A 103,161-nucleotide genomic window follows, 5' to 3' on the forward strand; every position below is an offset into this window, starting at 1 on the left:
TCTGATCAGAAACCAAAAGTTGTTTTATCTGATCAGAACCAAAAGTTGTTTTATCTGATCAGAACCAAAATAGAGGAAAAAAGATGCTAAACTCAAAGTGATTACAATAGCTCAGCTGGCATGAAAAAAAGAGGAAATCAAACAAAGGATGGTTCACAAAAATCTCAAAGTTGGACAACATAAACCCCACTTAAAATAGGGGGATGGGGCTGTTAAGTGATTTGAAGGAATAAGGAGATAAATAGGAGTAAAACAGGTTATTACTACATGTATTTAAAAAAGAAAGAAAAAACAACTGTTACAGAAAATGTCAATTAATTTATTGAAAATTCCCATCACATCAATCAATGAGAAAATGTCAGATTTCAAATTCATCCAAAAATAAATATCTACACACTTTAACTAGCACATAGGCCATAGTAAAGTCAAGAGATTTCAAACAGAAAACTATACAAATGAAAATGATTATGATAATTTTCTAAACATCATGATTCAGCTCACAAAATCTACTATCAATCACCAGTACATTTCTGTAGCAAGTACAAAAAAACCCACTTTAGTTTAAGAGATTAAGTTATTTTAAAATATCTAAATCTTCAAACTTAAATAAAATTCTGTGAAAAAGATTTTTTGCTAACAACCTTACAGGACCAAGTAATCACATTACTTGAATTAAAAGTTATGTGTTGATAAAATATGACTGATTAAACTTTAGTTAATGAAACGACATAAATTTCCAAGGAAAAACTCTGCATATTCACATCTTTTTTTTTTATTCAACCACAACCGCCAAACAACCGAAGAATATTGTTAATTTTTCAATCCAATCATCTCCAAGTTTTCATTTATCACAACATTTTTTGAATAGAGTCAATTTCAATCTCTTCTTTGCTGAAATCACCCAGAAAGCAACATTTGTTTATGAATATATGTGGCTAGAATGAGTTACGATGGTACACAAGACTTCTTTGTGCTTTTTCTGATGATGAAAAGAAATCATTTTGCCAAGAAGTTTTGATCTCCGGTAGATTTATAATAAAAAATGGAAATGTAATAATACTGCTTTGTCAACAATTCATTCATATATACATTGCAAAACAGATTCCATATGCACCTTTTCTTAAAAAAAATCCATTTACTATTACTGATATTTCAATCACAGAATGTTAATAAAAAATGTGTAAAAAAAAAATTTTGTATAAACAAATTCTTCCAGAGTTCATATATAAATTATCCAGTAAGTAAAACCTGATAAAATTAACAATATATTATCAATTTAGAAATATACCTTAAAATTCAATGACCATAGTAATTAATATCAATATTCCAAAATAACTCATATTTGATGTTTTTAGAAATTTCAAAGCAAAAAAGTTGTCTCGATAAAATAAGTGTACTAATTTAAAATTCAAAAGATAGTTATGAATCAAATTACAGTGAAACCAAACCATAACTTAACAAGACACAATAAAAGCGTGTTTATCATTTAAATCTTTTCAATTAAACTGATCTATGAACCCTATTTTCTTCTTTCATATCTCTGCACCATGTCATCTCCCCACAGTTGAACCTAATTTTTCCAACTGATTTCAATGTAATAATTTCTACACTGAAGCACATAGGTCTAGCATAAGAACAGAGAAACGAAGAAATAAAATTGATAAAGCATAGCCACAACAGGTAAAACATTTGTTTTTGGCATGAATAAATAATCAACTACTAGATAATTAACGATCTTATTGCTAAAGTTCTACCTCCATACTACTTAGTCAATAAATTAAGATGGAATAATAAAGCGGTAAAATGTAATACTTTGAACCCCTGAGATTTCTTATTAATCTTCAATATCTAATGACAAAAAAATCTGACAATGAAGACCACAAATTCACAGTAAAACCTGCCTCTCGAGATATTTTTTTTCAAAATTCCTTGCAAATGTCAAAATTAGATATCTTGAGGTACCCAAATGAAAATCTAAGATATCTTGTGTTACCCAAATGAAAAATATATTTTTTTTTTATTAAAATTTTATAATACGTCAGTTCATATTAAAACAGAAATTATATATATGAGATTTTTGTTGCAGTGGAGAAAATCTGCAATGTTATTTTTAATTTCTAAAAGACAGCTATATATAACCAGAAATACCAGCAATAAGGTGCGTGGTTTTCAATACAAGACCAAAAACAATTATTAGATCTATACCAGGCAACAAGAAACAACTTTAAGCTGTATTTTTCCAATCAAATCATGAAATCATAAATTTGAATCAGTTCCTTAACAGCAGATTCTTGTTAGGATTTCCATCACCTACAAACTGGTAAAGTCTGGCTATATGTATTAAATGCAAGTGCTAATTTAATCAGGAGAAAAATTTGGCTGTGAAAATGTGATGATGTATCTGATAGAATACTTCCTTATACAAAACAATACATAATTAAAAGGTACTTTCTATACTAAAACCAACCCAACCATTTCTGATAAAACTAACAAGTGCACAAAAACATATAAGCAGACAAACTTCCCCCCAAATTTCAAATTCTACTTTAGCTTCATTCTTTTTGAAATATTGATGGCAGTAATTATATGCATTTTTATCAGCCATTCTTTTTTCTTAAAAAAAGAAGCATCTACATGAGCACCTTTGTACTATTTTGCATAAGGTAATTTCTATCAAATGATGAATATGATGAGTATGATGATTATAGGAAACACATTACAATTAGTTTTTGACTGTTTCAAATTGGAATACACAAACAAACAGAAAAAAATTCAGGAATAAGTTATTTTTTTTAACAATAACATGTAAATGTTGTTCAATTGTTGTCAAATTCTATACATCATTATTACAAAAATGTACAAATGTGTAACATCACGCTCCTCAGACCCTTTCTGTCCATTAAATAAACAACAACAAATAAATTATGTACATAAAAATTACCTGAAAAAATGTCCGGCAGGTTTAGTCGAAGTCATATTAATATAAATCACAATTATTCCAAAAATGTTTTTTAAGTACCTTACATACAATAAATAAGATTGTACAAGCTTCAAAACAAGTCATACATCAACAATGTTCAATAAATTATATACAAACAAGATATGGTGGTGGTCAGAATGGGGGAATGACTTCATGGACAAACTGGCCAGTGGTACATTATATAGCAAGTCAACATTTTTCTTCCTCGTCTTTGCTAATATCATCACATTTTGTGTCTGACCCTATACTAAGATCAACAGATCCATCTTCATCCACAGACTTTCTATCTTGGCTTCCTAATTCCTTATCTTCAACCAATTTATTCAAAATACTGTCTAATTTTGATTTTCTATCTTTCCGGGATCTGTCCTCCATTTTGTTAACCTTGTCTTTTAATGTGTCCACAATCTTACTTAATTTAAAAGAACTTTGAATTTTTGGTTTTGATTTGGCAGAATCTGGCGTACTTGGCTTGCTTTTCATTGACAAGTCTGTGGGCTCATCTTGCTGTAAACTAGCACTATATTGTTTGGAGGCACTCAACAATTTGTCATGATCCGAGGAATGTGATGAATGTTTTTTCTCACGACGATGTTTTGCACCGTCATGCTGATGCTTAGCTTTAACACTGAGATCTTGAGGAGCATCCTGTAGTCCACTGCTGCTTCCTCTGCGTTCCTTTTGACTAAAACGTTTTATTTCACCTTCTTCTAAATCAGAATCGGCAGTCGATCCATTCATCAACCCAGAGTGGGCTAAAGCTCCAAATGAAGTCGGTAGACTAGTTGGCAGTGAAAATCCAAGACTTTGTGCTTGCGCAGCAAACAATGGGTTAAGCAGCATTGGATTATACATGAATGGGAATGAAGGATGAGGTATGCTAGGTGATTTTGATTCTGATTTACTTGATTCTTTACATTTAGGTGATTTTCTGTCTTTTGATGATGATTCAGTGTCTTTTGAATGAGAAGCTGTCAAGCCAGGTAAGTAGCCTGCCATTCCAAGAAGTGGGTTCCCAAGTCCAAAATTTGGCAGGGCACCAAATGGCATTCCTAGAGGTAGTTTTGGTAATCCAGACATAGACATTAGACTAGGATTATGAAATCCTGATAGCCCAGCTAACGATGCAGCACTAAATGGAATGTCGGAACCCATCAAAGACGATGATAAACTGTCCTTTGGTTTCCTGCCTCTGGTGGGTGTCACAACACGACTTTGTAATGACTTAGGTAAATTAACCTATAAGAACAAAACAAATAATAATGTAGAAACATCTTGCAGAGACAAGTCAATTTCATCATGTGGTTATCTGAACTTTTACTTCTATAAATGATACAAAAGTGATGGATCTTTCCACAACCCAAGGTGTCACACAATTAATTAACAAGTGTACACACGCTAAAATGTCTCACCTGCTTTACTGACCATTGATTTTATGTTGATAATCCTAAATATAAATTTTACTACAAGTATCATATAAACTTAACATGATCCAATAAAATGAGGTCAAGGTCAGATAAACCAAACCAGAAATACATGTACACCTTACAGGTTGCACTTTGTAAATACAACTGTTTCACAAGCCACACCTCTTTTGGGGAGATATATAATATTCATAGATATGTTAACTTACTGGTTCCCAGATATGATCTCTGTGTTTCATCTCATAGAGACATAACTTGAGAATGTTACCAGTATAAAAAAAAATGGTAGCGCCTAAAATTTAATTCTTAGGAGGTGAAAAAGTGGAGGTAGTATAGAATTTTAGTATAAGTTTAAACTCTTAGAAGTTCAGGGCATATAAATGTTGAAAATATGCCGCACAGCCCTATATTTTGACCTTTGAATAAAATAGTAGTGCATATCAACTTTCCGTTCTGGGATATAATTTTTTACAAAACTTCCTAGTAAAAGTGGCACAGTTTAAGCCGCAAAGGGAGTTCCTATGGGAAATTGCATTGTCTATATTAACAGAATTGCAACCTACAATCATTCCATACACCAGATATAGTTGACATATTGCATATAGTTTCTAAAAAACTAACTAAACTATGAAAACTTAACATTGACCACTGAACCATGAAAATGGGGTCAAGGTCAGATGAACCCTGCCAGACAGACATGTACACCTTACATCTTTCCATGCATCAAATACAGTTAACCTATTGCTTATAGTATCCAAGAAACAAACTTAACCAGGAAAACTTAACATTGACCAATGAACCATGAAAATAAGATCAAGGTCAGATGAAACCTGCCAGACAGACATATACACCTTCCAATCATTCCATACACCAAATATAGTTGACCTATCGCATATAGTATAAGGAAAACAGACCAAAACACAAAACCATAACTTTAACCACTGAACCATGAAAATGAGGTCAAGGTCAGATGACACCTGCCAGTTGGACATGTACACCTTGCAATCATTCCATACACCAAATATAGAAGACCTATTGCTTATAGTATCTGATATATGGACTTGACCATGAAAACTTAACCTTGTTCACTGATCAATGAAATGAGGTCGGGGTCAGATGAAAACTGTCTGACAGGCATGAGGACCTTGCAAGGTACGCACATACTAAATATAGTTGTTTTACTCATAATATGAGAGAAATTAACATTACAAAATCATTAACTTTTTTTTCAAGTTGTCACTGAACCATGAAGATGAGGTCAAGGACAATGGACATATGACAGACTAAAACTTCATAACATAAGGCATCTATATACAAATTATGAAGCATTCAGGTCTTCTACCTTCTGAAATATTAAGCTTTAGTAGTTAGTAAATGCCGCCGTCTCTGCCAGATACTATCTCTATGTCTCGCTTTCTGCAACAGAAGTCCCAGGCTCGACAAAAAAATACCAATACCAAGAAATAGTCAAATTCAGTATTTGATACAATTTTAAAACATTTAAATCTCTTGGGACTAAGTGAAACTTCTTGAAATATAAGAAAAGGGATCATTGCAGTTCTGTTAGAATCGGTCCTCTGGGTACTCTTCTATGCATGTTTAAGAAAATTCTATAATTAATATGAAAAATACACACCTTGCTACGAACAATATCAGACCATTTGGAATCTACATCATAAAGAGGATTTTGTTCTAACCATTCTGTTAAATACTTCAATGGTGGGGCTTTGGCACCAGTAATCTGAAACAAATTCCCATGATTAAAACAACCTTCAATGGCATAATTTTTTAATCAAAATACTGTATCATATATTTTTATATTGTCTAAACTATTTACTATAGCTACACTGTGAGTGGCTTTGTGTTGGCATTTAACATGACACTTACAGAGATAATAGCCAAATATGAGCTAACTATTTTTGTAAAAATAACCAAGAATAGGTGTCTTCCAATATAATCTTTGTAAGCAAGTAGATTCACAAAACATGCTTCCTCTGTGAATATCTTTTTTTTTGGCATTGGTTTTGCTGTATGTTATTTTCAACATTTGTTTCATCATCAAACTGTCAATATAATATGTAATTTGCCCATTGCACTGTATCTTTTGTCATTTCATAATGTGTTACATAGTGCAAGACAATCTTTTCAGTGGAAATAAGCTGGTCTTTATACTGAAGTACATAAATATATTTTATTTAGTTCAGACATTTTTAATTATACTTCATTAAACGGCCAGTTTGACCCCCAAATTGTACATTACCTTCTCTTTTACAAGATTTTTGAAGTAAAATTAAGGAAATTTAATAAATAAACAAATTACCTTCTTGCCAGTTATTCTATTTACAACGGAGACATTTTCTTCACCTGTCATCATCATAGGATCAATCATAGATGGATCTAGACGAGACTTTCTTCCACGTCTTGGTATATCCTATTATTAAAGAATTATTACATTATAAATAATTAAATGTTAGTTTCTAATAACTGAAAATAAATATAGAATTGTTTTCCCAAATTCAAATACTTTGAGTAAAAATATAAGACACCACAGATATAATGTGTACCTTTGGCACTAGGCACTTTTTATTTTTTTAATGTTTCAGTATTTTGTTCTCTGTAGAGTTACATTAGCACTGAATGTAACACATATTTCTCATTACTCCTCTCTTTAATCTTTCATTTATTAATTTTCTTACTTTTCACTTTTTTTTATTTCCACAAAAGGTAAAAAATAAAATGCTTCGCTGGGGCGCAGCTTGATACGACCGCAGAGGTCGAACCCTGAACAGTTGGGGCAAGTATGGACACAACATTCAAGCTTGATACAGCTTTGGATTTGGATTGTGATTAAATATTTGACACAGCATAGGTTTCTAACACAGATTGAATGTGGTCTAAGAACTTAAAAATTTTAAATTGGACATTCACCTATTATGGTCCAATATCCAAAATCTAAATACATGGTTAGATTCAGCATATCAAAGAACCCCAAGAATTCAATTTTTGATGAAATCAAACAAAGTTTAATTTTGGACCCTTTTGACCTCAATGTGGACAAAGTTGATAACGGGGCCCAAAAATCAAAAATCTAAATACATGGTTAGATTCAGCATATCAAAGAACCCCATATATTCAATTTTTGTTGAAATCAAACAAAGTTTAATTTTGGACCCCGATTTGGACCAACTTGAAAACTGGGCCCATAATCAAAAATCTAAATACATGTTTAGATTCAGCATATCAAAGAACCCTAAGAATTCAATTTTTGTTAAAATCAAACTAAGTTTAATTTTGGACCCTTTGGACCTTAATGTAGACCAATTTGAAAACGGAACCAAAAATTAAGAATCTAAATACACGGTTAGATTCGGCATATCAAAGAACCCCAATAATTCAATTTTTGATGAAATCAAACAAAGTTTAATTTTGGACCCTTTTGACCTCAATGTGGACAAAGTTGATAACGGGGCCCAAAAATCAAAAATCTAAATACATGGTTAGATTCAGCATATCAAAGAACCCCATATATTCAATTTTTGTTGAAATCAAACAAAGTTTAATTTTGGACCCTGATTTGGACCAACTTGAAAACTGGGCCCATAATCAAAAATCTAAATACATGTTTAGATTCAGCATATCAAAGAACCCTAAGAATTCAATTTTTGTTAAAATCAAACTAAGTTTAATTTTGGACCCTTTGGACCTTAATGTAGACCAATTTGAAAACGGAACCAAAATTTAAGAATCTAAATACACAGTTAGATTTGGCATATCAAAGAATCCCAATAATTCAATTTTTGATGAAATCAAACAAAGTTTAATTTTGGACCCTTTGGACCTCAATGTGGACCAATTTAAAAACGGGGCCCAAAATCCAAAAACTAAATACACGGTTAGATTCAGCATATTAAAGAACCCCATGAAATCAAGAATAAAACCCCATTGAAATTGGTCAAGAAATAAGCAATTTATAGGAAGTATCTTCTTTTGCACAATCCTGTGCTATTAAATATTTCTTGCTATTGCGCAATACTGTACAATTGACAATTTCTTGCTATTGCGCAATATTGTGCTATTGGATATTTCTTGCTATTGCGCAATACTGTGCAATTGAAGATTTCTTGCTATTGCGCAATACTGTGCAATTGAAGATTTCTTGCTATTGTGCAATACTGTTCAATTGAAAATTTCTTGCTATTGCACAATACTTATTATATAATAATTTACACATCCTGTTTGGTGTGTATCTCCTACCATATCATTTTTATTTGATTTTAAATATAAATCAGAAATAACCAACTTAAAATGGAAAATTTTAAAAGAAACAAAAAAGGAAAAAAAGAAAAAAAAGGAAAAAAAAATAAATCCCCCCCCAAAATTTTTTGAACCCCCATTATGATTCATCACCCCCAAACTCAATCCCAGCCTTCCCTTTGTGGTATGGTACCTTGCAGTACAATTTCAGAGAGATCCATACACTTGAACACAAGTTATTGTCTGGAAACTAGAAAAAAATGTGTTTTTTGGCCCCTTTTTGGCCCCAAATTCCTAAACGTTTAGGGCAATTACCCCCAAACTCAAACCCAGCTTTCCCTTTGTGATATGGAACCTTGTAGTACAATTTCAGAAACATCCATACACTTACACACAAGTTATTGTCATGAAACTAGAAAAATGCTAGTTTTTTGCCCCTTTTTTGGCCCCTAATTCCTAAAATTTGGAGGTAATTACCCCCAAAATCAATCCCAGCATTCCTTTAGTGATATGGAACCTTGTGGTACAATGTCAGAGAGATCCATACACTAACACACAAGTTATGTCTGGAAGTTACAAAAATGCTTATTTTTGGCCCCTTTTTGGCCCCTAATTCCTTTACTGTTATTACCATAACCCCCAAAATCAATCCCAACCTTCCTTTTGTGGTATTGAACCTTGTGGTAAAATTTCATAAAGATCCATTCACTTAAACTAAAGTTAGAGTGCGAAAACCAATGTGTCTTCGGACGACGCCGGACGACGACGACGACGACGCCGGACGACGACGACGCCAACGTCATACCAATATACGACCACAAAAATTTTTTTGCGGTCGTATAAGAAATATATCAGAGAATAAAATGCTTCGCTGAGCACAGCCTGATACGACTGCAGAGGTCGAACCCTGAACAGTTGGGGCAAATTTGGACACAATATTCAAGCTTGATACTGTCTGAATTGTGATCAAATTTTTGACATAAGATAGGTTTCTGACACAAAATAAATGTGGTCAAAGATCTTGCAAATCCATTGCGCAATACAGTGCAATTGAAGATTTCTTCTTGAAACTTTTTCAAAAATTTGAAATTTTAAAAATTTTGAAAAAAAAATATGAATCCCTTAAAAAAATTGGGACCCCCCCCCCCCCCCCCCCCCCCCCCAACTTTTTGAAACCCCCCTTGGAGCAATAACCCCAAAACTCAATCCCAGCCTTTCCTTTGTAGTATGGAACCTTGAAGTACAATTTCAGAGAGATCCATACACTTACACACAAGTTATTGTCTGGAATCTAGAAAAATGCTTCTTTTTGGCCCTTTATTCCTAAACTGTTGGCCCCCATAACCCGTACAATGAATCCCAACCTTCTACTTGTAGTATTAAACATTGTGGTACAATTTCAGAGAAATCGAAATACTTATACACAAGTTATTATCCTGAAACTAGAAAAATGCTTGTTTTGGGTCCCTTTTTGGGCCCCTAATTCCTAAATGGTTAGGACCATCATCCCCAAAATCAATCCCAACCTTCCTTTTGTGGTATTGAACCTTCTTAAAAAATTTCATAGAGATCCATTCACTTAAACTAAAGTTATTGTCCGGAAACCAATGTGTCTTCGGACGCAGACTACGACATCATACCATTATACGATCCCCAAAAATTAAATGTAAGGGATCAAATAAAAAATTTAATTTTTTAAAAAATAATTGAAATAAACTTGCATCATAAAAATCCTCTTCACAATCAGCGATCATGTAGCCAGGATGTTCATCCAACCACTTCTCTAAATCTTTCTTTTGTGGAGCTTCATCGCCTGACAATCTGCTGCCATCCTCTAGATTTATCACAGGAACTCTTGATTCTTGAAAACAAAATTCAGATCAATTTAGCAAATCTTTCCTGTAGAATTTTGAAAATAAATCATTTAATTAAATTAATGTTAACAACAATAATACTCCCCAACCCCCCCTTTCCAAAAAGTGTCTGCAGGTTTGCCTATAATACCTATATGTGTCAAAGAAAAATGGAAAAACAGCCATACCAAATAATCATCATTCTAATATGACGTGCTGCTTTTGCTTTGTAGACAACAGCGTGACAAAATTCTCGATATATCTATACTTAGACATTTAGGTCACTGTTCTCTATTCTTTGCCCATTATCCTCCATTCTTTATATTTTAACACCTCATTATTCTCTATTCTTTATTTTTTGGCCCCATTTTCCTGTAGTATTCTGCCCATTATTCTCTATTCTGTAAACCCCATCCAGACCCTCATTGAGGCTCTTTGATTGATTGATTGGTGTTTAACCCCAATTTCAACATTATTGGGCTATTTCGTGGCTGTCAGTTTTTATTGGTGGAGGAAGCCGGAGTGCCTGGAGAGAACCACCAACCTTTGGTAGGAAAACTGACAATCCTAGTCAATTAAGATTTGAGTCAAGCGCACCTTTCACATGCTGCATTTAAACTCACAACCTCAGTTTTACCGCAGTGTTGACAGGCTAGTGATACAGTACTTCAACTACTTAGACCACTCTGCCACGGAGGCCCCATTTGAGGCTCTTAGAACATGAATATTAGGAAAGAAGCAATTCATTACAGTTCACAGTTAATGCGAATGTTACAGGAATACACAAGGAAGTAAAAAGTAGCCTTTTCTGCCCTTTATCATGCAAACCAAAAAATCTTTTAAGTTCAAACGTCAAATGATGGCTAATTAATGTCCTGCTGCAAACATTACATGACTATTATTTGAGAAGGATAATATATTCATGTATTAGAAATATACCCTCCTTTATACTGAACCACCACACTAGGTCTGATTGTTAATGTGCTAGCTAACAAGGAAACAGTCTACAAGAAGACATGTCACCCAACCTGAACACATTATTCTGACTGTGCTCCACCCAGTCTATGCTCTTATTCCAAATGGCTGCAGGCTTGGTAGAAAAGCAGCAAATACAAATTTTAAAGTCTTTGGTTTGACACAAATGGAGTTTGGTTTGTGAACTCCTGACTTAGAACAAGTACTAATACCTTATAAATAGTTCTTACACTTAAGTCAAATGTCTATACCAGATAATACCAAATTTCCCTATAAACCAACAATGCATTGTCATAAACTGTTAACACAGACACATGTCTGGCCTGTGTGACCTAATCACAAACTTCAACAACTGTTGATGATGCAGATGCCAGAATTAGCATGCCTAAGTAAGTATCACTTTCGTGACTTTCGTCGCAGACAAAACAAAAACTAACCAGGGTCATATCCTCCAACATTCTTTGAATGTTCCCTTCTTGCAAGAGCCTCCTGCATAGCAAGTTCAGCCATCTTCTCAGCTTTCCTTTTTCGTCCCCTTCGTTGTCTGCCTGGGAACATCAAAGCATGTTCCATCTGCAAAGACATCTACAGAAAATCAGAAAAACAAAGTCACCTGCAAATCAAGTTCATTTTTCCTTGATCCCATTTTATTTCATTTTATGAAATAAAATTAAACACCACAAGTAAAAAAAAGGAAGGCCTGACTAAGCCTTAGAAAAACAATCACTTTAATGCTATTACAGGTGATTCTTTTCTTCATTATTTTTATCGGAAAATCTTTGTATTCCATTTTTTCACAACCAAATTAATTTCTTTAAAATGATAAAATTTATACGAAGTTGAACACAATATCATGCAAAGTAAATCTTACAGGTATACAATGAGGAAAAATTCCATGTTCAATGGGTATAGTTAAAACTCAAAGCATCATCATCAAACAGGAAGTGACTGCCTGGCAGACATGATTTAGCTTACATTGTTTAACTCAAAATTTAAAAGTTCCCAACCAAATACCAAACAGAAGTTGAGTAATATGTACACAAGTTATGGATGGACCAAATGATTGCAGTATATCACCAACTCGTAAGCTGGTTGCAGTTTTTTTTATGAAACCTCCCATCTTTTCCCAACTTCTACTAAAACAAGTTAAAACCAAAATTAGTGTAATAATAACTTTTTAGTATGATCCTCTATTCTTTATATAGAATTGATTAAAAAGTAAACATAGTGTATGTTGATAAAAGCTGGTCAGGTAAAACATATTTAGGAAACTTGGAAGATGCATGTGTAATTTCAAATAAATGGAGAATGTGTCCATGGGACACAGATGATGCCTCTGCATGCATATTACATTATAAAGGGACATAACTCAAGAACGGTAAAAGTGATGCCCCTCAAATTCGAACTTGATCCGAGTTTTGTGGTAATAAGCATAGTGTATAAGTTTCATAACATTTTGTTGAGGCAAACTTAAGTTAGAGAAGGGAAACGAAAAATTTGGCAATTTTCCATCCATTTGTAAAGACGCATAACTCTAGAACGGTAAAAGTGACGCCACCCAAATTCAAACATGATCTGCGTTTTGTGGTAATAAGCAATGTGCATAAGTTTCATAAGATTTGGTTGAGGCAAACTAAAGTTAAAGAATGGAAACCAATTTCAAGAGTACCGGCGTACGGACGGACAAGGGTATTACTTAATGCCCCCTCTGCTGCGGCGGGGGCATAAAAAATAAATTCACACAAATTTAAATTTGTATAATTTTGAACTTGTAAGATGTATTTTCAGAACCGAAGCCCAATATAACTGTAACCACAAAAATTTAACTCATCTGCTTAGCGGAAAAATAATAAAAGAAATACAACGATATTAGTTTAAGCATTTTCCCAAGGTGTCACATTTTAAAAATGGACAGACTTATTAACTATTTCAACAACCTTGAAATGAGAATAAAAAGTTGTAGACAAATCCATTATGATATAAGTATTAAAGGAGAACATAAAATAAATATTAATGTGTTATATATGTATTAAAGGAGAACTATTTACTAGTGAAAGGTTATATAAAACAGCAGAGTAAACTTACCATACTCCTTTGAAGGAGAACAGGATCAAATTCAGGACCTGATCCATTGGAAAGTAAATCGGCAGGAGTCTGTTAGAAAAACAAAAAGTGCCCAGTGCCCATTAGTTAAAACAACAGGTATTAGTAAAAGTGAGATTAAAATCAACAATAGGCAACTCAAACTTAGAATTCAAAATTTACATCACTTTTAATTCCAAAATGTTCTATAGTAACTGTATTTTATAAAAGTAAATAGCTTGTTAACAATGGTCTGATAAAATGATCCTGATGTGATTTAAAATAACTTGATTTTTAAACAAATTCCAATTGATTTTACACAACAATTTTACATATTTTTATCAATTTTCCATGGAGTGCAAATGTCTCTTATTGTCCGTTGTGTACTGTGTCAAATTTATAACATGGAATGACATGCATGTATTCACAATGATGAAATGCAACCAACATCTTAGAAAAACAAAGTATCATGTGATTTTTTATGCTTTAAAATTAACCGTGAATATACATTTGCATTAAAACCCTTTTCAACAATGAATAAACAAATTTTAAGAAGTTAAGGAACAACACTGCAAACAAAATCAAGCACTGCATTACAATAATTCCAAAACAAAATCAAAATGTAATAAATGAAGGCTTGTGTGAATAGGTGGGATAGAAAACATCTTATTGCTTCAATGTTTTAAAAATATTCAACTTTCAATCATTTTAATAAATGGAAAAAAAAAATAGATGATAAAACTTTTTTTTTTATGACAGAGTATGTCAAAAGATTTCTTTTAAAACTACACAATGAAGCAATAAGTTGGATGATATGAATAATGGGAAAACTAAAGCTACACACACATCACTAAATAAATATCTTGTTTAAATTGAAAGAAAAGAAACAAAATCATGCATATGCGAAAAAGTAAAAAGGTATAGAGAATAGAAAAAGAAAAGCAGATATAATTTTAAGCGTAACAGATCACACCGGGTATCCCGATCCAAAAATGAGGAGGAATCCAAATCCGGAGAAGCATTAATAAACAATGTGTAACTGAGGGTAAGTAAAATGCTTCCGATTCCCATGGCTCCACGGGATTCCGATCCTGCTGCGAATTTCAGATTGGGATACCTTGTGTTCAGATGTTCATGCAAAAATTTGATTCAATGAACCTCTTTTTCTTTGTCTTATCTTAAAACAGGCTATATGAAGAGGATGCATAATACATATAGAAAAAATCTTTTGGTTTCATTTAATGTGTGTAGCAATAATTGAACGAACCTGTGAGAAGAAATAATGATGAGGTGAGTGTCGTGGGGAATGTCCAGCTACCTGAGATCGTGGGGTCAGAGACTCCGACTGACTGTCGTTATCACTAGAGGCTGCAGACTGATTCAATAGATGGGCCATCCTCCCTGAAATCACAAAATAAAATTATTTTTTTAAGCATTTCAATACTTTTTTATTCCAATTGATCATCAAAGTATATCATGTGCAACACAGTGTTCTTATACAAGCCTGACAATCAAGAGCTTACAAAAGGTAGCCCTTGTAAATGCCCTATATTTTTTGCATGTGTCCTATCATACACAAGCATCAATGTTATTTGGTGGGGAAAAAAATAACTTATTTACAAAAGAGATTATAAAAGGTAGCCCATGTTCAATATATATTTTTTTACTTGTGCTTATTCATACAAGCCCAAATGTTGTTTGTGAATACAATAAAATGTTGTTTTCCATTTTATCAAGGGGAGTAACCACAAAGTTGAACCATACACATTCAAACTGGATCTGTGTGGTCCCAGCAAAATTTCAAAATGATTTGAAAGAGGCTTTCTCAATTTAACAGCATGAAATGCCATACAATTTGAAACAACCAAAAAGTGCTTTAAAGAACATCAGATAGAGAAGTCATCATTGACTGTAAGTGTTGGATCTCTTGTTCATCATATGTTTTCAAGTTAAGTATCAGGTTAATCTTTTCTTATGTTATAAAAGACTTCAGGTTACCAAGTAAACTTTGTCAAATATAAAATGCTGTGTAAATAGTGATTGCAAGACACATCAAGTATTTTTTCTTATCAATTCTATATCAACAATTTGAAGTCACAGACCACAGTCAGGTTACATTTTTCCATTAATAATATTGTATGTTAGAGAACTATGTATCATTTTATTAGTTAAACTTGTCAACTACAAAGATTTCTCACATGGTATAGGTACTTAGTGAGCTGTGAAAAGTTGCTGTAGATAAAACAGTTTTGATTTACACCATCAATTCATGATACTTGTTTACTTTGAGTTTGTATAGATAGGTGATTACACAAGAAGATACTAGTATTAAGGAGATATGACATTGATTGGTGTTTAACTTCGTGCTGGTCTTTTTTTTTTATTGCTGGAAGAAGCTGGATTGCCTAGAGAAAACAACAGACCATCGCAAGGAAAACTTACAATCATAGTCAATTAAGATTGAAGTCAAGTGCACCTGCCACGTGCAGGATTCGAACTCACAACCTTAGTGTTGACAGGCTAGAGATACAGTAGTTGGACTACTTAGGCTACTCGGCCTCAGAGGCCCCTCAATATGACTGTATACTGGAAACTAATATCCATGTAACAGAAACATCAGATAGAGAAGTCATCATTGACTTAAGTGTTGGATCTCTTGTTCATCATATGTTCAAGTTAAGTTTCAGAATAATCTCTTATTTGTTAAAAAACAAAATTATCAATGCCATGTAAATAAAGGGATGAAAGGATAGAGAGATATTCTTCACTTTTGGTTTGAATAAGGGAGGTGATAATAGGGGGCAGTAACTCATATTAATGTGATTTAGCTGATTATATGAAAGTCATATCCATGTTACTGAAACATCAGATAGAGAAGTCATCATTGACTGTAAGTGTTGGATCTCTTGTTCATCATATGTTCTCAAGTTATACATTGAATAATCTTTTCTTATGCTATCAATAGTTATAAAGGAATTCAGTTACCAAGTTCAATTTTCAGATATAATCTTGTGCATGAATAGTTATTTAAGTATTAAATAAACAGCTGCGCCATGAGCGCATGATACGCCCGTCGTCTTGTGTGTGAATTTTTATGCAATAAGCATAAATAGTTTCTGACATATGGCGTGACATGCGAAAACCCCCTTTTTTTTTTACAAAAAACCCAATATCTCTAAAATAAAATTTTGAATCAAAACCAAAAAGTATACAGATCTTTAGATTAATATAACTAAGAAGTGTGTAAAATTTTAAGCAATAATCATAAATCGTTTTTGAGATACAGCGCGACATGTGAAAACACCCCTTTTAAAAAAAAAAACTCAATATCTCAAAAAAAATTTTTTGAATCAAAACCAAAAAGTATACAGATCTTTAGATTAATATAACTAAGAAGTGTGTAAAATTTTAAGCAATAATCATAAATCATTTTTGAGATATGGCACGACATGTGAAAAACCCCTCCCCCTTTTTTTACAAAATACTCAATAACTCAAAAATAAAATTTTGAATCATCACCAAAAAGTATACAGATCTTAAGGTTAATATAACTAAGAAGTGTGTAAAGTTTTAAGCAATAATCATAAACTGTTTTTGAGATACGGCGCGACATGTGAAAAACCCCTCCCCCTTTTTTAACAAAATACTCAATAACTCAAAAATAAAATTTTGAATCATCACCAAAAAGTATAAAGATCTTAAGATTAATATAACTAAGAAGTGTGTAAAGTTTTAAGCAATAATCATAAATTGTTTTTGAGATACGGCGCGACATGTGAAAAAAAACACACACCTGTTTTAGTTACTAAGTCCCGTAACTCAAAAAGTTTTAATCTTATTTTCACCAAAAAGTATACAGATTGTTTGACCATCATAAGAAACAACTATGTTAAGTTTCATGAAATTTGGATAAGTCATTCTCAAGTTACGGTGCGACAGTTTACGCCGGACAGACAGTCGGACAGGCGGACGGACACCGGACATTTGTATAACATAATACGTCCCGTCAAAAATTTGACGGGCGTATAAAAACACATCAAATTTGTATTTATATCAATCCTATATCAACAGTCATCACAGACCTATTCAGGTTAGATTTTCCTCTTTGATAATAATTTATGTTAGAGAATAAGTAGAGATTTCAAATTGACAATGTAGATCTTTTTTAATTTTAACTAATTTTCTACAAAGATGTCATTGTATATGTACTTCTTGGGCTGTGAAAAGTTGCTGTAGATAAAAAGTTTTGATTTACACTATCAATTCAGGATACCTATTTACTTCTTGGGCTGTGAAAAGTTGCTGTAGATAAAAAGTTTTGATTTACACTATCAATTCAGGATACCTATTTACTTTTGGTTTGAGTAGTGAAGAGGTGAATACAGGGGAATAGTCTCATATTAAGGTGATTTGGCTCAATAGATGAATTTCAAGTTCTTTTTTATGAAAGAGTCACCCAGCTAACCCTATGTAAATCGGCAAAAATGAGATTGAACAATCAACTCTTATTGTGACGTACAATTTAATTATATAAAGCTTTGTGACATTGCATTTGTACAGAAAAACTGCATGAATGTGAAAGTTGTATCCATGTTACTGAAACATCAGATAGAGAAGTCATCATTGACTTAAGTGTTGGATCTCTTGTTCATCATATGTTCACAGTTATGTATCAGGTTAATCTTTTCCTTTATATTCAGAAACTAAGTCTACCAAATAAAAAGTTGTCAGATATATATTATGTAAAAGTGAAAAAGGGGTTGTAAGATATGTCAAGTCTGTGTTCACATCAACAAAGGATTTAGTCACAGACCTCACTAAGGTGAGACATTTTAAATCTAATAATAATGAATGTCATAGAATAAATAGAGAGGAAATGTCAAATTTTATTTAATGTTGAACTTGTCAAAAAGAAAAGTTGTCATTAAAAATATATATGTATTTCTGAGTCCATAAAAGTTGATGCTGGTATAATTGATTATTTGGTGTTTTAAAGCCACTTTCAGCACTATTAGCCATCTTGCGGCAGCCAGTTTTATTGGTGTAGGAAGAGCCTTGGTGCCCTGAGAGAACCAGACCTTCAATTAGGAAAACTGGCAATCCTAGTCAATTAAGATTGGAGTAAATGCACCTGCCACTTGTGAGCTTCAAATTCACAACCTCAGTGTTGACAGGCTAGCGATACAGTAGATGAACTACTTAGACCACTTGGAAAATGAGGCCCCTTGATGTACCGTATAAACTTGTCTAATAGTCGATCCTACTATAAGTTGGGGGCCCTTTTCAGCTCCAAATTCTAAGGATTTAGTCTTGACCCTCGTATAAGTCGGACAAAATTTGGGCATTTTTTTTTTCAGCTGACAGTAACTGAACGCCGGTAGAACCAATGCAAATCCAGGAATAATATTCATTTCTGCATTAATGTTTGGTTTGAATTTAGTTGATGCTCATCATGATAATTTATATTGCTGTTAATAATAAAGATGTATTCATTTCTCTTGTTTTGTTCACTGTTCAAATGTTAGATTAGCCATGTGTTGTTTACGTAATGCATCAATGATTTTGTAGGGTATGACTAACAACCTATTGTTTGAGAAAAGCAAATATAAACCAATATGAACCTGAAAAATTTAAAGTCAATCAACACTTGATGAAAATATTTTTCACAGCATACATAACTCGGTGTTAAATGAGCATGTACACTTCATAATTCTTATTATATTGTGATGATTAAAGGATTAAAATAAAATGCTCCGCTGGGGCGCAGCTTGATACGACCGCAGAGGTCGAACCCTGAACAGTTGGGGCAAGTATGGACACAACATTCAAGCTTGATACAGCACTGAATTTTGATTGTAATTAAATATTTGACACAGCATAGGTTTCTGACACAGAATGAATGTGGTCTAAGAACTTAAAAAAATTTAATTTATCTATTCAAACCATATCATTATTATTTGCTTTTATATATAAATCAGAAATAACCAATTTAAAATGGAAAATTTTAAAGAAAAAAAGGGAAAAAAATCCCCCCCCCCCCAAATTTTTTGAACCCCCTTATGATTCATCACCCCCAAACTCAATCCCAGCCTTCCCTTTGTGGTATGGTACCTTGCAGTACACATACATGTGATGGACTGTGAAACTAAGATCAGGAGTTTTGGAGATTAGGACTGAGATCAGGATGTTTTTAATCGACATAAATTCTGTCGTAAATGTAACCGTGTGCTGTAGAAATTGTCTGTTAAAGTGTGTTTTCTTCAACTTTCCATCCGAATGTATTATGTTTATAGTACCTTTGTACTTATAAATTTTCTCTATCTTTTTAAACTTTCAACTTGTTCAATCTAACATTCTTCTTTTTCAGTATGTTCTTTAAATTTTTTAGGTCATATCTTTTTTACCATTATTCATTGCAATCAGATCATTTGCTTATCTATCTGCAAGTAGATCTTTTATATTTATCTTCATGCAAGTAGATTTATAATGCATGATAAGTAACACATTCAAACAAACATGGGTCATAGTTATTATATAAATTTCAATTTAAGCCTTGAAAGGAAGTATAGAACCCTCAAATAATTTTCAAATTATTATTTTTTTATTTGTCCTAAAACATTTAAAATCATTTAATTACCATCCTTTTATGATTATTTGTTCATTTTATATTTTATTTATATTCTTTTAAAAATTTACATTATTTAAAGGTAAGTAACTTAAAAACAGGATAAATCAAGGGAAGTAACCCAACATTCATTTTAAATAAACAAAGTTTTATTACACAACGGCAGTTAGCCTGAGGTAAAAATCGTTGATTACCAGTATGTTTGACACCCAAGGTGACAAATGAGGCCATATAATTATGCATGTTAATTGATATACAGGTAAAATATAACTTCAGTAATGTCAGTTACACCAGATATGTTGGGCTGAAATTTTTCATTCATGAAATATTTCATACACAGGATTTTTTTGTCTTCAACGGGAGGTCGGGAGGAGACCCCTGAAAACGGGATTATTGTACTCCCGTCGGGAGGTTCACATGTATGAACTGTACAATTTCAGAGAGATCCATACACTTGAACACAAGTTATTGTCTGGAAACAAGAAAAATGCTTGTTTTTTGGCCCCAAATTCCTAAACATTTAGGGCAATTACCCCCAAACTCAAACCCAGCTTTCCCTTTGTGATATGGAACCTTGCAGTACAATTTCATAAAGATACATACAACTACACACAAGTTATTGTCCTGAAACTAGAAAAATGCTTGTTTTTTTGCCCCTTTATGGCCCCTAATTCCTCAAGTTTCTAGGGAATTACCCCCAAAATCAATCCCAGCCTTCCCTTTGTGGTTTGGTACCTTGCAGTACAATTTCAGAGAGATCCATACACTTGAACACAAGTTATTGTCTGGAAACTAGAAAAATGCTTATTTTTGGCCCCTTATTCCTAAACGTTGTGGGCAATTACCCCCAAAATCAATTCCAGCTTTCCCTTTGTGATATGGAACCTTGTAGTACAATTTCATAAAGATCCATACACTTACACACAAGTTATTGTCATGAAACTAGAAAAATGCTTGTTTTTCGCCCCTTTTTGGCCCCTAATTCCTAAACTTTTAGGGCAATTACCCCCAAACTCAAACCCAGCTTTCCCTTTGTGATATGGAACCTTGTAGTACAATTTCAGAAAGATCCAAACACTTACACACAAGTTATTGTCATGAAACTAGAAAAATGCTTGTTTTTTTCCCCTTTTTGGCCCCTAATTCCTAAAATTTGGAGGCAATTACCCCCAAAAATCAATCAAGCATTCCCTTTGTGATATGGAACCTTGTGGTACAATGTCAGAGAGATCCATACACTAACACACAAGTTATGTCTGGAAGTTACAAAAATGCTTATTTTTGGCCCCTAATTCCTTAACTGTTGGTACCATAACCCCCAAAATCAATCCCCACCTTCCTTTTGTGGTATTGAACCTTATGGTAAAAATTCATAGAGATCCATTCACTTAAACTAAAGTTAGAGTGCGAAAACCAATGTGTATTCGGACGACGACGCCGACGACGACGCCAACGTCATACCAATATACGACCACAAAATTTTTTTGCGGTCGTATAAAAATTAAGTGAAGCTTATCAATATATTAAAATAACTAACTCCAACTCATTAGTGTCATCTGTTTACCTATCACTGATAGTTTTCACACCTTTAGTAAATACAACTCTTTGTCTCTTAATTGGGGTTATCAATGGATTATATTGGCTTGTCAATCAATTTTGTAATTTTTGTTTACCTGAGACACTTTAATGAATAATATTTTGATTTTGGGAATGAATCTTAAAATTATTTTTTGATTATTATATGATTTATAAGCATTGAATTGATATCATGATATCACAATAATGACACAATAACACCGCTGAAAACATCCTTTCACATATTTGGTACATTGTTATCTCCTTTTCATTTTTGGTTCTTGGCTCTTCTTTTGGGTTTATAGGAAAACCATATGACCATGAAAATCAATACACAAACTGGAAACAGTAGAATTTCAACACGAATTTGCAGAAAGTGTTTACCAAAGAACAAATAAAACACAAAGACAGTATTGTAGTCATTTATTTTCAACAAAAACTTTTTATTTATTGATTTATGTAGGTTTGGCAATCAAAAACGTAGTTTTGACCAGGAAATTCACTCCTGACCACTTTTCTCAAGCTTGGATTTTTCCTCTGGTCGCTAGATCTCGTCTATTAGTCGGTCCCCCTCTCTGGATTATGAATTTTACTCCCAATTTTCCGACTAATAAGCGAGTAGGTACGGTAGATACAACTTAAGAACAGTTTTGATTTACACAATCAAGGAGGTAATTACAGGGGCTAGGACTTACATTAAGGTGATTTAGCTGAATATTGGAAACTCATATACAAGTTACTGAAACATCAGATAGAGAAGTCATCATTGATTATAAGTGTTGGATCTCTTGTTCATCATATGTTCAAGTTAAGTATCAAACTATCTTTCCCTTTGTCTAAAGGAATTAATTCCACCAAGTAAAAGTTGTCAGATATAATATGAAATGATATATTGCTAAAAACTGAGGGTGCACTTGCCGTTGTCAATGTAAACATCAACAACATCATAGGCAAAATAGCAATAAACAGATTAACAATGGCTTTCAAACTTGAGGATGTTTCTCTGACAAATCCCATCTCAAGGCTGTCGCCCTTCGATGAGATTGTAGCTGGGAAACACCCTCTCGTTTGAAAAACCATCAATTATCTATCATTACATAAATAGTGATAAAAGGATTGCAAGATAATCGTGTATCTTTTCATATTATTTCAATTTATATCAATAAACTGAAGTCACAGAAAACCCTCAGGTTAGATTTTCTCCTTTAATAATGTTGTAGGTTAGAGAAGTCAAAAGAGAAAAAAAATGCAGAATTTTATTTAAGGATAAACTAATCAAGTACAAAAATGTAACAGTATAGGTACTTGTTTAGCTGTAAAAAGTTGTGTTAGTAAAGAACAGTTTTGATAAACACCATCAATTTAGGATACTTTGTTTGAGTAGAGAGGAGGTGAATACAGGTCAGTTTATCATATTTAGGCTATTTTGCCGAGTATGGCAGACTCATATACAAGTTACTGAAACATCAGATAGAGAAGTCATCATTGATTATAAGTGTTGGATCTCTTGTTCATCATATGTTCCCAAGTCAAATGATACTGTAGTACTTCACACTTACCATCAAATTTTTGTTCTTTAGCATTGCGTTTGTGGAATGTCATTTTTAATCCATCACCCTGGAAATAGAAGGAAAAGAAATTACAAAAATGTGAAACAGTCTTCATATATTAAAATAATTACTATTCCTAAATAATATGTTAATTCGGTATATGCATTTACAAATATCATCAACAAAATTTTTATTTAAAGTTAACAAGGTCATTATTTTTATTTTAACGACATTTCATTCATATCTAAATGTAAAACAAATGAATTGCTATGAAATCAAATGTATGCATAAAATCTAAATAAAATTTATTAGGACTTTTCATTACTTTTAAGTTCATACATTTGTTAAAATACTTGATTAAAACCTATACAGAACACATTATCTAGGATTTTAATAATCATATTTACATTTATTTTTACTGCACTTTCAAAATGTGGTATGAAAAATTAAGAAACATCAAAAGAGATATGATAACACAAATCAAGATGAAATAATAGTGAAGATGATATGATTTTAGTTCTGAGTTAAAATTATATTAGCATTGTTAAAATTTATAAATGAATTAAAATGATTTTATCTCTTTTTTTTCAATACTTTTTTCTACAGACCTAACAAAGGCTTATTATACCCTGCATACAAATGGTCAACTCATAGAACATTAGTAACAGACTGGTAAGAGCCAAACATATATATAATATGTTACTGTTTTCTGAATTTGACTCCCTACGTTTATAGATAGTGATTAATGGCATCACTCTTGTATCTCCAGTAAGCCCTGCATTTTCTTCACATCCCATTAAGCAGATGTACTTAAGGAGAACATTTAACAGCATTGCTACAGCTGAATGGAGTTGCACGATAAAGATAAGAAGTATAATTTATAACCCAGTTCTTATCTGTATACAGGGTGCATGTGATTATATTTTAGTATTACTTGAATAGAAATATCATTATTGATTACTGTAAATTCAGAAATTATTGTGAGCATTCATTCTTGCGAAACACTGATTACTGCCAAAAATGCAACATCTAATTAATGCGACTGCAAGAATTTTTGAAGGAAAATCAATACTGAAATTAAGTTTTTAATAATTGTGAACCTGATACTGTTGCATTTTTCACATTAATAAAAACAAGGCAATATTTTCTGAATTTATAGAATATTTTTTTCCTAAATATTTTCCTTGAAACAGGTTTCAAACAAATGCCTTTGCTGTGTAAATAAACATAAATGGAAGCTTCCTCATCCGTGGGATTCCACTGAATTAAAGTGACAAAGAAACACCACATCACCCTGCAGAGAGAATAGAAAAGCTGCTGTGCTCATACACCCAACCACAATTTACTCTACCTCGGTAAATTGAACTTCAAAATCCTTATCAATATCATTTATCCCTTTGTTCACCTTGATCCCATCATAAACAGAATCTCCAGCGTCTGACTGGCTCAGATCTTGGTCATCTCTGGGTGTCGATGATCCGAGGGGTGTGGCACTTCTGGAGTCATAGTTCATAGGAATGTTAGACATCCTCTTTGGGAATGGCCATTCTCCAGTCTCAACACAGTAACATATATGTTCTAGACGATGGAAGATTACCCTGTCCTAAAAAAGGAAAACACATTCATTATTATACAGTCGACGACAATTCTGAGTCTTTGAGTCGTTATAAGCTTTTGTTCCAGTGCTCATTTCTATGATTACATTGGTTCTGAATATTCAAACTTTGATACAATCAAGCTAACTAACTCTTACAAACATTCAAATGTTATCAATAAAATCAATTTGTATTATAAATTTAAAAAACCTCTTGGAATAAATCTTTTTTTAGATGAACTACAGAATTATCACTGAATCTCAAATTCTTTTAAATTTCTCAAAATGACATGTTCCATCCTAGTATCCATTCCTGAAGAGTATATTTTTACTCAATAGTGTAAATTATTATTGAAACGAGATTTCTAAGCAAATTTTGTGCTTGTCCATTAATGATTTTTTTTTGCATTTAGAGACTCTTCTCACTGTAATGAAGCACTATCACACTGTTTTCAACAAAGCTCAGTTTTACAATAAATTTATCAAATTGATAACTAAAATAATTGATTTAATCAGAATTGATTCTGATAACTAAAAAAAATTTGGTCTATTTAAAAATTAACTTTTGAAAACAAATGGCTTGAAAATCATGCCAAAACTTTGTTCTTGAATTTTCAGATTACTTTAAATTTCATATAAATATCTTCTCTTACCTTTGGCCATTGTAGAAAATCTGCTGGAATGGCTGACGATCTGGAATCTAAATTATCCTCTTCATTTATAAGCTTCTGTAACTCCTGAAAATGTTGGTTATATGTATTACATATGTTGATTATTTTGGTTTGCAGTATGCAAAATGCTTTGGATCAATTGCTCTAGACTTTAAAAGTAATCAATATCTATTTATAAATCAAATACACATCAATTTTTGTTATTGCTTAGAGCTATTTCCCTAATGCTTGTAGTTTAAAGGTCTAGTTGGCTTGCTTGCTTTGTTTGAATAAATGTTTGTTCAAGCTTTGTAATTAAGATTGACATCTGCAATCAATAGATAGGCAGAGCTTCAGCTTGTATACATTATACTTTGCATTATATTATTGTCAAATCCATGTACCCTTTAGTCTTTCAAATCATGAAATATGAAGAGGTGTGACAACTTCAAATGGTCTTCCAAACAATTAGTTTTGAAACAGTAACAGAATTAAGATTCACTGAGTATCAGTGTATTCAATTAAATTCAGGCGGTGCTTACCTTTTGAATTGACAAAAGTATGCTATTTTTGGACACTACTTATCACATATATATACATTTTATGATTTCTTTATAACTATGGTTTGATTCTACCCAGAAAATCAAAAGCATATGCCTTTTATTTATGCACATAGATAAATTACTCATCATCAATTTCAATAGTTTGACAGTTTAAAACATACCACATCTTCTTTGGTGAACTTCTCGCCATCTTCTACCTTTACTTTTTCCTTTTCTTTTGTCACTTCAGTTGATTCATCGTTCACATCCTTTTCCTCATCCTCTGTTTTAATTTCTCCAGGAGACTTAACTTTTTCTGGAGACTTTTCTGATTTTACTTTCCCTTGAGATTTCTCACTTTCATTTTGATTTTCAGATTTCACTTCATTCTCATTAGCAGTTTCATTGTCAGAAACATCATGTTCGATATCAGTGGCTTCGTCATCTTCATTATCTACAGCAGATTTCTTAGCTACAGATAAATCACAACTCTCTTCCTGAAAATCATGTTCTGAATGGGCTTCCTCTTTTACGTCACTTTCACTTTCATTTTCTTCTTTCACTTCAGTTTTGATATCCTTCTGCAGTTCTTTTTTACTATCAGGACTACCAGTTCTATTTTCTTCCTCTGCATCATGTTCAATGTCATTCATTTTTTTATCAGGAGAAATCACTTCCTTTTTCACATCCTTGCCAAAGTCTTGTTCAAGGTCTTCAGACTTTTTATCAGGAGATACTGGTTCCTTTTTCACATCTTGAGGATCAATTTCTGATTTATCTTTATTAGACTCCCTTTTGATTTTCTCTATCATTGCTTTTATTTCCAATTCAGTTTCTTCTTCCTTATCTATAAGAATATTTGATAAACATCTTTATGTTCAAAGTGCCCATTTAGTTTTCAGAAACTTAAAATGTTTCCTCTTAAACATAATATAAACTATCAACATGTACACATGAAACACAGGTCATAAATTTCAAACTTTTTCTTCTTGAAATATTTATCAGTATGCCAACTATGTGCTTCTAAAATTACATTATTTTCAAATAAATTTGTATACAAGTGAGGAAGTTTTATACAGATATTAAGTTTCATATTTTTTATGAAGCTTATAAGTTAAGTCTTTGTCTTTTAAATCTTTCTTTTTGGCTTAATAGTTATGCTATCATGTTATCCTGTTGATGTCTTTTTTTTGTGTATTTTAGTTGCTGTATCATTAATGTATTACCCCTACCCCCATCATCTCCTTTTCTATAAAACTTTAAATGTATGGTATGTCTCAATAACTTACTTTTAACTTTAACTGGTGTCTGACTGGCACCAGGTGACTGCATAAAATGAGGGGAATTTACATATGGACGTTTATTTCTGAACACATCTTTGAAAGACAATGCTGGGTCATTAAGTATAAATTCATCAGTGCGCACAACACCATGCCTGAAATTGAAAATATGTAATTATCAAATTAATAGTGTAAAATTTAAACATTAACAATTTAATCTACATAATACAGAGACTAAAGAGTCATATTTTAGTCTAGTTATAAACATCTAAGCACTAATAGTCATATGTTATTGAATTTATCTATGACCTTGCAGGATAATTTTTGAACTTCCATGTATCTACCCACTGTAAATGGACAAACCATAAATTAATAAAATGCTTCGCTGGGCGCAGCTTGATACGACCGCAGAGGTCGAACCCTGAACAGTTGGGGCAAGTATGGACACAACATTCAAGCTTGATACAGCTCTGAATTTGGATTGTGATAAAAAATTTGACACAGCATAGGTTTCTGACACAGAAAGAATGTGGTCTAAGAACTTCAATTTTTTTAATTTACCTATTATGGTCCAATGTCCAAAATCAAAATACATGGTTAGATTCAGCATATCAAAGAACCCCATATATTCAATTTTTGTTGAAATCAAACAAAGTTTAATTTTGGACCCCAACTTGGACAAACTTGAAAACTGGTCCCATAATCAAATATCTAAACACATGTTTAGATTCAGCATATCAAAGTACCCGAAGAATTCAATTTTTGTTAAAATCAAACTAAGTTTAATTTTGGACCCTTTGGACCTTAATGTAGACAAATTTAAAAAACGGGACCCAAAATAAAAAATCTAAAAACACGGTTAGATTTGGCATATCAAAGAACCCCAATAATTAAATTTTTGATGAAATCAAACAAAGTTTAATTTTGGACCCTTTTGACCTCAATATGAACCAATTTGATAGCGGGCCCACAAATAAAAAATCTAAATACATGGTAAGATTCAGCATATCAAAGAACCCCATATATTCAATTTTTGTTGAAATCAAACAAAGTTTAATTTTGGACCCCAATTTGGACCAACTTGAAAACTGGGCCAAAAATCTAAAATCTGAATACATGTTTAGATTCAGCAGATCAAAGAACCCCATATATTCAATTTTTGTTGAAATCAAACAAAGTTTAATTTTGGACCCCAACTTGGACAAACTTGAAAACTGGTCCCATAATCAAAAATCTAAACACATGTTTAGATTCAGCATATCAAAGAACCCCAAAAATTCAATTTTTGTTAAAATCAAACTAAGTCTAATTTTGGACCCTTTGGACCTTAATTTAGACCAATTTAAAAAACAGGACCCAAAATTAAAAATCTAAACACACGGTTAGATTTGGCATATCAAAGAACCCCAATAATTCAATTTTTGATGAAATCAAACAAAGTTTAATTTTGGACCCTTTTGACCTCAATATGAACCAATTTGATAGCGGGCCCACAAATAAAAAATCTAAATACATGGTAAGATTCAGCATATCAAAGAACCCCATATATTCAATTTTTGTTGAAATCAAACAAAGTTTAATTTTGGACCCCAATTTGGACCAACTTGAAAACTGGGCCAAAAATCTAAAATCTAAATACATGTTTAGATTCAGCATATCAAAGAACCCCATATATTCAATTTTTGTTGAAATCAAACAAAGTTTAATTTTGGACCCAACTTGGACCAACTTGAAAACTGGACCCATAATCAAAAATCTAAACACATGTTTAGATTCAGCATATCAAAGAACCCCAAGAATTCAATTTTTGTTAAAATCAAACTAAGTTTAATTTTGGACCCTTTGGACCTTAATGTCGACCAATTTAAAAAACGGGACCCAAAATTAAAAATCTAAATACACGGTTAGATTCGGCATATCAAAGAACCCCAATAATTCAATTTTTGATGAAATCAAACAAAGTTTAATTTTGGACCCTTTGGACCTCAATGTGGACCAATTTAAAAACGGGGCCCAAAATCCAAAAACTTAATACACGGTTAGATTCAGCATATTAAAGAACCCCAAGAATTCAAGAATAAAACCCCATTGAAATTGATCAAGAAATAAGCAATTTATACGAAGTATCTTCTTTTGCACAATACTGTGCAATTGAATATTTCTTGCTATTGCGCAATACTGTACAATTGACAATTTCTTGCTATTGCGCAATATTGTGCTTTTGGATATTTCTTGCTATTGCGCAATACTGTGCAATTGAAGATTTCTTGCTATTGCGCAATACTGTGCAATTGAAGATTTCTTGCTATTGTGCAATTGAAAATTTCTTGCTATTGCACAATACTTATTATATAATAATTTACATATCCTGTTTGGTGTGTATCTCCTACCATATCATTATTATTTGCTTTTAAATATAAATCAGAAATAACCAACTTAAAATGGAAAATTTTAAAAGAAAAAAAAAAAGAAAAAAAGAAAAAAAAAAAAAAAAAAATCCCCCCCCCCCCCCCAAATTTTTTGAACCCCCTTATGATTCATCACCCCCAAACTCAATCCCAGCCTTCCCTTTGTGGTATGGTACCTTGCAGTACAATTTCAGAGAGATCCATACACTTGAACACAAGTTATTGTCTGGAAACTAGAAAAATGCTTATTTTTGGCCCCTTTTTGGCCCCCAATTCCTAAACGTTTCGGGCAATTACCCCCAAACTCAATTCCAGCTTTCCCTTTGTGATATGGAACCTTGTAGTACAATTTCAGAAATATCCAAACACTTACACACAAGTTATTGTCATGAAACTAGAAAAATGCTTGTTTTTTGCCCCTTTTTTGGCCCCTAATTCCTAAAATTTTGAGGCAATTACCCCCAAAATCAATTACAGCCTTCCCTTTGTGATATGGAACCTTGTGGTACAATGTCAGAGAGATCCATACACTTACACACAAGTTATTGTCTGAAAGTTACAAAAATGCTTATTTTTGGCCCCTTTTTGGCCCCTAATTCCTTAACTGTTGGTACCATAACCCCCAAAATCAATCCCAACCTTCCTTTTGTGGTATTGAACCTTATGGTGAAATTTCATGGAGATCCATTCACTTAAACTAAAGTTAGAGTGCGAAAACCAATGTGTCTTCGGACGACGCCGGACGACGACGACGACGACGACGACGACAACGACGACGACGACGACGCCAACGTCATACCAATATACGACCAAAAAATTTTTAATTTTTGCGGTCGTATAAAAATAACCAAAGATTTCAATATCTATGCTCTTAAAGTGTTAAAACGTTTAAACCTGCTGCGTTTTTATGCACCTGTCCTAAGTCAGGAGCCTGTTGTTCAGTGGTTGTCATTTGTTGGTGTGGTTAATAAGTGTTTGTCGTTTCTCTTTTTTTATATAGATTAGACCGTTGGTTTTCCTGATTGAATGGTTTTACACTAGTCTTTTTAGGGCCCTTTATAGCTTGCTGTTTGATGTGAGCCAAGGCTCCATGTTGAAGGCCAGACTTAGACCTATAATTGTTTACTTTTTATACATTGTGACTTGGATGGATAGTTGTCTCATTGGCACTCATACCACATCTTCTTATTTATATATCTTAGCTTTAACTTGAGTATCTGTATCATGTTGTTTCACATATATATATTTATTTTAAATGATGATTAAACAATTTTTAGTCCTCTAATATATATTTAGTTTTATTCATTCTGACCATTTTAATTTCAGCCTATAAAGTCTTACCTAGCAGCTCCTCTGAGTAGATCTTTGTCATGTTTGCCACAAATCCACCATGATGGCAGATCATAAGACGTTTGACACAACTTGACACGCTCATCAAATTTGGGATGTGCCAATGTTTCAGTTCGTATTTTATTGAGAAGATCAATTCGGGCAAGACTGCGACTAGCTCTCTCTTCAGATATTGGTTCCACATAAATATTGTTCGGAGGCAGTGCTAAAAAAATAAAAAGGACATGATATTAAAGATCACTTTATTTCTGAATTGTGCACTATTCTTGGCCCATCTGGGAATTGCATAACAGAATTGAAATTTGAATCAACCTTTTTCATTTTACAAATGGTAATAATATCATATTATAAATTATTTCACTGATTTTGAATTTTGATGACTTTAAAATTTCAAGCAACATCTATAATGGAATAATTTAAACCAAAATTTCATGAAAAAAAACAGACGAACAAGATGAACATATGCTACTTTCTACAAATGAGAGTAACACAAACAATTATTGCTTTTCTGTATACCTTAAAATTATTTCAAAAGGGTGTAAAATGTGCAAGAAAATTACCATCATCATCATTTTTAAATTTCTTGCAGACTCGCATGCACATGTGGTAAAATGCCTGGAAATACTCTGTTAATGTGTCATCATGTTTCTTCTCCAACCTAGCTAAAGTTCTGAATCTATCCCACTTATATCGTCCTGTAAACAAGTCAAATTCCACTCCAAATGTAGATATAATACGATAGAAATCAGACTCCTCTCTCCGCGTCCAGTGACTGCAAAAATGTAAACAGTAGTTTTCAATTTTTTACATGTTTTCTCTGTCTCTCTATTCATTTATTTATTTAATAATTATAACACACATCATAAAAAAGTATTACCAGATTTCAATAAGGCAATAGAAAAATAATACAATAGGTTTAACAATCTTGCATACATGCCTCACAGTTTAAACAAAAAATACACTTATTTCTTGTGTTAATGTCAATTATACTTGATGGTCCATGAATTCAGGTTTTAAATAGACAAAAGAGGGCCTGGGAAGCAACATTGATTATTCATTTTCCCAACAAGTTTCAGTTTCTACTAGTTCTCGAGGTATCAAAATCAAAGAAGGTAAACAATATTGAAATGATTTGTGTTTTAAAATTTTGGAGTTTGAGAATTTACATAACTGGTATTAGAAAAATTCTGTGCATGCAATATTTTACAAAAATTAAGTTATGGATACAAATGTTACCAGATCATTTCATGCAATTTATTTGCCCAAAATCAAAATAAGCTTTTATATATATACATACATCCATGCGTTTACAAAATAAACATAAAACAATGAAGAAAACAGCAAAATAAAATTTAATGTGTTCTATCAGAAAATGTGCAGAATCTGAACGCATAAAACCTAATGACCAGCACATCTGGTAAATATTAGGTTTTCAGTATTAGCATGGCAAATCATCATGAACACAAAATTTTTCAAATATTAAAAGTAATAAGTCAACATCTCATAGGCCAAAAAAACAGAATAATTAATTGCTTCTACTATTTTCAAGCGTATCCATTAGCCTACCTTCAAATTTTGAGATTCTGGTTTTTAAGTGAATTCAGAACAAGAATGCATGTGCTGTTGTGGTAAACATACACTCACTCGTAATTCAAAATATCGGAAACAAAATAATGATGTCCGACAGATCCGAAAATTGTAATATCTTTCAACTCATCAATAAAAAGCTGCTGACCAAATACGAAGTCATTCTGTTCGGTATTAACAGAGAAATGTGTGACAAATTTTTTTTAAGTTCATATAAAATATTGAAAAATTCAAAGTATTGGTAAACCGGAAGTAGATATGACAGATCTTAAAAGAAATTACAAGTTACAACTCATCACTGTCAAGTCCCTGACCAAATATGAAGTAGTTCTGTTCAGTAGTACACGAGAAAAGTGTGATGGAAATATTTGTTGGATGAACAAAGGAAAGACATGGTGACTGCAATATAACCCACACTCCTACAATGAGGATTATTTTCATTTCTTTTTTTAATTTATTCATCATTTCCAATCTGTTTCAATGTCATTTCATTTTATTCCACAAAACAACCAGTCAAAGGTTACATATAAAGGGTAATGGATAGATTATAAATGCCACATACTCTAAACTAAATGAAAATAAAACATTTTACACATGTAGATCATGCAATGTCAAATTTCCTACCTTTCCCAACATCCAAAAAAACTGTCAAAGATAAATATTTACTTGTCAGCATTTCATCTTTTTAAAATAAATGGGAAAATAACTGACAAATGTGTTGAAATAACTTCAGATAACAATCCTTTCAGAAACTTAACAGTGGATTCATAATTATTTGTTGCAAACTAATTTTTAATGATTTTCATAGGTAAAGTTGAACAATGAAATTCAAGAGTTTTTCAAAATACACAATCTCTTTTAGTCTTTTATGGAGAATTTTACAAAACCACAATATCATGTATCCAAGAAAATATAATTTTTCCTCAATTAACAAAAAATTTTCCCCACAGAAATAAATGAATCCACGACATTTAAGGCATCTGTACAATATTGAGATTTGTTTTTTTATCAAAAATATCTGGTAGATAAAATTAATTTATAAAAATTCAGATTCATATATTGACATTTGGCATAGTCAACTGACCCCTTTAAGAAAATATTGCCCTTGAAAGATGATTTTTGAATTACTTGCAGAAACTATTATCATATTAACCCAAAGCTGACCGAGAAAAGCTAAAGTTGAACCAATTTGTCTTAAAGATTTTGTACTTCATACCAATCCACAACATGGTAAAGACTCCTTAAGCACTTAATTCAATAAAATTACTTAGCTCAAAATAATATGTATTGAAGAAACAAACCTTTGTTGGTACTGAATTTTCTCTTCATCCTTGTATCTGCTTACTATGTCATATCTCTCTCTTCTTTCCATCCTCTGAGATAATAAAAACATGGTGTGATTTTCACAATAATTTTAAGTAGTTTTGTAATAAGTCACCCAATCATAAAGTATGCTGGCATAACATAACTGATGAATCAAATTTTATGACAGGAACATGTATGTCTTGTAGCAATAATTCAAATGAATGATTTGTAGTCTTCAATGTCCAGCTGAAAATATTTCATGCATATTCAGATCAAGAACAATGTAAGATATGAAAATGCATTAAATATTTGCAAATGGACATTGAACTACTAAACATTATTCATCAGATATATCTTACAAGTAATAGTCATCCTTCTGTAATTCTTAATATCGTTCTTCTTTCTTGAAAGTCAATGAGACCTCAGCAAGTCAAACATTAAAATGAAAAAAGAATTTATTCATTATTAGAAATTTTTCAACCAAATTAACATATACGAGAAAAGTCTGTTGGTCTTTAAATAATAAAATTATTGAAAGGTCCTTTCAAAACGTTAATATGCATCAGAAAATCTACAAATTTGTGAATTAAAAAGAAATTCAATGAATTAAAAAAAAAAACAAAAAAACTGAAGAATACAGAAACTACATATTAACTGTAAGCACATTTTTAAATTTACCTTTGCTCTCTGTGCATCCTTTAACATTTGTCGTTTATGACTACGCTGGAAGCTGGTGATAATTCTCCTGAGCCTTGTGTTTAGATCAGACATGGTAGGCCATGGTAACTTCTCCCCCTCATCATCTCCTCCTTCAGGTGTAATAGTAGTCTCCTTAGCCATGTTACTGTCCTGATTAGAGATCACTGAGGTACATGTGTCTTCATCCTCATCCTTCAATGTACTCATATTACCCTTAGTATCATCCATGTCGTCACTATAATACAATTATTATCTTCTATATACTGTGGGTTAATTATTAATGATGGGATACCAAATTTCATGGATTTGCGTGGGTATATGTGAACCACATTTTAAATAATTCAAAAAAGTATTATCTTTTATAGGTTTGTGTGCACTTTGACATAACCACATAAAATAATCATACAAAAACAAATGGGGAATGTGTCCATGGGACATAGGTAATGCCCCACTTGCATATTAAGTTATAAAGGGACATAACTCAAGAACAGTAAAAGTGATGCTACCCAAATTCGTACTTGATCAGAGTTTTGTGGTAATAAGCATTGTGTATAAGTTTCATGACATTTGGTTGAGGTAAACTAGTTAGAGAATTGAAACCAATTTCAAGACGTACGGATGGACATACATTTGTGTACAGACGGACAAGGGTAAAACTTAACGCCCACTCCGCTACGGCGGGCATAAAAAAAACACACTTTTCTTGAATTCACAAAAAATTGGTACCTACGATAATAAATGAATCCACAGTACTAGTAATGCTTTTTACACTGAACTGATACTGTGGCTGACATTGGTTTCCTGTGCAATTTCAATGGGTGGGTAATATGCTAAATCCATATCAGCCCTCTTCTGGTTCAGATAGTAAATTTGCAGGACTTGCTTTGTCTGGAATTAACCCTGCTGTTTATAAAACTGGATAACCACTGCATTGTTACTTTCTTAATATTTTTAAAATAATGTCAAATATTGCTAGAAATAATGTTTTTGTTGGACGTGGGAAAAGACCAGATATGGTTAAGAGAATCATTTGAACGTTAAACCTGGTCACTTTTTAATTTCCCTGCTGATGATGAGTTAAAATAAACCTATGATATATGTGAAATAATACTACTTGTACAAGTACATACTTTACTAATGTGAAACTATCCATTTCTCATCAACATTTCATTGACTGAAAATAAATTAACCTAGTCTGTTGGGAGTGTCCCCATCCAAATTAGTATCAACAATAGACATATGTCTATCCCTCTACCAAATTAGTATCAACAATAGACACATGTCTGTCCCCTACAAATGATAGCCCACTACTTACTCATCATCATCATTTTGTTCTGCAGCAAGGGCAGCCCCTGCTGGTGGTCCACAACGTGACAGGAAACACAACAAAGGATCATTCCTCATTCGGTTGTATTTCTCATAACCTGAAATTCAAAAGAATGATTATAAGTAATGTACACTGGCCTTTACTTCCATTTCATACATATTCAATTTACAATGTCATATGATTTTTATGTTCTGATATTTATTTTATAGTTTCAATTTGATTTTTTTTAAATTTGTTAAAATATCATATATAAAGAACTTTTACAGATAATATGTTAAATAAACTGTTGACACAGAGATATGTCTCGCCTATTTGTAATTTTGATAAATGCAAATGTTGAAATTAAAATAGCAATACTTTAACATGTAAGTTATGCAAATATTCAAAGTCAATGAATCATGACTGAAGGCACATGGCTAAACAATCTGCATGGAAATGAGATGTGTCAATGCTAATACAAATGCATACCAAATACCATTGACCTACCACTAGTAGTTCCCCATAAACTGACCTAATCACAAACTAATACATGTAAACTAAGCAAAGTTTCAAAGTCAACAGACCTTGACTGAAGGGGCGGGGCCAAATAATCTCCATGATAATGAGATGTGCCAATGCTAATACAACTGCATACCAAATATCATTGACCTACCAGTAGTGGTTCACCACAAACTAGACCTAATCACAAACTAATACTGTCGCCGGAAACAGCATACCTATGTCTCGCTTTTTGACTCCGTCTATGCCAAAAAACTGTTTTAGATTGCAGTTCACTGGACAGACTTTTCTGGTGAACAGCTTTCTACTTGAAGCAGGTTCTTCATTTATCATCTGGAAACCAAAAACTATTGAATTTATCCAACAATCCAGTACCATAACTTTGGAATGGTAAAAGTGAAAACGATGAAAATCCAACTTTCCCTTAAAATTTCAATTAATCTCAAAAAGCAGTTCTCTATTCATCATCTGCAAACCAAAAGTGGGACAGACAGACAAATGGACAGTCATAAGGATTCCTATATACTCCAATCTGTTGAGCAGAAAATATATATATATAAAATAACATACTGCTAAGCTGACAATAGAATTTTTTTTATAGATGTTATTAATATTCTTACCATGTTTAAATACACCAATCAACAAAGACCTGTCTGATAATTCATCCCACCATAAAGTTGGTGGATCACCTTCTACATTTGCTCTTGGTATTTCTATTTCACTGTAAAGACAAAACATACATAAATGACATTAGAAAATTTCAAAAACATCTGCCCAACAATAATGTCTGCTTTAATTATAGACTAAAGCTATTTGATACAAAAACAATTATAAATTTTGTAAAGAGTTGGCTTGAAACTAATATTTTTCAAAACCCAAGTCTTTTCGCTGAAACAGCCCTAATAGATACTTTACTAATAATTGACTGCAAAAATACAGTGCATGAACAAAGCTAACACATCCCCCTCCCATGCATGTTGTTTATTGCTGTGATATGGATATTCATTTAACATTTAAAGTGAAACATCAGACTAAATTGATCTTCATTAAATATTATCAGATCGGATTGGTGTTATGTTCATCATCTGTTTCACTCTCAAAACTTTTAAATTAAATGCAGCACAATAATCTGACAGTATTTAGTACTTTAAACTGTGGATTTATTTATTTTAGTGAATACCAATTTTCATAGATTGAGGAAAACTTGTATTTTGATGGATATTTGATTTCATGGATTTGCCATAAAAGCCTTTAGAAAATCAGCACTTTGTTGAACATTTAAAATCGTGGTTAACTTATATCCACAAAATCAACGAATAATAATGAATCCATAGTAAGTTATAAAATAAATACTCGACTGATTAAATTATTTCAAATAAATTGTTTACCTGACATCAAGTCCTTTATTAATTTTGTCTGCAGCATGACCAATGATTTCTTCTCGAAGGTAATACAGTAGTCTAACTCGCAGTAAAACCCTGTAAATAAAATATGTTACCATTAATATCCAAATATCAAGTAGGTTTATAGAAGTTTAAAACAGAAATGAACTGTATACAGCAGAAGTCTGGTCCTTCTTTAGCATACAATTAATACTAACAGGTCACATCTAAAAAAAAGTTTTTTCTTTTGTTCATCTTTAAATCTATAGTTTCTTGTGCATGAAAAAAATATACTACTCTGTTTTGTCAATTCAACTTTTTTCAAAAAGAAATCTACAATTTATAGAAAGTAGAACAGAATTTAGTTCAATATCAATGTGCTATATTGTCATAAGTATACATGTAAAATTTGTCACTTGCACTGACTTACTTGTTGGCATGGCGATGAAGATGTCTTTTGTAACCAGTGTCTTTCAGAACAGACTCAGGATCAATGTGATATTTAGCCATTTCTATTTCATGTTCTGACTCTTTCTCTTTTTTTGTTGGTTTATTTTTACCTTTTCTCCCTCTAGGAACTGGTGCAGATAAACCTTAAAAATAAGGTTGAAACAAATAACTACTTAAATTTATAATATTTTATTTCAAAGCATTTATTATATAAAAAGAAAAGAATGTGATTTGGAAAAGGTTTTCGATTCTTGATTCCAGAAGTTAAAAAAATAACCCATTTAATTCAATATCATCATGCAAATTTGTGGTGGAGGCTATCTTGTATTTTTTATTCACAGCACTGAAGCAGTTTTTTGGCTTATTCATTTTTTTACATGTCCCAAAAACAAATGGTTAAATAGTAATGTCACAAATCTGGTCTACCTCAGCAAGTAACTCAACTTATAAAACATTCTACTATATTAACTGACACATTAGAGAATACAAGTACCTGAATGATTTTTCAAGGAACCATCATTTGCAGGAGATATCAAATCCCATATAAATTCTTTTATCTTCTCATCTCCTTTGTAAACTTTCAATGAATACATAAGCTGAAAAAAATCTCACATTTTAATATTGCATTGTACATTATATACTATTACCTGATTCCAAATAATTATTGTTTAAATTAGTATCATTTATTAAGATACATATAGGCTATTTCTGCAGGTCATTTTTGTTTTTAAGAAGATAATATGTTACAACATGGTTTCCAAAACTGTCATATTTTCTGGACATACCTGTTTAATTCCATATTTTTCCTGATAGAAGATCATTGGACCTGACCTGCAGATTATTTCATATGAATACATTATACAGAAAATAAAATGCTTCGCTGGGCGCAGCTTGATACGACCGCAGAGGTCGAACCCTGAACAGTTGGGGCAAGTATGGACACAACATTCAAGCTTGATACAGCTCTGAATTTGGATTGTGATTAAATATTTGACACAGCATAGGTTTCTGACACAGAAAGAATGTGGTCTAAGAACTTCATTTTTTTTAATTTACCTATTATGGTCCAATGTCCAAAATCAAAATACATGGTTAGATTCAGCATATCAAAGAACCCCATATATTCAATTTTTGTTGAAATCAAACAAAGTTTAATTTTGGACCCCAAGTTGGACAAACTTGAAAACTGGTCCCATAATCAAAAATCTAAACACATGTTTAGATTCAGCATATCAAAGTACCCCAAGAATTCAATTTTTGTTAAAATCAAACTAAGTTTAATTTTGGACCCTTTGGACCTTAATGTAGACCAATTTAAAAAACGGGACCCAAAATTAAAAATCTAAAAACACGGTTACATTTGGCATATCAAAGAACCCCAATAATTCAATTTTTGATGAAATCAAACAAAGTTTAATTTTGGACCATTTTGACCACAATATGAACCAATTTGATAGCGGGCCTACAAAATAAAAAATCTAAATAAATGGTAAGATTCAGCATATCAAAGAACCCCATATTTTCAATTTTTGTTGAAATCAAATAAAGTTTAATTTTGGACCCCAATTTGGACCAACTTGAAAACTGGGCCAAAAATCTAAAATCTAAATACATGTTTAGAGTCAGCATATCAAAGAACCCCATATATTCAATTTTTGTTGAAATCAAACAAAGTTTAATTTTGAACCCTAACTTGGACCAACTTGAAAACTGGTCCCATAATCAAAAATCTAAACACATGTTTAGATTCAGCATATCAAAGAACCCCAAAAATTCAATTTTTGTTAAAATCAAACTAAGTTTAATTTTGGACCCTTTGGACCTTAATGTAGACCAATTTAAAAAACGGGACCCAAAATTAAAAATCTAAATACACGGTTAGATTTGGCATATCAAAGAACCCCAATAATTCAATTTTTGATGAAATCAAACATAGTTTAATTTTGGACCCTTTTGACCTCAATATGAACCAATTTGATAGCGGGTCCACAAATAAAAAATCTAAATACATGGTTAGATTCAGCATATCAAAGAACCCCAAGAATTCAATTTTTGATGAAATCAAACAAAGTTTAATTTTGGACCCTTTGGACCTTAATGTAGACCAATTTAAAAAACGGGACCCAAAATTAAAAATCTAAAAACACGGTTACATTTGGCATATCAAAGAACCCCAATAATTCAATTTTTGATGAAATCAAACAAAGTTTAATTTTGGACCCTTTTGACCACAATATGAACCAATTTGATAGCGGGCCTACAAAATAAAAAATCTAAATAAATGGTAAGATTCAGCATATCAAAGAACCCCATATATTCAATTTTTGTTGAAATCAAACAAAGTTTAATTTTGGACCCCAATTTGGACCAACTTGAAAACTGGGCCAAAAATCTAAAATCTAAATACATGTTTAGAGTCAGCATATCAAAGAACCCCATATATTCAATTTTTGTTGAAATCAAACAAAGTTTAATTTTGGACCCCAACTTGGACCAACTTGAAAACTGGTCCCATAATCAAAAATCTAAACACATGTTTAGATTCAGCATATCAAAGAACCCCAAAAATTCAATTTTTGTTAAAATCAAACTAAGTTTAATTTTGGACCCTTTGGACCTTAATGTAGACCAATTTAAAAAACGGGACCCAAAATTAAAAATCTAAATACACGGTTAGATTTGGCATATCAAAGAACCCCAATAATTAAATTTTTGATGAAATCAAACAAAGTTTAATTTTGGACCCTTTTAACCTCAATATGAACCAATTTGATAGCGGGCCCACAAATAAAAAATCTAAATACATGGTAAGATTCAGCATATCAAAGAACCCCATATATTCAATTTTTGTTGAAATCAAACAAAGTTTAATTTTGGACCCCAATTTGGACCAACTTGAAAACTGGGCCAAAAATCTAAAATCTAAATACATGTTTAGATTCAGCATATCAATGAACCCCATATATTCAATTTTTGTTGAAATCAAACAAAGTTTAATTTTGGACCCCAACTTGGACCAACTTGAAAACTGGGCCCATAATCAAAATTCTAAACACATGTTTAGATTCAGCATATCAAAGAACCCCAAGAATTCAATTTTTGTTAAAATCAAACTAAGTTTAATTTTGGACCCTTTGGACCTTAATGTAGACCAATTTAAAAACGGGACCCAAAATTAAAAATCTAAATACACGGTTAGATTTGGCATATCAAAGAACCCCAATAATTCAATTTTTGATGAAATCAAACAAAGTTTAATTTTGGACCCTTTTGACCTCAATATGAACCAATTTGATAGCGGGTCCACAAATAAAAAATCTAAATACATGGTTAGATTCAGCATATCAAAGAACCCCAAGAATTCAATTTTTGATGAAATCAAACAAAGTTTAATTTTGGACCCTTTTGACCTCAATGTGGACAAAGTTGATAACGGGGCCCAAAAATCAAAAATCTAAATACATGGTTAGATTCAGCATATCAAAGAACCCCATATATTCAATTTTTGTTGAAATCAAACAAAGTTTAATTTTGGACCCTGATTTGGACCAACTTGAAAACTGGGCCCATAATCAAAAATCTAAATACATGTTTAGATTCAGCATATCAAAGAACCCTAAAAATTCAATTTTTGTTAAAATCAAACTAAGTTTAATTTCGGACCCTTTTGACCTTAATGTAGACCAATTTGAAAACGGAACCAAAAATTAAGAATCTAAATACACGGTTAGATTCGGCATATCAAAGAACCCCAATAATTCAATTTTTGATGAAATCAAACAAAGTTAAATTTTGGACCCTTTGGACCTCAATGTGGACCAATTTAAAAACGGGGCCCAAAATCCAAAAACTTAATACACGGTTAGATTCAGCATATTAAAGAACCCCAAGAATTCAAGAATAAAACCCCATTGAAATTGATCAAGAAATAAGCAATTTATATGAAGTATCTTCTTTTGCACAATACTGTGCAATTGAATATTTCTTGCTATTGTGCAATACTGTACAATTGACAATTTCTTGCTATTGCGCAATATTGTGCTATTGGATATTTCTTGCTATTGCGCAATACTGTGCAATTGAAGATTTCTTGCTATTGCGCAATACTGTGCAATTGAAGATTTCTTGCAATTGTGCAATACTGTGCAATTGAAAATTTCTTGCTATTGCACAATACTTATTATATAATAATTTACACATCCTGTTTGGTGTGTATCTCCTACCATATCATTATTATTTGCTTTTAAATATTAATCAGAAATAACCAACTTAAAATGGAAAATTTTAAAAGAAAAAAAAAAGGAAAAAAAGAAAAAAAAAAGAAACCCCCACACCCCCCCAAATTTTTTGAACCCCCTTATGATTCATCACCCCCAAACTCAATCCCAGCCTTCCCTTTGTGGTATGGTACCTTGCAGTACAATTTCAGAGAGATCCATACACTTGAACACAAGTTATTGTCTGGAAACTAGAAAAATGCTTATTTTTGGCCCCTTTTTGGCCCCCAATTCCTAAACGTTTCAGGCAATTACCCCCAAACTCAATTCCAGCTTTCCCTTTGTGATATGGAACCTTGTAGTACAATTTCAGAAATATCCAAACACTTACACACAAGTTATTGTCATGAAACTAGAAAAATGCTTGTTTTTTGCCCCTTTTTTGGCCCCTAATTCCTAAAATTTTGAGGCAATTACCCCCAAAATCAATTACAGCCTTCCCTTTGTGATATGGAACCTTGTGGTACAATGTCAGAGAGATCCATACACTTACACACAAGTTATTGTCTGGAAGTTACAAAAATGCTTATTTTTGGCCCCTTATTCCTTAACTGTTGGTACCATAACCCCCAAAATCAATCCCAACCTTCCTTTCGTGGTATTGAACCTTATGGTAAAATTTCATGGAGATCCATTCACTTAAACTAAAGTTAGAGTGCGAAAACCAATGTGTCTTCGGACGACGCCGGACGACGCCAGACGACGACGACGACGCCAACGTCATACCAATATACGACCAAAAAATTTTCAATTTTTGCGGTCGTATAAAAATAAATGGGGAATGTGTCCATGGGACACAGATGAGATGATGCCCCCGCTTGCATATAATGTTATAAAGGGACATAACTCAAGAACTGTAAAAGTAACAATACCCAAACTTGTACTTGATCTGAGTTTTGTGGTAATAAGCATTGTTTATAAGTTTCATAACATTTAGTTGAGGCAAACTAAAATAAGAACGGAAACGAAAAATTCAGCAATTTTTCCATTTGTAAAGGGGCATAACTCTAGAACAGTTTAAGTGATGCTACCAAAATTCAAACTTGATCTGTGTTTTGTGGTAGTAAGCTTTTGTACAAGTTTGATAACATTTGGTTGAGGCAAACTAAAATAAGAACGGAAACGAAAAATTCAGGAATTATTCCATTTGTATAGGGGCATAACTCTAGAACGGTAAAAGTGACACCACCAAACTGTGTTTTGTAGTAATAAGCATTGTATATAAGTTTCATAACATTTGATTGAGGCAAACCTAAGTTAGAGAACGGAAAACAATTTTGGTACATACGTGCAGACGGACAAGGGTAAAACTTAATGCCCCCTCCGCTACGGCGGGGCATATAAATCAGGTTTATATCTTTGGGCTGGACAATTTTCCCTAAAAGTCACATGAAAAGTAATCACTGTAAAACTAGATCTAATAAACATCAGTCACTAGTAAATGCTTTTTTCATAGCAGACAGCTGCGATTTACCTGTTCACATGACAGTACAAGTTATTATTCCTATCCTTTGAACAAAAAGTCTGCAGAGCCAAGTGTTTACATAGTTACAAAGGTGTGAAACATACAAAGGCTTTCAAAATAAATAGATCAGTTCTATTCTCTAGGGTTATTTTCATAAAATGTTTTCTTTTGTGCATCTTAGTTTAATTCTTACCAAAGCTCTTGCAATTGTTTCAACATCCTTAGCTGCTAGTGTTCTCTTGAATCTGCCATGACTAACAATATCTGTCCATCTTCCCCAACTGCAAAATAAAACTCAATGAAACTATATAGACTAATCAGGCATTTGCTGTTATATATTAAAATCCATACATCCATCTTATGTAAAATGTTGCGCTGACAAGAGCTTATCTTTCTCTTAAGAGTATTTAAAAGGCTCTTTACCTCATCTCAGAAAAGTACTATAGTTATTTTGAACAATAGGTGCACCATAAATACAATGGTACATTCAAAGCAAAATTACATTGTCTCCTTTAATCAATTAAAAATAAATTGCAGTATCCTTTAATAACAGATTTCTTTACAATTAAATACTAATATGCAACACAATTGTTCAAGCTTAGAAATAAGTTTATACATACCCATAAACTAAGAGATTCTTCTCCACTTTGAAACAATCTGATCTTGAATACATCTCTCCTACAGCACCACGAGCATCAAAATCATCATCAGAATCTCTGCCCCTACCCCTTCTACCTTTCTTGCCCTTCTTTCCTCTGCCACGCCCTCTTCCTTCACCGTCTTCATCATCTCCTCCCTCTTCCTCATCTGAAGAGGATTCTAATTCAGACATTTCCATGGCTGCCTCATCATTTCCATAACGCGCCGTTTGCTTCCTCATTCTAGGCACCTCAACTATCAGCTCATTCTGAAGTAAAAAGTATCTTATAGAAAATGCAAGATTTTTTTTTAATAATATATCTATGTATTGTAATTAAAAAGTATAGCATTGAACTGATAGTTGTTATAGATAGAATGTCTGAAACTAATATTTACAAGTTTAAAAAAAAAAATGCAAGCTCATGTCGTTTTTGTAAATTCTCAAAAGTCTGGCATATCAATTTTTTAAATTTCACAAACACAGGAATTCCTTACTGTATAATAGTTAATACAATACCTTGTCCTCATCTGCATTCACATCTGCCTTCTTTGCCCATTTCTGCCAGAAGTTTGGATCGTTAATGTCAATGTCATCCCTGTTCTCACTCATGGTAAAACTTGCCTATTGAAACACATATAGTAGTTTATTTTTAAATGTAAAAACCCACAATTCAACTCTCTTCAATAATATGAGATAAGTTTGCACATAAATAATTATCTGAGGGCTATTCCAGAACTAACTGTATGGGGGTTGGAAGACACGAAATATTAATATAAAATAAAGTAATGTGGTTCAAAACATTTTTCCACATAATAATCAATTAAAATTCTTCATAAAACTGCCATCCAACCACCTAATACATTTAGTTTTGGAATACCCTTAATAGCAAAATCCTATCACATGGTATACATATTAATTGCGGGTATTTCTACAATAGCATGTTTATCAAAAGGATGGATAATATGCTTGCTATGTGTGTCAGGAAGTTTGTTCTGACACACATCGAAATAAAATTGACACATCTGTATTATCTAACCAATTAAACTTCAATATTTATCACAACCAGACTGAAAATCTGCCTATCTCATTGGTTGCAAGTGTCAATTTTAAATTTCAGTATTTTCTAAAACCAGATTGAAACTCATAGAATGCATGATTCCATTTTAAGGACAATGCTGAGCAAATGTTATAACAAACATGGCAAGTGCATGCAACAAAATAGTTTTTAACATAACTTTGCAGAACAGCCTTAAGATATTACAAACCTCAGACCATTTGTAATATTTAAAATCTTATCTATTCTAATGATGATATCCTTGGAAACTATACTACAATCGCCACTGTGTAAGCACATCATGTTCTTACCTTGGAAAACGTGGACCCTTTGCCTTCGGATTCTATCTGTATAACCTGTGTTCTCCTTTGTAGAATCTGGTCAATATCTTCCTCACAGAAATCATCTCCAGCTTTGTCGTCATCCATTAATGCACCATAGGCTCCCTTTCTCAATAGTTCCTCTATTTCTTTTTTTGTTAACTGTTCCCTCTAAAAACAAAAGAAAGGATCAGTATGAAAATAATTTTAATTTTCTGTCATCTAGCATATCAAAAATCCTCAGACCTGATAGCAATTATTCCTTTCAAGACGAACTATTTACAGGTGAAATTTTGTGCAGTTAGAATACCAGAAGTTATCAACACTATGGCTGATAAAATAATTTACTACCTATGATTTTTTTTTATATTTACAATGTCATAAGAGGCAGAAGTTGAATGGTCTTTAGCAAACATATTTTTCCATTTGAAAATTTGACAGTACAAACTTACGGGATTGGCAGCCTTATCTCCTCCCATAGATTGCAATACAGCCTTGTCTAAACCCAACTTCAGGGAAGCTCTGTCAAACATTTCTCTCTCATAGGAATTTCTGGTGATTAATCTGTACACCTTCACTGCTTTGCTCTGCCCTATTCTGTGACATCTAGCTTGGGCCTATAACAACAGGATCAATAATACAATAAGAACTATAACAGACCTAACTTTAAAACAATGACTTGAACCTCCCTGTCTCTTTACCTGGGCAATTACTGTATAAAATAATTAACTTAGTATGTCATATTATTCTTACTTGAAATTTATTCTAAATTATTCTACATCCAATCATTCCTAACAACCTCATACAGTCATTTCAAGAACAGTTCCACTTTTGGTTAAAATAAAAACCAGATATAGAAGTTTGGTTCCCTGTTCAATAATATACCTGCAAGTCATTCTGTGGGTTCCAGTCAGAGTCATAGATAATAACAGTATCAGCTGCAGTCAGATTAATACCTAAACCACCAGCTCTTGTACACAGTAAGAATACAAATCTATCTGAATCAGGCTTAGAGAATCTGTCAATGGCTTCTTGTCTCATAATTCCTGTTATTCTACCATCTAATCTTTCATATAAATACCTAAACAAAGAATACGATCATTATTGTCAGCAAATATTTTCTATTTCATTTCATTTTCTGACTTCAACTGATTTTTTTATTCCCTATTCCATTATTAGTCTACAATTTATTGAAAACTAACACAAACAGCTTGTGAGCAATGAAGGGTAAAGATTGCTTTTATTTAGCAATGACACACATTAATTTTAGCAACCTATATATTTAAAATTTGAGTTATCTTCCTTTGTACATAATTGTACAATTGTAGTTGAACCTATTTTATAACATATATATTCATATGCCATGCACAACTTATGTAAACCAAATCAAATATATTTTTACAAGTATGGTTATTCAAATACACATTATCTTTTGAGCATAACATATTATTAACAGGCATTCTGAGGGTATTGCATGGCAATACATAGTCCAATACCGGGTAAAAATTCATTTTTACTGGAACAAAATGCTAACTTGTTCTATAACTTGTCATGGTGTAAACAAAAAGTAAATATCATGTCAATATCTTCAAGCATGACTAAAAACAGTGTGGAAAACTGATTATATGAGTGAAAAAAACATTAGATATGTTTAATAGTTCTCTAAAATTAGATATGATGTAATATAGTGTATATCTATTTTCAAATTATAATCAAATATAATTAATAGTTCCAAATATTTTTTCTTTCATTTGTCACAAACTAATATAGATTTGTAACTTATCTATAAAATGTCAACAACATTTATCTACACAATATCATGAATATAATGTATTGAAATATATACATTAATAAAAATAGATTATTATCTAATTAAAGGATTTCTCTTCATAATTTCTTTATATATATATAGCATTCAGAAAATTAGTTTATACTAAATAACAAACAAACCTGCTAAAAAATTCTTCAAATAATTTAACAATGAATGTCTTCTAAAAAATGAGTTATCCCCCTTTGTACAGAAATATGGTTTATCATAGTACCCTAACATTAGATATGGTCCCGAGTTATGATCCATAACTCGGGACTAAATCATCAGACCGGAACAAAATTTGAACTTGATCTATAACTTGTCATGATAAAACTATATACCAAATATCAAATCAATATCTTCAAGAACGAAGAAAAAAAGTGTGGAAAGCTGATTTGCTGGACTGACGGATGGACAGACGGACAGAGTGCAAACCTAAAGTCCCCTTCAACTTCGTCGGTTGGGGACTAATAAGATGCATGACATTGGCTAGATCGGATCTAAAGAATGTTCACCTCACAGCATTATGTTGTTTTAACATAGGTGTCAAGTCAGTAGTATTAGGGTTTTGATTGCATGAAACCTTGAATTAAAAATCAACAATCAAGGAAGATGTAAACATTGTAAGATGTCCAATCCCATAACACAATTTTTTTTTCTTCATTTTTTTATTGCTAGCATTCCTCTGCAAACTTCTAATCCTACCATCATTTTTAATTAGAATTGGGGCACATATTTACCTTCTTTGAATCAAATAGTCCTCTAAAATATCTAGCACTTTTATCATTTGAGAGAATATCAGCACTTTATGTCCACCTTGTTTAAGCTTTGGTAAAAGTTTGTCCATTAGTACAAGTTTTCCAGAAGATTGCACCATTAATCTATGTATATCAAACATATCCAATTCTGGTTTCTTTTCCTTTTCCTTAGTTTCCCTTATGATCATGTCTTCAGCACCTGTAATAAACAAAATTTAATTATTAACAACCGCTAAAATTTTGACCCAAGAAATCATAAGTTTCTTTCAAGATATTCACAAGTCCAGTGTATAGAGCATATTAAAGTAATATTTTGAAATTTCTATAATATTTGTGGACTAAAACATGATGGCTAGCTGAAAACTTCTGAACTCCTCTCTGAACAATAATGTTACTGAGCTGCCTTCCAAACTTTCAACATGTTTAGTATAAGTATACATCTATTACAAAATAAATGGAGAATGTGTCAATGCGATTAAGATGATACCCCTGTTTGCATATATATAAAGGGGCATAACTTGAGAACGGTAAAAGTGATGACATCCAAATTCAAAATAGATCTGTGTTTTGTGGTATTAAGCATGGTGTATAAGTTTCATAACATTTGGTTGAGGCAAACTTAAGAGAATGGACACAAAAAATTCAGCAATTTCTCCATTACTAAAGGGGCATAACTCATGAACGGTAAAAGTGACTCCAAAAAAATTCGAACTTGATCTATGTTGTCATAACTTTTATTTGAGGCAAACTAAAGTTAGAGAACATAAACTAATTTTGGGACGTATGTATGGACGGACATACAAGGGCAACACTTAATGCTCCCTCTGCCATGGTCGTATACGTTATAAACAAGCATCTTGGAATCAACATTTTCTCATATTTCAATCTTGGAATACTGTAAAATAACCACTCCTGCGGATTATACACAATTTACAATTTCCTATGGTTCCCCAAAATCATTTTTGTTTTGTCTAGAGATTTGTAATTGCAATTCAGTGAAACCTGTCTAAACCTTACCTCTTTATCACTTAAGATTTTGTTCATATAAGGTTTTTCAATTTATACAGGTTAAATAACTGAAAATATTCACTGAAAGTCCTGACACAACAGTTCAGTTTACACAGAATTCTTTTTGGCTAATGCAGGGTTTGGTTTGAACTGGTTTTGGATGCAATATACAAAATACTGTTGCTTTTTTTATTTTCAAATTTGCATCTTAAGCTTTGAGTACATATAGACAATATTCATTTCGTCTGTTTGGATTTTCAAACATGATGCAGCTATTGTAATATTTTATGTGGTTTGTTTGCTAGATCTAGCATGAAATTATACAAACCTTTGACTAGATAGGGATGATTACAACACTTTCTCAACTCCATCATTGTGTTTAGAAGATTTGGTACATTAGCAGAGGTAGTCGAACCTTTAGACAAGAATGTAAAATTCCTTTCAAGAATAGCACGATAATATTTCTTTTGTATGTTAGTCAATTCCACTTCAATGATTGTTTCTTCCTTTGCTGCTAGAGAGGTTTCTACATCTTCTTTTAATCGCCTAAGCATCATAGGTTTCAGAAGTGCTTTTAACTTGTCGACCTGATCATCAGTTCTTAAATTGCCAAACTCTGCTAAGAAAGTTTGTGAAGAATTAAACTGTTCAGGTTCTAAGAAGTTGAGTAAACTGAATAATTCCTCAACATTGTTTTGTAGGGGAGTTCCTGTAAGTAACACACGATGTTCCTGTAAAATAAAAAAGAATACATTATTCATCACCTTGTAAATATTAATTGAAAAAATAAAGTTTGATTGATTTTCTCCATTTCTAGATCCTGATCATCATTTGTACATTCTGAATTTCTAGATCCTGATCATCATTTGTACATTCTGAATGAAATATAGATTCTGTGTTTACATTTAGCTTACAAGGATCTGATAACACAATATTCAAAAAATATCTTACGCCATAAATTACAGAAAAGAAGGAAAATGTAGATCAAAAACTGAATTCATAATAAAATCTGTTCTATTTAAGTGTTCCTGTGATGGAGAAAGCAAACTCTTTATTATTATGAGAGGGCTTCTGTCTTCTTAATTATATATCATATATAAAAAGAATGTTTTCAACAAAGAATATTTACTGGTTAATACTTACACAATCCACATATCTTAATCCTTCCATTAATTTACATTTTTTATTTTTCAGCCTGTGTGCTTCGTCAATAATTAAACATCTCCAGTCTATAGAACTTAATAATTCACAGTCAGATATTATAATCTCAAATGTTGTCACTAACACAGTGAATTTACACAGATCTGGTATCCTTTGTCTTTCTTCATCTTTGTAAAACATTTCATATTCTTGTAACATGAACTTACTGGTATTACTAAAAATGGAATTATAATGTTAATTAAATCTATCTCACACATTTCAACTATTTCAATGTTTTACCAGGAATATTTGAATAATGAAGACCAAAAGATAAACCTGATTTAGGATTAGTTGATGTTTGCAAATATAATTTCATAAATGGGATAAAGTAAAACAAAAATATTCTCTATATGACACAATTAGTAATAGAAATTTTCAGTGTCTTCAGGAATGTTCTAGAAGTACTTTTTCTTGGTTTACAATTACTGTCCTCCTCATTATGCTGACCTTTTCATTTTTTGTAATGTCATTTACATATTATCCTCATATTCATGCATATGTCCAATGACGAGCCTTTTGGCAAACTTGTACATGATGTTTGCATGTATTAGGACATTCAGCACTTTCTCCATGTCTACTTCTCAGAACAAGATATTAACATAAGGGTCACAAAATAATCACATTTAAAATCTAATCCATCTAACTCTAGTGGTTTTCTTTGTCACATATTTGCAATGTTAATTTTTGTCAAGTACAGTGTTTGCAATGATGTTAAAATTATCTCTTCTAAATAATATATTGAAATAATGCTGTCACTATTTTCCTGAGATAATCTCTATAAACAGCCATTTTTGCTGCAAAATTTTCTGTTTTAACAACTTGCCTTCCATGATATACAATAGCATTCATATCAGTCCAGGTCTCAAATTCTCTTTGCCAGTTACCCAATGTTGACAGTGGTACAACCACTAGAAATGGTCCCTTAATTCCATATTCTACAATCTCATGCAGGAATGTTATACTCTGGATGGTCTTACCCAGACCCATCTCGTCAGCTAATATACAATTTTGACTGAAAAACACATTTATAAACAATTTTTTATGCATTTCTTTAAAGGGTTGTTTCAATAATATATATATACACAGTACCAAAGAAAGGCACTTTAAAATAGGGGTAGCCAAACATTCACTGCATCCACTTTGAAAAAAGGGAAAATAATAACATTCACATTAATCAATTGGATCTGTTTTTATTTATTATTTATTTATCTTTTATAATATCCATCACCAAACTTTCATTCATTTGAGTTTTAAACTTCCGAAATTATAAATTATTAATTTCTTTTCTATATAATGACACCTGTTATACGCTATATTTTCATAAAGGTTACAAGAATTTTTACCCTTTAAGAAATGCTAAAATATTTGTCGGTTAACTTACTGTTTATACCAGTTGAATGTCAACCAATTTACACCTTCCAATTGATATTCCCTCAAAGTGTTGCCTCCTTTATAGGTTTTTGTTTCAGGAATTTGTGTCCATTCATCTCTGCTAGGTCTTGCAGGAACCTAAATACCAAAATATATACTTACTTCAGTGATTTTGCTAGCGTTTGTCACTTTCGTAATTTACGAAACTGTTTTCAAAATGACGAAAGTATTTCAAATCAATTTCGTCACTTAAATTTGGAAAGTGTAAAAATATTTTCGCATGAAAATACTATAATTCTACCTGTCTACCCGTTTCTGACAAGTTTATGACCCTCAGCTAATTAACATTTACAACAGGTGTTAAAAAGTTGTGATTACAGCTAATCCGCTTTCGCCATCGGATGACCCACGGGTCACTAATCCGTTTAATTATTTTCCCCAGTAAAATTAGTCAGTCTGCATTTTAATTTCAATATTTCTCAAGGCTAACGACCACAACTTGCAGTTCGCTTGTTGTAGTTTCATCATTTGAACAAAATTGTTTTCCCCTGGACAGTTCGCATTTTAATTTCAATATTTCTAAAACAATCATAATTTGCAGTTCGTTTGTCGTAGTTTCGTCAAATGATCGTATTTTCGTCATCTTTGATATAAAACGTTCAATTTCTATTAAAAAGATAGAACTTTATTCAAAACATTCAGAAATGTTTTCAGGTTAAAAACTTCCATCATCATCAACGAGTCAAACAGGTGCTTGCTTTACGATATACTGCGCATGCGTGAAAGTATTCCTATGAATTTATAGACATTAAAACGTAAAATACGTTTTCGAAAAAATTTTAGTGCCAAAATAAATGAGAGAGACAAATATAGTTCTTACTAAGCAAATTGAAATAAGAAAATGATAATTTCCTGCCTTTTTTAAACACGAACCAATCCGTAGATGAATCCGAATTCATTCTGAATTTATTATCTAATTGTCACTTCCCGTTTACATTTCATTTGAAAATCCAAAGTAAACGTGATCAATTCTTGATTAATTTACAATTTACAGTTATTGGAATCGTTCCATGTGAATTTGTACAAATCCTTGGTTCCAACTTTATAGAAATTAATTCAAAATATCGATTTTAATGTCTTATAAGGATAATGATTATGCAGTGTAATAGTCTTACAAAGTTCAACAAGTTCATTTATACTGTGATTCCTCGTTTTAAACTTTTGTTGATCAGGAATGTCCCCTGAAACTAATTGAAGTAAATTTTTGAACTAGATTTTCAGATCTTATATCCTAATCTTCAAATTTAAGTGACAAATCAGTCAAGTCATGCAATTACTGCCTAGTAAATTTATGCCTTAGTCCTTCAAAGTCTGACAAAGATGTATAGCTAGTAATATACATACATCCTTGGTCCCTTGCTGTTACCCAAAATAATGTTGATTTTCATCGCGCGCAAAAGATACTAAAGCCCTAAAAATCCTAGCTTAAACCCTGCTTACTTATCATAAATCAAAGGAAAAAATGGGATAACTTTGATGAAGCAACATCAATTATCAGGTTTTGTTCTATTTACATTTTTGCCTCGGTTGCAATTTCATTCTCACATAAAATGATATAAGATTTCTATATTTTTGGTGAAAAAATAAGCAAATTGCCACAAAAGTTATTCAACCTAAAGATTGTAACTTTATCCCCCAAAAGCTTAAAAAAAGACTAGAGAACACAGGATTAATTTCTCCAATCCACAATTTTCCATGTCCATTTTTTTACTTTCATACAGGTACCAAACATCAACAATAAGTATTTCCAACCATGTTTTTGGGATGAGAAACATATATACATGTACCTTTCAAGGCAATCCTGATAAGCTCATTAAGAAGTACATTCAATCTTGATAGACCAGAAATCATCAGTGAAGAGGTTAACTAACTTCCAAACCTACTAAGCTGGGTTTATACATTATGCATCAGACCAGTTTTTTAAGTGCAAGTTCTCACTATTTATAATTGATCCTTAGGCCTATCATGTCCAGATTATACAAGAGTTAAAAAAATATATATTCACCTGTCTGTCTTCCTCTGGAGGAGGGTCTCTGAATTTATAAAACAATTTAACTTTTTCTGGATCTACATCTTGCTGTAGTTCCCAAGTACTGTCCTCATATGGCAGACCTCGCCATTTTACAAGGAAGTGAGTCACCTCTTCCTCCGTTATTGGATCAGACGTTACAGAAACTTCCATTACACGGTCAACCTCTACATAATCTGGATTGAATAATTCATCCTCATCCACCTGAAATATACATTCATACATATATTTTTACTTAGCAAACTACTGAGGGTCTTTTCATAGTCAAAAACATCCTGCATATTTAAAGTACATAATTTCTGCATGCACACAAAAACAAACTAGAACGGTCCGCTGCTACAATTTTTTGTTAGCCCCAAGGGGAAAGGGGGGATAATATGTGTTGCTCATTTATACACTATAAAGGAAACAACGATTTGCAGCAGATTTTATATTTTCAACCTCTATTTACAAAACAGGTAAAACAGTTTTATAATAGATTGATGAATGTTTAATGCCTAGAGTGTAATCTGTAAACAGTATACAGAATTTCATGTAAATAAGCATGTCTCTACTAGTCAAACATACAAAGCTGACTTTTTAAGGTTAGCTCAAAAGGTAACAGTCTAAAGGAAGATAAGTCATCATACCTGGACAAACTGTTCTAAATACAAGCTCGGTAGTCCTTTGATTTCCTCCTAAATGCATCTAAGTCAGTTAAAAAGTTCAAACTATCAATTCTAAAGTCTTTTGTTTAGTCTTGTCTTGATCTAACCTTTGACCTCAAGGCTCAAGCAAATAAGTATAACAAGGTTCAGTGAAAGAAGTGAAGCAGTTAAAACTTTTAATAAAATTTACCGTTTCAAAAAGATCCAAATGCTCCCTTTTAGACCTGAATCTTTTAAGTTTCATGTGAATTCTTTTGTCTCTTTCTAGTTCTGTTATTGTTTTCCATTCACAATGCAAGTATGAGCTGAAATTATACAAATTTTCAAAACTTAAATTTGCAAACAATTACATGAATTTTGAGTATCATATTAATCAGAAACAAAATTCCTCATAGATAAATTTTTGAGATAACAACTTGGCTAGAGTAGCAGGGTTGTCAGTTTTAAATTTTTTACTGATTCATTGTTTATGTCTTTTACTTGCATACATATGTTAAAATTAAAGTAGTGTACTGTGGACTCATAAATTTTTTCATGGATTGAGTAAAAAAGGTATTTTCTAGAACATTAGATTTCATGGTTTTGTCAAATTCTGCAAACAATCCTATACAAAATTCACACTTCATTGAACTATTAAAATCGTGATTCACCTACACCCTTGAAAATTGATATCCCATGAATTAATGAATCCACAATTGGGCCTTATCATTTGACATGCAAATCTTTACAGAAGCAGTAATGTATATCTGGTAAGAGACTTATTCCATAAAAATCTAACTTGTTCCTATTTCATCAGTTTACAAGCAAGAACTATATAAAAATGTAAAGTTGACATACAAGTTTTTGTATTTGACAAAGTACTCTTCCACCTCTTCCTCTGGTTGAGCTTCCTCTTCATCATTGACAACATCAATCTAAAAGAAAATTTGAATTTACAATTTACAATTATAAGTATCATAATTTGGTGTTTTTGTTTACAAAAAGCAACTGGATATCTTCAGGAATATAAATTTCCTTAGTGGTGTAAATTCGATATTCCATTCAATAAAATTACAAAGTTTGTTTCTACGGTTTAGTCAGATGATCGCCAAGTTACTGTTTTACTGACTGTAAACAAACTAATTTAACTTGAGTAGAAAATAACACTACTATAAATCGTTGTGTTTACGTAAAACATTGATGTTCCTTTATATAAATACATCAAGAAAATCAGAAAATCGCCAAAATTGTAATTGCAAAGTTGGCTTGAAATTGTGAAACCTGGAATAAAGTATCCGCTAAATTACGTTGGTCTACAGTATCTGTTAAGTTTAATGGGAGCTACACTTGATGAAATCAACATGAATAGAAATGTAGCTAGCTAATAACACAATAGTCTTTCAAAACAAAATAGTAATTACATCTTTATCAAGCTTTCTCATCCTCACGCCTAGAATTTTCTCAACAACCAAAGATTCTTCTTCTGGAGGTAGAACAACAGTTGTTTCCTGGAAAAAAATAAGATATAAGCCATGTTTTTTTTTTTTTTTATTTTATTCCATTCTAATCAAATGTACATGTATACCTGAAACTTTTACAATTCTTAAACAGACAAACTTATTTTTTAATTCTTTAAACCATCAAAATCATTATTTATCACATTTGAAATTCTTCCAGTATTAAAAATAGCAATTTAAAACTATTTAATTTAAGAACTATTTGCTGTTCCTTTGTTTTGTGTGTGTTTTTTGCTGTGCATGTAATGATTTTGTGCCATGGATGGATACCTCATATCCTTTGTTTTTTAATTATTCTTATGATTTTTTTTTAGAACTTAAGAATTATGGCAAATTTCTTAAGTATTTGTTCTGCTATCAAAAAAAGGGGGAAATCAGGAAATTGATGAAACCTAGTGGAATTCGAATATCACATATATCTATAAATAATATGTTACATATACATTAATGTTAGACAATTTTGATACATGTTATTGCAAATTTCACAAGTTTCTGTAAAATTTTCTATCTAACGACACCTTAATCTTAAATGAACTAGAAAGACAATGCTCTAAACATGATAACCAGACGTTAAAACAATTGCAAAGACCATGATTTGCTATGGGAAACAAATCTAAGTCAAATTGACCAAACCGCTTTAAAAATAATCTGAAGAAAATGTAGCAGTCGTATTAAACACTTCTTTCATCTAGTATCAGCAAAAAAACTTAGTCTTTCAATTTTAACTCTATAGTTTCACAGCAACCGGCCATTGCAATTTGATAATATGACTAACTAAATTATTTGGATGCAAATTATTACAACATCTAAACAACATCAAATAGTTAATACTTGTGACTTGGTGCAGAACTAAACACATATGTGCAAGTGTGTCATAAAGTAATTTGACTACTGACTTTATGTAGAGATAACGACCATCTTCAAAACAAGCTGTCAAATTCTTACCATTATCAACTATACTGTCAAACTTGTTTTTAATGCTGAAGTTTTACTATTTAAATCTAAACAGAATTTTAGGTTTATCTAAAATTTAGGGTAAATATTGAAAATTTCAATTCACATGTATGTATACCATTATACCATACTAAATATATGCTAAGTAGGCAAAAAATTTAAATGAAAATTTCTTTGATTTTAATTTAAAAGACAAGATTTATCATATGCTGCACAAAGTCAATAAAAATACTGATTCTAAACTTAGTACAACTTACTTTTCCTCAGCCTACGAATAACTTTAGAGACGACAGTTCATAATGCATTTACTTTTACTACATTTTGACAAACAAAAAAGTCACTTTTAGCAATCAAAACCTATTTTATACTCATTCCATTCACTTTATTCCCAGCAATGTCATTTTGGACAAAATCTAGTATTGTTAATCCAAGGACTGGCTGCTATCAAGGTAATCTCAAAGATTTCTCAAAATTAGAATTCCATTATCAAATTTCTGCTCTTTATATTAACAATTATCTGCATGGTAACAGTGAATAATAGCACTTATTCTTTAACACAAACAGAATTAAAATTTTGTACTAGTATAATTAATTAATCTTGTAAGTCTAATGGCACTTTGTTTTCATTAGTTTCTTGCATACTTTCTAAATGAATTCCAAAGTAGTGCCAAAACTACCTCTCAATTATGTCACTTAAACCATCTCCTTAATGGGAATAAATACAAATAAATCTAGAATTTTTCAACCTAGTGTTTAAAGTTCAGTCGCTTGATTAGACAACAAACATGCAGCATGCACCTACCACAGACAGAAACGGTACCGGTTTTGTTACAGCTCCTCCTGTGGCATTAACAGTGGCACCAACAACAGCCTCAGCCTCTACGTCCAAAGTATCATCATCAGAAAGGTTCAGGTCAACTTCATCATGATATTTCTTTCTCTTGGTATTTCTAGCTGATCTTCTTTTCTGAAAATGGATACAGCAATTGATCTTAAAAATGATCAAAACATGCTTTAAAATCTTACAAATCTTTAGTCTTTTAACATTCATATGCTCATGTCTCAATTTTCATTTTGTAAAAAATTTATAAATCAAAATTATCAAGAAATTAAATATATTTATCTAACACTGTTTCTCTTATTGTGTCGACATGTAAGCTTAAAACAGCAATAAACAGTTACCATAAATCACACAAAATGCCAAAACAATGACTTTTAATCATGTTAATTATCTAAAAACAAGAATATGTGTCCATAGGACATCATGCCCAGCTTGCACTTTCACATTTCTTTTTTAAGTGAATCATGAAATTAAGGTCAAAACTGTAATTTAGCATCTGATCTAAAATGTTCACATAATAATGTCCATCAGTAATAATTTTTCAAGATGATGTGATCATAACTTCATGACTACCTTAACCAAAAACTTCAATTTGATATGGGATGGATAAACAGATGAACGGCCCAAATATCAGAAAACAAAATTCCCCTTCTACACTAGGCATGGCATAATGTTTGTACCTGTATACCACTATCTTCATCATTTTCTGGTGATGGTGGTGGTGTAATTTTAATTTCAACATCTGATCCATCTGAAGATCCATTTCGTCTCCTTTTCTTGCTTTTCAAGAATGTTGCTGGTGGTCTGAAAAATACAAATCAAAATATTGTCTTTCAGCTATACATTTAAGTTTTCATAGTTCTTACATAAGGATTTAGAACAAATAAATTAGCAGAAATAGTAACTGTCTTAGAAAAGGGTATACTAGTAAACCGTCCAAGCTCTAGTAATATTCTCTTCTTATTGGGATTACAGTCAAGACACTTAGTTCAGGAAAGGAATATGTGCAAAAAGAACATTTCACCGAGATAAATGATATACAATGGAATCATTACCCAGACGTTCTAGAAAGCTAGATTTAATTGAGACAATACCACTTACTGCACGTTTTACTAAGTGGTGCTGCTTTACATTAATAAGTAAAGACTATAATTGAAAGTGAACATTTCTAAAAATTTGTAAACAATTCAGATGTTGAAAATATCATGAAATCAAACATCTTATAATTAAGATCATGGTTACCCTTCAACCACACTGCCAAATAAAGACCTTACAACACCTTCTTTAGCATCATATTATGATGACAGTGTGCACGTGTTATGAATATTCATTATGAAATTTTAATTTAATCAGGAAAAAGGTTTGTAAAAGTATTCTAGTGTCCTTTCAGATTTTTCTGTTCAATTTTTTCACCCGTAAATAAAGAAAAAGAAAAATATATCATGTTGTTCCCCCATTCAAATCTGCCTTCCATAAACTAAACTAAATATGGAAGATTGATTGACAAAGGTTATGGCACAGGGTCCCTAAACACTGTGCTTTAAAAGGTCTTTTGAGTACCTAAGTAAAGCACCGTACTTTAAAAGGTCTTTTGAGTACCTAAGTGGACAAGTGAAGAAGATCTTATTTCAATAAGAACAAAAATAACAGGACTTAGGGACAATTTAAAAAAAATTATTTTGGCCTTATTCAAAATAGACAGGAACAAATCAAATTATCTAATATATTTGAATTCATAAAAAACAATACTATCCTAGTCCTTATCAATTAAATTATTAGTTCCTTTCCAACAGATTGTCAACATGTTACTGTAATCAATAGGTTTTAGTGTCATAACTGGTACATGTATCTCTAAGTCAATGCCAGTCCTTAAAGAGTGTGAACTGAACTCAGTTGTTAAATTATTTAAAAAACAAATATGTTTTATGTGATAATCACATGCATCAAGATTCAGATACTTCTCCATTTGCACTCATTTAGGATAGCAACTCGTATATTAAAAAAAAAAGATGTAGTGAAATTGGAAATGAGTTATTTGCCAACCAAAGATTTTGATTTTGATTTTTGGTGTTTTAACGCCACTTTTAAGCACCGCTTTTGGGCTATTTCATGGCGGCCAGTTTTTATTGGTGGAGGAAGCCGGAGTGCCCGGAGAAAACCACCGACCTTCGATAGGAAAACTGACAATCCTAGTCAATTAAGATATGAGTCGAGTGCACCCGCACGAGCGGGATTCGAACTCACAACCTCAGTGTTGACTGGCTAGTGATTACAGTAGTAACTACTTAGACCACTCGGCCACCGAGGTCCCCCAACCAAAGATCATTCCCGAAACAACTGTTAACATCTAAATGTCATCTTATGGCCTATAACAATGAGCAAGAACCATTACTGCCTGGAAAGCTCTTCAACAATGAGCATGACCTAATTTTGTATGGCAAGCTCTCCAACAATGAGCTTTGATCAAAACCAAATATAGTATAGACTGCTCTAAATGTCCCCAGTCCCATTTACTTATCCTTAATATATATGACCTTGAACATGAACACATTTATACGCAATAACCTTAAGTCTGAAAATGAGAAGACACATGACAATAGTTTTAAGCAGGTGTAAAAAAACCTGTCAATAAAGGTATGATACATATATGACCTATATACTTATATAAAACGATTCATGTTTTTTTTTTCATTAAGTCAGGTGTGACAAGATGTTTTATTATATACATGCTGAATACATGTATCATAAATTATCTAACATTTTATCAATACACTTTCATTTATATGTTAGAATTGAAAAGAGAATGTCGATGTAAAAAATAATAGTTGGATTTAATTAGGACTATTGAATACTTGAGATATGCTGATCTTTTTCTATGCATGCAAAGGACTATAATGCAGCTCTAGTCAATTGTCAAAGACAAGAAATCTCCTAACTTAAATATAAATATTGTTAACATTTTCCTCTTGACAATTTTGTTTAGCAAAAATATATGATAAAAGATATCATGCAGAAGTTAATTTTTAATTTATAATTGGAAATATGACAAATAATCTGCAGACCAATCAACCTCTTTCACAACGTTTTCTCAACAACATGCATGATAAATGGATGATCACTTTGTTTATTAATTTATTACATCTGGATAGAAAAGCGAATGCACTACATCATTCTTGTATAAACATACAGAGAAATATTTATTCTTCACATTATAAGTCTTAATAACTTGTCAGTCAGATTTATAATTAGTAAGATAGTATTTATATTGCATATTAAACACTGCCATGACTGCTTACTAAGCAACAAAATTTAAGAGAAAACCAGACTATTGTTACAAAATTAAAATGTAAATGTTTTTGACATTTTTATTAAAATGAAATCAATAATTGGAAACAGACACCTGACAGGAACACTTGTAAAATGACTTTTGTAAATTTATCCTATTCATGCACATTTTCATTTACCTGTTCCAAAAATAAAGTCTTCTAAGAATCTTATTTTATTATTAAGTAATATCAAATTTTATTCACTAATGTATAATTATGGGTTTGACACCAAAAATACCTATTTACAGCTAGTATTTATAGATTATCGTTGATCATCTCAAAGAGATTGATTTTCTCGCTTGAGCCAGTACAAAATGAAAGTAAGAAAAGCAATCGAGTTGAGATGACCAATGATAATTTGTTTATCGCTATTTTACCTATGACGACATTGTCAATTTCATTAGCAACGCCACATGCCCCCTTAGTTTCTAGCGATAATTTTTCATATCACTCGACTCCGCTGAGAAAGGAAATTATCAGTCAGCAAGATCAAATGGAAATCTCGTAAAATTGCGATAATGGGACTTATATTACTTTCATATTTAATGTGAGACACAAGCAAAACTTTCACACAAAAGTGCACACGCAGAAATTTCTCGCCTGATTTGGTTATCATTAAATTTATGTTGAAAGTCTGTAATATGAAGATTTTACTACAAGTGTCACATAAACTTAACATTATTATATATTGTTCTATGAAAATGAAGTAACCAACAGATGAACCATGCCAGACAGACATGTACACCTTACAATCATTCCATACACCAAATATAGCGGTCCTATCACTCATAGTACATGAAAAACAGATCAAACCACAAAATCTTTACATTGACCAACGATCCACAAAAATGAGGTCAAGGTCATGTGAACCCTGCAAGACAGACATGTACACTTTACAATCATTATTTATTCCATTCACCAAACATAAAATTGAGAATGGAAATGGGGAATGTGTCAAAGAGACAACAACCCGACCATAGAGCAGACAACAGCCGAAGGCCACCAATGGGTCTTCAATGCAGCGAGAAACTCCCGCACCCGGAGGCGTCCTTCAGCTGGCCCCTAAACAAATATGTATACTAGTTCAGTGATGATGGACGTCATACTAAACTCCAAATTATACACAGGAACTAAAATTAAAAATTTGTAAGGGTTCCACGGAACCCAGTGTCTCGCCTACTTTTTCCGTTACTCGCAGGCTCAACAAAAATGAGGAAGTAAATCAATAAAAATATTCCTCTTGATACTATCTTTTGATTGAAAGAAACTTCTGTCCAAGTTTGGTAAAAATCCAGGATTAATTTATGAATCTAATAAATGTTTAAAAACTTTAACTGCAGACTGAATGTAATGTTAACTGGAAGAAAACAAAACTTCCTTCTGATACTAGCATTTGATCATAAACAAGCTTCTGTCCAAGTTTGGTACAAATCCAAAATAGTATAAGAAAGTTATTAAAATTTTTAAAAACTTTAACCACAGAGTGAATGTGTTGTTTCCTGGCAGAAAATCTAAGTCCATTTAAAAGTAAAATAAGGAAAAAATGGATTTATTTTTTTACAAAATTTACTTCTAGATACTAGCTTATGATCATAAACAAGCTTCTGTCCAAGTTTGGTACAAACCCAGGATAGTTTAAGAAAGTTATTAAAATTTTAAAAACTTTAACCACAGAGTGAATGTAATATTTCCTGGCAGAAAAACTAAGTCCATTTATAAGTAAAATACGGAAAAAATGGAATTTTTTTTTTACAAAATTTGCTTCTGGATACTATCTTATGATCATAAACAAGCTTCTCTCCAAGTTTGGTAGAAATCCAGGATAGTTTAAGAAAGTTATTAAAATTTCAAAAAACTTTAACCACAGAGTGAATATTTGTGGACGCCGCCGACAGAATGTAGGATCGCTATGTCCCGCTTTTTCGACTAAAGTCAAAGGCTCGACAAAAATGATACAAGACTAACAAAGGCCAGAGGCTCCTGACTTGGGACAGGCGCAAAAATGCGGAGGGGTTAAACAGTTGATTTTATTGCTAATAGTATATGACAAACTAACAAAAACTTATCATTGACCAATGAACCATGAAATGAGGTGAAGGTCATATGAACCCTGCCAGACATACATGTACACCTTACAATCGTTCCATACACAAAATTTATTGATTTACTGCTTAAAATATCTGAGAAATAGACCAGACCACAAAAACTAAACATTGTCCAATGAACCATGAAAATGAGGTCAAGGTCAGATGAAGCATGCCAGATGATACACCTTACAATTATTCCAAAAACCAAATATAGTGGCCCTATTGCTTATTTTATCTATTAAATAGACCAAAACACAAATGATCAATGAACATTGAAATTGAGGTCAAGGTCAGGTGATACCTGCCAGTCAGACATGTACACCTTACAATCATTCCATACACCAAATATTGTTGACTTAGTGCTTATTGTTTATGAGATAAGGACTTGTTGTCTCATTGGCACTCATACCACATCTTCTTATATCTATTGACCGTGCATCACATCCACAAACTCTACCTTACAGACATGTAGACATTGCAAGGAACCCTTATACCAAAAATTTAAATTGCTGGGAGATTATTTGCCCATAATCAAAAATATTGAGATTTATTAGGTCCAGTAAGTTTACTTGATCTGATAATTACTAATCTTTTTTCTTTACTAGACTGAATGTCCAGTGAAACTTAAGACTTTAATATGTTGAAAAATAATGTTTTTTGACAGTTGTTAAGCAGCTTCCAATCAGTCAGTCAACAATTTGATGACCCAGACAACAAACTAACTTAGTTGTAGTTATATGTACATGTACTTTAAGTGAACAATGTAGAGTTAAAATCAGTGCTAAATTGTAATTTTTTAGTAACCAATTACAAGTGATGGTTTCAGTATTGGTTAAGTGACTTGATTTTTCCATGAAATAGGAGGATCAGCTGGGTAAGCAGGAATACATTTCATTTATGGAAATGAAACACTTTCAAAAACATGGATGGCAAACGTTACAAACAGCAGGACATTCCTTTAAAGCCTGGCACCTCTATTCTATTTAACATTAATAAATCATGCTGTGTGCTCTTCTTCTTAGCATTTAATGAAATGATCAGTATACAGCAATATTATATTAAAACTTGTTTTTACATCATTTCGACTTATTCTAAAGCTATTTTGTCTAAATTGCTGGTTATAGGCTATAGGTTTTTGGGTAAATTGGCTAAGCTAGATATGACGAAATCCTTGGGGAAAATTGGCTAAGCTAGATATGACGAAATCCTTGGTTAAATTGGCTAAGCTAGATATGACGAAATCCTTGGGGAAAATTGGCTAAGCTAATTATGACGAAACCCTTGGTTAAATTGGCTAAGCTAGATATGACGAAATCCTTGGGGAAAATTGGCTAAGCTAGATATGACGAAATCCTTTGGGTAAATTGGCTAAGCTAGATATGACGAAATCCTTTGGGTAAATTGGCTAAGCTAGATATGATGAATCCTTGGGGAAAATTGGCTAAGCTAGATATGACGAAATCCTTGGGGAAAATTGGCTAAGCTAGATATGACGAAATCCTTGGGGAAAATTGGCTAAGCTAGATATGACGAAATCCTTGGTTAAATTGGCTAAGCTAGATATGACGAAATCCTTGGGGAAAATTGGCTAAGCTAATTATGACGAAACCCTTGGTTAAATTGGCTAAGCTAGATATGACGAAATCCTTGGGGAAAATTGGCTAAGCTAGATATGACGAAATCCTTTGGGTAAATTGGCTAAGCTAGATATGACGAAATCCTTTGGGTAAATTGGCTAAGCTAGATATGATGAATCCTTGGGGAAAATTGGCTAAGCTAGATATGACGAAATCCTTGGGGAAAATTGGCTAAGCTAGATATGACGAAATCCTTGGGGAAAATTGGCTAAGCTAGATATGACGAAATCCTTATAACTATTAATATTGTTACTCACTTTTTCTTTTTCTTAACAGACTTTGGCCTTTCTACTTTAGATTTCTTTTCCTTTGATTCGCCATCTTCATCCAATTCTTTCTTATCCTTTGGTGTTTTGCCTTTCTTTTTTGGTCTTTTCTTTGCTGATTTTTTCTTACTATCATCGTCACTAATGGGTGCTTCAGCATCACCAACAGTTGAAGGAATAGGTGGTGGAGTCATTACCTTTGGAATTTGTGTATTTCCAGCAGCCTGAGCTTTAGCAACAGCTTCTGCCACAATTTGATTGGCTTTCTCTTGTGCTTTCACTTTCTGTACTGATTTGTCTTCTTCTTCATCTTCTAGTTTAGGTAGAATATCTGTTTTCTGTGGTAACTGGATCTGCACAACAGACATTGGAACATTACCACTACCTATGGCCATAGATGATGGTGGCATCTGATTCTGTGGTTGTCCTTGGGCAATCAATCTGATCTGCTGTCCTGGCTGCGCTTGTTGCTGCTAAAAAAATATATCAAAAATGATAAGCACTTGGTTAAACTTTTCTTGATTCAAATTCATTCAACTGTAGATTACGGGTTTCAGCATTAATTTTTTGAACCATGTGGTTTCTTCCAGGGTTTTTTTATTACAATTAAACCCAATAGGGCTTTTCCATTAAAATGGTTGTGAGAGGATAGGATGGTTTGGGTTATTTTGAATACCCCTGGTACATCAAATAGACATATATTGTACATGTTCCACCAAAATAAACATGACCCTGTCCAAAACCAAAACTTCCCTTCATACCCTCCCAAATTTATTCAAATGGAATAGCATTCCTAGCTCATAAGTTTGTCAATCACAGTTAATGGCAATACTAGCGAGTGATTTGATCCCTAAACCATTCATGAAATGCAATGTACAACAAATACAATGCTAATATATGCATACGGTTAAGCAAACAATTCTTCTTGTTAATAATGAAAATTAGGGCAAGAACATTGTGTGCATAAGGGGTTAGAAAATGTGCAAGTCTAACAATCTATTTCATCAGAATATAATTTTGGACACTGCATGCACACAGGTGAAAGTTATTTTTACCTGAATCAATACAACCTTTTGTTGTGGCTGTTGAACAAACTGTTGACCAGGAGCCTGTGACATGGTTTGCAGAAATCTTGTAGGCTGACCTGCCATGTTATTGGATACAAGCAGAATTCTCTGTCCTTGAGGCTGCATTTGTTGTTGTTGAATGGGTTGCTGCTGGTTTGGAAATGGTTGCTGAATCTGAACAATCTGTTGTCTTGGTTGCAACTGTGGCTGTTGAACTTGAATTATAGCTGGTCTCTGAGGACTTTGTTGCATTTGTTGATTTTGAATCTGATACGCTGGAAATGATTGTGCAGCCTGTTGTTTTTGGCTTTGACTATTGAGTTCTTGTTGTGCTCGTAATGTCCGAACACGTTCTTGCAAGTCCAACATTTGTTGCTGAGTTTGTTGTGTCTGAGGCTGATTATGCAGCTGTTGAATTTGTTGCTGAAGCTGATAGATTTCCACGTTTACATTTTTTACTTGTCCTACATTTGGACTCATCTGTCCCATGCTATTTAAATTAGTTTGACTTACACTCACAGACATCAGCTGATTTGGTATTGTATTGCTCTGACTATTTACAGATACAGTATTAGTATTGCTTATATTTCCAAACGAGTTTGTAAGAATCTGTGCCTGACTTACTGAAATATTAGCATCAGACCGGTTAGGTAGATGGAACGGACTAGACGCAGGTGTTGTGTTCGGTCTAGAGACCATTGTAGGTGAGACAAGTTGATTTACATTTCCCTGAGAATTTGGAGAAGTGTGAGCATTCTGATCAGGCGTGCAAGCTGGAGAAGGGATTGGTCTAGGAGAAGCTGATGGTGTAATTGTCCTTTGAGGTGTACCAACTGTGTAAGCTGGTCTGAACTGTACATTCTGGTTGGGACTAGTATTTTGGAATGGAATCATATTAGAAGATTTATCGTTCAAATTTTGAGACATTTGTATTTCACTTGCCATTGTATTTTGATTTGGCATTTGCTGCTGTGGCTGTTGATATGTAAACTGCTGGAAAGACGAACTTGGAACATTGACACTACCAGGATTTAACTGTCCTACATTCTGAATATTTGGTAGATTGAAACTGTTTTGGAACGGCTGTTGAACTTGTTGTTGACTAGAGCTGAAGTTTGGTATATTTACAGAGTTAATATTTTGTTGGGTCTGGAATGTCGAAGTCCTATTAATCATCATTTGCCCCTGAGGAGGCCTAGGACTCTGACTTATATTGCTTACATTTTTTACCAAATTATTGTTTGGACTGGACATTGGCACATTTGGTCTCATGTTACCTGTAGGGGACTTCATTCCTTGCATAAACACATTTGCATTAGGTGTTGAGGGCATACCGTCTTGGTATCGATTCTGTGGGATATTATTATCTTTAGATAAGGCATAGTCGTGATGAGTGAGGTAGGTTGTCTGTAAGCCATTCCCTGGTATTTGTTGTATGTTTTGCAATCGGGGCTGTTGATTTGGCAGTTGTTGTACATATGCTGGCTGACTAGGTCCATTCTGGTTAGGGTTCCACATTCTTGGCATGTTCTGTTGTATTCCAATTTGTTGCTGGTGTGGGTTTGGCAACCGTGGACCGTTTGCCGTAGTCATGCTTCCGTAATTTTGAAATCCAGGTGATGGTTGCATGTTAGCGCGAACAACCTGCATCGGTGATCGTTGTGCCATAGGTTGGTTGTTCTGTTGAAGAACCATGATATGAGCTGCAGTTCCCGGCTGCTGTTGTTGACTACCAAAATGATGCAGTTTGGTGGTATTAAATTGATTCTGTTGTTGACCAAAAGTATTTGTCATGAACTGATTTTGCTGAGCAATATTTGGAGGCTGCATCTGCATGTTGTTGAATTGGTTTGTTGGCATGCCACCCATTTGCTGATTAAACATTTGAGTCTGCTGTGGCTGAGTATTCATAACTGGGTTCATTTGGCCCAAAATTCCACCTGCATCCAACAATGATCCAGTCCCAGCCAAACCATTATCTGAGGCCAAATCTTCAAGAAAGCCTCCATCAGTATCAAATAAACTAAGCATTCCATTATCTGACATTGTAGCTATCCACTTTCAGCCAGTCTGGCTGGTTTCAGCTGTGAATGAAGCTGTTGTTATTCTATCTACACGTTATCCATCTTCTGTAGCCTTGAATATACTGGTGCAGTTGTTCTTCTCAACAGCACCTGAAAAATGTCAAATGCCAATCATGATACATATCAAAGTAACCATTAAAACTGTATGCTTTTAAATTCAAAATGGCAAACCAAAAAAATCCATTTTCAACTGATTTTTATAGTGTGTTCTTATGTTGTGCTGTAACACCACTGTCCCAGGTAAGGGGGATGGTTGAGCGCTAACAGACATGTTTAACCCCACCAAATTCTCTAAGTGTCTGTAGTTCAGTGGTTGTTGTTGGTTCATGTCTGTCATATTTGTTTTTTGTAAATAGGTTTGTTGTAAATTAGGCCGTTAGTTTTCTCAATTGAATTTTTCATGTCAGGCCTTTTATAGCTGACTAAACAGTATGCATTTTTCTTATTGTTGAAGGTTGACAGTTGCCTATATTTCCTTTCATCCACTTCATTTGATCTTGGATTCAGTAGCTAAAATACTTGGAAATTGTGACATTTTGGATGAACCATCAGGCAAAACAAATTTAAGAAAGGTGGAGGGGACACATGTTCATGTATTGCACGATACTCTCAAAAAGTCAGTAGTATCTAACAGATTCTTAAATGGTACAATGCTGATTCTATTCTGGCAAACTGGTCATTGTATAACAAATTGACCATCAGACAGATTTTCATAACTCTAAATTCAAATTACCGGTCCTGTTAACTCAGAAATTAATGCTTGCATTTATCATTGTGAATCCTTGACCTCTTGCAAAAATGTCAAATCTATGTGAATGCAAAATTTTATACAGGAAGATCACTACTGGAAGTTTATATTAGTGCAAACCTGATACTGTCGATTTTTTTGCATTTATAAAAACATGACAATAATTTCTGAATTTAAAGTACTAGTTCTTAATTTCTATCATAGTCATTTTTGATTGGAAAATAAAATTGATAAATTGTTCCCTTGGCCATGGTTGAAACTTTTGAAAAGTAACTGAAGCTACTCTATAGGGACCACCAAAATTTTATCAGATTCGTCATTATAACATTTATTCTCAGGTCAGATTGTCCGAATGGTTAATACTGACAAAAAGGGTTGTTGTTGTTGTAACAATGTTAGGTAGTTAATCAGATCATAAGGCACTGGATTCAAGTTTTAACTGATATATAAATTTGTCGCTAAAACCATTTATTTAAAACCAGTTAAAGGAATTTCCATGGATTAAGGTGGTGTGTCATATTTGATTGCCAAGGATGCAAGGCCAATAAAATGATAGACATGATAACTGAAAATCTTTTTTTATATTTTCCATTAAGAATTTAAATTTAAAGATTTCTAAAAGGATGCTTACACACTAATTTCAAAAATGTAAGACAATTTTTTGTGGGACCAGCAGCATCGGCATGGTCTGACAATCAAATTTGAAATCAGCAAACTTTGTTAGGCCAGGGTTTTAATTTATTGGTTTACAGATTTTTAAAGATGTTGGGCAAAATGTTGGGTCGGTTGGTCGAAAATGAAAAAAAATTATTAAATTTTACAAGACATAAATAGGTATAGAATTACTGTGTACTTCAGTCATATCACAATATTTTTCCAATCCCTTTTTTTCATCATTCCTTAAATTTTAGTGCCAGACATATTTTTAAGCTGTTTTAAACATACAATGCATTTCTGTTTATGATTAAATATGATGCAATAATACACATTTTGAGATAAATGCTAGTAAACAGATAGGTTCAATTACATTTCAGGGATAATGAATTTGGTAGAACATGGTAGGCGGGTATAGAAAAGAAATGAATTTAATTTTTTTTTCACTTTTTTCTGAAATTCAGAAAAGTAATGGTTGGCGGATCCGTAAACCAACAAATTAAAAAAACCATATGCCTTTTTGACGATATCAAAAATTTTCCCTTAACATCTGATCAAGTGGTATATTATTACATAATTAATGATAACCTCACATTTTTTTCTCTCTCTTTTCTCTATCTTTTTTTACAAATGCCGATTTAAATTTGTATCTGGAAATATTGTTCAGGTAAGCATACATTTTCTTACAATAGACAAATTTTGAGTTCCTTTTTATGAACGCCATGAATTTGTTACGCCAAATGTTTGTTGGTGTGAATGGCTTTATTGAATGATCAACTTTTACTGCTTTATGTTATAACATACACTATACAAGTAGCCTGATCATCTATTTTAATTTTATTTCAGTCAAGGTAATGGGATAAACAGTTTTATATGTCCATAATATGGATTGAATTTGCTTGGTTTTTCTTTAATATACAACTTTTATCTGTCAGAAGTAAGCTACATGTAGCTTTCATATAATTTGGATCAGGACTTAAAATGTCATAAATGAGGAATCCGGGTTCGTTCGCCTTGGGTCCGTTCGCCCTAATTCCTGTTCGCACTAAGTCCGTTCGCCCTGATTTCTATTAAAGTTTGTTGAAAATTCCCCCGAAATATTTGGTTAGATCATACATTTTCGTACCTCATATGAATTCGTACTATGCATGCTTTTTCAATGGAAATTGTGACGTCACAATGCATTCTTAATAGCACGATAACCCATGAGATGAGGATTTATGTTGTATTGATGCTACCAGATAATGATTTTTCTTTTGATTTGCATTGAATATTCTTGCATCATGTTGAATGTGGACAGTATTTTGAAGAAGTGTTCAGGAACTGGAGACCAAAAAGTTATCTGTATGAATTTATCTTTTTTTTGAAACCTTGTAACAATTTCAAAACAATCCAAACAGGTATAACAAGATCCAACTCACTCAACACCTTGAGAGCAAAGAAGCCAATTAAGCGGCGAAAACAATTTCTCTTTAATGTCTTACAATTCATACATCATTGTTTTAACTCATTCCAAGCTGACTTGTTTATTTAAAAAAAACAATTTCATTATTAATCCACCAAAATAATAACTACAACAATCAGTGAGACCAAAGACATCGTAATCATATCTAATCAGCATTCTAAATTACAAAACTTTGAATTTTCGGAATACTAAGGCTTTTCCACCTCAGAAATATATTACCTTAGCTGTATTTGGCAAAACTTTAAGAAATGTTGGGTCCTCAATGCTCTTCAACTTCATACTTTATTTGGCCTTATAAACTTTTTTGATTCGAGCGTCACTGATGAGTCTTTTGAAGACGAAATGTGTGTCTGGCGTACAAAGTTTCAATCTTGGATCTATGATGAGTTTAAATACAATCAACAGTCATTAAAAGTAATTCTGAATAAAAACAAATGTAACAATGAAGCCAATTTGGAGTTTAGTATGACGTCCATTATCACTGAACTAGTATACATATTTGTTTAGGGGCCAGCTGAAGGACGCCTCTGGGTGCGGGAGTCTCTCGCTGCATTGAAGACCCATTGGTGGCCTTCAGCTGTTGACTGCTATATGGTCGGGATGTTGTCTCTTTGACACATTCCCCATTTCCATTCTCAATTTTATAATTACTAGCCTGATTAATGCTTCAAAACAAAAACCTTTTTTTTTTATTTTCAATGTTTATTCATGAATTTGGAGATATATTTTTTAATATTAATCATTTAAATATCTGAATAAGATTACAAAACTTTAAATTAAACCACTAATATTATTTTTTTTATAAAAATTAGGGCGAACGGACCCAGGGCGAACATGTAATTAGGGCGAACGGACCCGATACCATAAATGAGAGAATACTCAAATTTTGTGTACTCAACATGCAAAAATAGTACAATTAGAGGTTTACGGGAGGTAACTCTTGATACCTTTTTCATATGCAAAGAGTGTTTCATAGAAAAAATTATGGAAATGCACGAAAAGAGAAAAAACACAAAAAAAACAAACTATTAACCAGCTAGTGCTGATAAAGCATGACAATCCTGAATTTGCCCATCAGCTGTTTACAAATAAATTCTAAAATATAGTTATTTCCTCTTTGCTGCCAGGCGATAAATGTACAGACTATATCACATACATGCAAGCATTGTGACATCTGAAATGTACGGGAAATTGCACAAATGAGGTGAAAGTTGTCTCTTTTTTCTTTCTTGAATGGAGGTCAATATTTTGTCTATTTTAACAAAATTGAGCTGGTAAAATATATTATTACATATTAAGTGTATGGATTCCATTTTTTCCGTCATGTTATATTTGTATCATTATGAAAATATCATTCAAATTCAGCTTTCAGTTTTACTTTCTATTATGGTAAACCCCATTCTGACCCCCTAACATCATCACAAATGAAACTGAATTAAATTATTACTTAACTTTCCAATAAAAAGTTACAAACCATGTATGTATAAACTTTATTGTGTTCAGATATAACAACATTCTAAAATATCTTTTTTTAAGATAACCTCTGTCGAGGAAAACGTCCTTTTGTTGTCCATTAGCTGGGCCCACCAACGGGAAAATCCAAGTTTTCTGTTCTCAAACACGTGCAAGGAAGCAAAATGAAAACAAACCAAGAAAACTCTCTGAAATCACCATTAAAGTGTTAACAACCACCTCATAATCGAATGTTACACAATGCATCACATAACTAAGTGACACAAAGAAAAGTTGTCTTTGAACGCCATTTCTATTTGTAGTTTTTAAGAAATTATTGAACAGAAGCCAACTGAATGGGACCCTTCCCGGGGGTGTTAGAAAAAATCGATGACAAAAATGTTCTTAAACATAAAGATAGAAGACCAATTGACAAAATTAACATAAAATTGTTGCCTTACCTGTCATATAATGTCAAAATATCAAATTTATATACAAGTTAATTTTGTTGATTTAGACCGCTTATAACCTCAACATCATGCAGTCGTGTGAAAGCATTCTAATTTTGAATCGAACGTTTTGATTGGATATCAAATAAACCATATCAAATCATTTTTTACAAATTACATGAACATTTTAATTTATATACACTATTATATATTGTTTTTATTGCCAAGAATTGAAGTTTTCATTAATTGCAACTAACAAATTTATTTTTCTTCATCTGGTAAAATGAAACAATGACATTCATCAAATATTGCCTTTGATGTTATTATCCAATCAGAATGCCTGTTTGAAGAACGCGTTGACCAGGTGCTTTATAACAATAGCCAATCACAATAGGTAATTTTTCATCAAATGCCCGGATGATGTTACGAAATTAGTGAATTTATTTTCAATAATTATTTTTAATTGATTTGTATCAATTGATTCAACGATCTTTGGTGGTCTAAAAAAAATACACAACTTCATGTAATTAAGGATTACAAAGTTTGATTAAAAATCGAAACTACATATTTTGTTAATTCTAGCTGGGACTTTTATAATAGTCCCAGATTCTATAAAGCACATTTTATGACTCATAAGTTACTATACAAATCCTTGCTCATATATAAATTGTGTATTTAAATAAAAAAATAATAAAAAATCTGTTGTTTCTTTTAAATTTAGCCGGTATGGTCAAGTTCGAATGTCCTAAGCATATCAATAACCGTGTTTTATAGTTACAGTCTGTCACGTTAGACTTTGTGCTTTTCAAGTTATAAACACACATATAGCTGCGTAGTTTGAAAATTTTAATATGATATATTAAAACAGCAATTACAATGAATGCATTTTATAATAGGACTTCTATTTAAGTTAATTTATGCTGATGGTGGGTTGCTGTCTAATTTGTGGTTATCCGATTTTACCATTCAACAACATGATTAACTATAACTATATATTATACGTCCATTGCTTTTAATAATTTTATGTAGAATTTAAAACACATATAATGAACCAAGACGGCTTCTCGAGATCTTTGAATCCGTGCATCAACTATTTATGATCTGCTTACCCTTCCGGAGCACCTGAGACCACCCCGGTTTTAAGTAGGGTTGGTGTTGCTTAGTCTTTAATTATCTATGTTGTGTTTTGTGTACTGTTGTTTGTCTTTTTGTCTTTTTCTTTTTTTTCTTTTTTTTGCCATGGCGTTGTCAGTTTATTTTCGACTTATAAGTTTGAAATGTCCCTTTGGTATCTTTCGCCTCTCTTTTAGGAAGGACACCAACTTTTGGTCGCCCTTTATCGTATTTTGAAGATGAAAAAATGTTATGAATGATGCTTAGTTTCCAAACGCATTTTCAATTTCCGAACCATTCTTAGACTATACTGAATGTTAAAAATACATTTTTCACAATTTAGGGTTTTCTAAATGTTTGACTTTTTTCAACAAGTAAATTCAACACAAGTAAAGTACTTATTAAGTTTTTACTGTTTCTATTCATTTCAAAGCCAATCGAAAACAGGCTGATATCCAGTTGAAATTAAACAAAAGAAATGGAACTCTTTATTAGAGAAGGAAAAAATCCAAGTTGGTATATTTGAATTGTTTACATCTGTTTCTATGGACTTTAAGAGTTTAATGTAGGTCAGTGGATTATTTAGGATTTTTTTTTTTTTTTGCCTCTTTGTGTTTTTACTTGAATTATAGTATGGTACTTCGAGATATTTAATTGTGACCTTTTAATTTAAAGACAAATTTTCAAAAAAACAGTTGATTGTGGTAGAAAACATGTGGATCTTTTTTGTGCATAAGCATTACGTGCATAAAAGTTACGCCAAAAAAATTCCACAGAAAGATAAAAGAATGATCTTTTTTAAAGCATTCTCTGCCATGACAGTTTTTTAAAAAAAATCTTAAAAATGGACAATAATCATATCGAAAAGAGAAGGTCGACTGAGTACACCTTTTTATGTTCAGGCGTGTTTGAGTTGACTGTTTTGTCTTGAAAACGTATAAAGCAAACATATTTGTTACATCATCTCGCTTCAGATTCTATTATTTTTATATATTTAGTCTACAGGTTGATATAATAACATTAAAAATTCACAGTACTAAAAAATGAAATATATGGGTCAAGTGAAATGTCTTTCTAATGAGTCATTATAACAGAGGAGGTGTGTTTGAATGACAAATTTTAACTAAAAGTACTCGACAAACTTTACAAGTGGATCTTAAAAATGCATAACTTAAAAAAAATATATATTTGTTTGTGTGTGGTATCTAGGTTAATAAGTCTTCGACCTCTGAAAATATTTAGTCTACTCTTCCCTTCCAAGAAATATTCAATAAGATTTTTTTTAGTTTTTCATGATTTTCTATTCATAATATTATTTTTGGTTTTGTTTGTAGTGTTTTTATATAAAAGTAAGAAGATGTGGTATGATTGCCGTTAACAACCATAGGTCACCGTACTGCCTTCAACATTTATGATGAGTAAAACTGATATTGTAAGGAAGTTATTTGAAAACCCTCAAAACAAAAAATGCAAAATAATTCATACAAAAAAAAACAACGACCTGATCGATAAAAACAATTACCAATACAGCAAGTTTTAAATTTCGAAAATCCCCCCTGACAACCGATCAGAAAATTGTTTTAAGTTGACAAAATGCCTTACAGTACATTAAATGATGCTTAATTACAAGTAGATACGTTTGTCTTTTAAAATACAACTGTCATGTAAGAATCGTAATGAAGCTATGAGGATAAATTTATCGGTTTTTAAGAGCTAAACTGACATCGAGTCATCCCTACAATGGATTCCATTTTCACGATTAAAAAACTTAGGTGGCGTAATGGGGAGATAGTTTTGACGAAGAAGAATCCTGACTGAAAAGAGGCAGATGATACCACAAATTATTTGTTTGCGTTCAGTGGAAAATAGTTTATGCTTATTAAGGACGAGAACAAAATGATAATAAATCAAATAGGTAAGTTCTGCAATAAATTGATCAAAAGGACAAGAACTTTGACTGCCGCTTGACAAGAAAGTATGTTGGATAGGGACAGATGTTCCAGCAAAACCCATGCCTCTCCAAAGCATTGGTTTCACCATACAAGGTCGTGTTTGGTTGTAAAGTAAAGATATGAGTATACTCATCTTCACTGCCTCAAGGACATTCTTAGGTCTTTATAATCTGACGAGTTATAAGGTGACCGTAGTGTACTGATGCTAGAATAAAACAATGAACAAAGAAGAGACAAATCAAGGTGCTGTTTGCGAAACCCCATGTTTTTATAAACGTTTAAATGTTGACAGAGCTGAAAAAGTCATGGTCCGGGTTTCACAAAATGTGGTTGTAGTGCTAAGATCAGATTTAACGCCAAACGATATATTTGCCAAAAATTCAGGACAAATGTGCAACATAACCTGCCATCCAAATATTTTATGAAATAACAAAAAATTGTCGAGTTCAGTATTTGTGGGAATTTTAAATTATCCAGTTGAATTTATTTTTGATAAATGAATTTCTTTGAATGCAAGCGTTAAAATTCAGTTATTATCATAGATAAGTCTGTTGTTTTGTTCTATACTTTCAACGGCTCAGTTTTTGTGTACATTTCAGTCGATTAAATAATTCAGGCATTTTGTAAAATGCCTTTCATTTTTTCTAGGCATTATGTAAAGTGCCTGAAAAAAAATAGTCAAAATATAAATTGCCTAAATCGTACAGGCGCTTATTTTAGAAAATGTCTAAAGTTTTCAGGCATTTTAAAAAATGCCTAAATTAAGAAAATGCGGCGCCTGTAACATATACATAGATCTGGTGTCCAGAATATACATGAAGAAGATAACACAGCACAACATATATGATGATGACCGTACTACATAGGCAGGAAACTTAAACAGGTATGAAAATAATGGTATTAATTATTTTTGGAGTGTTAATTTTTTTTTAGAGGTTTTAGATAAAATACATGCTTTTGATGGTCCTTTTAATTCTGTTGACAGTTATGATGTTTCTACTCTCTATACTACACTTCCACACAATCTTATCAAGAAAAAGTTTTCATATTTAATTAAATGGTCTTTTGAAAAATCTCATTACAAATTTATTTGCTTTAACTCGTTTAAAGCCTTTTTCTGTAACGAAAAAGGAAAGTATGCAAGATACACTTACTGGAAATGTGAAGATATGATTGAAGCTTTAAATTTTCTACTGGACAACATATATGTACGTTTCGGCAATAAAGTGTATCGACAAGTAGTAGATATTCCTATGGGCACTAACTGCGCCTCTTTAATAGCAGATTTATTCCTGTATTGCTATGAATCTCAGTTTATGACCAAACTCAGTAAAGACACGTCATTGTTACATTTGGTTGATACATTCAACAATACCTTCCGTTATGTAGATGATATTTTTTCGTTAAATAATCCAGAGTTCTCTAAATATACTACCGAAATTTACCCAAAAGAACTTACTTTAACTAAATCTAACATAAATAGCAGTAGTTGTCCTTTTCTAGATTTGGACATTTCAATCTCTAAAGGAAAACTCCATACTAAAATTTACGACAAGAGAGACGACTTTTCATTCCCTATTGTTAATTTTCCTTTTTTAGACGGCGATGTTCCTTTGGCTCCATCATACGGTGTTTATATATCCCAACTCGTTCGTTATGCCCGTGTGTGTAGTGATGCAATAGATTTTAACGAACGTAATTAATGCATTACTAGTAAATTATTAAGTCGGGGATTTCGTTACCATAAATTACGTAAAACTTGCCTGTCGATACATTTTTAGTTTTGGCATTGCACAAGTCATGTCTTCTTTGACTGTCCATGACGTTAAAATACTAAATCCCTGGGATGTGTTTTAGTTGATTTTAGTCTCTGATGCATGATTTTTTATTATTAATTGTTTTTGGCTTTTAACTAGCTGTCAGTAACTGCGAATACTCTCAAATCGTACTTTCTTGTTTATTTGACCTGTTGATACTAATTGTAATGCTATTTTGCTATTTAATGTTATTCAGGGTTATATCTGGTCTATATACAAGCTTTGCTAACTGTTTGGTATTACTATAAATGTCCACTTCTTCGTACTATGATCATCAAAATTATTTATTTTGTTAAAATATTTCCTTTCTCCATTTGAACTGTGTACGTATTTTCATTTACCTGTGTTTAAAGTAATTGCAAATGGCTGATATTTTTGTTCAAGCATATTGATTTTCTTAAATTGTTTAACAGTTCACAGCGGTATAACATGTTACTTTAATTATTCTTCCCTTAGTTTATTTAGTTTGTATTTACATTGTATCATAGATCAAATTTATTTGTTCAGTGTATGTTCACTGGTGTTAATATGTCTTTTGGTTGAGTTAAGCCATTTCAATTGAGATTTTATAGTGTGCCTTTCTATGTTGTGATGTTACACTATTGTTTCAGATTAGGGTGAAGGTTTGGTACCATTAAAACGTTTAAACCCGCTGCAATTGTTTCCACCTGTCCTAAGTCAGGAACCTGATGTTCAGTAGTTTTCGTTTGTTGATGTGGTTCATAAGTGTTTCTCGTTTCTCGTTTTTTATATAGATTAGACCGTTGGTTTTCCCGTTTGAATGGTTTTATACTAGTAATTTTTGGGACCCTTTATAGCTTGCTGTTCGGTGTGAACCAAGGCTCCGTGGAAGACCGTACTTTGACCTATAATGGTTTGCTTTTATAAATTTTGACTTGGATGGAGAGTTGTCTCATTGATACTCATACCACATCTTCTTATATCTATGTATACACTGATCTGGTGTATACAACATCCGTGATTACTGAAGAAGACCACACAGTACAACAGATGAGATGATGACAATGGGTGTACTGTATAGGAAGGAATCAGGTTGTATATACTGATCTGGCGTATAGAACATCCGTGAAGTACACCACATAGAACAAACAGATATGATGATGACTGGACTGTATAGGAAGGATGTAAATTGTATACACTGAACTGGTGTATAGAAAACCCTGAAAGTAGATCACACAGGACAAACAGATATGATTATGACAAAGAGTGTACTGTATAGGAAGGATTAGGAAGCAGGTTGTATACACTAATCTGGGACATAGATCATCCGTGCAGTAGATCACACAGAATAAACAGATGAGATGATGACAAGTGTACTGTATAGGTATAAACTGATCTAGCGTATGGCACATCGGTGAAGTGCACCACATAGAACAAACAGATATGAAGATGGATGTACTGTATAGGAAGGAAGAAGGTTGTATACACTGATCTAGTGTATGGCACATCCGTGAAGTAGATCACACAGAACAAACAGATATGACGAATAGATGACTGTACTGCATAGTAAAGTAGTTGATTGTATACACTTATCTAGTGTTTAGAACATCCGTGAAATAGATCACACTGAACAAACAGATATGAAGGTGACTGTACTGTATAGGATGGAAGTAAGTTGTATACACTTATCTGGTGTATACAACATCCGTGAAATAGATCACACTGAACAAACAGATATGAAGGTGACTGTACTGTATAGGATGGAAGTAAGTTATATACACTTATCTGGTGTAAACAACATCCGTGAAATAGATCACACTGAACAAACAGATATGAAGGTGACTGTACTGTATAAAGGTAGTAAGTTGTATACACTGATCTAGTGTTTAGAACATCCGTGAAGAAGACCACAGTGAACAAACAGATATGAAGATGACTGTCTTGTATAGAATGGTAGTAGATCGTATACACTGATCAGACATGAAGTAGATCATACAGAACAAACAAAGTTTGTTCTTATGTTTTACTGTTTCACCACTGTCCGATGTGAAGGGAGGGTTTGCCACCAGCAAACTAGTTTAACCCAGCCACATTCTGTGTGTACCTGTCCCAAGTCAGGAGCCTGTAATTCAGTGCTAGTCGTTTGTTACTGTATATCATATTTGGTTTTCGTTCATTGTTTTGTACATAAATCAGGTAGCAAGTTTTCTTGTTTGGATTGTTTGTCGTTTTAGGGCCTTTTATAGCTGACTATGAGGTATGCATTTTGCTGTTTGTTGAATGCTGTACAGTGACTTATAGTAAGTTGGTAACTTTTATATCATTTGGTCTCTGGTGGAGAGTTGTCTCACTGGCAATAATACCACATCTTCTTATTTTGAGATATGCTGAATGGTGTATTGTTTAGGAAGGTTACTTTGAATAAACTTATATTTCATGATTATCAAGTAAACAATAGAGGCCACATGTGGAGCATGATCTCTCGTACTCTTAGATCTTTACTTTGTGTCTTTTTATTTTGTGCATTGTGTTGATCTGAGGGGTCAAGATCTTTAAAAATGATTTTGACAATTTGTTCTTATGTTGTACTGTTACACCACTGTCCCAGGTAATGTGAATATTTGAGTGCTCACAAGCATGTTTACAACCCGCCACATTCTGTATGTGCCTGTTCCAAGTAAGGAACCTGTAATTCAGTGGTTTTCATTGGTTGGTATCTGCCAAATTGTTGACATCTGTACAGAGACCATCTATTGCTTACATCCACATCCTTTGGTCTCTTGTGGACAATTGTGTCATTTGCCAATCATATATAATACTTAGCTATGGCATTGTCAGTTTATTTTTTTACTTATGAGTTAGAATGTACCTTTGGTATCTGTCACCTCTCTTTTGCAATCTACAACTTCTCATTGCTAAATGTACACCTTAAAATAATTTTATATACCAAATATGATGTATTGCTTAAAGTATCTGAGAGATGGTCCTAATCCCAAAACTTCAATCTGATCATTGAACCATGAAAATGAGGTTAAGGTTATTTGAAAACTACCAGACAGACTTGTACACTTTACAACTCTATATACTCAATAGCGTTGACCTATTGCTGATAGTAAATGAGAAAAGGAATCATAAAAGGTCAACATGAAATAAATAAAGATCAGGTGAACCCTACTTGACTGACATGATTTCCTTGCAATGATCCTATATATACTGAGCTGACATGCATACATTTTGTATTGGAGTTATCTTCCTTTGTTCATAATTGTACATTTGTAGTTGAACCTATTTTTATGACAGATTCAAACACCAGGCACAACTTAAATACTTTTTAATAAAATAGTTTTCTTGACAAGTATGGTTATACAAATACACATAACTTTGTAACTTGTATATCTAAGTATTATCTATCATTTGCAAAATTGATTGACATTTGCTGGATAGGAACTTAAGAATGTTCACCTCATTGCACTATATTGTTTTATTTATCAAAAGTAATGATAAAACCTGAAAGATCTAGAGACCAAGCCAGTAGCAAAAGGGTCATGCAATCTTTACCCAGAAATCTTTCAAAAACAGGTGACTGTGAGGTTAGGTTGAATGTAACTCTACTGCATATCCGTCATGCTTGATTTTTTTAAATCAAAAGAAACATTAACTTTAAGACTCTCTACACTGCACTTCCACACATATTTATTAAACAAAACTATCCTATTCAATTTAAAAGTTCTTTGAAAAATCTGATTGTATATTTATTTGCAGCAACTCATAAGCTTGAAGCTGCTGCTTTCTTTCTGAATGAAATGGGGAAATATGCTAGATATACATTATGAAATTACTCATAGCTGTCATTTACGTGCGTTTCAGCAATAAAGTTTATCGAAAGGGTGTAGGTATTCCCATAAGCACCAAATGCTCCCCTTTAGTAGCAGACTTGTATCTACTTTAAATAATCAAGAACTCTATAAATATACAGTTGAAATTTACCCGAGGGAACTAACTTTAAATAAATCTAATACAAACAGCAATAACTTCCCTTTCCTTGATAAAAATATTTGAGTTTCACATGGGAAACTCTCAAATAAAATTTAAGACAAAAGGGACAATTTCCCTATTGTTAATTTTTCTTTTTGGACATAAATGTTCCTTTAACCCCAACTTAAGAGTTTATATATCCAAATTCAATCGCTATGCCTGTGTCTGTAGTGACATTTTAGATTTCAAGACATGAATTTTGTTACCACAAGTTTCTGAAAACCTTTACTAAATTCTTTTATAGATAAAAAGATTTGGTTTGGAAGTTTGGCTGTATATGTAGAAAACTTACCACTAAATCGATATCCTTATTTTTATGGTGATATTATTTTTTGGACCCATAGTGTTTTTGTTAGTTTTTGTTTTGTTTTGAGCTTTGCATCATTCTGATGAGTCAAGTCCTATTCAACAGATTTTTATAGATTGTTCTTATATTATGCTGTTTCATCGGGAGAGGGTTGGGTCCCTGCAAAAATGTTAAACGCCATCACATTCTTTATGTGCATGTCCCAAGTCAGGAGCCTGTAATTCAGTGGTTGTCGTTTGTAGCTTTTTATCCTTTTTGTTTTTCCTTTGCTGTTTTGTACAAAATCAAGTTTTGGTTTTCTTGTTCGAGTTTTTGTCATGTTAGGGCCTTTTACAGCTTGCTTTGCGATATGGGTTTTCCTCATTGTTGAAGGCTGTACAGGGACCTATAGTTGCTAACATCTACATCATTTGGTCTCTGGTAGATAGTTGTCTCATTAGCAATCATACTACATCTCCTTATTTCATATATCAATTTCACTTTGAAAAATTCAGTTATTACAAGGAATTGTATAATAATAAAAAAAAATAATCATACTATTTTTATTGACATATATAAACAATGTTATTTGCACACATACATGTAAACAGAAATCAGCACATAACCCAAGGAAAAATGAAAATTTGTGTAAAGAATGTTCTTTTAGAATACTGTAAATTCAAAAAGTATTGAGATGTTTTTAATATTGTGTAAAAAGAGTAGCAGGAATAATATCACAATAACAAGAACTCACATTTAAAATTCTAATCATGCATTACATGTATTCTACATTTTCTGAAATAGCAGTAGTTTATTTTGTTTGTTTTCCTGTTGATCAACAATAACATTCATAAATGCAGACATTAATTTTTAAATTTACAGTATTTTATAACAGCACTTTTTTTCTAAAACGGGAATATTAAATGGATTTCTTGATCAATGTCTTTCACATGCAACAGTTAGTTTTACTCATCCAATAATGGAAAAAACTGGCCTATCTAAACATACATAGTATGGAGTAACTATCATAAAAAGCAATTTTTAAATTTCTAAAAAGTATTATTAGACACCAACCTGGGTGCCAAGTACTTTAACAGCCACAACCTTTTAAACATAACTGTCTAGTTTAAAACAGTACATTAAATTGAAAGAAATTTTTTTTTTTTAATTTTGTCTTTTCAGACAGCTTTTTTTGTTTGTTTTTGAAAACCACCTTCTCCACATCAAGAACAAAAAAAATTTCTGGGAAAATGAGATAGGTTTTGTATCTTTGGGTGTAAAATCTATTTTACACATTACATAAGTAGTTTTACAATATACAGATCAATTCCTGGCAGTATTGGCATCTTTAAAAAACTTACTTATGTCAGAATAATGTACATTAAAAATAATTATGATATTTAAAATAGACTTTGTTAGCATCATGTATTTATGATTTAAATAGTACACTAATAACTAGTACACAATCATTCGTTTTACACATTCAAAATGGCTTTTAAGATAAATGACTCAGAAATGAATACACAAACTTTTACAACCCTAAAATGAACATAGTATAAAAATAGAACAAAATATGAAATTGTACATCGCAGGTAAATCAAGAAAACTCGGGTATTAATGGTTACTCTTATAAATAAATAAAACAAAATAAAATCACATGTGAGGCTAGCTTTTTATCAAATTAAATGAGAGAAAAAATGAACCACAATTTTGTGATCGTTAAACCTTTGCTGTAATCATGTTATGAAAAGAAAAATTATATAAATTTCTGCTATGCAAGTTTTACACTATTTGCTTAGTACAGTTTTCCCCTTTTTATGTCTGGTATTCATCTCCAACTTTATACCAGGTACATGAATTTCTCTATGATGAAAAATTTGTCCTATCACGGTGAACAGAAAAATATAAATTGAAAAATTTGAAAGGTTTGATACAATTTTGCTCATGTGAGGTGTTATTAAAGAGATTTTCATAAGGAAAACTTTCTAGGGGTTATGGGACAAATGATTTGTTTAATTCAATGATGTGCAATCTTAAAATATATTATTCATTTCATATCATAAAGATTATATATTTAAGTATCTACAATTTTTGCTTTAATTATATTTCTTCATTAAGCTGCAGAGATAAATAAAGACTTTATGTACATTTACAAGAGTTAACAACATTAAAGATTAAAACAAAACATAAACAACATCAACAAAGTAACTTCCAAACAGTATGTAAAGTCCTTTAGTTTTCCTTCTATAACTGTTCTAAAAAACAAATAAATTTTACTGTTTCCCTTTTATCAACATCCTCGCAAAATACTTGAAATTTCAGATTTCGCAACAATAAGTGCATTCTTAACCCAAATTTACCAAAGAAACTGTGACATCGAAAAATACTAATGAGATGTAAAAACCATTCCATTGCACTATACATCAACTCTTACAGTTATCATATTATTCAAAATTTAGTGACAGGCTTAAAATGTGAAAGTACATGCAGACTTTTTTCCAGATAAATGATAAATCAAATGAACTTAAAATAATTGAGACCATCACAATCATACGGTTAAGTTCATTAACAAAACAATCACTGAAAAGCATACAGTCAATTCCAATTTCATTTAGCTGATAACAAAAGTATGAACAAAATCAGTTGAAATATGTTGTTTTGACAAAACATTTCACATGTGACCCGTTTTCTTAAACATTTTACAAGCTATTTAAATAGACAAAATTAAGACAATGTTTATGGTCCAGACAATTTTTTTATGTTATTTTCATTTATAGAACCAGATTTTACCAAATATGTGCATAGGGCAAGTGACTTAAATTACAGATGTTACCCAGAAAAAGTTTAGTCAATGAACTTTATAAGATCACATTTTAATTTCTAATGCCCTAAAATTGCAATCGATAAATGCATTGTTTGCACAAAAGAAAAGTTGCAAACAACACAAGTAGCAATTACAACTTATAACTGTTAGTTGTAACTTTTTCTATCTATAGAATGATATGAGTTTTTTTACAATCAATGATGACTTTCAAATTGTGTCTTTACACAGAAAAATATTAACTCCACTTACGTTACCAATCAACAAATAAAAATGTTGTTGTTTTAGTTGCATTTATTATAAAAATCCTTTTTAAAGTTATACTTCTGAAACATATTTGGAATGTAAAATATGTAAAATCTTCTTTTTTTAACAATATCATGATTAAAACTGAGACAAATACAAGAAAAGATGCAGACGTAAAATCATAACACATGTATGCAACATCGACATATAAACACAGCTTTATCCCCCTACCCAATTGTGCTATAGGTTTTTAATTACAATGAAAGAAATTTTCTAATTTTTGTCATTTAAACACATGATGTAGTTTTCTCCCTTGGTGCATTTGACCATTGCAAAATTTATATATGCAAATGTATTCAGAAATGAAAAGCTATAAATGAAAACTATTCACCTATCACATCCTAAGTCTTCAACAAATCATACCAAATAATATTATAAAACTACTTGTGACATATAATATTTAAATCTCTTTTTAATAAAAAGTGTGAACTTTAGTAATGAGTCTGTATGTTGTCATCGAGCCTGCTATGCATGAATATATAATATTTAAGAAAAAAATTATCATAAAGATAAATAACGTTACCAATCACAAGATCTTTTGCAAATTTTGAACTAAAGATATTCATAATTAATGATCTATATCCTTCCTTAAGTATTTTATCTCTAAAAATACATTTGACTATTAAGCATTCAAAGGAATAGTAATCTAGAAGTTCAGACCCTATGAATTTTGTAAGTAGTTTAATAATATAATTTAAACACTCAAGACATTTATAGTCTTCTACAAACATCCCTTGCATACTTTCACTTTTTCGTAATGATCACAACAATGTCAGTCCTATATTTAGCAACATCCACCTCCTTGGTTAGCTCCACCTCCTCCTGATGGCATGTTTGGATTGTTTGGTGAATGTTGTGGTCCAATCTTAATACCATTAGCCTACAAACAAAACCAGTCATGTTATAAAAAATTTCATTTGAATTTAATTTCAAAGTTTCTCATTAATATTCAATTTCGTCATTTCTCATCTTCCAAATATATTCATTTTTTCACAAAGGTTTTTTTTTTGGAACAAGCAATTTAATAATAAGGTATGCATATTTTATCCAAAAGAAAATTAAGAAGAAGATGTGCCTATAGATAGCTTTCGATTAACACAATTTGAGCACAAATTCCTTCATGAATCAGCCAAATTCAACTTGTTACACTTCTTACACTAATTACTAGACTTCGGAAAAAGTTGTTTTATGAACAATTTTAATTTCTTTTAGCTTGATTCATGACTACGATCTAGTGAGGATCTTTTATAAGACTTGTTTGTACCGCATGTTTCAATTTGGTTAGTCAAATAAGAAAATCAACCATTTGCCCTTCAAAAATGGCCACAACTTCATGGTAAACTACTGTAAACCAATATTTTAACCAGATATGACATAGACCATCATAAAGACAATCAGATGGATGCAGACTGGAAAGCAATATTCCCCATTTTATTGTAGGAGGGGCATAATAATATGGAGTTTCATCAATATCAAATTTTAAGACATCTTTCAATACTAACATAAAATGTATTTTATGACATTTCCTCTTTATCTGTATGAGATGACAAAAACACACTTCTTCATTCAGAGATAAAACATAAAATAAATAGAAAACTATACTTACCTCATTATTAATATCAAATACACCATCTTGTATTTTTTGGTAAATCTCTTTAGCAGTGTTTATAAAAGCCTGAAATATATTTCAGATATCTTTAAAGCTATGCTTTATAACATATTATAATGAGTAATTTGTTATTAGATGTGATTTAATTTTTTTTTCTAAATAGTTTTTGGTTTTAACACAATAGGGTCTAAATAACAAAGGAGTAAGACTAACTCTTTTTTTTTAACTCCAACTGTAAAACGTGAAAGGTTCATGAAAAACAAGAATTCTGAGAGTATTGCATGGCAATACATAGTCCCCTACCGGGTAAAAATTCATTATACTGGAACAAAATGCAAACTTGTTCTATAACTTGTCATGTTGTAAACAAAAAGTAAATATCATGTCAATATCTTCAAGCATGACTAAAAACAGTGTGGAAAACTGATTATATGAGTGAATTTTTCAAGTCCAAAGACCATAACTCTGCACAATTTTATTAGACCGAAACAAAAATTTGAACTTGATCTGTAACTTGTCATGATAAAACTATATATATATATATACCAATTATCAATCAATATCTTATAAGCATGATGAAAAAAACATCAAATATGATTAATAGTTCTCTAAAATTAGATATGATGTAATACAGTGTATATCTATTTTCAAATTATAATCAAATGTAATTAATAGTTCCAAATATTTTTTCTTTCATTTGTCACAAACTAATATAGATTTGTAACTTATCTATAAAATGTCAACAAATTTTATCTACACAATGTAATGTATTGAAATATATACATTAATAAAAATAGATTATTATCTAATTAAAGGATTTCTCTTCATAATTTTTTTTATACATATAGCATTCAGAAAATTAGTTTATACTAAATAACAAACAAACCTGCCAAAAAATTCCTCAAATAATTTAACAAAGAATGTCTTTTAAAAAATGAGTTATCTCCCTTTGTACAGAAATATGGTTTAACATAGTACTCTAACATTAGATATGATCCAGCGTTATGGTCCATAACTCTGGACTAAATCATCAGACCAGAACAAAATTCGAATTTGATCTGTAACTTGTCTTGATAAAACTATATACCAAATATCGAATCAATATCTTCAAGAACGAAGAAAAAAAGTGTGGAAAGCTGATTTGCCGGACTGATGGATGGACAGACAGACGGAGTGCAAACCTAAAGTCCCCTTCGACTTCGTTGGTAGGGGACTAATAAATGGGGAATGTGTCCATAGGACACAGATGATGCCCTTGCTTGCATACATGTATCATATAAAGTTATAAAGGGACATAACTGAAGAACGGTAAAAGTGATGATACCCAAATTTGTACTTGATCTGAGTTTTGTGGTAATTGATCCGAGTTTTGTGGTAATAAGTATTGTGTATAAGTTCTAAAGTTAGAGAATGGAAACGAAAAATTCAGCAATTTTTCCATTTGTAAAGGGGCATAGCTCTAGAATGGTTAAAGTAACCCACCAAAATTCAAACTTGATCTGTGTTTTGTGGTAATAAGCATTGTGTATAAGTTCCGTAACATTTGTTTGAGGCAAACTAAAGTTAGAGAACGGAAACCAACTTTGGGACGTACGTACGTACAGACGGACAATGGTAAAACCTAATGCCCCTTCGCTACGGCCGGGCATAAAAACACAAATGTTTATGCCTTCCAATTTCCCAGCTCGTTTTGTTTAAACAACAAATTTACTGTCATATTTATTTTCAAGATTTTACATTATCATATACCGTCGAACCTTGTTATGTCAAGGTCAAAGGGACCAAAGTATTCAACTCATCCGAGGTCGAGTGTGTCATCATAAATTTGGAATGCATGAAATACGGTATGAGAAATGTGTAAACTTGATACTTTGAACAGTGTGCCTTTTTCGATATAACACTTTATGATTGTGTATTCAATCTCTGTATTTTTTTGGTCCTTCATTATAACTAAACACACAAGTACAGATACAACACGTACAAGTTATGCACAAATAAAATCAATATTATACACAAATATTTACAAAGGTCAGTCACTATAAATTATGAAATCATTCGCAGAAGGAAACAAGTTCTCAACGGTCTCTGATGAGGTCGTCTGCTTTACATAAAATTATTATAAATTATCATTATTGTCTTAAAATCCTTTTATTCATTGTAATTAATGAATTTCAATTCTAACGATTCATTTAATCTTGGCTTGGGTCATATAAATTTGTTCAAAATATGTGCAACACACTAACTTTCCGCTTGGATGATCAACACAGGTGTTAATTACTGTTCATACTAAACATGTAATTTTTACTATTATACAAGCAAGTATGCTAACTCAGCTTTAATCTGTAATAGTTATCCCATGAGGATGTGGTGTGTCTGTGTAAGTTCAGCCCGGAGGCCGATCTTACACTGACACACCAAGTCCGAGTGGGATAACTATTTTACATCCCAGCTCTTCTAGACTATATGAAAAAACATTTACGCTTCATAACATCTAGTTCAGAATGCCGTACAATAATTATAATATACTTTATATATAACTATATAGTATATACCCTTTATGAGCCCCGGATACAATGTTTAAATATGTTAAATTAACAGTGAGTTTGTATCCAGTTGTCCTGGTGTAGAGGTATGAATAGCGGCTTCATATGTTTAAGGTCTTGAGTTCGATTCCCCGCATAGACACTGGAAATTTAGTGGATTTTTTCTACATAAATTTAGAAAATTAGTCTTTATTCCGCATAAATATTTCTAAGTTTTATTGTGTGTTCTACATTCTCGCCAAAATGTTACAGAACAAAAGAAAGCATGCAGAACAAAGAAACTCAAGGTAGGGTGATCTGGTAGGGATGATCAGACTCAGATCACCCCTGTTAGAACAAAGGAGTTGGGATGTAACTTTTGAAAATGATTAGGTTAAATATGAAATACATCCGATTTGAATTTTTATCATTAGGTCTGCATCTTTCCAAAATTATTACTTTTGAACTTCGAGACATCGGGGTCAATACACATTAATTTTATATCGACGGGACTATAACATTTACCCGACTTAACCAAGTATTTGAATCAACCGAGTTCGCCTTATCAGAGGTAATTATGCATTGATCAAACAGGAATTTTACCGGAACCGAGAAATTACTTCGACTCATCCGAGTTTTCGACACAACTGAGTTCATACTATTAACAGCTTTTTGGGAACTAATCTTCATGACGTTATAAGTATCATGAAAATAGGTATTTGAGTATTCTGGCTATAAGTATTCAGCAAACAGGAAGATGATGAACTATGGATGTGAAGATGCCTCACATGGTATAGCATTATCACATTATTAAGCTTGATTCTAAATTTAAGAAAGCTCTCATTTGTAGTTCCTAAGAAACAATGTGAAAAAAGTTTCATGGGACAGACAGAGGTAAACCAGTATCCCCCTCTTTGCAAAGTATGGACATAATTAGAAGTATCCATGATTTTTGACGAAATTACCTCCTCTACATTGGCAGCTGTTTTAGCTGATGTTTCCATGAATATTAAACCATGCTCTCTAGCAAAAGCTTCTCCTTCTTCTTTCTTTACATCTCTTCTGGCTTCTAAATCACTAAAACAAACAAATAAACAGTTACAAAAATCATATCTTTAAAGGTATATTTCATATACATTATTATTCAAATTATAACCTACTTAAAGGAATAAGATGCAAGCCTTGAATTTCCTCTAATGTATAAGTATTACTGAAGATAGACATAGAGAGCTATAAAATTCCTATTGTTATTTTACAAGCATTTCTGGTGTTAATCTGCAGTTTACTTTAAACCAGTATAAGCCAATGAAATGCTAATGCAATTAAACTTATCATACTATTAAATGATTAAAACATCATTTAATTCTATTCTGAAATGCAGCTGCAAGAAAAATAAAACTCATGTTTTCTGACACTTAAAGAGCAAAGTTTTTTTAGTGATTTGCTGCCTCGAAAACAATTTTTTTTTAAAGTAATTTGTTTTAGTTGACTGTGAGAAAACACTGTTCCATGCATTATAATCATGTCATTATAAATATTTTAAAGCAATCCTGTTGAGACCCTGGATACCATTCCTCCTCTTTACTACAAAAGCTAGATTCTCCCCTAACCCTACCTCTCACCCCTTCCTACCTTTTATTTCCAATTAACATAATAACCATATTAGAATTGGAATGTTGTCTGGCATCTTCTAACCAGGTTGTTAAATGGTTAAATGTGTCTCTCCTGAAAATAGAAACATATATACATGTAACATGAAGATATTTAATTGACATTTGATCATCAGAACTTTTTTTAAAGTATAAAAATTTGATACTATACATATATATATTTATATGTTATCTATTATTCAAAAACTTCTTTAAAATGATGTATTTCTATACATATTTATTTTTAACAAAACTGATCTCTCATTTCTCTCTTAATTTTGATAAAAGTACTTTTCTCTATTCCTGACATTGTAATCACTTTTTATGGCATAACTTAATATTTATTGATTTACAAATTTCAAGCAATTTTCATACTATGACAAGTTTTACCATGTGATATCAAGTACACCATATATCGAAAAACACAAGTAGCATTCTTCTTTGAAACTTTATATTATCATTGATACACAGTATAACATCAGTTCTAGGCTACTATAATGAAAAATAGTTGTTACCCTGTAATATCAACAGTTTTTACCTTGTAATATCATATACTAGTAAAGCACCAGCAGCACCTCTGTAGTAAGATCTTGTTATAGATCGGAATGATTCCTGACCTGCCTGAAAAAAAGAAAATATATTGTTAAAAATTCAATGGAACCTTTAATTTTTTATGTCCTTTGTATTTAATAATTATACATAAATCTTGCCATAGACCGGGTTGATTCTAGGCCTACCTGAATTTTTCTGAGTTCTCACTAAGAACTTTACCATAAACACTAAAACAGTCCACGGTCTCCTCATTTTATAATACAAATCAATATCAACACATCAAAGACTTAAATAATATTTAAGTCTACTTGTCAAAACACAATGGGGAAGAATTTTGATTTATTGATGACTTATTTCAACTTTGACGTTAATTTTCAAAGTTATCATTGTATCAATACTCAAGTATATTGGGAGCATGTGGTAGAAAACTTAATAGCATGTACAAAAGATAAAAAATAATTGCCCTTTCCTCAAACAATAAAAGTGCCCTGCCATCCACTGGCACCCTGCACCTTTCAAATTTTAGCTGGACCACGAAATGATTAAATGGACATTAAACATGAAACTAGACAAAGTGATCATGTCCCGCAGTCTACTCTGAAGTGACTGTATTATAACAAAGTCAATGTAGGACTTTCTTTGAGATATTATTGTGTCTGGGAGACACAAATGATGCCCCTGCAGATGCAAAGTGTTATTTTAAAATTGACAAAGTTGAGCATGGGAGCACATAGGTCTAGGGTTCACTGCAGGAGGAGTTATCTGGAAACGCTATGCACCTCTTATGCAAGTATTTACTCCAAAAATGACAAAGTTCAACTATCTCCCAAAAGAGCAAATATTAATAAATATCAAAACCCTTAACCACATGCACACCTTCAATATATGTACAAACAGCCAGCAAAGTGAAAACTTCCTAGCAATTAAACTGTAGGAGGAGTTATCCGGAAACGTTATGCACTGCTAATGCAAGTAAATACTCCAAAAAATGGCAAAGTTCAACTATCTCCAAAAAGAAAAAAAAATTAATGAAAATTTAAACCCAGACCTCATGCACATCTTCAATATATGTACAAACAGCTAGCTGAGTGAAAACTTCCTAGTATTCAAACTGTAGGAGGAGTTATCCTGAAATGCTATGCACCTCTTATGCAAGTAAATACTCCAAAATAAGTGGGGAGTGTGTCCATGGGACACAGATGATGCCCCCGCTTGCATATAACGTTATAAAGGGACATAACTCAAAAACTGTAATAGTGATGCTACCCAAATTTGTACTTGATCTGAGTTTTGTGGTAATAAGCATTGTTTAAAAGTTTCATAACATTTATTTGAGGCAAACTTAAGTTAGAGAAAGGAAACAAAAAATACAGCAATTTTTCCATTTGTAAAGGGGCATAACTCTAGAACGGTAAAAGTGACGCCACCAAAATTCGAACTTGATCTGTTTTTTGTGGTAATTAGCATTGTGCATACGTTTCATAACATTTGGTTGAGGCAAACTAAAGTTAGAGAACAGAAACGAATATTTCAGCAATTTTTCCATTTGTAAAGGGGCATAACTCTAGAACGGTAAAAGTGACACCACCAAAATTCAAACTTGATCTATGTTTTGTGGTAATAAGCATTGTGTATAAGTTTCATAACATTTGGTTGAGGCAAACTAAAGTTAATGGAAACCAATTTTGGGACGTACGTACAGACAGACAAGGGTAAAACTTAATGCCTCCTCCGCTAAGGCGGGGGCATAAAAATGACAAAGTTTAACTATCTCCCAAAAGAGCAAATATCAATAAAAATCTAAACCCTGACCACATGCACACCTTCAATATATATACAAACAGCCAGCAAAGTGAATACTTCCTAGCATTCAAACTGCAGGAAGAGTTATCTGGAATAACTATATACCCATAATGGGAAGGACGGGAGTAAAACAATATGCCCCCAACTTTCAGTTGCAGGGGCATAAAAGAGAACAAGACTGTGGCTATGATCATTTCTAAAGCAATGCTAAAGATGATTTAATAGATTGTGTCATGTTCTTTGTAATCTTCTGTAATAATTATGTTTGTAACTTACTGTATCCCAGATCTGCAGTTTTATTTGTTTACCATCAATAGTTATCATACGAGCACCAAACTCCACACCTGAAATTATAAAAAAAGGAGAGATTGAAGTAGTTTTCAATTGCATAGTTTAGCAAAGTATAAATACAAAAAACAAATCCTGAGAATTTGTTGATGGTGACAGTCTTGACATGTAATTTACAGGCTATATTCCTTAAACTGATGTACCTGCTATATAAAATGTACTGGTAAATCATTTGAAAAATAAAATTCTCCGCTGGGAGCAGCTTGATAGGCCGCAGAGGTCGAACCCTGAACAGTTGGGGCAAGTATAGACACAACATTCAAGCTTGATACAGCACTGAATTTGGATTGTGATTAAATATTTGACACAGCATAAGTTTCTGACACAGAATGAATGTGGTCTAAGAACTTAATTTTTTTTAATTTACCTATTATGGTCCAATATCCAAAATCTAAATACATACACAGTTAGATTCAGCATATCAAAAACCCCAAGAATTCAATTTTTGTTAAAATCAAACTAAGTTTTATTTTGGACCCTTTGGACCTTAATGTAGACCAATTTGATTTGATTTTTGGTGTTTTAACGCCACTTTTAAGCACCGCTTTTGGGCTATTTCGTGGCGGCCAATTTTTATTGGCGAAGGAATCCGGAGTGCCTAGAGAAAACCACTGACCTTCGATAGGGAAACTGACAATCCTAGTCAATTAAGATTGGAGTCGAGTGCACCCGCACAAGCGGGGTTCGAACTCACAACCTCAGTGTTGACTGGCTAGACCAATTTGAAAACGGGACCAAGATTCTAAATACACATTTAGATTCAGCATATCAAAGAACCCCAATATTTCAATTTTTTATGAAATCAAACCATATCATTATTATTTGCTTTTATATATAAATAAATAAAAATAACCAACTTAAAATGGAAAATTTTAAAGAAAAAAAAAGGGAACCCCCCCCCTAAATTTTTTAAACCGCCTTAAAATTCATCACCCCAAAACTCAATCCCAGCCTTCCCTTTGTGGTATGGTACCTTGCAGTACAATTTTATAGAGATCCATACACTTGAACACAAGTTACATGTGTATTGTCTGGAAACTGTAAAAATGCTTGTTTTTTGGCCCCTTTCTGGCCCCAAATTCCTAAACGATTAGGGCAATTACCCCCAAACTCAATCCCAGCTTTCCCTTTGTGATATGGAACCTTGTAGTACAATTTCATTAAGATCCATACACTTACACACAAGTTATTGTCCTTAAACTAGAAAAATGCTTGTTTTTTGCCCCTTTTTGGACCCTAATTCCTAAAATTTTGAGGCAATTACCCCCAAACTCAATCCCAGCCTTCCCTTTGTAGTATGGTACCTTGCAGTACAATTTCAGAGAGATCTATACACTTGAACACAAGTTATTGTCTGGAAACTATAAAAATGCTTATTTTTGGCCCCTTATTCCTTAACGTTTTTGGCTATTAACCCCAAACCCAATTCCAGCTTTCCCTTTGTGATATGGAACCTTGAAGTACAATTTCAGAAAGAATCTTTTAAGATCCATACACTTACACACAAGTAATTGTCATGAAACTAGAAAAATGCTTGTTTTTTGCCCCTTTTTTGGCCCCTAATTCCTAAAATATTGAGGCAATTACCACCAAAATCAATCCCAGCATTCCCTTTGTGATATGGAACCTTGTGGTACAATGTCAGAGAGATCCATACACTAACACACAAGTCATTGTCTGGAAGTTACAAAAATGCTTATTTTTGGCCCCTTTTTGGTCCTTAATTCCTTATCTGTTGGTGCCATAACCCCCATAATCAATCCCAACCTTCCTTTTGTGGTATTGAACCTTATGGTAAAATTTCATAGAGATCTATTCACTTAAACTTAAGTTATTGTCCGGAAACTAAATGAGTCTTCGGACGATGCAGACGACGACATGATAGCATTATATGATGCAAAAAAAATTTTGCGGTCGTATAATAAATGGAGAATGTGTCTATGGGACACAGATGATGCCCCTGCTTGCATATAACATTATAAAGGGACAAAACCAGGGCCTAATCTAGGATTTTTGAGAGGGAGAAGTGATTTCTCCTTCCATGAGAGAGAAGGGAGAAGTGGTCAACTTCTTGGAGAAGTGTAATTCCATTACTGTTTCGGTTGCGTTGTGTTTTCGTTCATATGATCTATGACATAAATACATTAAGGACATTGTTTAATATATACAATAAAAATATACCTGCAGTAATTTTATATGATACTGTATATATTGAAAACTTTTAATAAAATAACTTTGAAAATGTAGTTGTTATTTATTGAGTCATATCATTTGTACTGTAAATTTGAATTTGTTTAAAAAATATCATGCATTATAGTTTCATGTGCATCTACCTCAATACGCTCAGTTTGAAAAATCATTATTCATCTAATTTCTTGTTTTCTTTTATTATCGAGAACTGCTTGGGAATGATCTAGGACTAATATATTAGTTAGTGTAATAGTCCCAGGAAGGATTGGGCAATTTTTTTTTTATCACCACTTGTCATAATTTTGTAGAACATTATTGAATCATCAATGTACAGGACATCATATCAGTTGTAATTTGAGATATCTCCCAATCCCATATTAATTAACTGATAAAGAAGTATGTTTTGTTATTTTTGTTAATAAAGATATCTCTCTTTGGTCGTAAAACAAAATATGCTGCTAACCACAAGCTGACCACGCGTCGTACATTTGCAATTAAATTATCCATCAGCAGGTTTAACTTTTTACATTTCAATTTTTTCAATTAATAGCAAAAAAAATCTCCTGTTAATTCTCAACCCTTAACCTACCGATTAGTACAACTGGTCGGCTCGTAATGAATGAGAATAAAATAAATCAGCTGAGTGATTACGCAACAGCCTCATGAGGAAAATATCGTAAATGATGACTCAAACAGATGCTTGGTTTTCAGTTTGATTAGTTTTAAATGTTAAATCCAAGGATGTTCAAATTTGCTGTTGTATTTATTTCATTTAATTGTCGATAGTATTAGTCCGTGGTCGTTTCGAAAAACTTGATTTTCCTTGTCAGTCGCCATTTTTGATTACCTGTGTGCCTTGTAAATCAAAAGTTGTCTCCCTTATACCAATTTTGATAGTGATTTGACTCCACTATGAAGTCAGTCAGCTGGCGAGTTCTAGCGATTTTCAAAATTTTCAAAAATTGTCATTTCGCTGGCAAGATTATGGCCTGGACATAACTCAAGAACGGTAAAAGTGACGCAACCCAAATTGAACTTGATCTGTGTTTTGTGGTAATAAGCATTGTGTATAAGTTTCATAACATTTGGTTGAGGTAAACTAAAGTTAGAGAATGGAAACTAATTTTGGGACGTATGGACGGACAAGGGTAACACTTAATGCCCCCTCTGGTGTGGCAGGGGCATAATTATGACAGAGATGATTTTTTCATGACATAAACAGCTGTCCCTGTTCTAATTTCCGATACTGCACTGACAAAAGAATATAAAATTAGAACATAGTCATGCAATGTACTTGTTACAGCTAGACTATAGGAGTGTTTAAAACCTATCGTCCCTTAGTGTCTCAGTGATAAAATATCTATCAAATACATAAACTTTATATACCAAGACATTTTTTTGAATACACAAACTAAATATTAATTTACAATATATATATATACCAGTGTGCAAATAGGGCATTTCTTAATTTGAAAGGCAGCTTAGTTACTCTTGATATAATATTATACAGTAATTGTTTTCCCAAAACTATTCCTATATATCTTTCAAACTAATAATTAACTTTATTTACTGACAACATTTCTTACCAATGGTGAGATCATGTACAGGTTGAAATCTCTTATCTGTAAACTGTAATAAGAGACAGGATTTTCCAACACCTGAAAAAAATTCATAGATTTTTAGTATAACAGTAAATAATAAGTACACTGATTCACCGACCTCATAACAAATGTCATAGTGTTTCCTGAAGATTTCAATAGGACATTGCAAGGTAAGTTTTTACCAAGAGGGCACACCACTTTTTTGAAATAAATTTACTTAGCGTATTGAATCTTCATAGTGCTCTTGACTTAATAACTTCAGTAAACTATTATACTGAGTGCAGCAGACCAGGATGTATAGGATGTTTTGTGTGGAATAATCAGGAATTTCCTTGCCACGAGCAAAAGCATTGTTTTTTTGCTGTACTACAGAATCAGTACTCATAACTATGCAATTTTTTCTAGGTCAGTATTTATTTTCAGTTAATTCTGTGTTTTTTTCTAATGAAACTGTGATTGTTTTAGTACTAAATTATAACTAAAAACCTAATCAGTTAATCTATAAACAGCTAATTATTTTTTAAATAACCTGACAGCTGATCTAGAATTGTAGTTGCAATAAAAACTATTGGTCAGAGATTCTTTATTTTTTATAAAAATCTAAATAAGTGTCAAAAGACAGCCATTGTAAGACCCGACCCCTCAACAGACCAATAGCTTAAAGGGTCCTACTAAATGAAAATATAAAAAATAATGAGTGATTATGCAACATCCCATGCATTGTAAAATTGTAACACAGACAATTGCCTGGTATCTCTAAAAATTGTATGCATTATAAAATTCATGAAGGAAAATGCTATGTTGTCTTAATTCCATTCAATAAACAACAGTAGTTGTACCCGATAGCTTTAAAATGATATTGAGTACTTTATTATTGCAGATACATGTACTTTGAATGACATATAGATATCATGTGTTCTGCAATATGACTAATCATTACAAAAAACAACTAGTCCTAAACATTAGCAACTCTGTGTGTTGTCATGTAAAATCAATTTTATTTATTATCATGATTCATATATGTACATGTATGTATCTGAAATTCACAAATGAGTTTAGTGTTTTCAGTGGAATTGCTTTACACAATACATGCAATAGTAATTCATAAAATGTTTATAAAGTATTAACAGATGTTAACAATTATTTCTTTTGTTATCACTTTCAAACTGCCACTAACAAATGACCTAACACCTGGTAAATAATTAATCAATGATCGACAATCAATACATTTGTAAACAGTACAGTGATTAATGAAGTCTATTTCAAATGTAGAAATGATATGAACAAAAAATGATTGACAATCCAAAATAAAGAAGGAAAAAACCATTGCAAAACCAACCCATTGGCATTTTTATGTGCTTCCAAATTGTCCAGGACACATAATTTTGTATATTGTTGATAATATCAATAATAAATGTGAAGCTTCATTTTAACTCTATTTACAGTGCATGTTTTTAATGTGTAATATTGACAAAAATAGTAACTTCAAATTATATCATAAACCCGTGATCGCTAACTCGTTGGTAAACAACCGTGTAAATAAAACGTGTGAAAAATGAAGCTAAATAATTGTTTGGTCAGCCATTTTGAATCAATATGTATTTTTCTCCTACGCATATTATGAAAAGCAACTTGCTTTTGTATCTGTAAAAATTCGATACCGTTCCTAAAACATGATATATTTACGTTACCTGTATCTCCTATGATAATGTACTTAAATAAGTAGGCATAAGACATTTTGATCGTTCTTTTTTCTGTCGATATTGGCTGATGATGTCAGTTTGTTGACGTCAATTTCTCACCCGGAAGTAGTCCCAGTTCAACTATAAGTATGGACTCAAACCGGAATTGAAAGATATTTCCGGTTTTTTTTTTCTTTAGCTGTGTGTGGATTTCAAGTTCCGTTTTGTTTTAATAGTTGTTTTATGTGTATTTAATATTGTTTTACTTGTGTTAGGCTTAAAAAACGCAAGTCTTAGCTTTTCAAACTTCTTGTCCGGTTTCAGAGTATGGCGTACAGTCCCTTTTCCTCTACATTTTTTGCCATGGCTACATTATCTCAGATATTTGCAACGTTTGCCAAGTCCATTTTGTTCATTTATTTGTAATAGAAACAAAAATGCATATAATTGGCCGGATTTTTTTTATTTTTCGTGTTTTGCAAAATCATCAAAATACAGTGCGAAATATCCTACGGCTATATAGTCATTAGTTATAGAAAACAGTTCGCTTAGTGTCTTCTGTTATCCATTCTAACATCGGACTCGGGCTTCCTTTAAACTGAGTTTTACTGTGCGTATTGCTAGTGTTTGTTTATTCTACATTGGCTAGAGGTATAGGGGGAGGGTTGAGATCTAAAAAAAAAAAACATGTTTAACCCCGCCGCATTTTTGCGCCTGTCCCAAGTTAGGAACCTCTGGCCTTTGTTAGTCTTGTATGGTTTTTTTTTTTGGTTCATGAGTTTAGTGTGACATCCATTTCCTCTGAACTAGTACATATTTTTATTTAAGACCAGCTGAAGCCTGCCTCCGGATGCGGGATTTTCTCGCTGTGTTGAAGACCCATTGGTGGCCTCTTGTGCTGTTTTCTGTTCTTTGGTCCGGTTGTTACCTCTTGGACACATTCCCGTTTCCATTCTCAATTTTACTATTTAAATAGATTTATAGATTTTTATATACAATTGCTATAAATCTGAAATTTTGGTTGTTGCTTGACTTTATTCAGTTTTATGTTTTATATGTGAATGATGATTTGTTTCATTTGTGTTGTGTACTTATTTATATTATGTCAGTATGTTTGTATGAGTGTGCCATGGCGTTGTCAGTTTATATTCGATTTAAGAGTTTGAATGTCCCATTGGTATCTTTCGCCTCTCTTTTATGCTATGCCGAATCAAAATTAAGTTTTCTGTGTCTAAAAGCATCCTTCAAATATAAACAATTTAATCCTTTAAATCATTTTGATATTTTCGCATAATGTTCTAATATATATAGCTCGAAATGTGAAAGGCTATATATCTAAAACTGCGTACGTAAACAGAAAAGTAATGTGTCTACCGTGCATGGTAACGGGATGTCATGTAAAAAAGGGGGATCCAGTACGATTTAAATAATCATAGACTAGCGCTATGCAGAGAAAGATATACATTTTATGATACACAAATTGCAAGTTATGGTTTTTTGGCAAAACCTGATGTAAAAATTAAGTAAGGTCACGGCGTGTTAATTATCCTGGACCTCGTTTCTTTTGAAAAGAAGCCAATAAGACTGTGATTTCGTGTGGTACACTGCATCTTTTTCTTCTATTCAATTCTTAAATCAATTTCAATGTCTTGATTCCGCGTGTTCAAAAGACATGTCTTCCGCATTAAGAATCGAAATATTTTGTATCAATGTATTGAGGGGACGACCAAAACTTGTTTTAGGGAAAAGTGGGAGGCATTGGGTAGGGGAAAGTTGGCTTGGGTATTCTTTAATATACGAGTTCATTTTAATTTTGTTGGTACTAAAAAAACTTGAGGCAGAGAGTTGTGGACATTTTTTTTTTCACATCAAAGGGTACTTTTTTCAAATCAGAATAATTACAAATGGTCGTACCTCAAGTTAGAGATAATTATATCGCGGAAAAGAACCAACCAGTGTTTGCTCTTGTACTGTTTCTATTTTCTCAACACTTTTATCTCTTCAAAATTACACAACAAAACCTTTTTGTTTTATCAGTCTTTTAAAAAAAAGAGGCCTCCATACATGTACATATATGTTATATATTGAGACTTGCTTTGAGTTTCATTCCAACGTTTGTGTGTGTGTGTACATGAAGGGAGATTATTTTGAGGATACGAAAGGGGTCTCTATAAAAACCTTTGAATCTTTGCTTTTGATAAGATGACAGTTTGACATTAAAAAATGATGTCACTACTAAAAGAACAGAACCTTTGTTTTGGATATTGTATATGAAAAGAAAAAAATGACACGCTCGTATATTATTGTTGAAGAATATTTCCAGTGTCTGTTGCTATTGTATGTAAGCATGTGATATTTGCAAAACGGCTTTTGCGAGAAATTGTTTGTGTTACTGTTACTGCTTTGTTACGAATATACTGATCTACCGTCGGAATAAATTAAAAAAAAACATGATTTACAATGACAATTGTCTATTTTAGAGTATATGTATAAGAATTCATCGAGAAATACCGTATTATGAAAATTATTGTTTTCTTGTTCTGTTCTTGGAAGAAAGTTCAGAAAGTTTAATTTTAAACTAAAATGCATAGAAAATCACGATCCGTTTCGCAAAAAGTCGACAGATGATACCCACGAATCAACTTGCTTCTTCCCTAAACTGTAAAAATCATAGATACGTGACATATATCAAAATTTTCAATAATACTTTTTTTATTTAGTTAAAAGTGAGATTGTCCTCACGATGGCTTTGACTGTTCTGTTTGATATTTTGCTCCATCTTTTCAATTTTTTTTTTTTTTGGTTTTACACATTTCGTTGATAGAAAATGCGTATCCTCTCATTCTGGCATTGTAAGATCTAATACCACGAACAAGTATCTAGTGAAATGAGACACAAGTAAAGTATAGATAAAGCAAACTTTCAATCTCGTTTAAAAGTTCAATTACTTTTATTATGTCGCTTAAACTTCAAAATATATTATATTATGCGGAAATCCTATGTTGATGACAATAACCATTTAAAAGGAATTTAGTAGGCTTGATAATAATATATGCGAATTAAATATGTTGAAGACGTTGCACTTTTAAGTAATCTTAATATATTATATAATTACGATGATTTGAAATCTCTAATTATACTGCAGTCAAAGTGAATGTCCGAAGTTCAACTAAGTGTCACACATCCGATTGAATATAAATTAAATCTTTGCCCAATATAACATGTACGACTAATCCTGCGATTTGGTTCAAAATAAGATAAACACCTAGTCTTAAATCCCCAGTACCGTATCAAAACCCACCAGCAAAAAGCCAGGAATCACAAGTGGGCATAGAATTAGGACATTTATAAAAGGCAAA

The 103,161-nt window shown here is 32.2% G+C and overlaps 2 protein-coding genes across 12 annotated transcripts; both read right to left on the bottom strand.

The window, feature by feature from the left end:
- Nucleotides 1-298: 298 nt before the first annotated feature.
- Nucleotides 299-73,656, bottom strand: LOC127700953 (chromodomain-helicase-DNA-binding protein 8-like). 11 transcript variants are annotated; one of them, XM_052204694.1, is made up of 42 exons: nt 73,568-73,656; nt 66,692-68,877; nt 65,628-66,109; nt 59,001-59,124; nt 58,300-58,446; nt 56,430-56,516; nt 55,867-55,943; nt 55,220-55,334; nt 54,359-54,586; nt 52,304-52,431; nt 51,746-51,934; nt 50,866-51,097; nt 50,051-50,453; nt 48,697-48,913; nt 47,032-47,227; nt 46,599-46,763; nt 46,138-46,317; nt 45,289-45,393; nt 44,753-45,039; nt 44,326-44,413; nt 38,884-38,986; nt 38,371-38,533; nt 37,947-38,036; nt 37,179-37,279; nt 36,049-36,157; nt 34,713-34,968; nt 34,031-34,104; nt 33,354-33,374; nt 31,703-31,914; nt 31,134-31,347; nt 27,394-27,539; nt 26,287-26,951; nt 25,566-25,649; nt 24,670-24,921; nt 23,328-23,385; nt 14,836-14,969; nt 13,572-13,640; nt 11,924-12,071; nt 10,380-10,519; nt 6,725-6,835; nt 6,041-6,145; nt 299-4,219 (listed from the first exon to the last, which is right to left on the bottom strand). In XM_052204694.1, exons 2-42 carry the CDS (start codon nt 68,747-68,749, stop codon nt 3,170-3,172), a joined length of 9,813 nt encoding a protein of 3,270 aa, XP_052060654.1. In that variant the 5' UTR covers nt 68,750-68,877; nt 73,568-73,656; the 3' UTR covers nt 299-3,169. The 11 variants fall into 11 exon arrangements, with proteins under 11 accessions (XP_052060654.1, XP_052060657.1, XP_052060658.1 ...); XM_052204697.1 differs by having other exon boundaries at nt 24,724-24,921; nt 58,282-58,446; XM_052204698.1 differs by having other exon boundaries at nt 11,924-12,059; nt 14,887-14,969; nt 58,282-58,446.
- Nucleotides 73,657-83,268: 9,612 nt separating this feature from the next.
- On the bottom strand, nt 83,269-99,939 carry LOC127700965 (ras-related protein Rab-2). The gene is made up of 8 exons (XM_052204721.1): nt 99,812-99,939; nt 98,106-98,177; nt 94,258-94,325; nt 92,165-92,247; nt 91,610-91,702; nt 90,943-91,054; nt 87,453-87,521; nt 83,269-86,726 (listed from the first exon to the last, which is right to left on the bottom strand). The coding sequence occupies exons 1-8, from the start codon at nt 99,855-99,857 to the stop codon at nt 86,631-86,633; spliced, it is 639 nt and encodes a 212-aa protein (XP_052060681.1). The 5' UTR covers nt 99,858-99,939; the 3' UTR covers nt 83,269-86,630.
- Nucleotides 99,940-103,161: the final 3,222 nt, after the last annotated feature.

The sequence above is a fragment of the Mytilus californianus genome, unplaced genomic scaffold, assembly GCF_021869535.1.
Source record: "Mytilus californianus isolate M0D057914Y unplaced genomic scaffold, xbMytCali1.0.p SCAF_5, whole genome shotgun sequence".
Classification (NCBI taxonomy): domain Eukaryota; kingdom Metazoa; phylum Mollusca; class Bivalvia; order Mytilida; family Mytilidae; genus Mytilus; species Mytilus californianus.

Excerpts from the sequence above, each read along its gene's own strand:
- LOC127700953 (XM_052204692.1), bottom strand. The coding sequence starts at position 68,749 with ATGTCAGATAATGGAATGCTTAGTTTATTTGATACTGATGGAGGCTTT. Across the intron at positions 33,375-34,030 it reads AAAATTCAGTACCAACAAAG|TTTTTTTGGATGTTGGGAAA; the intron begins GTTTGTTTCTTC and ends TATCTTTGACAG. Across the intron at positions 31,915-33,353 it reads TTTTTTGGATGTTGGGAAAG|TCACTGGACGCGGAGAGAGG; the intron begins GTAGGAAATTTG and ends ACATTTTTGCAG.
- LOC127700965 (XM_052204721.1), bottom strand. The coding sequence starts at position 99,857 with ATGTCTTATGCCTACTTATTTAAGTACATTATCATAGGAGATACAG. Across the intron at positions 92,248-94,257 it reads AACTGCAGATCTGGGATACA|GCAGGTCAGGAATCATTCCG; the intron begins GTAAGTTACAAA and ends TCTTTTTTTCAG. Across the intron at positions 91,703-92,164 it reads CTAGTATATGATATTACAAG|GAGAGACACATTTAACCATT; the intron begins GTAAAAACTGTT and ends TTCTATTTTCAG.